The sequence below is a fragment of the Aythya ferina genome (assembly GCF_964211825.1).
Source record: "Aythya ferina genome assembly, chromosome: Z".
NCBI classification, from domain to species: Eukaryota; Metazoa; Chordata; class Aves; order Anseriformes; family Anatidae; genus Aythya; species Aythya ferina.
The window spans coordinates 51504423-51648601 of NC_140299.1; the positions used below are offsets into that span (position 1 = coordinate 51504423).

Below are 144179 nucleotides of genomic sequence, written 5' to 3' on the forward strand. Positions count from 1 at the left end.
AAAGGGCTTGACCTGATTTGTGGCAATTGTTGGATAGGAAAACTTCTGTTCCATCCATCAGTCTGGGTGGATAAGGGCCCACATCCTCAGCTGCTGTCCAAAAGCTGTGTAGCTCATGATCGTCTGTGCAGATATGCTTTCCCCAACACAAAGCTTAGCTGCCTGCCAGCTAGTTCCCTCACTCTAATTTTGGACATGAGATAGGAGAAATATTCCCAGCAGTGTTGCTGTGGCACTTGGATCAAAATGAGTGTTATCAGGAGAAGGGGGAGGAGGAATCAAAATGCTTTTTTCCCCAGCGTCTCTTCCTTCTCCTTATCTTTTTGTCTCACAGCCTGAAAAGTGGTAGCTAGAATTTGGTTTAAAAATAAAAATAATAATAATAATGATAATAATAATAATAATAATAATAGCCCCAAAAGCACAGTAAATCTTATCGTTTGGATTTTTCTTCCAAAAGTTTGTAGGAAACTACCTTTTTCACTTCAGAGAAGCATCCAACACATACGCACAATTCCCTCCAAATACAGCATTTCTAAAGGCCAATTGTTGTCATACTTAAAGCAATCTGATAAATATGGAAATGATCAGGAACTCTACTAAAAAGGGTGTTTCTTCTTAAGAATATCAAAGCTATGAAGTTCTTCTTACACTGCATATGATATTATCACTGCTACTTTATTTCTTTGGCAATAACACTTAGCAACCTCAATCATTTTGGCAGATGTTATGTAAACATATAGGTTCATTTACACTTTTCTGCATGTCAGCCAATGAGCTCTTCTTCTGCTGTTGGGACTTATTTGCATAGCTGGTTAGTGTTATTATGTCACCTCCTTTCAGACACCCTTGTCTCGGCCAGATCTCTCAGGGAGCTTCTCTAAGTTTGAACAAGCCAAGACTTGGTTAAATATCTCTTCAAACTATCACACTCCCAAAACATCCTCAGGCAGTTTTTTTCTTGCCTTTGGGTTGCCTCTTTTCAAAATGGGATTCACCAACATAGATAGATGAGAAGAGCCCAGTGCTTTCTAAGTGCTTGCTGGGCAGTATGTCATTTATATTCTCCTCACTTTTAGAAGCCCTTCTCAGGGCTCTGTTTGCTTTTCCACTGCTGCCAAACATTGTCCAGATGGTCTTAATGTCACATCACTGTAGGTCTTTTATTTTCTAGTCTGTGCTCTGTTTTGTCCTTCCTTCTAAGCTAATGTCTCTAGGATTATTTTTGGCCCCTTACTTCATTTCCTCTCCCTTCTGTGCATCAAGCTGGGTGAGTCACACTCATCCGTCCAGGAAACCTCATCTTTTACCCAAATGGTTTTGAATTGAAAGGAGAAGAGCAGCTATCTTCAGACGACTCTGTTTGCACTACCTCTAGGTGGCTCACCAAGGCTTTAGGTGTTTAACACCAAGTTTCTCTGAGCACACACAAGGCTGCCTGAGGGTGTGTAACAGCACTGACTGCACCTCCAGAAATGTGCTTTGGAGAAGGACATCTTGCCAGGCCCCTATGGCTATCACATGCTGCTGTATTTTCTAAAAACCCCAGGAGATCCAATCCCACCTACACACTCACGCAAAAGGTACCCGTCTATGCCAAAAGTCCTACTGTAAACTCAGCTGAGACTGCTCCACATGCAGAATAGATAAAGAAAGATACACAAAATCTGTGGATCTTAAATTCATACAAGTAGATACGTTTCTCTAGTATGTTTCTTATCATCAAGATGATCAGAAACCTTTGTTTCCTTTTCTTGAATTCTCTCCTGTATCACAAGGAACTATTCACTGTATGTATAACCCCATTATATTTCTCCCTTTCTCATTCCTTTTGTCCTGCTCCCACTTTCAGGGAAGAAAGCTCTAATGCGTTTACTACTCCCTTCTAAACTCTAACATATGATTTTTCCAAGCCTATTGCTCTCATCATTGTCCTTAGTTTCAGTTTGGCCCTAACTGCTCAGATTTAAGAACAAATCCTATCTAAATATCACATGCCTCCAGAACAGGCAACTCTTTCTCCGGGATGCTACCATCAGTAACTGCAAACATGAAGGCAAAGCAATGGTGTAACCCTCAAGGAACAGCCCACCCCACTTTTCAGGTGTAGAAAAAAGATGGACATAGGGGTTTTGGAGACAAAGCTGTGCACGGCAGCCACCTAAAGTCTTAGACCTTGATGTAGCAACCCTGATTTATGAAGGAAGGGTGAAATCTTTATGATTTAAATAGATAAGTCTGTGTTCTGCCTCTCAGTTGAGGAAGAACTTTGTCATCAGACTCTGAGCATGCAGTGCCACACTCTTTCCCCAGCCTCCAATAATGGAAATGTCAGGTACAGTGACTGCTACTCACCAGATGAACTTGTTCCTACTCCATAAATCCAAAAATTTAGTCAAAATTATGGAAGAATAATGCGGCTCTGCATTCAGTACAATTAAAGTAACATGAAACAATACTCAGAACACCTCAAACTGTAGATGTCTTGTCATGTTTTGATGGTCAGTTGCAGTAAACTGGTGAATTTTGGTGAAAGTCTGAGGATCTGCAACTTTGAAGCCAGGGAAGATGGGCTCCATTCCCATTACTGAGTCCAAACCTGTCATCCCTCTTGTTCCTAGCTGGCCCATTGCTCAGTAACTAGTTGTATGAGAGAAGTCGAGTTTGTCAAAACATCCACTTGGGTGCAGTTCAGAGATGTTCAAACCTGTGGCAACCAACCTTGCTCTGGCATGAGAACAACCCCATCAGTGTTGCACCCAGGCTAACACGAGCGGGGAATTGCAAACACTTTGTAAATGGAACAGCTGATTGGTGCTGCTGCAGGAGTCCCCACATTACGTGCAGCTGCCATCAGATCTTGTAAGCCATGGAGCTAAGTTCTCACCCTGCTTACCCCCTAGTGCAGATAAAATCCCCTCTAATTCCAGAGAAATCACTTTAGGGTCACAAGACACCATGATAGACTGTTCCCAAGAGGAGAACTTGGTGTCATATAGATTAATTTTTGTAAGGAAGGAAGTTTATTCCCTTCAATCAAAAAAATAAAAATAAAAAATCTACTCCATGGAAACCCCAGACTGACCTGATTTTTCTGAAAGCAACCAATTCCCATAAATCAAAGACACCTGCAACCATTCTGCATCTTTGTAAAATCAGAACAAATTGTGCTTTTTTCTTATTTCCAAGTGTAATATAATACAGCAAATGCCAGCAGAAGGATCCCTCCCAGTCTGCCTAGTAATCTCCTGAGAGCCATCCTGTACGGACTAACACAAAGCCACCAGCCCACTGATGGGATCAAATAGCATCCAGGTTAAAGCCAAAACAATGTGGAGAACAATGGTTTCAAACTCAGTGGGGTGGGAAGTGGAAGGTATGTTGATCCTTTTTTTTCTTTTTCTTACATGCACAATGTGACCTTAGGAAATGAGAGTGAAATTCTCACAGGTCACCCACTACTTATCACCACCAAGACAAAGATAAGGAGACTAATAGTTCAAACCACAGAGAAGGACATAGGAGCTTATAAAGACCAAAATTAAGTAGAGACCTATTTTTACAAAAATTAAATTAAAGGAAAAAAAGCAGTATATGATTTAGGGGAAGAAACTTTATAAATCCCATTTCTCACCAGGTTTTGAGTACTGGGGGAGTGCAGTGACAGAGGCTTGGGACTACAATACCTAAAATCTTTAGGCACAATGAATGACTTTGGACTTATCTCTGTACATAACACAGCTTCCTCTTGTAGAAAGCAGAGACAACACAGCTTCCTCTTGCAGAAAGCAGAGACAATGATCCTGACATCTTCAGTAAAACTCAGTAAAAATTGTACTGTGTTGTGTACAGCAAAAATATATCCAGAGCCGAGATCAGGGGCCTGAATCCCATCATCCTGGATGAGAAGGCTGCAAATAGACCCTTCTGTAGAAAGTGTTGATATTCAACATGAGAAAGGCACATATTGTTTGGGGAGAGTACAGAAACAACAAATCCATTGGTCAAGGTAGGTCAACAAATGCTCTCAACACACCAGAAATCCAGCAAACATGGAGGGGATTTAGAGGACTTCACAGCAAATATGTCTTAAAAAACAATTTGGAGGAGAAGAAAGAGAACATTTGTTCTACATTTGCAATACAGCAAATGAGGAATGGACCAGAGAAGACATTCAGGTTATTGTTGAATCATCTCCCAAGCACGAGTGTGGGCTGGATGGGATGTTCAATAGAACCCGAGAGCTAAGGGAAAAAGCAGTGTTGTGACTGATGCTGAAGAGAAGGAGCAGCTAATGAAAAAATGCAAAGACAGCTAAACAGTCTCCGCTGTGATGGTCTAGACAGAAATGAGTAAGGCACAGAGTTTTTTTTGTTTGTTTGGTTGGTTGGTTTTTTAAGATCAGAGTGTGTTTTTTTTTTAAGATCAAATAAATTTTTTGGTAGTATGCACAACAGTTTTATTTGTGGGGGAAGTAAAAAAATAGGTTGATTTTTGAGGTGTTACATCAGAACATGTTTGATGAGAATCCCAAATCAAAAACACTCATAAATGGTTTTCTTATCCACCTCTATTATTATTATTGGTGCTGTTGTTGCTGTTGTTATTGCATCAGTTCTCATGGTTACATTTATTCTCCATCTGTTAGGGAGCTGCTGCAGAGCAAAGATCCTCCAGTTATATTCAGCTTCTTTGGTAACTCAGGTAGTTACAGAAGTACTTCATAGCTTTTTTTTTTCTCCTGTAGGCACCACAGAGGTGACATCCCTGAGACAGCATGAACCAGGTTTGATCTGTGGCTGCGTATCACCAACAAATTGTTTCCTGAGCTCCTGTTGCCACCCCGTAAAGATTACTGTGAGTGGAATCGAAAGCAGCTTTGCTCTCAGACCCTTCGCCGCTTTTGCTTGCACAGGAGGATGAGCACATCCCACGTGGTCCCAGCACTCGAGGCAGAGCAGGCAAGACTGTCAGGTGAGTAGTAAGGGGCATTTCATTGTACGTTGATGTGCAGTGGATGAGGAGGTCACTGGTGAACTGAGCATGCAACTCCACCGTGCACTTCTCCAGGCACTTCTGAGAACAGAGCTGTATTTCGACAGGGTAAGGCTGAGCCTTGGTCAGGGACATCTCTTTGTCAAGGAGAAGTGGATGTTCCTTGTTTTCACACCAGCGGGAAGCAGAACACAATGCGAGCGCTACCATTGTCCTACCATGCATTGAATACATTGTGTCAAGTAACACTCAACCTCAGAAGGCAACACTCAGACACCGCCAAGTCTGCACTACTCATCCCACTTCACGTACAGACATTCAGCACCATTACGCGAGACCCCTCAGCTTAGCAGGAGCTCCAGCAGCACTCTGTGCTTTTGAAGTGATACATGGAGTGAGCTCGTGAAAGATCCTCCGCTACTGCACTCCCAGTGCTGGGAGCCGCGGCGCACCAACCACCGCAGAGTTACGAGCCACAATTCACTCCATGGCAATCGCCACCAGAAACATTTAAGAGCTACATCTAGCTAGCTATTTATAGAGCGACATCTGAGCACCTTCCAAGCCGCTGGAACAGCTCGGGGATGAATCATTTTGTCACTGGAACCAAGGGGTGGGATTTCAAAGTACCTGGCCACGCAGATCTACACCCTTGTGCACCCACGGAGCCACAAAGGGCAGCATGTGCCTCAGGCCTGCACAAAGGGAAGTAAATCCATCTGTGTCAGCAGGGAGATGCTGATTTATGCCAGTGGAAGGGCCAGTCCCTTGGGGGAACTTCACAAGTGCTTTAGTCACACATTCCAGTTCTTCAGGAAATTTCTTTTGCAGAGACACTGCAAAATGCGTGTGTGTGCATGTGTGGAGCTCTTGTCAGGGCTTTGGAGCAAAGCTGTTTTTCTTTGCTGCCTCTGGGTGGGAATAGTATTACCATGGCTGCTTATGGGGTGCATCCCAGTTATTCATCCACAAGGTCTTGCCCCACCCCACTTTTGGGTCCATGCTCTGTCATCACCCCCCTCTGTCTATGTTCACGTTCCCTGCTACATCTGCATTTGCCTGGCCATCACCTTCACCCAGTAACCACACCCTCTACAACCTTATGCCACCCCACATATTCTCTGTTTTCTCTTGCCCAATGCATCTTCTTCATCTTGTGTTGTGCACCACCTACCTGCCACATCTTTGCCCTGGCAAAGCCTTAGGCCACAGGAATCAGAGGTCAGCAACTCTGCTGCCACTGCGTTGAGATTATGAAATATCATCCAGGAGATGTCCTTCCATTACATTAGTTTTTCTCCCTTTTTGCAATAAACTTTTAATTATACTCAGAGTCTGACTGTATTTTTGCATCTTCCTAGACATAATTTGGCAGAACTCATCACCTTTTTCTGCATCAACCTAAATTGCTAGAGGAGGCAAGAGCTGTGAGTGAGAAATGAAATGCTGACAAAACTTATGTTTTATTATGTGTGTGTTTTGTTGGTATTGGTTTTGTTCGTTTGTTTTCATTTTTATTCACTGAAAGAAACAGGCCACAGACATAGAGTTGAGCAAGAGAGGTGTCATTGCAAGGGGACATTACAGTCCTTGGCACTGTCATTCTTGGATGTTCCTGCACTAAGAAAACCTCTGTGCAATGAGAAAGAATATGCAGTATTCAGAAAAGCGAGTCCACCGACAGCCAAAAACTTTGTTTACTGCCTTTGGTTAAATCCACTTCACTGCACCAAATTCTCTGGTGTTGCACAGACATTGTCAAGACCCAGACAGAGGAAATGCTGCAGCTTTCAGGCAGGAGCTGGTTGTAGGTGGCATAGGGAAGGGAAACATCAGCAGCAGGGTGCTTACATGTCTGAGGGCATGTTCCAGATCCCTGACACGTTGGTATTTTTCAGCAAGACATCGTGAAGTGCATGCACTTCATCAGGATCCATTGTTTGTGTGATTCCCTCACATCCCCCCTGGGCTTCAGAAGGTGAGAAACCGAGCCTAATGAGGTCATGGAAAAACACCAGAGAAACACTGCCTGACATGCTCTGCCTTTCCTCAGCCTGCGCTGTTTCTGTAATCCTGACCTCATCCCTTTCTCTGGTGTCCAACCTGGATCCAGAGATGGTAACAGAAGCTTGTCATCTCAGTTGCCTGCCACTTTACCAAGGCTCAGGGAAGTTGTTGGTGTGAAGGTGACGATTCCCTGCCTCCTCTGCTACTGTGGTGGAGGTGCTGCCAAGCTTTGAATTCCCCTTCTCCCTGCCCCTCTGCTCCAGGGCCACAGAGGCGAGAGGACACAGCTTTAATCCGTCCTGTTCACTCTGCTCCTGCCCTCTGCACTAGTTTTAATAGAAATCGGAGAAGATGGGTTCCTACCACTGGGTATTGATTTCACTTTAGTTAAGTCTCTGGTTGTAAAAGGGTATCGGGTGTCCCCTGCACCAAGACAGGCAGATTTGTGGGACTGGGTGAAACCGAGGATTGTGCAAGGAACAAAACAGAAGAGCAGGGCACCGGCCCCACAGTAGGTCTGAGGAGCAGCAGTCCCCAGGCAGGGCCCTGCCAGCTGCAGCTGAGCCACCACGCTGCTGGTACACAGCTGAGGGAGGTGTGTGCCAGCTCCCACAGAGGAAAACCTGGGGCCTCTCTCCATTCTCCATCACCTCAAGCTTTGGCTCCTCAGGTGCTGACATGTGGTCAGAGGTGCTGAGCTGCTGCAGGCATCCAGCACCAGGCAGAAGGTGCAGAGGTGCCTCCCAGGGACAAGGAAGGAAACCATATTTCAGTCAAAATTAAAATCTCCTATTTCAAAATGGACTTTTAGCAGTGTGTTATCTCCAAAAAACAATAAAGCCCATCCCTTTCAGGACTTCAAACCACTGAAACCGATTGTTTTGATTCACAAGTAGATTCCAGCCAGAACAATCCTCCTGCATGGCAGGTTTTGTGATTCCTTGAATCAGCACCTCCCAGAAGAAAACCTTGCCTTTGGAAAGCTTCCAACCACCTCCGCTGCAGAGACGGTGCTCAGGGCAAATCACACTGCCACTTCAACGCTGAATCACAGTTCAGAGGGAGAGAGAAGCCCAGAGGATTTCCACAGCAAGTTGTCCTACCACGCCCTCGATGCAAAATTGTTTTCCCACTTCCAGTTCTTGCAAAGGGCAACGAGCATTGTTGCAAGTGTTTATGTTGTTGCTTTCTGCCAAATTAACATGATCATGCTATTCACTCTTACCACCTTAGGGACTTCTGGGTAATGCTAATTACTTGCAAGAAACAGCCTTAGAAGCCCTAAAAGGAACCAGGATAAATGGTTTCATTTCACTATAACTTCAGCAAAAAAACTCCACTCTGACAAACAAGCTCACACTGTAAGTTTTGCAAAAACACCAGTATTTCAGATACTTCCCAGTTTTGTAAAAGCAGATAACTTTGAGCACATATTTTGTCGTTCTTTGCTCTTTGAGACATCAGTCCGTGGTTGCTGTTGTATCAGAAAGCAGGCAGTAAGAAGTAAGCAACAAACAACTTAAAATACCAGGACACGTCATGGACAAGGTTTACAGAGACCACTTGAATACTGCCTGCTTTTCAAAAGTCACCCTTTGCCTACCTTGAGCTGTTGAGGGATTTACTTTCGCTTGTATTCCAGTTGTGTAAGGCAGCAGAGTCTCCACTGAATTAAAGACAAATCATTGTGTGGTGTAGAAGAGCAAATACCATTCATCTGAACTCTACCCCCAAGTCTGACCTTTAAGACTATTTTCCCTCTTTTGGTTGCATGCTGCAAGTCTCCATATATCATCATCACTGGGAAATATGCCGTAGCTCCAGAGCAGGACAATCACAGGGAGATTATGTGGGTAACTGAGACAGCGCACCCCTGTCAGAACCATGGCAGCTGATGAGGGCAACTTCATGGTTTGACTTTATTCACATACTTGTAAATTATCATCCTTATGTGTATGTTCTTGTGGGTACACAAACCAGCACAGACTTCTGAGAATTTTTTATTATTATTTTTATCATTTTGTGGTGAAAATACTGAAAGAAGCATTTCACCCATGAATTTAGCTGGAAAGGGAATAAAACTGGTGGAGTACTTTCCAAAGTTTCTAAAATGGGTTAAAGAAAGGCATTCCTTCAAGAATATTAAAATTACCACGTCAATGTAAGGAGTAACACACCTCCTTAGACTGCCTGTACCTCCTTTAAATTAGAGTTAGAGAATCACAGAATGGTTTGGGTTGGAAGGAACCCTAAAGATTATCTAATTCCAACCCTCTGCCATGGGCAAGGACACCTTCCACTAGGCCAAGTTGCTCAAAGCTCCATACAGCCCGGTCTTAAATTCTTCATGTTGAGCTTCTCATCAGCCAACACCCCCAGGTCCTTCTCCTCAGGGCTGTTCCCAATCCATGCTCTGCCCAACCTCTCTTTATCCTTGGCAATGCCCCGGCCTAGATGCATGACCTTGCACTTGGCCTTGTGGAATGTCATGGTGTTCACATAGGCCCACCTCTCACACCTGCCCAGGTCCCTCTGAATGGCATGCCTTCCCTCCAGTGTGTCATCCCTTCCCACACAGCTCAGTGTCATCGGCAAACTTGCTGAGGGTGCACTTGATCACACTGCCCATGTCACTTACAAAGATGTTAAACAGCACCGGTCCCAGTACCGACCCCTGAGGAACACCACTCATTACTCATCTCCACCTGTACATTGGGCTGTTGATCACAACTCTTTGAGTGTGATCATCCAGCCAATTCCTTACCCACCGAGTGGTCCATCCATCAAATCCACACCTCTCCAATTTAAAGACAAGGACGTCATGGAGGACAATGACAAACGCTTTGCAGAAGTCCAAGTCCAAGTCAAAGAAATCCAGTTACTTGGGCTAGACAGACATTTAGTTTTTCTAAACTTTGAAAAACTTCTATTAACTTTCACAAACAAAGAGAGAAGAAGAACCCGGACACTGTGAACATAACATTTTTAATGCTGAACAGTTCTGAAGAAAAAAAGAAATGACAATCATGACAAGAATGGGTAAAGCAATGGGGGAGCAGGGATCTCCCCATTTCTGCAGAGGTCTGAATGCTTTGTCGCTTCAGCTAAAATTTGGATCGGATTCATGGCTGGTCTCAGCCCACATTGCTGCATTAGGTCTTCATCACCCTGTGAGGATAAAGCACTTCTCTTGCCCCCGTGCCTTCCTACAGCTTCGCACAGGCTGCAGCAGCCCAGACCCAAGCCTCTGCTGAAATATGTGGTACTGCCTAGGGGACTGAGTTTCCCAAGTCTTGTTAAAATCAATGTCTCAATATCCTTGAATCTGCCCGTGAAGTTTTGACCATGCTTCATCAGTAAGATAGGATGATATATACTATCTTGTAGCAGGAATATTAATTAGTTACTGTTTCTGAAGTGCCTTGAAAATGAAAATCTTCCATCTCATTGTATCTCTGTCTTTTCTTATCTTCAATAAGAGATTTCAAGCTTCTCTAACTACCCTGGTCAATATTTCATATAAACCTGGAGTGCAAATCCTACACTGACATCTTAGAGGATAAGCCAAGTGACTATCATTCAAATATTTATTTCATGTGAAGTCAGAACATTTTGCACTTTCCTCCACAACTCTTTCAAAAGCAGCTCATTTCTTCTTGCTGGAAGAATGCCCGTGGTTCATTTGACACTAAAGATAGGGCTCTGCTGTTTTCTTTTAAGTCAGTGATTGGAGGGTGGGGAGCAAAGAGGGAGTTAAGCTTTATTATGCTGCCTTGTCAAAAGGATACAACATTATGCAAAAGGAATGATACGGAACAAAAATTGCTTTCTTTTCCATGCACTCTCTCTCACTGGCATACAGATTTCAAACAATCTTCCTATGCTTTGCCTGGTAGATTGGATTTCAGATAGCTGTGTCAATTAAATGGCAGGCACTTTGTGCACCTTGCTGTCTCAATCTTCGAGGAAGCAGCAATCAGTTTTCTGTTGCCCTCAGAATTTCCCAATTAATGAGGCAGAAGGGTGGTGCTGTTTGTCTGTTTATAAATCTATCTTAAATATGCATTTGATCGCTTGTTGGAGGAGTCTACGGTCTGGAATGAACAGTATTCCCTGGGAGTAAAGACTGGCACAGTGCTAAATCCATGGAGGGGCAAGTGCAGCACAGAGGCACTCAGTGATTTGCCTGAGGCCATGCCATGATTGCACAGAGATACAAAGTCCTGGGCTTATGCTTTCCGTACCTTCAAACAATCAGACACAGAGGGAGTGTGTGATCTACCAAGAGAAAAGAGGACAGCCTGTTGCTTTTCTCTGTGGCTTCGCAGAACAGAACAGAGAGCACTGAGTTATGCCCCTCCTGAGTTGTGTTTCTAACAACACATCCCTACCTCCCAGTTGCTTGCCTCACTGCAGCAGGATCATTTTATAGCCAATAAAGTGATTCTCCTCGTGTGTTTATCAGCTCTAAACGTGGAATCCCTTATGGCTGAGTGAAGCTTGCACGGAACGCTGTGGGAAACGCGTGGCAGGCTCCAGGAGAATTCCAGTGTTGAATGTGATTAGTTTCCCTATACCTCTGAGGAATACCACCAGGAAATTGCTAACACTGTAAATTGTCTCAAATATGCACTTACTAAAGCCTTTAAAGAGCAATTACGGTATGTTAACTGAACACCAATCAACTGTAAAAACAGCAGTTATGTGGGTTTAATAGGTATATAAAGGAGAAAATCTCACCGCCCTGCAATTAATTCCAAATCACATAAAAAGTGTAACTTGTACACTTATTGCTTATTAATACATAAAACATGTACAGCATGTTAAAACATTTAATTAGCACTTACATAATAGGCTAAAAGTTAAGTATCAAATTATCACTAAAATACTGTTGAGCTCTTCATTAAACACATGAAACAACCCCCCAACAAGCAGTGTTCAGGTCGTTCTAGCAATTAGGTGCTTTCAGCTACTGCTCAGTAATTTTATGTCAGCAAAGGGTCCCGTGCTGTGTCAGTAGTAGTGATATATTGTCTGGTTTCACTGTCCCCAGAAAGGACAGCGGGAAGAGATGCTCCTGAGCAAGATCTTCAGCTCTTGTCTCCTTGAAGCTGTGCTTAAAAATATGGCCATATATTATATTATATATATTATATAATAAAGATATATTAATGACAAATCCCAAGCTGGAGAACCTTGGAAAACCATAGGGAGAGATTAGAGCCAATCAACAGTGAGGAAGAGCCTATCACACAGCAGAGGAAGAGGTCAGTGGTAAAAGGCACAGACAGTGCAATCGGCAGGCATGCTCATGGCAGAGGCCAGGGCAGAGGGGGCTGAAACCAGAGAGGCCTCCAGCATCGCCAGGAGGGGGTGACTAGATACTGCAACAGGTGTTTGAAAATGTAGAAAAGAGGGGATACCTTAGACTTGACTTGGAATCAAGATGGGTGCTTGCTAGGGTTCTCGGAGAGAAGGAAAATAATAGCTGATATATGCCACTGGGAGCTCCAACCAACCACGCAGCCTGTTGACAGAAGGAAACCACAATGTAGGATTACCCTTTGTTTAGTCTAAATCAGCTGCCAGTATGCACATACACCACATGAAAGGAGAAACCTGAACACATTCCCAGAACGTCTTCCTGAAAAAGCCATCTGCTGCCCAAGCTAATGTTACCATCCTCCTCATCACAACGAGTTTTAAAAGGATAAATTCCATTTTCTGGGCAAGATAACATCCTCACCTCAACAACACAGCTCTGAGCTGCCAAGTGCAGTCAAGAGTCTGGTTTCTTCACAGAGACTCTCAGCTATTGCATGCAAACTCACAAGAAAGGCACTGGTGAGAAAGGGGTTTGCAAGCAACCAGCATGGTCTATCACTCCTGTGCAGAGGGCTGTGGGACCAAACTTGGAGGAGTTGTGGACTCGAATGAGGGTGTAAAGGCCTTGCAGAGCAATCTGGATAGGTTGGAGAGCTGGGCGATCACCAACCGCATGAAGTTCAATAAGAGCAAGTGCCGGGTCCTGCACCTGGGACGGGGAAACCCTGGCTGCATGTACAGACTGGGCAATGAGACGCTGGAGAGCAGCCTAGAAGAGAGGGATCTGGGGGTCGTGGTAGACAGCAAGTTGAGTATGAGCCAGCAGTGTGCCCTGGCAGCCAGGAGGGCCAACCGTGTCCTGGGGTGCATCAAGCACGGCATCGCTAGTAGGTCAAGGGAGGTGATTGTCCCGCTCTACTCTGCGCTGGTGCAGCCTCACCTCGAGTACTGTGTGCAGTTCTGGGCACCACAGTATAAAAAGGACATGAAACTGTTGGAGAGTGTCCAGAGGAGGGCTATGAAGATGGTGAAAGGCCTGGAGGGGAAGACGTACGAAGAACGGCTGAGGTCACTGGGCCTGTTCAGCCTGGAGAAGAGGAGGCTGAGGGGAGACCTCATCACAGTCTACAACTTCCTCGTAAGGGGGTGTCGAGAGGCAGGAGACCTTTTCTCCATTAACACCAGTGACAGAACCCGCGGGAACGGGGTTAAGCTGAGGCAGGGGAAATTTAGGCTTGACGTCAGGAGGGGGTTCTTCACAGAGAGGGTGGTTGCACACTGGAACAGGCTCCCCAGGGAAGTGGTCACTGCACTGAGCCTGTCTGAATTTAAGAAGAGATTGGACTGTGCACTTAGTCACATGGTCTGAACTTTTGGGTAGACCTGTGCGGTGTCAAGAGTTGGACTTGATGATCCTTAAGGGTCCCTTCCAACTGAGGATATTCTATGATTCTATGATTCTATGATTGCTAAGGGTCAGCACCACTAGCACCAGATTAAGGCAAAGGAGGGGTTTACCACAAGGAGAGCTGTGCTGTCATGTTTCTGCACTTGCAGAAGGTGGTGGGAGAGAACAGACATCCAGTCAGTCCCCCTGACTTCTGCAGGGCTGGTGTGGAAGTGCCTTGTCAAGGTGAAGGTCCAACAAGCAAGGGCCTTCTCTCAGCCCCAGCCATATGGATGCATGGGGGCTTCTCACCAGAGGACAGTGTCCCTTTTCCCAGAAGCTCTATTAACAGACCCCATGCAGGTGGGAAGATCTGTTTTCCCTCAGGAAAGAGGGAAATCGCTAATTTTGCCTAAATTCTTTGACTATATTATATTGCATTTTAACTCATCTTTAAAGTAAACCTGAACCCATGGCAGCACAGCAGCTTTGAAGATATGTTATACAAATAAAATAAAATTGTGTCTTTCATGCACAAAATTTAAACTTAAAGCAAATATTTAACTTAGAGTTTTTTTTTTCTCTTGATATAGCTGCATCCATACACTTACCAAGAGGACAGATTTAAATGTGAGCAGTGGTGGAACCAAGAGACAGATAGTTCATAACCCCTAGCATACCAACTCTCCAATAACCACCAGCAAAAGTACCAGCAGTCCTGATATCATCTAACCTGCAAAGTAACAAATGTGTGTCCTTATCAAGAGTTTGGACAACATGATACTGCTCAAAGACAACAAGTAGCTTGCCAAAGGAACATATTGCTCCTCTCCCCTGTAGCTGAATGTTTTTTGCAAGTCCTTGGAGTAAGCTGGTTCTTTTTACACTAAGAAATGGCATATTCAGGTCTATATTCTTTACCCAAGGGATTTATTCTTGATCTGGCATTTGTTGCCTAGCTCTGGGGTGGGCTTATTATCCTTCTGTGTACAGATGTGCACAGGAGCAGATGTTTAGTCTTTTTTTCAGGGCTGAACCAATTTTATGGTTAGTTCAGTTTGGCTGGACCCTTCTCCATGATGCAGACACTCCCTTCTGGGTTTACATGCTTGTTCTGGTTAAAAAGAGAAAAGAAGAAGAAGAAAAAACGGGAAGTGCTTCATCATAAAGTGATGAACAAGGGCCCAACTCACAAGAGCTTATGTCCCAGTTATGATAGACTTCCCCAAGACAATATTATTTCCTATTCTTCCTGCACCAGTTCTCCATCTAGTAAATGGAGCTATTGAAACCTCCTTCTTCTCCAACACCAACACACAGCATATTTGTCCCTCTGATTGTAAGATTTCTTTTAGATGGAGAGTTTGTGCTCTGTTCATACTACAGCAAGCACTACAAAAATACTTCTGTGGCATGACTTCTGTATGCTATTGTCATGTACAAAAAGAATAGTGTCTTGTTCCTTTTTTTATTCCATCCTCTAACTATAAATTACTGCGTCTGAGGGTGCACGAGCGACAGAGGATACTAGCATGAAATACTAACTGGCTTTTGCTGAAATTATGACTACCATTGCTGAAAAGAAACATGAGAATTAAAATAATTGAAACACTTCATTAACAGCAGAAGCCTTCCCAGTGCTATGGATCCTTCATAAAGCAGACCTTGAAATGGTGATAGGAGACATTTATAAATAGGTTTAAGCCCTTGTCTGTCACTGGAGTATAAACAGGAATTAAGGTTTAGGAGTTTTGAATGCAAGTTTGTACAACTCTTCCTGCTCAAATTCTTTGAGAGGACTCAAAGTCTAAATATTATATATTTCATTAATGTACTTCAGAACACATGAAAGCTAGTCAAGAGGGCAGTTTCACTACCTTTTAAAGACTGAAATCCCAGTATGAAATTGGACACAATATGGACTAACTAAAGCTGCACTGGAAACCTTCCGTTGGAGAAGCAAACAAGATTTATCACTCTTCACAGACAGCTAAAGAGGTCTGGAAAGCCGTGAAGTCCAACAATGAAGCAGCTGCACAGAGAGATTATTTAGGAACCATCAATTTAGATGTTCAGATTAGAGATGGATTCAGGACATAGGACTTTGATCAGGATTCAGACATGCTGTAAGTTTTCAGTCTGACCTGCCATAGGGACTGGGCGGTATTCAGCTCCTGACTTCTCCAGAGTTTATGCAGAATTTGGATCTGAGAGATAGATTGCACCCAACTGCATCTCCTAGAGGTCAGGTGCCTCAGTGTTGAAAAGAAGTGCTTGCACCTTGAGTCACTTCATCAGTGGCTTTGAGGTCTGTAAGGAAAAGCACTGTGTCGGTATGGTTGACAGTCACAGGTAACAACAGCAATGGACTAAAATTGAGAAGCAAGCATGTGGCATGGCTCCGTGTGTTTACATTTTCTCTTTTCCATCATTAGCTTTCAGATGACACTAGACATCTGGAAAATATAAGCATAATGGGCAGGTTTGAGATACCTAATCTATCATAAAAAGGCAAGCGACCTACAAATGCATAAGATCCAACCATGAAATGAAGTCCTTGTTTTTTGAAGAAAGTGTGACTAAAACTCAGAATCTGTCAGTAAAACTTGCATAAAGCAGAAACTCACCTGAGTGCTGGAGAACAGCTCATTTGTATTACATGCATGCTGCTTCCTTAAAGCCTTTGCTTGTGTTCTTATCAGCATGCAGCTCTCTGAGTATGATCATTTTAATTGAGAAAACTTGAGGGTTCATACTATTCAAGGAAAATCAAAATGAACTCCTCTTTCATGAAAAGATTAGCCACCTGTGAACACAGCACTTTCCACTGCTGACAGGTGGCTGTATCTTAACAGGCTCCTACGTGCATGTGGAGCAAGTAATGACGGAGTTTGGTCTCATCAGTATTACACCAAGGCGGAAGTCTCCTATTCTTTACGAGGCTGAAAGGTTTGCTGTAAGTGACTGAAGTCTTCTGCTCCAGTTGAACGGAGACACATATGAAAAGTAGACACTTCCCTGCCTACAGTCAGAGATGTACTAGGAGGCCCTCTCAGTCACCATCACACCTATAATACAAACTCCCTTATTAACTCCTGAGCTGACATCTCCTGCAGTGGAAAGTAGGATTTTTGGATGTTTTTGAAACCACTCAGGTGCCAAAGGATTCCAACAGGCCCCTGGAAATAGAAGTTTCAAACTTCTAAAAATCTCAAGCTGACATTTCAGCTGTTGAAAGGCAAGTAGGCTGCCAAGGAAGTAGTGCGTTTGCTTACTTTTGCCACCATGTGTGTCATTAGCATATTGTTTGGAGAGCCTTATCCCTTATTCCTCTTTTCCATCTCACTCTCAGGCTATCCCAGCTTGCGCAGTGTTCCTGTGAGCAGCCCACCCACTCAGGGTCAACACCCATTTGATTTAAATTAATGGGAAAACAGCATTTCCTTTTCAACTTTCCAATTCCATTACATTGAAAGAAATCTAAGCTACAGCATGCCTGAGGGGATGAATGAGGTCCTAATTGTTAAACATGTATGTTAAATGGATTAAATAACATACATTTAATCTGATTATAAGAATATAATTACACTTTTATTGCTCCTGTTAATTAATTACATGGGATATGTACGGCTATATCTAGAGCAGATCGCCTGTTCCTCCTGCTTTTGGTGGATAGGACAGATGACCAGCCTGCTCCTGAGAGATGGATCAGGCACATTTACATTCTTTCACTCCTCCAAATCTTTTTTCTGTGTGTGAGCTGAAACAGCAGACATCCTGTTTGCACCTCTGCTCCAGAGCTGATCAGAAGGACTGTTGAAGGCAAGAACAACTGCTCTTTTGATTGCCATGTGCATTGTGTCTGGTCCCAACTAGACATAGCCCAGCAGATAGCTCTGCTTGCTTGCCTTGCTGCATGCTCCACCCTTCCAGGCAGGGACAGTGCCTGCACAGTCGGTCATGCCCATACACAAGCATGGAATCCCTGTAGCACCAGGAACCACATTGACTTTCTCACTCTCCTAAGGATAATAGCTGAACTCCTACCAGTTCTAGTGTGGCCAGGGTTTGTCATCCGATTACTAGGAGCAACCCTGCAAAGGAAAGTGGAATAGGTAATTACAGGAGCAGCTGGGGCAAGGGGGAGGCAAACCTCATTTTCTGACCGTTTTCCAGTAGGAGACCTCCTATAACAATAGCAAGAAATACCTGGTAGCTGCAGCAAGATGTCTCAAAGACCTTTTTTTTTTTTTTTTTTTCCTGCAGACGTCCTTTTTAATGCCACATATTTATTTACCTATGGGAAACCAACTCCTTTGTACTTCTGAGTTATTATCATTACCTAAATTGTGTGGTTTCAACAATCACATACCTGAGGTTCTGAAGAGCCTAAGCAGAGGAAAACAGTCTCTGGAAATAACACATAAAATGCTCATTGCTTTACAGAGCCTGCTGTCTAATTATCCACTGTTACATACAGACCAAAACTACCACTTCTCTTACTGCAGCATCTCTGATAGAACTCTTTGGTGACTCCAGTCTAAATGACTCCACAGACCCAAAACATCATTTGGCTCAGGAGCTTAATATGATTTCCTTCCGCTGCAGAGAAAAGTTGAAATTTCAGTCCAACATTTTCAACACAAGCTAAATTAATTTGCGGCATAGCTGGTAAATATATTCCTCTCTTTAAACACTACCGAGAGCACAACAGAACAGCTGCAAAGAGACACATTTTGCTTAGATTTGGAAGTCATGCATGTACAGTTGGCTAGACTAAGCTAAGCTCTTCATTAATAGAAGAGTAAACTCAATAGAGAATTCAAGAATCAAGCTGAGCCATATTTGCTTTTACACTAAACTATTCAAAGAGGCAAATTATTTGAGAAGAACAGAAGCACATCTCTTCTCATTCCAGCGGATGACTTCATTTTTTCCTAAGCATCCTAGCTGAAATGAATCAACTGGAATTCTTGACAGATTATTTTATAGACATAAAAAAAATGCTTTCTATGGACAACATAAGAATAACAAGAGTTCACACAACTAACTTTCAGGATAACTAAAATTACTAAATTAATTTCAACACACAAAAATATTTTACTTGTCAATTCTCATCACAGAAACCAAGAGTTCAGTAAAATTTACAATGGAATTTGTAGTGAAACTACAACATATTATGGAAAATGAATGTGAAAGAGGTAGGGCTCCTTATGTTTCTGAGCATGAAACTGTCTTCAGAATGGATTAGGATGACATTTTCGTTAGGGACACACTATTCTCTTCCTGTTCAGCAGTCAATATTCTGCTTTTTCCTTCAGGAGTCAAGACCCTGACGTAGTCAGACACATGATCTGATCAACTCTCCCATTCCTCCATGGGACTTGATGAAATGCATTCCCAAGTTCTAAGGAAACTGGTGGATGTAGTGGTTAAGCTGGAGTCCATCACAGTTAAGAAACCATTGCAGAGCAGTAAAGTTCCTACTGACTGGAGAAGAAGAAACATAATCCCCATTTTTAACAAGAGAAGGAAGGAGGAAGTACAGGCCAGTCAGTCTCACCTGTGCGCCTGGCAAGATCACGGAGCAGATCCTCCTAGAAACTAGGCTAAGGCACATGGAAAATAAGGTTACTGTTGACAGCCAACATGGCTTCACTAAGGGCCTTTTTACTATGGGGTTACAGCATTGGTGGATAGGGGAAGAGCAACTGACATCATCTACCTGGACTTGTGCAAAGCATTTGTCATTATCCCCCATGATGTCCTTGTCTCTAAATTGGAGAGATGTGGATTTGATGGATGGATCATTCGGTGGGTAAGGAATTGGCTGGATGATCACAAAGAGTTTTGGCCAACGGCTCAATGTCCAGGTGGAGACCAGAAACAAGTGGTGTTCCTCAGAGGTTGGTACTGGGACCAACCTCAGTTGGTCCTGCTTTCATCAGACCTCACAGTGGCCTTCCAGTGCCTAAAGGGGGCCTACGGGAAAGCTGAGGAGGGACTTTTTGTCAGGAGGTGTAGAGATAGGACAAGGAGCAATGATTTTAAATTAAAAGAAGGTAGATTTAGATATAAGGAAGAAATTCTTCACTCTGGGGGTGGTGAGGCACTGGCACAGGTTGCCCAGAGAAGCTGTGGATGACTTGAACCTGGAAGTGTTCAAGGCCAGGATGGATGGGGTTTGAGCAACCTGGTGTGGTGAGAGGTGTTCCTGCCCATGGCAGAGTGTTGGAACTGGGTGATCTTGAAGGTCCCTTCCAACCCAAACCATTCAGTGATTCTATGATTCTGCTAGCAGAAAATAGTTCTCAAATGTAGAAGAAGAATAGCCAATAGTGCTACCTGACTCTTAGCTGTGCAGTCTATCTGTTGCTACACAATGGAGTACATTGCATGAGAAGTTATTTGTTCATGTTTTTTTTTTCTTGATGTTTTCATTCATTCTATTCTAAAACATCATTCTTGATGTTTTTTTGTTGTTGTTGTTGTTTTTTAAGTTGACAGAACTTTGGATGGGATTCTTCCAGTTGTAACAAGTGAGAATGCTGGCTCAATCGCAAAAGCAAAGCAAAAACAAAACCCCACCACACTGACACTAGTTTTGGTTTTTTGTTTGTTTGTTTTTGTTTTTTTTAATTATTATTTTATTTCACTTGATTTGTAGCATATTGCGGGAGTGCTGGAGAAAAGGAATTGTGAGATTCAAGGCTGAACTAATTAAACAGTTTGGGCCAAGAAGAAACCCAGAAGCACAGAGAGATATCTTCTACTATTTGATAGCCGTTTTCTACATCTAAGCACTGTTCAGTGCTGTCCCTAGCTAATGATGAAAATTAACCCACACAGAAAGTCTGCTAAAAATTTTCTTTGATCCTGCCATGAGATCTTTACCGTAGGAGCATTACATCACTGAGCATATATTTGTATTGGTTAAGAATGAGTGGACATAGGATAGACAGAAATGCTGAGTTCAGAGAAGAACTCATGAGTCAATGAGCACATCCTTAAAGTATTTCATACCAAAAACATGGACTTGCAAAAAGTCAGGGGAAATTTATCTTGAAATAGGAAATGGGTCTGAGAGGGATTTTTGGAGGTCTCTGGTCTAATCTCTTGCTAAGAGCAGAATTATTGACAATGCTAGACTAGATCAGTCATGGCTTTCATGTGTTTGATAAAACAAAGGTGAAGATTCCATATCCTCCCTGGGTGACCTGCTCCATTGCTGTCCCACTCTGCTGTTCAGGAAGTTGTTCTGTTACTCTATCCAAATTCCTTCTCCCTTTCTATCCACACTCACACAACCTGCAAGACTGATGAATCAGACTTCCTTCTCTTCCTGCACCCTTGCAAAAGGTGTACTGCATTTTCACATACAGGTAAGTAACTGCAGACAGAGCAAGAGGAATGATGCCTTCAGCTAGGTTCTCCAAACCTCTGTTGATCAAAACAGGCATCATCCTTCTTTACCAAAAATTTAATCAGGATGCTTGCTCTTTTACTTATGCCCCCCAGCCCTACTTTTGACTCATAGGGTTGTTTGACACCACCCATTTATCTGAGGGCAGTCTGATAAGTGACAGACAAGACAACATCAAAAGGTCTATTTGTTGTGTCCCGGGAGGACTGTAGCCTTCATGCTGAAGGTTGCACTCTAGACTGCTCAAACTGAAATCCCTTTTTCCAGTGGCAGTTGGTGTGGGGGCAGTGCAATTAACCACTCTGAAAACAAAGAGAGGTTTCTGTAACATCTTAAGCCTATCTTGGATTACACATTCCCTTTTTCCAAAATCTTCTTACCCAGAATCATTTCCTATTCAGTAATCTGGTTGCTTTGGAGCCAGACTGTTGGCTCACATGGTGGAAAAGTGCTGTGTTATCAGAAGAAGTATTGAACAAAACACATTTCAGGGTAGGGAGGAGAGGACAAGCTTGGGGCAGTTTTCATTGAAATGTACCAAACATCTGTAATTGAGATATTTTCTTGAAGCCAGGAGACTGACTTTCACTGTTTAAGTTCACATGAAGTCTTCCATAAGGCACCAGTTTCCAAGATAACGTAGGTACAGGTACAGGTAGGTCACTGGCCCTGTTCAGCCTGGAGAAGAGGAGGCTGAGGGGTGACCTCATCACGGTCTACAACTTCCTCATGAGAGGGAGTGGAGAGGCAGGTGACCTATTCTCTGTAAACACCAGTGATAGGACCTGCGGGAATGGTGTTTAAGCTGAGGCAGGGGAAGTTTAGGCTGGACATCAGGAAGAGGTTCTTCACAGAGAGGGTGGTTGCACACTGGAACAGGCTCCGCAGGGAAGTAGTCACTGCACCAAGCCTGTCTGAATTTAAAAAGCGTTTGGACTGTGCACTTAGTCATGTGGTCTAAACTTTTGGGTAGACCTGTGTGGTGCCAGGAGTTGGACTGGATGATCCTTATGGGTCGCTTCCAACTCGGGATATTCTATGATCCTAAGTATCACATAGGTCCCACTCATTTTGCAAATGGTAGACTTTCCGCTGAAAGCCCTGCAGTACTGAACTTATAATCTTTATTGTGACATTGCCAATTCTCAGTTTTGGTCCCTAAGTCACCGGGTAACCTGTGGCCTAGGCTGCTCAACCCAACTCTAGGGAGGCTGTGTGTTTGCAAGAGGGAGACCACCCTTCCCATAGCAACTCCAGCAAAGCCTTTGCACCAGTGTGAGAACCTCAAGGCCAAAAGAAAATGCCAGGAGTCAGCTAGCAATAAGGTAGTAAACATTTACCCAGACTTCTTAAGAAAAGGAAGGACAATGAGCCTGGGAACACTGTGTGCAGAGCACCAGTTGTCTAACAGCATGAATGCTTGTTGTGAAGCCCACGGCTTCCAGTTACGAAAAAAAAAAAAAAAAAAAAAAAAGGAATTGGGGAATTTCAAGTAAAGACTCATAATAGCAACTACTTCCTTTGCCTCTTCTTCCCCCAAGTTGTATTTTAATTCAGAACAGGAATTTCAAGACAGGTGAGCCAGTCCTGTAAAGCCAGAAACCTGTAACTGGGAAGACAGCGCTTTATTTCAATTTCACTTACACCTGTCCCTGAGGTGAATGGGATAACAGAACTGTAATGCTCTAGAAGTCATTGCAAGGTCTTTCATTATGTCAGTGATGTAATTCTTGTTAGTGGCTGATCACTGAGCAACCCTTTCTCTTTTCAAAGTGCAGGTTAGTTCTGGGGTAGAACATAGTGTGCAAATTATTTGTAGGCCTCCCTCATGGACAAAGGTTTCCAGAAAACATTGTCAATAAAAGACAATGTCTAAAAGCCTAAAATGTTTTTTTTTTTTTTTTTTTTTTTTTTGTATAGATAGGCTAAAGAATTAGTTATTTTAAGACACATGGAAAATAAGGAGGTGATTGAGTGGGGGAGGGGGACACTTCTGACATCTTTTCAATGTGCTTTTAAAAATCTATACTTTGGAAAGAAAGATTCCAAGACAACACCACAAGCATCATTTAAAGTTTTCAACAGAGGAAAGAGCAAAAAAGTAACCCCCATTGCTCCAGCTAACTGGGCGTATATTCAAGTCTGATTAAGCACAGTCTCAGGTCATCAGATACTGGAGCAAACAGTATCTCAAATCATGAAGAGACTGAGTTGATAATCCAAATAGTGGCCTGTCTCTATCTATTTTGATCCTTCAAGACAGACTGCAAAATTTCTTCATTTCCATGTTTGGGTTCAGGCAGAGTCATCAGACTTTGGCAACATGCCCTTGTCCTCTAATGGATATCAGGCTGGTGGATATCCAAGGCATTCCTCGGGGATGTGGCAGACCCCTCACCCTGTGTGAGCTAGGTAAGAGTCACCCCACCCCACCTGTAAATCCGAAGTTCTGCGTCTGTGAAATAGGGGGAGAAAGGATGAAGAGAGGAAAGAGATGCTTTGATCCCCCCCAGAGATGTTAAATGCAGAACCAGTCACATAGATATTTCCATAGTCCCACCACGAGAGTAGCCAATACAGAACAACACACACACAGGCACACACTCTTAAAAAGTTTTTATTAATTTTCATTGTTTTGTTTTTTTTAAAAAAAAACAAACCCGTCAGTGCAACAGTTCAGTATCCCCTTCCTATCCCCCATCAGTAAGCAGTAATTTTAAAATCAGGAAATACCGAGTGCTGAAGCCAATGGGTTAGCATTTTGCTATTTAATTCCTTCTGTCAAACTCTGAAAAAGTCCTCTGTATAAATTAAACAATGAAAAAAATGTTATTTTCAATTCTATGTCATTACAGTCAACAGAATCATAATAATGCATCTAAAATGTGTGTCCACAATATATCAGGTATACATTTTTGGGAAAAGAAAGAAAAGGAAAACAATATGACATTCTAAGCTTGTTAAAAGGATAATGGTCCCGTATGTTTTATTAACAGGTTAGCAAAACAAAATCCAATGGATTACAATATTTACATGTTATTTGAAAAATAAAGTAGTGATAAAAGCATGTCACAATCATTTATTTCTTTTTTTTTTTCTTTTTTTTTCTTTTTTGGTAACCATTACAAACACCCAATCCAGGTATGGAACTGTTGAAATACATTTGAAATGAGGCCAATTAAAAACAAATACAGACACAAAATGTGTATTTATATTTGTCCCTCCAATGTGTTTTTCACATGACGTTCCCTCCCTACTTCAAAAAAAGGCAAAAAAGTTGGAAAAAAAAAATCAAAGGAATCCCCCTACCCCACAACTGATGAATCCTCAAACGCAAAACACCATGCTTCTCAAGTAGCACTTATTCTACAAATGCAATATTTTTGCCATCAATTTTATGTGAAGCTCTCTGGGACACCATTTTCCCAGCAGCTTCCTCTTTTCCCCCCTCCCCCTCCCATAGATCCCCCCCAAAACAAACGAAAATAAAAAAAAAAAAAAAAAAAAAAAAAAAACAAAGACACATGCATTTCTAAAACTAGGTTTCAGTCAAGTACTTTCTACTTTTTGGAAAGAAACTCTTTTTTGTTCACAATCAGAACATACCATGGGCACCAGATCCTGTATTCCCTGTTCAAAATCCCCTTAAGTTTGGTAGGCTTTCCATTCCAGGAAAAGTGCAGGATCAGCCACTTAGGTATGCAGGTTCCTATTCATTCTACGCTGCTCCCCTCATGCTAAAAGCTAAGGAGGAGGGGAAAAACTCAGCAACTCCACCTTGAATCGAGTAAAGTAGTTCTCCAGGCTCAATGTCATATGTAACTATTACATCTCCACTTGCAAAAAGATGTGTTAACAAACACCCCTCCCCTCCCACCACACCAAAACAAAAAAGAAAGCACGCACACCACGGACAGAAGAAAACAAGGCAGCCAGTCTTAACAAAAAGTTACTGGTGTGAGACTGATAGATGTTAATATGACAAGCAACAGAACGGTTATGAGGACCTATGTGTTTGGCCCGCAAGCTGCATAGCTGTGCTGTAAGTTTGGTTCTTTAGTCTTAAAAAAAAAAAAAAGTTAAAACATCTTTGTTATTTACGTATGTTTAAAATTAACAGCAACAACAACAACAGCAACAAAAAGTTCTATTCACAAGATCTAGTCTCCTTTCCCTGTCCCCCCTTGAAAAGAAATAATTCATTTTACATGACAAACTTAATTGTGCTGTATTTGTAACACCTCAGGCTGATAGAAAATAAATGTGGCAAACAAAACCGCACAATCAGTCACATGAAATCTATCAAATCCTAAAATTATAACTGAATACTAACAAACAGCTTACCTGGAATAAAGGATGACAATTCACAAACAGTTATCTAGGAATTAAAGTCTCTCTCTTTTTTTTTGTTTTTTTTTTACTAAAATAATTAAAAAAATCACAGTATTTTAAGAAATAAAACCCACACTGGGATTTTAAGCACAATTTGTTTCTTTCTTTAAAACTTTTTTCTTCTTCCATTCACCACCTTGCCCAGCAGTCTCTCTACATTTAACCACAATGACAACAGGTAGTACTGACAAATGCAGAGATCTCCCTTGGTTAATTTTGAGGTACTAGGAAACAGGTGACTGTTTTAAGCAAAGCAGTTTCTGTTTTGTTTTTGTTTTCTTTTTTTTTTTTTTTTTTTTTTCTTTTCATTTCTAAAGCAGTTGCATTCAGTCTGGAAAAGCATTATGTATTAAAACTAGAAAAACGCACCAAAATTTGTGCGTTGAAAAGTTATCCCCCTTACTTCTTCCACGCTCACGATGCTTCCATTCACAACCAATCCAAGTCTCCACTGCAAAGCACGTTGTGTAATGTAGGAATATGGGGAGTTTCTTCATTAGTCCAAGATGAATGTAACTTCCCATTGTCAAGATCCAGAAGAAAAGATGCAGTGATGTAATGGAGCCACTTATTCCACCACTTAAATAACTTTAATACACACACACTCACACAGGTACCAGTGCTTTGAAAATAGATCATTCAGTCCTAAAAGCAGCTTTATTTCTTCCGTCTGCCCGCCCCACCCGCCCTCCCCATGCCACTCATTACTGTTCAAGTACGTTGGTTAAAATCACACCAAATGCTTATTCGTTTTTGGCCTCCGGGTTTTCTTGGAGAGGTTTGTCAGCAGCTACCACACTGACTACTGTTTCACTGTTGTGGGAATAGTCCAGCACCATTTTCTCAATGCTTTCTTTTTCTTCTGGCAGTGTGCTAACGGTCTCCTCCACGTCCTCCTTCGTCTGGCTGTCCTCGCTGGTCCCATGCTTACTTTCATTCAGTGCCCTGAAAGCCAAGCAGCAGAATACAGAAACATTTGCAGTCAACACAGAGAACAGCAAAGCCAATCCATGCATATCACAGAAGGGGGGAAAACAGACCTCTTCCTAAAAAAGTTGACACAAGCAGCCACACCTTTGCTACCTCATGCTTAAGAGGAGAGGTAGTGGAATGAAGCTGCCAGTGGGACCCATGACATTACAGCTCAAAAAAAGGCACGGGAAAAGAGTATTTTTCCAAAAGAGTTAAAGATCTGATAAAACTTTTTCTAGCTTTCAACATTTCAAATACTCTTATCTAGGTGGACAAGATTAAAGGTATTAAGATTAAAGTATTTTTCATCCTGCCACATTTAAGTTACAATATTGTATTTAAATGTCTTCTGCAGGACAGCAACCTTGAACAAGATCTGTTCTTTGAAGAAACTCTTGTCAGCAAAGACATCTCTACTACAGAACTGATCTTCATCAAGAGAAGGAAAATTAAGCGTTCCAGAGACAGCTATCTTATCTGTGACGCGTATCATCCCACAGTGTACAAACTACAGTAGAAAGACAAAGATCTTTGCTATGCACTTCACTATGCTCATTTTAAGAGGAGTTCATTACAATTTTAACCTCCCTTTAAGGTCTTACCATAATTTCTCTGCACATAATCCTTCACACTGTTCTACATGTTTAGCTGCAAGCATGCAAAAGAAACATAATAAGAAAGATAGGAGAAAAAAAAAAATGGTGCTTCCTAGAACATTCCTCGTAATTTTTTTGCCATTTTTAAGTTGCTCTACTGGCAGTCAAAGTCAACAGCACACTCTGATGAAGTTAATCCTGGGGCAACTACGTGGTATTCACTTAGGGACAGCCCTATAGTCTACAGCCACTCCGACCTGTTAAAAAAGGCTGAACTGGAAATTCTCATACAGAGATATCCAATAATTGCAGCAACACTTACGATAGAATTCTTCCTTCATGTAAACATGTTTGCCTTCCTCATGGGACTTGCTGGCGGGTGAGAATACAGTGGGGGAATACACTACTACTGTTACCTCTGGCTCTTTGGTGAAGGAGTGTAAACCAACTTACATGCCATGTCTCAGCACATGTCGCTCCCACTCAGAGCCTTCTGTAAACGATCGGCCACAGAACTCACAAGGGAAGCGTTTCTCCGGAGGACCAGTGTCAGAAAACATCATGGGATCTGGAAAAGGTCAGCACAGCCTGTGAATTTTTATGTCCCAGGGCAAAAAGGGACCACTGCGATCCTACTCTGATCCCTTCTGCTGCTCCAAGAGAGAAAAAGTATCTCTAAGAAGCAAAAGGACATACCCATCAACTATTGTGTTTGTGAAAATGCAATTCCCCCAAAGCAAAATGACACTGCCAAGTAACATATTCCATCCTAAATCTTAGAACATCCCTGCAAAGAAACGTAACAGAGTTACTTATTACACCCTGTCCTTGTATTTCAATAAATGAAGGGACTGTGGAGTTTTAATTCAAAACTAACACTGAGATGAGCTTATGGTTAAAATAGCTTGAAAGAAAAATGAAAAAAAGGCCATCTACATTTGAATTTTTTGAATTGGTTGTACACAAACTCTGAGAGCAGCCCTGAGGAGGACTTAGGGGTGTTGGCTGATAAGAAGCTCAACACAAGCCAGCACTGTGCGCTTACAGCCGAGAAAAGCCAGCTGTATCTTGGCTGCACCAAAAAGCAGCGTGGCCAGCAGGGCTGGGGAGCTGATTGTCCCCCTCTGCTCTGCTCTCGTGACACCCCACCTGGAGCACTGCATTCTGCTCTGGGGTGCCCTTCACAAGACCTCTTAACATGGACCTGTTAAGGGTGAGCCAAGAGGAGGCCACAGAGGTGATGAAGGGTCTGGAGCACCAACCCAAACCATTCTATGATTCTGTGACTAACATGTGATCCTCAGAAGAAATAGATGGTTCATTATGAAGTCTTACAAGCTAGAGTATCTCTAAAAGTCTTGCATCATAACTGCATAGGTGTTTCATCCCATCCTAGCCTTTTTATATGAAGGCCTTGGGGCCTCATTTGCAGAAGTGTCTAGCACCTAGTAATACAAGTGAACTCAGTGGCAGCTGAGGGAGCAGTATTTCTGAAAGCCAAAACCCACGTGAACACAGCCAGCTTTAACAAAAGATGAAACATTTTCTCACAAATTAAGAAGATCACCACACAAGCCATTAAAAATAATTGCATGGACTATCTCACTTGATTCTTTTGCTGGATATGAGACAGCACCATCTGCTCAGAGCATTAATTCCTTAGCAGGGATTATCTTAAGCAAGAAATCAACAGAATGTCTTTCTGACTCCTCCCAAACTACATAATAAAAGGGATTTTGCTTCTTTCTAGTTCTGATCTCTGCTCACTTGATTTCTTCACTCACAGATTTACTCTGTTCAAGATCAGCCTATGATCCTAAAACTGTCCAAGCAAGCACTAGTATCCATATGTAAAGTTCTGTAAAGGTATTTTTGTGACACATATCCCACTTTACTAAAGTTCTATATGAAATTATTCTTAACACCATTTGTTGCTTCTTCCCCCTCAAAGAAACACCCTCACTTCCTATTTTTTACTGTTGGTGATTTATTTTGCAGATAAACATCACAAAGCAAGGTGCTGTGTCAATAGGAACACCAGAAATTAAATCAATACCATTAATTCAGTTTACACAGAATCACAGAATGGTTCCAACCCCCCTGCCATAGGCTGGGACACCTCCCACCAGACCAGGTTGCCTAAAACCCCATCCAATTTGTCTCTGAGCTCTTCCAGGGATGGGGAAATCCATCTGGATCTTAATACCATGTGTGTGGTACAAATTTGTAAGTACACTGCAACACAGACATGGTACAGGGACAAATATTTGTAGAGGGCAGATGTTCTGGAAGCAGAAGTTGCTCTACTGTACAAGAAATACGCCTGCCATATAGTACACAATAGGAACTTCATTCTGGCCCTCTACAAATAAGAGATATGTACTACAGAGGATATTTTGCTGAAACAAATAGGGAGGATTTGTATTTGCAATTCCCATTAAGATTTGCAAGTGCTACTCTAGTAAATCCACCAGCTCTTCAGAATACACTCTATTGTTCACCCTACTTCCTGATCATTTTCGCTTCTAGGGCTGTGAATTTGGACTGCTTCCCTGGAGGAGTATCAGAAGCTGCTCTTCTCTGGGGCCTGAGAATGAGAGGGATGAGAGGTAACAAACCACACAGACACCTGACATGTTTTCATTTTTGGTGGTGTTTTGTTAGGTTGGTTGGTTTGTTTTTGTTTTGTTGTTTTTGGTTGCTTGGTTTGGTTTAGTTTGCTTGTTTGTGTTTTGTTTGTTTGTTTTTGTTTTTGCATAATATTATGTACAAGAACTTCTGGATCCTTCCCCGTCCCACCCCCCCATGCTTCTACCATGGAAGTAGATTCTGGTGAGACAGAGGTCATCTGGGACGCAGTCTCTAGCAGGGGCAGTGTTTCCTTTTGTGTTGTACGACAAACACCCTCTTTTTCCTCTCCAGCCCCTGCCATCTTCTTCATCCCAGGTCATTATGTTTTCTGCTGTCCTTCACCAGAAGCAAAACATTGTTTTCCTTTCCCATCAAAGACAGCTGTTCAGCTCTGCTGAGGGGACATACCCATCTCTGTCTGCTCGCTTGGGCACTAGTTCTTCTTTGGTACACTGCCCCAGTAGTCCATCTGGAGAAGCAACATGCTCCTCTCTGAACCTTCAGTACTGTGCATTCCAGTCTCAAGTCAAAGCGGTGAATCTAGGCCGCTTGTTTGACTCACAGAAAGAAACCTTGGTTCTGCCAAAGTCACAGAGGGTTCAGGCAGCATTTGCTTCCAGATACTCAGAGCACAAAGAGACACTCTCAGCAAATCCCACTTCCTGCTAACACCACAAAGGCTAGAATCATCAAAAGTACCCCCCAAGAGGAATATAGTTTGATGTGGTTTGAAAGCTGTGACACCATTAGCCACTGTGACAGTCAATATTTAAAAGCATGGGTCTGGTTTTCTGCTAACACAGCAAACCATTTCTACGTTAGAAGTATCTTCTAAAAATCCACTGGGAGACGATGTCAACATGCAACTCTGCATCCAATCACACTTTTAGCTCCTGTCTCACTGGGACATTTTTCTAAAGTGTACTTTGGATCTTGCACCTTAAAGTAGTAAACTACAACTTGGCAAGAAAAATACAGTAAATATGACTTCTGCAGTAGGCATAAATGTTTTCCTATTCAACCCTGTTCAACCTATTATAGTATAAAATATTACAAGTTGTAATAGATTAAAAGGAGAAAAATTAATAATGGCGAAAAATCACCCATATGGTCCAGTCAGGAAAGAATGCCTGCAAAACAAGCCAGAAAATACATGTGCTTTTTTAAAATTGGTCATCTAAACAATCATGCACAAGTCCCTCTTTAGCCAGCCTCTGATGAGAAATACACAGGTGGCAAGTACAGAATAAAACTTAGAAGTGTTCACACACTATCCCTTGCTTAACTATAGATCACATAAAGCACAGAGATAACACTTATCTATTTTCCCTGTAAGTTTAAATCTCCAGCATAGAAGGCGACATTTTTACATTTGCACAATAAATGTAACAAAATGAAGCATCCTAAAGCTAATTTAACCAATGAACTTCACCTTGGGCTGTCCCCCTCCCTACAGCACATTTACAGGGATTTGTAAGGCCTGGCAGACTGCATCTTCTTCCCCTTCGACTGGGTGTCACAGTTTCCATGGTCACTTCAGTACCATTGCTTCTATGTAATGCTAAGGTAATCCTCACAAGGTCAGCATGACTCTTCATCCTTTACTAGCTGTGGGTCTATACAAAACATTAATCACTGTGCTGTATCTGCAACTGGGGGGGAGGGGTGGTTCTGTAGGCAACGTGTTCCAGCCATGAGCCTCTGAGGGTTGAAGCTCTGCCTGAACTGACACCTGAGCAGGCTTTCAACACAACTTAATAACCCTGAACTTTGAAATGCATATGGAGCTAATATCCCTTTAGCGGGTCCTCTGATTTTTCTACTGCTACTACCTAAGATCTTGTGAAGGATACTTTTCATTAAAATGTAAATGGCTTCCTATCCAACTAGCTTCCTTTCTCATTTAAATAAAAACTATCATTAACTACACTTGAAGTGAAGTGCTACTGATAAGCACAGACTGAATTTATGCTGCAGGAACACTAAACAAAAGCCAAGACACTGAGGCCTGGCTATTAAGACGTGAGAGAAATGAGCTACACCTCTCTTGTGCTGAAAACAATTTGTGAATCCAGAAATTTTAATTTTTCAAGGTCTATAATGATTCGGGGAGACACTTCTTCTTTTGTGAACAACTCCTGTATGAGTTGGAAATCAGTCTTCCACTGAAAGTTGAAAATTCAGGAGGAAGAAGATAAACATCATGGCATATCTTTACTTAAGTACATACAAACTTAGCTAACTGCAGTCATTGGCACCTGGAGGGTGAATGACCCCCAAGACCCCAACATCAAGGCATCACAGGGCTTATTAAAGAGTCATGAACATACTGTATTTGACCAATGAACCAAACACCAGAGCAAACTAAACAACACACAATTTAGACCAGAAACTTGCAATAGGTTGGTTTTCAGACTGGGAGAGGGCAAGGACAACATACAGTTTGATTTATAAGGGTATTACTTTTTCCCTATTGATATAACTTTGACCAAAACAAATGCATTAGAGAGTACATGCCCTACCCTTGCTGAAATAAGTGGGATTATTCATAGAAATGCACTTATGCACATAAATACACAATGGTATATATTGGACATGGACCTACCCTAGCTCTAGAGTTGCCAACCGCAACAACTACAACAGGACTAGCTCTCTAACAAGGAAGGAATGCTGGGCACAGAGTTAGGAACAGCCCATAAAAAAAAAAAAGTTTGGCCATGACTCCTTCGTCCCTTGCTTGATCTCTGCCAACTGAGAAGCTAAAAACTGGTTACCAACACAGAAAATCTGTCAGACCACTAAAGTACTCCCCGCTTGCATAGTTTTCCAAGACCTTATAGATGTTATCTGTATGGGCAGATAAAGTCAAAGATCCTATCTGCATTTTCTCATAGTACGTACTTTCTTAACAGACTGAAAACTTGCAATAAGGATTAGAAACATGAGATTCCCCCAGGAATGGTGTCTTCACAAAAGCTCCATTCTGTTCCTCCTGGCATGCCTACATGACTTTACTGGAATGTGCTGTAGAGTCAACAGCTGACCTTCCTTGTTGGGACTGGTGGGGCACATTGCCGTGTCTTAAAAGAAAAAGAAAAAAAAGCACTGTACTGACCTCTCTCTTCAGTTTTGGGGCTTAACTCTTCTTCTTTTTCTTCCTCATCACTGCTGGAGCTCTCTGTTTTTCCCTTCATTTGTTCCAACTGGTCCAAGTTAACCCGTCCAACCAGCTCAAAGTTACGACTCACCTTTGACAAAAACACTTTTGTCAGCAATCAGCACAACCATCAGCTACTCAGAAAAAAACACCACATATGCAAAATGAAATCCAGTACACCCCAAAGCCTACTCAGCCACAGGTGACATGCAGATCTAGTCAAATTAACACATTTATTTTCACTAACAACAATTCATTTTTCACTGTTTCATCTGTGTTTCTCATTTTGTGGTTTTCAAAAAGTAATACCATTCAATAAATTATCCTAATTTCTTCCTGGTTTTGAGGCATTAAAACTAAAGAAGTCCAAGAACTGTAAAGCACTAAGTTGTATCCTACTTTTACAGGATCATTCAACTATGATGATCAAACATTGCCATTGCACAATTATATTGAAGGAAAATTGTTTGTGGCTGGTTCATTCAGCCTCACGCATGAAACGATGAGTCCTTTACTAAGCACGTGGCTGCTGCACACCATGTACACTTTCACTCATTAATAACAGATTAATTCTCACGAACAGCTCCAAAGTGCTTTGCAAACTGATATATAGACTATAATGTGAACACTTCACCTAGCAGTTAAACTCAGCAAACCCTAGGGTAAAATGCACCAGCACTTAATAGCTCAAGGCAGCAATATGTAAGCAGCAGCTTAGGGCACAGAAATCAGGAACTCTACCACATTCACTAGAAACAGCAGAGGAACAGTCCAGATTTACAGTAGAGGCAGACAGTGGAAGCATGACCAGGAAACTATGGCTAATACTTGTTTGATGACGAGAGCCCTCTGAGCTCATTGATCACTGCTGGTAAGCATTTTGGATTCATCTTTCACACAAAAAGATAGCCCTCCAGCAACACAGGCACTGAGCTACAGAGGCAGAGAGGATGAAGACAGGAATGAGTGCAGTAAAACACCTCCTGCAAGATGCTGAATGAAATACCAACCCCCACTGACTATCTTTTATGCCTCTGCAGAAAAGGGAATCTGAATGAACCTAAGGGTCATATGAATTAGACTCTAGTATATGTCCAAATAGCAATCTATCCTAAACGCAGTGGTGTACAAGTAATCAGATCCTTAGAACTACTACCTACAGACACCTGGGATGAGCTTCTCTGACTTGACATGTTACCCACGGAGACTTAAACAGACAAGATGATGTGGAAGGCATTTAATTCAACCCAGTTCATGCACAGGAACTCTTTAAGGTGCAACATATCATTTGGGTAACTGAGCCCAGAACTTGGACACAAATTAGTAAGATATGAATTAGTGAAGAGAGACATAGAAAAGATACTGTAAACTATTGGGATCATTATTGCAGGACCAAACTGGAAAAAAAAGTTAGGTGAGGAATAATATTCCCATTCTGATCCACTGTGAAAAGAATGAGGATTAACATCTCCTGGATATGCCAGAGCTTTTGTTGTGGTGATTGGAAAAGGAGGAGCATCTCATGTACCACATGAATTGCAGAAGACTCTGGTGGAGTTATAAAGAAGAAGACAAACAAAAATAAGCACATCAGGCCAACATTAGGTTTACAGAGTTTGTTTTTACAAGACAGCCAAACGTTTATGTGTTTGCCTTTGTGTTGTTTTTTTTTGTTGTTGTTGTTGTTTTATGTTTGTTTTTTTTTCTTGTGCAAAGAGTTTTGCTGGGACTTCTGATCTGCTAATACTGTCAACATAAACATGTTGACATGGGCAGTGTTGTTCAGTTAACGAAGTGAGAGTGAGTTTTAATGAGGACTTGGGCAGCTCAGCTCCAATAGATGGAAGCAAATAGCTGCCTCCCCTGGAAACGTAACAAGAAAATACTTTGATAAATACTCCAAAATACAACTAAATCCTAGAACTTCAGTGTTTCCCAGATACACAGTTCACAGCTACAGAAATTCAAAGTTAACAGGAGTCTGTGGGAAGTCTTGTAACAGCTTCTTAAAGACTGGATTAGGTCAGTACTCATGGACTCCACAAAAACTCCAAAGCAGTTTTAAACTAGGACCTAATTACAGTTACTGTTTATCTTTCCTGTGTTAAATGTAAACGGAAGGTATTGCCCACTTTGTTATTAAAATATGCATGGCACTTCATGCTGCTGAAGTTGCCAGACCAATCTTATGTTCGGAATCTCCTGCCTTTTAGAAAGCTGAATCATACAGCCTTCATATTGTTTTCTAATGCTTTTTTCTTTTTTTTCCCTTTAAAAAAATAGCATTCATAAGTGCCTTTTCCAGATGATCACATTCTGCAGAAAATAGTTTGCCAATTCTGATCAATCTAACAGTTTTAGAAACTCTCAGTTCTGACTTTCTAAAGAAAAAACAACAACAACAACAACAGGAAGTGAAATACAACATGGCGTTAGTTTCCAGATTGTCATGGGGTGGGAGGAAGAGAAGGCAGGTTGGCTTAATCAGAGTTAACATGCAAGTAAACTAAATACTTCCTTTTCAAGAGTAGACTGTTACAAATTAAAACTATTTTGTAATTACCTTGTGCTCATCTCGAAGGTGAGCATCTAGCTCTTCTGTGTGTTTGGTCTCATAGTAGCAGAGTTGGCATTTGTAAGGTTTCAGTTCATTGTGCTTCTCTATGTGCTGCTGCAAGCTCTCATCACTGGAGCAGGTAAAGGTACACTTATCACAGCGGAAAACAACTCCCTGCAAGTACTTTGACAGTTTGGAACGGCAGACTTCAATGGGGACGACCCGCTCTTCTGTAGAAACAGGACAACATTCACTTAACAAATTTTATGAAAGGCCACGTGTCAACAGCTTGGGAACTACCTCCCACACAAACAACAGAATCTTGTATAAGGCTATGCAAATCCACCTACATAGGAGTGGGACCCAAACTGGAGTAACACACCAAAAAAAAAAAAAAATTCTCTGCAACAACAGGGTTAATCCCCTAAGGCTACAGATGCACACAAATGTAACCACTCATTGGATAAAGAGGATGGGAATGGAGCTTTTGGAGCAAATGATATTCAAAGCTACTCACTGGTGACTGTGAGGGCAAGTAACGCAGCACCTTTTTCTGGAAGAGACTGTGCAGTTCAGCCAGCACCAGAAACTCCCAACACATCCATAACTGCTAGAAAGCTCAGATTCAAAATCTACACACACATCATGTCACACCTCCCACAGTTCAGATCAAGGATACAAGCATGTACTGCAAATGCTCTTGCTGAGTTTTTAAACTCTCAGCTTCTCAAACAAAATACAGATGTTTAACAGAGCAGCAATTAGTTTCAGCCTTTCGACAGAACCAGAATCTGACGTAACACTCATCCACTGTGTTCCCCAAACTGTGTGCACAAGGGAAATCCCAAATTTGACCCTTCAGCTGAGGGTCACCAGAAGGTCCTCATTATGGGATTTTGTTACTCAACTGGCCTTTTTTAATTAGAACACTGAAATTTAGTACTGTTTTCCCTTATGGACTGCAGATTAAAGGAGGAGTTTGATCCTCCTCATGCAGGTCATCCTTAACATATTAAAACAAATTATTAAAAAAAAAAAAAAAAAAAGCCTGAATATCTCAGGGGGTTGACAAGGAGGGTACAGGAATGAGATGTGGTAATCCACATACAAATCTGAGCAAATGGGCCCTTCTCTTTAGTGAGGAGGGTAATATCACAACACAAGACAACCAAAGAAATACAAAGTCCCTTATGGCTTCTGGAAGGTGGTAAAAGTGTAGACTTCTTCAGGCTTTAGCTGTGTCTAAATTAATCTAATTTGGTGGTGGCGTCACCATTCCTGGGTGTGTTCAAGGAAAGGTTGGACCTGGCTCTTAGGGACATGGTTTAGTGGGTGACATTGGTAGAAGGGTGATAGTTGGACCAGATGATCTTGAAGGTCCAACTTAATGATTCTATGAAACAAAGACTTCTATATATGTTTCATGGAAAAGATGTCATGAATTGTGGAGTAGTAACAAGAGGTCTAAGAAAAAACAAGAACAACAAAATAAACACCTAAGCAGCATCAACTTGGTTTAAGAAATTCAATCATAAATTAGACTCAAACATTCAGCTTAATCCAGTGCAGATCAGAGAACACACTGAAAGGCCATTGACGCGCTAGTTATTTGCTGCTTAAAGCAGACATACATTTTTTGTCTAGAGTCATAAAAAAGACCATGACTCTATCAGTCCTTAGTTAACAAGGAAAATTATTTACTCACCAACAGACCATAGCACACACAACTCATTTCCTTCCCTTAAATGTAATGCAAGTGCAAATAAAATAGTTCTACTATCTGCTGAGCCTACAGAAAAGTTATTCAGTACTGTTGGGTGTTTGCACATACGCATTTTTTGCCTGTAATGAATGTAAATACAAACTACAGTCACAGAACACACAGCATTTTGTGTTTCATTAGCCAAAAGCAAGTAGACTACAAGGGTTCTGCATGTATGAATGAAGTTGTGTGTACAAGGGATGACAGCAGAAACAACCATGTGTAAGGAACATGGCAGCAATGAAGTCTTCTGGGGGGTAGATTAAGTTGGAAATTTGAATTTTTTATCTTGAACTTACTATTTGAGAGAAATCAGTGCAGTTTCTATTAAATGGAAGAACAAAATCATCATTTCAATCAGCAAGAGAGTAAAATGATCACTAAAAGAAGAAAATATAATTCCCCAAGGACTTTAAAGTAGACCTAACACTGATCTTGGTAAGTTGCATTCAGCCCTGGAAAAATATCAATGTGTTCCAAAATGCTACTGGACAGGATAATGTAACCTAATCACACTGTCCAGACTAAGTTAAAGGCCAGTAGTTCTGCTGGCCATGGAGTGAGATTTCTGTTTCCTCTGTAGAAGGTTCCCATGCTTGCCTGCCAGAAAAGCTAGAAAGAACTCAAGAACCACACTCTGTCTCTTCACCTGCCCACACAGCTGAGGATCAAATCCTCTAGATGTGTCAGTCCCCAGATATGGCCCACCAAAAGGCAACAAATCTGTGCTCCACCTGTGCCTGCAAAAGGGATGGTGAACAGCTTTTAAACTGATAAGGAATTGATTGAACAGAATAGGTTACACGTGCAAGAAGGCTCTTGAAGGCATCCTGTTTGCCCGTGTCCTCAAGGTGAAGCAAATTTGTTTTCTAATTATTTCTCACAAGCCATTCAGCCTTAGAGCTTATAATGCTTTAGGCCTGTAAAAGTCAACTTTCGCAGACCCTAATTAAGAGGCAAATATACTCTCTATTTCAAGTGCATGCTGTTTCATGAAGGACTACAGGTGCAACAATTTGGAAGTAATGTAACAGTTATGCATCTGTAAATGTGCCTTTTTACACAGGCGGAACATGAAATGGATCAAATCCTTCACTCTTGATTTTACACACTGCACCACGCTATCTACCTAAAAACTGATCTTCTTTGACCACAGATCACAACTGTACTCCTATTTTATCAGTGCAATGACTATAAAAGAAGAAGGCTATTCCAGACTGTATTCACCATCTCTCATTCTCTCTCGGTGCATGTTACTTCTTGTCAAAATCATCTGCTTTTCCCGCCAAATAATAAACAAAATTGTAGGGGTGCCTTTTTTTCTTTTTTATTTTTTATTGTTGTTCTGCTTTGTTTATTAAAACTTTTACTGTTTTACCTCTTCCAGTGCTCTAGCAGGTTGTTTTTTTGTTTTGTTTTGTTTTGTTTTGTTTTGTTTTTCCAGCAGCACTATGGCTCAAGGCTAGTTTGTGCATTTGAAACAACAGGAAAACAAAAGAACAGGTCCAGAGTGTCCCCTACTCAGGAGGTAACCACCTCCTTGCAATGGGTCAGAAACACCTCTGTAAAGGCAGCACAGCTGCATGAAGTGCTCTTTCGCTACTGCAACTAGATACTCCCAGTGTAAAGTCTATGTTTGATGGAAACTTTCCTAACTGAACCCATCATGTTCTTTCCTCCATCTGTCTATCTGTATTTTAAATGTTTGGTAGCATTCACTGGTGCGCTGGCACAGCCACAAACAAGAGCACACCTTGGCATCACTTGGAATCACACAGTCTACTGTACAGGGGTTAACTAAACCTTCCTCTCTTCTGAAGAGAGATAATTGTGAAATATGCCCTGAAGCTGGGCAAAATCTGACACTGCAACACCTTCAAAGACAGGAAGTAAAAGCATCTGCCAAACTTTTACAACCAAATAAGGCAGCTTTGTGATGTGCTTTTTGAATCACTGACAGGTCATTTTTTCCCAGATGTTTCATCAGAATAGCTGTGCTAGGAGATAGAAATATGTATCAAGTCTGCCAACCTCACTCCTTTGGTACAAGAAGGACTTTAACCAACAGTGGTAAGTGCTATGTTATAAGGAATTATGATAGCGCTTGTCACACCAGGATCTTCTCCAGGAAAAAGATGGCATGCAAAACTTGTGTTTGCACACCACCAGTATCCTACTGTGAAACTCTGCCCAACCTGCAAGCAGGCAGAGTGCCATCCCAACACATGGGTTTGGATTTCGGCAGCCAACAGACCATCTACAAGCATCAAATGTGATAGCTATGGGCAGGAATCCCAGCCCAGAGAGCCCAAACAGCTGTCTCTTCTGAGCTAGCAAGCCTGCAGTTAATACAATATAGAAATCCCTAATCCCATTTTTAGCTGGGTTAAAAAAAGAAGGGAGAAGAGCAGAAAGAAATGAAGTCTTAAAGAAAAATAAAATATGATCATTCTTGTTTTGATCCTAAGAACAGTGACACATAATGAAGAGAAAGATTTCAAGCAAGTAATCAAGAGATATTCTGGGTCCGCTACAGTAAGTTGGTATACTGTGCCCCAGAGTTTTTGATAGCAAGGACTTTACAATAACAGAGGACAAAAGCAGGATACAACTTTGGCCTAGATCAAAGCTGTAAATTAGTGCTACTCTTGGTAAATAGGTGCTTGAAGACTATTAAAACTGTTTTTAAGCTTTACTTTAGAGAGGTTGAATTTGTCCTGTTTCAACAGATTTGAATTTTACAGGAAACTTTAAAGATGTATCATTTAGAAAACAACAAAAAATACTGAAGGCCTGATGTCCTATTGGTATCCTAATGGCCTATTCAACATACTTGTGCTCAAGCACAGAGAGGTGAAAATTTAATGAAGCCAGTCTGGAACACATGGATGTTGTTCAACATTTCCCTCATCAGACAGACACATAAAGGGATATTATTACCTCTGTGCAGAACTATGTGGTCAATCATGTTGCGTTTGTATTTGGTGTGATATAGGCAAAGAGGACAGCGAAGGTCTTTGGGTCCTTCCTCAGGAACTGCCGAATGCCCAGCTTCCACGTGCATAGTAAAAGCAGATCTGTGAAACAGGAGGGAGAGATGGAAGCAGTCAAAAGAGGTGTGCAGTGAACGATGAAGTGTCACAGCTCTATAAGGAATGTGTCTTGTAAAATGGTACAGATACCACTCAGTCTTGTCTTCACAGTGCCACATGGCATTGCTGTAGGGCGACTCACATGAGTAACACATGAGCAAAAGTATTTGCAGGCTTGTATCCTCAAGTAACTGGCACACATTCTGACAATATATTCTGCATGGATTGCTCTATAGTCACATTGCTATAGTTAAGATAGCAAAAGAATTGCCGTCTTCTATGTTCATTATTTGTCCTCAGGCTGAAATATTCTGTGTATTTTTTCTAACAAAAAATATTTGTTAGCAACTAACTGTTCTGGACTGCAGGGGTGAATACAGACGTATTTTTGGAGGCAAATAATATTCTTAACCACCTCTGTCTTTGTAAGACAAGACCATTGTGATATTACATTACAGGCATACTTAGAAGTTGTAAGAGACGTGCAACTCTTCCTCCATACAGAGGAAAGTAACTATATATCTACCTAACTCAACTACTGAAATGAGAGTTCTCTGTTAAATTGGGAGGATTTAGTTGTTTTGTTGTTGTTTTTTGTTTTTTGTTTTTTCCTAAGGTAGTGATAAAGTCTGCAAAAACTAGTGAGATTGCCACACTGAACTTGAGTTAAAAGTCCTCACTTAAATTCTGCAAGACTGCTAGCTTGAACAACTTACTAACACAAGTGGCTCTGGGCAAAACCAAGTGATCATCGAATTTTACAGGTGTATTTCTATCAACTTCAGTGAGTGCTTTCATGCATTTAAGTTTCTACAGTGATTTTAAGAGGGGGTTTGTATGGGCTTTTTTACCCCTTTTCTTTAAAGGGAGAAAACATAGTGTACTTCCACAAGAAAACTTAGTTCTTGAAAGTTTGAGACACCACATGAAGAAATACAACTCCTTTATGCAAGTATGTGTATCTTTAATTGCCATTTGATTTAAGATGATTTCAATTAATCTCAGTAAAAGGCACTAGGAAGATGTGAGCAGATTTAATGTATCTAATGATAACTAGTAATCTTTAAGACAGATAGCAATAATGGTATAAAGCATAATTGTACCATAAAGGCAGGGGGGGTCTGAAGGTATAAATAAATAATAAATTTAAAAAGGTTGTTCTTGTGGAGATTTATAAGGTTTGTGCTCAACATTTCCTTTAACACAACATCTTTCCTGTACCCAATCATACTATTTACCGTCACCAGTCTCCTAAGTACTTAACACATTTCAGAACTCAAATGGCAGCTAGGGAACTTAGGCTTGAGGGTCCAGCATATCAGAGTGAAATGATGCACAGGTGCATAAGCCTTTTATCCTTAGGGAACAACAGCTAAAATACACACGCAATGACAGCTGAGATTTTACATTCTGCAACATCTAATTGGATTTGCTGAAATGTCTCTGTGTGCTATCAGTTACTCTGGAGAACACACTCCAGCTAGATAAACAATGGGAGAAATAAAATTACATGAGAGAGGTTTCTTCAGAAAGAGATATAACTTTTCATATCTCCTTAAAACACTTGTGTGTTGTTTTTTTTTCTCGTGCTTCATGCCAGTTGCACCGGGAAATGACCTTTTTTTTTAAGAGAACATTTTCACACCTGAGGATAAGGAAAACCCTCTGCTTGTGTATGTTAAGGAAAAAGCACTACCTGTACCATCTCCTTCAGCAAGTAAAAGCTACTGCAAGGACTCACTGTGCTTTCGTCTGCAGCAGATGGTACCGGCTGTTGTAAGAGAGAGGAAAATGGATTACATGGATGCTGCTGTGATCTGGCATGGCATTTCCTATATTCCTCTCTCTGGTCAGCAGTGGCCATGTTTCTGTTAGCTACAGCCAGCTCTCAAAGATCTCAGAAGTCTTTTCAAGTGCTAAAAAATCCTTGTGAGTTCAGTTTATCTGTTTTCCACAGTACTTACTTAAAGCCTGTATAAAAGGAACAATCTTTGCACTTGAAGAGTTTTTTCCCTCCATGCTTGTCACGGTAATGACGCCGAATGCTCTGTATGTAACCCGAGGAGAATTCACAAAATTCACAGTTAAGGATGGCTTCCGTTTTTTCCATTCCTGAAGCACTCCCTGAAAGTGGGATTGGACTGACATTGTTGTTGTTCCTGGCTAAAGCTGCAGACTGGTAGTGGTTCAACTGCTGTTGAACATCAGGAGGCTCTGAGTATGAAGAGTCTGTAGAGAAACAGAGAGCAGCTATTATTCCATGTGGATCAGCAAACCTAAAAAGGTTCAAGACATGCTCCAGCACCTATTGGCCTTTAGAGGGGGTTGACCAGGGGAAAGACATCAGTTATGAAATCCGCTGACAGCATTCTGAAGGGCTTAAGAAGAAGAGGTATATCAATTCTATACCTAACATGCAATCTACAATATAAAAGTTGATCAGTATAAACTATGCTTTTTAAAATCTGATTTGGGGAGGAAAAAAAGAAGTGACAGGTTTAAGTTAAAAGTAGTTTAAAAAGAAGTCTTAAGACATTTTTAATTTATGAAGGTAAACCATATTAATCATACTGCTGAGCACTTATGCATTTGGCACATCAGTCAGAACAGGTTCTTTCAAATTTTTTATGCCAATTCATGCCAGATAAAAATCTGGCATAGGATACATGTGAGTTGCCTGTGTAATAGGGGAAAAAATGGTAAAGAACTCTTCCCTAATCATTCATGGAGTTATTTGAGAAACCCACACAGAAAGTTAACTAGAGAAAAGATGAAATTTTACTTTGTCATATTTGAAGAGGTCTTCACAAAAAATATTCAAGTACTCTGAGTTGAGGATGTTTGAAATCAAGTCATCAAGGAAAAAAGATATTTTCTCATAAATTTCAGTAAAGCAACCTTCTAAACCACATTTCCTTAGAAGTTACTAAGCTTTGATATACTGAGAAAAAGATAAATCTGTATAGCCACCTCCATTCTACAAGCCAGCAAAACTCTGTCACACCATTTTAATGGCATGTGGAAAAACACAGTCCAGAGGTATCTCAGTACTGACACTAAAAGCTGTAATACTTCTACTTGGACCCTGCAAAAAAGGGAGGTGTGGGTGTTGAAAGTTTTCCGGCACACTGCTTATATGTGGAGGTTAGGAATTCATCTCTTTGTCCTGTGTAACCCACAGCTGCCCATGAATGGCACAAGTGAAAGCAAATGAATAAAGCACAGATGAATTTCAGTGTAACTTTCATGAAAAGAAGACAAAAGACTCTTTTCTTAAGCTTTTTGGAAGAAGGAAAAAAAGAAGAGAGAAAAAGAAAAGAAAAGAAAAGAAGTCGGGATACAAACTGTACCAGCCAGCTCCTGCTTTGATGGGTACTTCATTTTCCAAAGCTTAATTCCCTGAGGCTAGATATGCAGGAATTCTCTAACAGACATACTTGCGGGAACTTAATACCATCCATTCTAACCAATTAGTAAGGAGAAACAAAAGGCAAACAGGCCTATACAGCACTCAGCATGGGGACTTCTCCACCTGTCTTCAAAAGAGTAAAATGTTCACCCCTCATTTCTCATTACTACAAAAGAGGGTTATACATGCCTGAGAAACAAACAAACAAAAAAAAAAACAACATGACAAAAAAAAAAAAAAAAAAAAAAAAAAACAAGCTGGAGATAAATGTCTCCAGGCTCCCCTGGCTTCATCTCCAGGTGTACAACAAAGACAAAAGCAGAGACATGAAAGATTCTGGTTAAATTAAATACTTTTTGTTTTTCCTATCCAAGTCTCATGAACAGAGGCTGGATTACAATACAGCATTTATCAAGTCTTGTTTTCACCAATTCTACAGCAGGTTCCCTCACCACGGAGGACTCACAGTGAGCTCTACCAATTCAAATGTCAAGTCTTTCTTTTCCCTTTTGTTTGAAGCAGGCTCCCACTAGATTAAAGTTTAGTTAGTAATTTACTGTTCTCTTCCTCCGAAAGAAGGCATCAAAATTTTACAACACATCATGAAGATTCCCAGCCAAGGCCTCAGTGATGTCCACCAGTTAGAAATCTGTGGGTTTAAAAAAGATGTCTGGTGTCTATTATTCCAGTTTTGGAACTTTCAATTGGGTATTTATATACTTTTGTGGAATCTGGCACATGAAAATTGCAGAAGTAGATGGCTACATGATTATTCCCACAGGAAGAAAAGTGTACAAGGTAGCTTTCCTTGTCATCAGGAACAGCCAAAACCAAATCCTACCTTTAAATATTTACACTGGTCACCTTATAATTTTTAGTGGATCATTCTGTTACAACTAACACAGTTATGATACAGGGGAAAAAAAAATCTGAAGAGCTTATATGAAGAGTCTTAAACAATGGTAACATGCCTGTTCCTAGCTCTGCCTGAATATTCTTCTATTTTTGCCTTGCCAAAAGCTATCATTATTTTACTACCCTTCTGAAGTACAAGATTTAGTACTTCCTTAAGAAAAATACCCATCATTAACACGTGTATTTGGCTTCTGTCAGTTTCTGAGGATCAGCTTGCCAGACAGCTATTCTAGCATGCAGGTGCAACCCAGCTCCACCAGGAACACTTTGGATAAAGTTCAAAGCCAAATAAAGGCATGTGAGGTTTTCCATGAACTTTCAGTGAGCACCAAACCACACAGTGCTCATGCCCACTCTGAAATGAGTGAAGGTAGTGGAAGGATGGAAACTGCCTTGAGTTGCTTCCAACCATGCCATTTAGCACACAGCACAGATGGGAATGTGAGAAAGTAAGAAACAGGTGATGGGGGCTGGAAGTTGAGATTTAAAAACAACAACAATCAAACAAACAAACAACAACACAGCAACTGAGGAAAGGACTAGTGAGACAAATCAAAAATTAAAAAATCAAAAAGTCACGGACAATGAGCAATGGTACAGTGACTTTTAAGGAACAGCACTGCCTCAAACTGGCAAAGCACTTCCATGTGTGCACCTACTCTACACCTGCTGGAAGAGCAGGCTGATGCTCCAAACTACTCTGCGTATGCCAAACTGACTTAGATGATAACAAAGTACCATAAGTGACTTTGCATTTACTCAGGCCTTGAGCTGGTGTGCATCAAAATGATGGACACCTTTTGCTGGTGTTGCTGCAACAACAAAATGCCCGGATGTTAAGACTGAAGAAGGAAGTAAGAAGAGAGAAGAATTTTATCCTCAAAACTGCCCAACAACTGAGTAATGGCTACACGCAACGTAAGTTCCACTTCGGTCTTCCTGCTTGTATCCATGGCTAAAAGGGTTGGGATTACACAAGGAGATCATTAACAATCTTGGTCAGAAGCAGAAAGATGGTCCAGCCACTCATGTGTGAAAAAAATAAAGTGGCCATAGAAGACTATATCAAAGTCAGAAAACAGAAGAAAGTCATTAAAATAAGCAAAGGGAAGAGTTAATGAAATTATATGAAGCAATGTAGAACAAGAAGTAAAAAAGAAAACATACAGAGGGAGAAAATGAAGAAAAATTAAACACTAGGAAGTACTGATTACATGTTAACAAAAAAAATTATGTTTTCTTTTTCATAAAACAGCCTCAAAGTACCACAAGAAAATAAATGACAGAATACTTAGCCCTGGTAACTTAATAAAACACACACACAGAATCCATTTTTAAAAATTATTTTATCCAAAGTGAAATAAGGACCTAACTGTGCAACTCCAAAAGAAAGCTAATGGCATGGGATGTTCTGAGGTAAAAGAAGGACACCTATAGTCATGCCAAGAGGCAAAAATTAAAGGTAATTGATGCAGTCGAACACAGAAGAACAGTGGCAATGTTGCAAATCTTATGACTAGAATTTTGAACTAACATCTCTACCTACAGATTACCTGCACAGGAAGAATAACAATGTTAGCAGGCAGTTTAATCCATGCCAGCACATGTGGATCTAAAAGACCACAGCATTCACCCTTGCTATACAACAACACTCTCATATCCAAATGAGAAAATGACTAGCTGAAAGGAAAGCAGAAGAAAAGACTGCCTGCATGGTGTCCCATTAACACAGCCATATCTGAATTACTGCCATGTGCTGGTAACAATGCATTAGAAAGTCTCATAGTGGCTCCACAAGGGGGGAGGAAAAACAGCATTTCCAGAAGTGCCTAAAACACTTCAGTGCCAGATAAGTGATTTTGCCATTCTGAAAACTTTACCCAGAGTGCAAACACAAAGTGGCATGAAGTGCCTGTCCTATCTACTGAAAGTCACTACCTTGTCCAAAAAGGCATTCACAGTCTCCCCTTCAATGCAATGGTGAAAATGCAACTTGATATACACCTGCGTACTTTGAGACTATACACAAGTAAAGAATATACAGCAAAAACAAACCACAAAAGCAAAATGAAAATTCAATTTTCAGGGATCCTGTGCAGCATATTACATGCATATAGCAAGTGTTTCAGATACCTAAAGAAGGAAAACTTAGGTATTTTCAGAAGAAAAATGTAAATAAAGATTCTGATCCAGTTACATAAATTTGCTTGGAAGTTAAATGATGTTTTAGCCATTTTTAGGTGTTTTCAAAACTATCAATAACCATGGACACAAAAACAAAACAGACAAGAACACGGCACCTAAAAGAAACAAGATCAGAGCAACACCTGGAAATGTCTAAGTAATGAACACTGAGCATCAGGTGAGAGATAGAAGGAAAATTATCTATTAAAGGAAAGAAATCAAACCATTGCTTCATCTTTTTGTGGTAAGTAGAACTTGATACATCTAATGTGGCTATTTACATTTGCATAATCAGAGATTTGCAAATGGATGGAGGGAGAAATATTTTTCAAGAGAGAAACTGTTCAACTACACTGGAAAGCATCTTTATTGCATGCACATCTACAAATAATCAGATAGCTGAATGACCAGAAGAAGACAGATAAAAATGAGGACATCATTCTTTCCTGGTAAATCCATATGGCAGCATCAACCAAAGTCAAAAAAGAGTAGCAACTGTGAGACAAATGAAACTGCAGAAGGCAATGTTTGGCTCCTGAGATAAGAACACTCAAGACAGAATGTATAAATAACTAAAATAACTCTATGGGGAAAAATATTACATAATACCAATACAAGTCTAAGACATAAGAAAAAGTCCCAAAGAGACCAAAAGGAAAAACTTGGAATGCTATTTAATTTATTCTGAGTTCATTCATACAAAGAGATTTCTATGAAGAAGGCCATAGAAATTCCAAGGAATTAAGAAAAGCACTAGACAAATGGAAACACATTTATGAAACCAAATCAAGATGCAATACTAGGTTTAAAAAAAAAAAAAAAAAAAAAAAAAAAAACACAAAATGCATGTTTAAAAGCAAAGAGTATTGAACTACTAGTAACAATTATTTTTAAATGAGTAAGTTATGGCTACTAAGTTCAGAGTAGAGATGAGAAGACTCCAGAGGAACCTTACAGTGTCTTTCCAATACCTAAACAGAGCCTACAGGCAATCTCTTTACCAGGGAGTGTAGTGATAGGATAAGGGGTAACAGTTTTAAACTAAAAGAGGGTAGATTTAGGTTAGGAAGAAATTTTTTACTCTGAGGGTGGTGAGGCACTGGAACAGGTTGCCCAGAGAAGCTGTGGATGCCCGATCTCTGAACTGTTCAGAGGCCAGACCGGATGGGGCTATGGGCAACCTGAGCTTAGTAGGAAGTAATCTTTAAGGTCCCATCCAACCTAAACCATCCTATGGTACTATGAAGGCTAAGAGTGGAGCTTATGAGATTTAAGTACGAAATCCCTTCTGAAATTCAATGGAAATCAAAATTACTAGCTCAACAAATGGCAGGAAAGCATACAGTCATGAATGGCAACAGCTTGAAAAGTGGGAAGGTGGCAAAGCAGAGTGTCATACAAAGACTGTCAAGACTACACACATTTGTTCACTTTATGCCATGCAGCACTGACCTGGAAGGAAGAATATGTGGGAGGGTGAAATGTTCTGGCAGTAAATTAACTGAGGGAAGAGGATGATAGAACAGTATAAAATTCAGAGGGATGCAACTAAACATACATGAAAATGCTTAAGAAACCACACTATATATGTTTTATTCATTGCGAGTTTAAAAACAGATTATGAACCTACTCCTTTACTTAATTCTGTTTTTTACCGAAGAACGTTTACATTGCTAGGATGTTATGAATGAATTGGAAAGGAAATAAACTTTGTATCCTTGTTCACACACTCCAAAGAGTAATCACATGGGAAAGAAAATAAACCCTTTTAATTAAATAACTATTTAAAGGATTTCAAATAAATGAATAGATAAATAAAACAAAGAGCCTTCTTAGAGGAATTTATTTCAGCACTATCTGTAAATCCACTTTTGGATAACTTTGGACTAGCTTGTATGTTTAAGAGAAAGATATTACATATCTGTCCAAGGTTCAGAAGAAGGAAACCAGAAGGGTACATGGGCTGTGCAGTCTTACTCAGAAGAGGTGATGTCCAGGGATCAGTAACAAATGGTGTTCCTCAGGGGTCAGTATTGGGAACAGCACTTTGTAACATCTTTGTCAGTGATGTGGGCAACGAAATCAAGTGCATTCAGCTCTGGGTCCCCCAGCACAAGAAGGACATGGACCTGTTACAATGAGTCCAGAGGAGGCCACAAAGATGATGAAAAGTCTGGAGCAGCTCTCCTACGAAGGCAGGCTGAGGGAGTTGGGGTTGTTCAATCTGGAGAAGAGAAGGCCCTGGGCAGACTTTACAGTGGCCTTTCAGTACCTAAAAGGGGCCTATGGGAAAGCTGAGAATGGACTCTTGTCAGGGAGTGCAGTGACAGGACAAGGAGCACAAGGCTTTGAACTAAAAGAAGTTAGGTTTAGATTAGACAATAGGAAGAAATTCTTATACTCTGAGGGTGGTGAGGCACTGGCACAAGTTGCCAGAGAAGCTGTGGATGCCCCATCCCTGGAAGTGTTCAAGGCCAGGCTGGATGGGGCTTTGAGCAACCTGATCTGGTGGGAGGTGTCCTGCCCATGGCAGTGGGGTTGCAATTAGATGATCTTTAAGGTCCCTTCCAACCCAACCCATTCTATGATTCCTTATAATTTCGAATTCTCTTTTATGTGCATACCTGTCTGAGAATGGAACTGAGACAGGATATATTCTATGCAGATTCTTGTGCTAATATCAAAATCGCACAGAAGGGATATAAATTGAATCTGAAGAAAATAAATAATTTTATCTTATGAATTCCTCTACACTGCCAGGCCCACACTGCTGTCTAGTAAAGCATCTTGGAGTTTCATAATGGAGATCAAGGATAAAGTGATTATAAGATAAGATGCAAAGAAAAGCAGTAGAAATTATAAAAGGCCTGGTGAGGATTAATACAATCAATGAAATACATTGGACCATGTTCCTTCCCTCAGAAGAGAAGGACCAGTTCAAGATCTTCATATGTCCTCCCATTTTTGAGTTTCTAAAACTACCAGGTCCTATTACCATTATCTTTAAAGACTTCCATCCATCCTTAGGCAAAGCATAACATGATCACGAACACTGCCCAATTCCTTACCATACTCTACCAATGCTGTGATTTGGAAGGATCTGTTTAGGGTGTCCATGAAACACTCCATCATATAGCCACTTAATTTCTAGTTATCCCTCTCCCACAGCAGAGTTTCTTACTTGGCTTCAACTCAGTTTAATTTTCCTTCAGTTCTTCAGGTGATTTGGTCACTTATTAGTTTTTACACTGTATACAATCCTCCCTTTAAAATCTGGGCTTTTTAGGTAGCTACTCTACTGCTTGCAATTGTTGCAACATCAGTGGCAAAGTCAGTATACCATTTTAACCCCACCAGTTGCTTTGTCTATTGCCATTTCCCCTACAATAGAGAGATGCTCCGTGCAGTTTGCATTGTGTTTCCCTGCTGCATTTATGTTCTTCCATGTCTGTTTACCCACTGCCTTCTTTTAAAGTAAGAACATTGCAGGCTGAGAATCTACTGCTACCCACCTATATTGAGTGAATAGTTCAACCTGTCGGTCATGTTTCAACCGTGTGTTCTTATAATTTGTTATTGATAAAATAAAAATACATTTCTGAATATAATGCGTCAGATAAAAACAAGCCTTCTGTCTACATGTCAAACATTGAGACTCATGTGCTTATCAATTTCCATACCATGCATAAACTAAAAGTTGTCTAGCTGTTTCTTACTCTGTTGAATTAAATTCAATCTCCTAATGAAACCACACTTACAGAATATAGGAACACAAGTAGCTTTAGCAAGATGCTTATTTACCCAATCTGTCCACAGGTAAACAGTTCTTTTCTGAAATGACCCTTTACTCAGGCAATAATCTATCAAGTTTTATTGTTGTTTTGTTTTGTTTCATTTTTGTTTGGGCACTGGTAACCAAACAAGCCTTGTGATTTCCTTCTCATTTTTAAGGGCAACTCATCAGGTATTTTTTTCAGGATCATTTCAGGTTTCCCTCTCTATTTTCCTGCCCCTTTAATCACAGAACCAGAAAGTATCGTCAACTGGACGGGAATCATGAGGATCACCAAGTCCAACTCCCGACTCCTCACAGTGCAACCTAAGTTAAACAGCATCTAAGGACATTGTTGAAAAGATTCTGAAACACTGACAGATTTGGGCCATGACCACTGCCCTGGGGAGCGTGTCCCAGTGCCCAACCACCCTCTGGGTGCAGAACCTTTCCCTAGCCCCCAGCCTGACCCTCCCCTGTCCCAGCTCCATGCCATTCCCTCGGGTCCTGTCGCTGTCCCCAGAGAGCAGAGCTCAGCGCCTGCCCCTCTGCTCCCCTTGTGAGGGAGCTGCAGGCTGTCATGAGGCCTTCCTCCCCTCAGTTTCTTCTCTGGGCTGACAAACCCAGGGACCTCAGCTGCTCCTCATATGTCTTGCCCTCTAGACCCATTGCTATCTTTACAACCTCCTTGGGACACTCTCCAATAGTTTTATGTCCTTCTTACACTGTGGCACCCAAAACTGTTCACAGTACATCAAGTTAGTCTGCACCAGAGCAGAGTAAAGCAGGACAATCACTTCTTTTGACTAGATATCTCTAGTAACACTAGATGTGCTCAGTGCACCCCAACTGAGCACACTAGATGTGCTCAATGCACCCCAAGATACCATTGGTCCTTTTGGCCGTCACAGCACATTGTTGACTTATACTGAGCTTGCCACCAACAACCCACCCCAGATCCCTCTCAGCAGGGTTGCATTCCAACACTTGTCCTCCAACCTATACATAAGCCAGGATTGCCCCATCCCAGGTGCAGAATATGGCACTTACTTTTGTTAAATTTGATATGGTTGGTGATGGCCTAGCACTGCAATCTATCAGGATCTCTCTGCAAGGCGTTTCTACCTCAAGAGAGTCAACAGCTCCTCCTAACTTAGTATCATCTGCAAACTTACTTATTGTGCACTCAACTTCTGTGTCCAGGTGATTGATTTAAAAAAAAAAAAAAAAAAAAAAAAAAACTTGAAGAAAATAGGCCCTTAAAATTGAGCTCTAGGGAACAGCCCCGGTTACTGGCTGTTATCCCATTTACCCTAGCTCTTTGAGTCAGACCCTTCAGCCAATTGTTCACCCGTTGTATTTGTTGATGTCTTGCTATATGCTGGACATTTTGTCCAGAAGGATACTGTGCAAGACAGTATCAAAAGCTTTACTAAAATTAAAAAAAAAAAACAAAAACAAAAACAAAAAAAAACCTTCCACTGCATTCCCTTTTCCACTAGGCAGGCAACCTTGTCATAAAAGAATATTAGGTTTGTATGGCATGACTTTCCCTTCAACAACACATGTTGGGTTTAGTATAAATATTAATACAAATACACAGAAACACACATGCTGCTGTCATCTAAATGCTTCACTTGTCTCTAAACTTGAGATGTAGAGGGAAAAGAAATTCAGTTCTATGAAGTGCTACATTTTTGCATTCTACTTTAAAACTGGCCCTATTAATGCAGTGAAAATACATGGGTGCTGAGGATCCATTCTACGTTTTAATGTTTTAGTCCTATGACAAAGTACCGCCACGTTCATGCTTCAATTCTACATAAAGCAAACATCTTAATTAACACCATGTAGTTAGAATAGAACAGTTATAGCTGGAAGGGACCTATAAGGATCTGTGAGTCCAACAGTAATTCTAATAATATTCTACAGAAAATAATATTATAATCATAGAGCTCAGCAACTTGTAATTTGTTCAGGAGACCTGAAGCATACGCCTTGGCATTATTATTGCTGCCAATGGAAAGACCTCATCTCTATCCCTAGATCTGAGTCATCTCAGATCACTGCAGGCAGCATTTTCAAACATTGGAGCTGAAACATAGTAACATTTCTTAAAGAAAAAATAAACCCAGCTATTTAAATGTCAAACCTCCAGCCGCCAACTATGTTGATGCTAAAACGTATGCCCATTTCAAAACAGCTAAAATGAGCAAAGGCATTTTACCTCTCTGTCAAACATCAAATCCCTCTAGCAAGTTTTAGATCAATGAAAAGCAACTGGTGTCTCAGGAAACAGGGAGAATATCAGTTAGCTTACACATGAAGACTACTAACATGCCTGCAGAAACACTACCTTGCACAGCGTTGGTCAAGTCATATCACATACTTCTTCTGAGCAACAGCATCCTATTTACTTTGTAGAGAGTTTTCACAAATTCCAGGGACGACAGTAGAAGTGTCACTACCATTTTGTCTCCTACCCTAGGTATAACAACCAGTACCAAGAATGAGCAAAACCCTCAAGAAATAAATAAAGGGATCTCCATATGCTTCTTTCTTTTTCTTGTAGGTGCAATGAGGTCTGTTTCTGGCTAACAGGAAGGAATCCAGCAGATGTTTCTTCCTTTATTACTCAATCCATCCTCACAACTTGTTCTATCTTCTAGCCACTCTGGGCAAGTCTTTCAGTATCACTTCAACCCTATCACAGCAGGCTGGCCAAATCCATACAAAGAGTGGCAGCAACATCCTTCTCCCAGCTGCCCAAGTTCCTGTCTCCATCCTGTTCAATCTCAATTTTGCCTCTGCACATTCAGTTCAAGCACAAAAAAACTCAGGACCAGAAAGGAGCACAATGAACAGCAAGTTGACATCCCCACAGAGCACAACCAGTGATGGAATAAACATCTTCCTCTGTTCCACTGGCCACAAAACTTTTCTTAAAATGCTGCAGGAAAAGGCCAAAAGCCAAAAATCCATACACCAGTGGAAGAGAGCTGCAGAGAACAAGGGCATCATTAGTGCCCTAGGGCCTTGAAACAGTGGGAAGTTTGTTCAGTAAACTTTGAGGTGAACAAGCCCTGCACTTGTTCTGCCAGTCCTTGCCAATCTGATGCAGGAGAAAAGTTCCCATCTGATCCCACATCTGATAATTAGCTAAATGCTGACCACAAGAAATAAGACACACCAACAAGTACCTGAGAGTTTTAACAAGTATTGGCAAGCAGTGTGGCCACTGACAGCACTTCTGGGAAGCCAAACTCTTGGGAAAGCAACAACTAGCTCTACATTTGGGAAACAAAGAACACGGCCGGGTAAGGAATGTGGCTCGGGAAGGGCTACAAGGAAGAAGCATTAATCTGGTACTTGCGATTTAGGAGGTGGGCATGCAGTATTACTCCTACAGGGTACAAAGCCAGGGAAACAGGCAGAACAGGGAGACATCCCTGTGAACCCTGACTATAACTACAAAAGCAGAGGCATCTTCTGTTCAGCAGTATGCAGACCACAATCTTGCATCCTTAACATGGACACTACTCTTCCAATTCACCTTGCAATTGAAGAGTTTATGCATTAAAACATCACCTAAATTTGCCCTGTAGTCACTGCTGGCTGGCTGGCTGCCCAGTCAAACAACAGTCAAAGAAAAGGGTATCATACTCCAAAAGAGTGGGGTCCAAACTCCCTCACCTCAACAAACAAACAAACAACACAAACGAACAAACAACACAAATCCCAACTTAAAATACAACAGAAAGGCTATTCTGCTCAAAGATGAGGCTTCCAGGATTCTGACATTCCCTGGTTTTCCCTAAAAATGGTAGCCATAAAACACTAAGATGCAATAGCAACGAGACAGAAACAGCAACAAAGGTGAAGATTGATGCTCTTAGGGATTGTGCTTCTGCCCTGGTTGGAAGGCTGGAAAAACATACTTTATTAATTGCTTTTTTGCTATTCATACTTTTTACTTTGTTACAAACTAAGAAATTGATTAAAAAAAAAAAAAAATCAGGGGTAGCATGTCTAAGCATATGTAAAGCATGCCTCTTCCCTAAAGTAGAAGAGGGAGCCGAGTGGTTCTAGGGCTTACTGGATCACAGTAACAATCCTGTGTCACTGGCACCAGCTGAGAGAATTTTACTGAAAAGCCTCCTTGCTTCCACACAGGTCTCCTCTTATTCTGGCAGTATGTGAAATTGCTTCAGCAAACCTGCTAAAGATCCTCTGCACCCTTCAAGATTTCCTCTGACAAGCAGCATAGGAGAAACACACCCTGATTTTGTGTTACATATTTTGAAAAAATGTACAGGAATAGGAAGGGATTTACAGTTCTTAAACAACAGTCCCAGAGACACTACTTAGTCAACCCTTTTTGTACCCTACTTAGCTCCGGCAAAGCATGCAGGTGTATTTAAATTCCAGTTTCTAGATGAGACAAAGTTCTTTTCCACTGGCAAAGGCTAAAGTTCAGAAAAAGCTGGAACAGGGTAATGGGTGTTTCACTTAGCAGTTCATGCAGCCAGTGCTCCATTTAATTAAATGTAATTTAGATGTTGACATAGCACGCACTGGGAAATTTTAAAAAATCTTCTAACTCTGACTCTGCATGTGTTTTGTGATGTGTGCTGTTATTAATGATAGATACTGTTTGGTTTGCATAATAGTGAAAAGTGTGACTATTGAGCTTCAAGGGCAGACATGAACGGTGCTGCTTTCTACATTTCAAGAGCTGCTTACCACTAAAAAGGAATGATCTTGTGCAATGGCAGCATGACTGAGAAGACATTGGAAGCCACATCCAGATCTGTTTAGTTTATCACTTGCACTTAGTACTGTGTTATTCCTGCAACTCATTATGTTAATCAGTAAAATTAAAGAACTATTATTTTGAATTACTGCACACAGTTGTGATACAAACAAATTTATGAGGCTCCAAGTCTGCTAGCCATATGAATATAGAGTGGTATTCTGCTCTACAACACAGTTAGGCCAGAGGGTTTTGTTTTGTTGTTTTTTAAAGAGCTACTCAAAAAAGCAACAGTATTAGCCAGGGCAATTTAGAGCAAGTATTTTATAAATTCCCAACAAGCTTTTGCTTAAGGGTGAAGTAATAATATGAAACCATTTATCCATCTTTTGAGTCATTTTGCTTTATGGCTTTAAGACAATTGGCTACATTCATGGATTTCTCCAGTTTATACAAAAAAGGAAGGAAGGCAGTCCACCACCTCCACAGCTCTCGAATACAAGCAAACATGCATAACCTCGGTGCTTATACAAGCAGTGCCTCTCCACGTATGCTTTCTCCTTAGTTGATGATCACATTGCAGGTAATACTTGTTCCTCTGTTTTCTTGTGTTCAGTCACACGATTTTTGTGCTTGACTTGCTTTCAACTCTTTCTTACTGAAAGTGACAGTGATCTTTTAATATTATGACTTGAACATACAGACCCTGGGAATCCATTGCCCCACACCCAAGTCAACAGAGCTAACTCTTCACCCTGTAGTACTGGAAACCCTTATCTTTGATACATATTGCTACAACATGATAGTACCATCAATAAAGCCATACAATCTTTCTGGACAGAGAGTAATACGAATTTAAGTTCTGCTTCTCAAAAGGACTGAAAGAACACACAAATCTTGTTAGGTAATTCATCCACTACTCCTACTAACAGTTTGAAGTCTTTCAATATGCACTTTTAATTTTTACTGTGTAAGACAGCAAATCTGTTAAGCCACACTGTAACTGCTAAATCAGTGTAAAGAGTAAATAAGGAAGAAAAAAGAATAACCACACAACAGCAAATAGTCACAACACCACTATCTCTATTTTTGCAAGAAGACAAATACTTGTAAATTATCAGGAGTGCAAAAGAACAATTTACCACAACAGCAATCTTACCGTTTTAAGAAGAGTTGGACACCACAAATTACTCAATGCCCTTATGTTATGCAAAATAGAGAGAAGTTGCAGAGGTGATCAACACTTGTTGATCTTTTGTGTCTCTCTTTTTATTTGAAAAAAAAAATGTTTTACATCTAGTTAGATTAGGATACAATAAAAATAGGTTCCTTACATATCTAAAAATCACACAACATGCAAGTAGGGTACAAAGAACAGCATTAAAAACAAAACAAAACCACCAATGACTATAAGAAAGCCTGCACTGCTGACTCTTTTCTGAGATGGATGCAAACACCTTCTTACACTACTGCCCTGAGAGAAGCATACAAGCATTAAAGTGGCTGTTATGCTTTCTAAGGACAATGTAGTTGCTGGGGATGGCCTGCCTCAACCTCTCAGTATCTACCTTCCTTAAACTTCACTTCCGCAGAAAATACATCAAGCACCCAAAACACATCCAGGATATACAGTTGAACACTTCAGATATGCTTGCTGCTACCCACATAGAACTGAGTCACACAAATTCAAATATATTTGCAACTTTTAATGAATGGATCAATCTAGCAGAACAAAAGAAATGTTCTAAGAAAGGCCCCTCAGGGAACAATTTCTGCACGGAAAAAAAAAAAAAAAAAAAAAAGTATCAGCAGAAGATCCACTGCACTCTTGTCCCAGAACAGTTCTATTCAGACATGCACTCTGCTATTACAATTTAGGTACCCTTTTTCCTTTTCTCCATTTTTATAATGCTCAGCAATGGACAAGAGGAATTCTATTATACCCTCAAATCTCCACAAGCCATCCAGCTCCCTATCTTCTTCCAACTATGATATTAATCCAAAGACAAAAACAAAACTTTTTCTGCAGCCATTTCAATTATACTGTATGCTGTATGCCTTCCAGCCTACAAAACAAGTCCATAACAATGTGAGGCAGCATTTTGACAGTCACTCACCCCCTCCCTAATTCAATTTTGTATCCCAAGTGAATTAACTTGATCAGAGCCCATGTGTAGATTATTTATACACAGAAAAACAATCAAAATCCAACTACACCTTGTATGAGCCCCTCTTATTGGCTCCAACAGGACATAACAGAACCTCTAACATAGACATGCATTTCCGATTATTGGGACCAGTCTTTTATGTAGCTTTATGTATCACCTGCAATTTGCAGGCCTAGGTCACATACAGCTTATTTTATTCCCTTTTAAAAACCAAAAATAAATGATGTCGTAAGAGCCTCTGCCATTACCTTGATCTACAGCCAACTTCCTAATGAAAAAAAAAATTAATTAAATCAGGTTATTCCTTCCTCAAACAATGCTGAAAATGTTAACACTATTATTATAACACCTGTACTCATATGACTAGCTCCCCAGTGGGTGGCTTCTATTATTGTCAAAGTGACTTAACCACTAACCCTGTTTAAAGATGATCAAGCTAATTGGGACAAATTCTGCCTTGGTCTCTGGCTGCAATACAAATCTAGGTAACAGAGTCAACCTCATAAGGTGTTTTTGTTAACAGATTCATCTCCTTTTATTTACTTTAGGAAGAATTTATATTAAAGATTATAAAATCATATTCTTTACTTGAATTTTTGACTTCTGCACTTGAAATTTTTACTTCACTAATCATGACTTTGAGCTATGGGATAAGCAAAAAAGGTGTAAGTGTACCATTTTTTCCAAATTCAAATACTGTCCTTCTGTATGTCTCAACACCACTAAAAGATTGCCAATACACAGTGAAGAGTAGGACAGCCACTAAAAATTATTCTCTACTTCTTGAAAGTCAGCAGCTGATTTTTTTTTTAGCAATTAAAAAGCAGAATACAATCACAAGATGTACTCTGCTTGTTGGATTAGCTTAAGCTAGCATTAGCAAAAATAAAAGCTCAGTTAGTAAGTCTCCATCATACTGTTCCAGACAACCCTTTTACAAAAGGCAGTCTGAGAGCAGCTGGTCAAAATCGTTTGATAAAGATTCTGATTCTGACCCCAGAAGTGACTTGCTTAACCACAAAAATATTATTCACTTCTCTCTTTTTCTTCAACTAAGTGTTTCTATGCCAATTTTTTTTTTCTTTAAATTCCTTTCTGCCGTTTTCTGAACTTCCTTCTTATCTTTCACTTTATCATTTCACACTTTTTTTTTTAGGAGAGAAATGAAAGAAAGGAAGATGGGAGATCAGAAATGCTACAAAATGACTACTGATAGTATTCAGAACATCCCCCCTCATTTTGCCAGTAATGAAGGAAAAAAGGAAAAAAAAAAAAAAAAAAAGGTTTTTACCAAGAAACAAAACAAAAACAAACAAATCCATCAAGAACCTGGCAAACTTCTGGATTTTTCCCTCCTTTTCTAATACCTCTCATGCCAGTTCCCTGAACATCTGCAGATCTCAAACTTTTCTTTATATTCACCTACATTCTCTACCCATTTAACGCAACTCATCTAGGAATCAACATTTTTTTTGCCCAAAGACCAATTCTCTTGATTGCAAGGAAGTGACACCCAAAACTTGCCTCTTAAGCTACCCATTAAAAAGTCTTAACACTTTCTATGATACCACACAACATTTTTTTTTTCTAGAAGTCTCTTTTCTCTGTTCACAGCACCCTTCCTCTCCTGCTTTTTAAATATCTTCTATGTACTTCCCTAGCACTAGGTGATCAACAGGTTTGAAGAAAAGTGTAGGAAAGAAACAGTTTCTCACTCTTGCAGATGCAGCCTAGTATCTGGAGGTACTGTTTGTGTCCTCTGTAGCAAGAGCAAGAATTTTATTATTTTTTATTTATTTTATTTAAGCTTTTATTATCACTACAGGTCTGCATTTTAAGCTTAATCATATGGTTTCATTGAAGTTCTCCAACAGGACAAAGAACTGTTTTTCAGGTGCATGGATGGAATTATATGATTCCTTTCCCACTGGTTATCAATAGGAGTTCTACATTTGAAAATTTTCTGCAACTTAAATCTTTCCTAAGAAGTAAAGCCAGCACTGACATATTCCAAAGTCAACTGGTGACAGGACAAGTTAATGAGGTATGCACTGGTGAAGGTCATGACCCAAAACACCACGTTTATTCTTGGTTTTGATGCAACTTCAGATTTTTATTAATAATCAAATGAAGTTGCTTTTTGGACAAGCTGCCTGCTGGTTTTCTTTTTTTTTTTTTTTTTTTTTTTTTTTTTGTAATCAATATATTAAGTGGCACCTTAGAAAATTAAATTCTTGCTCTGAGGCACCTCTTACCATTAGAGTCCTCCACTTCTTCAGCAGGAGTGTGGTTCTTGGAGGTGTGGTGGGCGTGTGAGGCTGCAAGGTTGACAATGCGGGGTCTTGGTAGTGTCAGTGCTTTCCCATGCACTTTCAAGGAGTGCTCTTTCAGCTGGCTGATTGTCATGGTGGAAAATGAGCAGGAGGAACATTTGTAGGCATGTTCACCTGGGTGAGCGAAATACAGGCAAGTCATCAGCTCACAAAAGAAACAAAATGGGGTCCCCATACTTCTCCTATTGAACTTGGAAGTAAAGTTCACATGGATTCCTTCAGCACTAGATTGATCCCAAAGAGAACAAGGTACGTGCACCTCCTTGTTGGAGCAGCCTGAAGTCTGTGGGTACAGACACCTGCTTTGGAACAAAGTATTGCTTTTGGACAACTGCAGATCCTTGTGAAGTGACTGATGTCAAAAAAACAGAGACCAGACTATTAGCATGCCTGTGTTGCATGGTATGAGAAGAAAACAAACTCTGAGATGAAAATGGAGTCACTTAACTATAGCTTTCCAAACTTTTTTGGGAGCACAGCGGCTATAGAGAGTGAAATCACTTGTTTCTGCATGCAGCACGTTCAGCATCATTATTAAAGAACAAAGAAGGATACTACAAAATTATATCAAAGGTTCCTCAGAAAACCAAAGACAAACAAACAAATGAACAAAGCAAACCAAAAAAAAATTACATTTGGGGAACGTCACATTTTCTCCTTATCAAAAATTTCCCATTAGGCAGGAATAATCTCCACAGAACTGGTAACAAAGTCAAAGTTGTTTTACAACAAGAAGTGAACATGGCAATACCAAGAACAGCGCATATCTGTAGGGCTATGTGTGTTATGAGAAAGCACTAAAAGAAGTGAAAGAAAAGAAGTAATGAACAGTAGTGAACTTAATTTTGAATACATTCCAAGCTACAGAGACAGCAAACCAGGGGAAACAAATCTTGAGATAAGATTTGTTTTGCATTAAGCATGGAGGCAATTGGAACACAAAGTGAAACTCTCCCAACACAAACAATGTGATAGTAACAGGTGCCAAGTTGTTGTTTTGGAAGTACCACTTCCATGTACACTGGCCACATATGAGCTGTATATAAAGAGCCACAACTCATATTGGAGTAAAATATTCATGAACAGTACAGCAGACCAAGGGTTCTGGTAATGAACAAGGCAGAAAATGTTTTCCATCTCTCAAATTTAGCAAGCAGGATTCTCAAATAGCATCATTTCCAACACCACAAATATATGAACCAAAACAGCATGTGTAAACATGCATATTACAAGTCAGAATAAGCACACCTGAAAAAATCAGCAACCATCTTACAAAAAAAAAAAAATAACTCCCAACCCTCTCTCTCTGAAAAACTATGCTAATCATGGGGACAAAACATAAACTTAAAAAGACTCTTTTGGTACATCTGAAAGAGAATAGATCACAGACTCTGAAGAAGTAAAACAAGAAATTGTCCCATTTCTTCAAATGGTATTTCTCACCTGCATATTACATCAGTTATGTATTACCTTTATACAAACAGAAATAAAGCACTTTTTGGATAGCATGTACAACAAGCTGCTTAATGGAACACAAGAATGTAATGCCACAATAAACTCCCAAAGTATAAGATACCAGCGAGATTCAGATATTATCCTTCACAGTTTAAGAAATTGCCGGACAATGGTAGGCAACAACCATGAACTTATAAGCATCACAAGACATTCAAGGAAAGACGATGATTACATATTAAGAAGGCTGGACACGACTAAAAAATATACGTGCTATCCATCAATAACAGTTCAGGTAGACTTCAACATGAAAGGATGTAGTAGCTTCTAGAGGCAAGACTACAGTTTGACTCAATATAAGACTTTGCATGTTTTCAACTGCCAGTTTTTCATTTCATAAAAAATATTGTATAAATATACATACAAATAAATACATCTAAAATTTTCAGGGGGCAGTAGGGGAGAGTACTCTCAGCACTTGATATATACTTGGAGCATTACATTTCAGATTATGTAGAATGGAAACAGGGCCAATACTCTTCCACTTCAGGATCTGGGATTTTAGTGCATTTTAAAAGATCTCCAGGAGACTAGATAAATGAATAAAGGGGCACAGAAATTTCTACTTCTAAACAAACTGATAATGAGAAGATTGACAACAGAGAAAAAATGTTAACAAAAGAGGTTCAGAGAACCACTGTGTCACTGAAAAACTGGGGAGTCTGAGGAGAAGTTTTCATAGAATGTTTATTCACTATCATATATTTCTGAAGGACTGACTCAATACACAACAAAGCAAATCTCTGACTGAAAAACATCTGAGCAATTTTCTGTGATGTGAAAATTTGGTAGAAATGGACTGAGGCAGAAACAGATCATAAGCCTCTGAAAACCCTATTACACAAGTCATTGTGCAAAACACTATCTAGGCAACCATGAAATTGTGTTCTTGTATGATGCAAAACATGGCCCTTCGAGGAGTGTCCACTAATCAAGTTCAATAGCATGAATTCATACTAAGTAAATCAATAACCTACATGAAGAGGAGTGTGAAGTAAATATCAGTTGCATGCAAACTTCAGATCTAAAAATCTGGCAGGTTTGAACACAGTAACACAAAGAAGCCCGGCTTTACAATAGCGTAGAGAAAACATTTTATGGTTGGTGAAGATGAAGAAACATGTCATCTCTGTACAGGATGTGGGATTCTATAAACTGAAACTGCTGCATGTAGTTGGACTGCTTTGGAAGTAGAGAATGCCATAGTCATATACAGATGAGGTTGGCAATAGACAAGCTAATCCACAACACCCATCCAAGTACAGAGAAGGGTCCTAGCAGAAGCTCTGTGAAATCTGAAACCAGCATAGGAAATGGAGTACAAGAAAGACCAACAATCCCTCCTACATTTTGTAGACAAAAAGTGTCTTGGATCAAGGGTGATAATTACCTTTATTAAAAATTATCAGACAGTTATGAATTCCTCCTATCTTTTCTCCTCATTTTCACATCTTCCTCCTCCATACCATCTTGAATATAACAAGATGTGAACAAATAATAAAGGAATGTACTTCTAGACCTTTGTTATCTGTGCCAGTAGTTTCTGCATGTGAGTTGGAAACAACTGATCTACTTTGCAGTCTTTTAGATCAGCCAATAGTATGTCATGTGTATCAGAGTGGATGTCTGGACAGTGGTTTGGGGTTCGTTTTTTTGTCTGTTATCCAGGAAGATGCAACAATTGCAGACAGAAACAGCGGTTCTTGCCTCCAGTTTTCTGATAACTTTTCAATGCATGATGCATGACACTGCCAAGAATCTAGGGCCATGGAGTGAAGATAAGACACCTACCAGGATATTTTGAGCATCAAGTTTTTTAACAATCACATATGCAATACTCTGTGGTGATCTGTAGAGAGGTGGGGGTTGGCCTGTTCTCCCACGTGCCTGGTGACAGGACGAGGGGGAATGGGCTTAAGTTGAGCCAGGGGAGTTTTAGGTTAGATGTTAGGAAGAACTTCTTTACAGAAAGGGTTGTGAGGCATTGGAACAGGCTGCCCAGGGAAGTGGTGGAGTCACCATCCCTGGAAGTCTTCAAAAGACGCTTAGATGTACAGCTTAGGGATATGGTTTAGTGGAGGGCTGTTAGCGTTAGGTTGGAGGTTGGACTCGATGACCTTGAGGTCTCTTCCAACCTAGAAAATTCTGTGATTCTGTGATTCTGTGATTCTGTGATCTATCTTGTATGATATATCACCTTCCCAGTTCTTGTTTAATAGAAGCATGTTTGCATGCTCACTTGTATGGATTCTGTACTGCAATACAGAGAACTCCAAGATAAATTTCCATGTGCAATAATGGAATGATGATGTTCTCAGTCTGCTGAACACAGACTTGAATCCCAAAACTTCCAGTGTTTGGCTTTACCATGAAAGCCAGCATAGGAATCCACCAAAACCAAGATTCAGTCCACAACTGTTTTCCCACTTAAAGCACAAACATAAATACAAACATAATAGAGCAAAGTTCAGACAGTGGTATAAGCTGACTAGATTTACCTGGAAACATGCAAGCATAATAAGAACAAATCATTTACAAAAATGAAATCAGAAGAAAAGGAAAAATTTCTAGAAGTACTCATCACAGTTTTATAATTTTTTTCTTTCTGAAAATGTTATCCAAATTTCTACTGATTCCAATAGGTGCACAGGTTGGCCAATCCTGACTTGCCATTGAAATCTTACCCAAATCTGGTGACAAAACACGTGACTCGAACCAGCATCTCTCATCAGCAACAAGAATACACGGGCCATTTCTGCTGCTGCACTGCAAAACTGGGAGAGAAAACTTACCAGCATGAGCCTTGAGTATATGGGTTTTCAGGCGGCTATTATAAGAGGACTTGAATGGGCACAACTTGCAACGGAACGGCTTATGATGTCCATGGTGGGTCTGCATGTGACGATCCAGACTTGAAAAGAGAAAGACAAAAAAGGGAAACACAAAAAGGTAAATAATTTCAACTATTCCTTCAGATGCAAGGCAAAACAGTTACAGCATTAATTAAATAAGAGCCAAACCAGGCTCAATTACAATTTCTCATACAATCTCTTTAAATTCAACAGGTCTACCTACAGATAAAGTAGAATCTAATTTGAGGAAAAGGAGCAGAGCTGACACCAATTCTGTTATGCAGAAAGCAAGCCTCTTAAATAACTTCTAGTGCAAAATTAGTATAAATTAAATTATACCTGATTTAGACTTAAAGGACCAGTTGAAAGAAACAAGTAGCAGATGAAAACAGTAAAATTATCATTACAGAATATTTTTCCTTGGAAACATTTTTGTGGAAGTATGCCCCCCTTTGTCCTCTTGAAAGAAAAAAAAAAAAAGAGAGAGAGAGAAAAAGGAAAAATAAAAAAAAGATATTTTTGACCAGCTTTAATGAGGAAGCCTTTTGGTTACAGCAGCAAAAGCAGATTAGAGATCCTGCTCTGGGGAGGGTGCCAGCAGGCTGCAGTTGATGAGTTCCAGGATTAAAAGGCAACAGAGTTTCAGGCAGAACAGAGTGGGATATGCTGCACAAAGCTCAACAAGAGAAGAAGGGGTGGCTAAGACCAGCCTCTACTTTCTTCAGGGAAACTGGAAGCTACTGACAGCTTGATAACCAGGGTGTGATCAGAACCTGTTCTCTCTCCACAGCTTCTTTTAACAGTTCAGTAAAATTTAGATGGGGGAAAAAAAAAAAAAAAAAAAAAAAAGGAAAGAAAAAAAAAGGACATTGCCACAGTTTTTACCAAAAGATCAAATTCATTCTAAAGTCCTGCAGAGCTCTGCAGTTTCTATGCTGTGTCTCACAGTCAAGAGTTCACAGTCTCCAGGTGGTAAGTAAGTAGCTTCAGCTTGTGTTGTAAACATTTCCAGTACAGCCTCTTCCCTGGAAACATTAATGCTTTGTGATCTAGTTTTCGCTTGAGTCTCCTTACACATGGCGATAGAACAAAAAGGTAGTTAGAGAGGGCTGTAGGAGTAGTAATTTGACAGAACTGTCCCCCACTTGCCACCTTATTCTAGACATATTTTAGGCTTATTTCCTTGTTTTACCTAAATCATCACGTTCTTCTTTACTGAATATCAACATGGAATCAAGCGCAGGCTGTTCCAGCCCTCTCTCACTACACAGATTGTCATGGGATCTTCAGTCCCACACTGACAGAGCTTAAACCAGAACATCCCTATTTACAAGACCTAACACTAAAGTCTGTGTCTTCAAAAATCTGATGGTTGCAAAAAAAAAAAAAAAAAAAAAAAAAAAAAAAAAAAAAAAATTAGAAATAAACTTATGTCCCTCTCAGGGCCGCTTCAAATAAATACAACTTAAAACAAATCCAGGATGAAGTTTGCAGCATGACAAACTGTTCAGCTTTTCCAGAGAAATAGGAAAAGATGTCTCAATATGCAGACTGGACCCACTTCTTAGGGACATCTGCTGCTTCATTGGGACCCCAATTAAAGTTGTGAAGACAAAGCTTCCTACTCTGTCTGATGCAGCCCTCAGGTTATTATCCATTATTGATTTTTCAGGCTAGTAACGCTGAAGTTTCAAAGTCTGAGGGCAATCAAGAGAGACTTCAGAGCCTTGTGCCAACTGGTTAAGGGATCAGGAGCACAAGTAGCATTCTCCCCTATCCCTCCAGTTGCAGGGAATGATGAGGGGAGAAACAGGAAGAATCAGCAGGTCAATACCTGGCTCTGAGCCTCGTATCACTGGCAGGACTTTGGATCATGGGTTGTTGTACAGGATACCAGGTCTGCTGGCAACAGATGGGGTAGACCCATCTCAAAGGGGGAAAAGAATTTTTGCACAGGAGTTACCAAAGCTCACTGAGGGAGATTTAAAGTAGATTTGAAGGGGGAAATGGATAAAACCAGGCTCACTAGAGACAAGTCTGAGGTCAACATACCAGTGGTTGTGGGACAGCGTGCTAGCAAGGTCCTATGGTCTGCCATCCCAGCAACGTTAGGGGATGGAGAGCCATGTGACAGAAAAGGCACAAGAGATATTGTTGATGGGTGACATCACTGAAGTGCCTGAGAATGGTCACATAGTAATTAAAACTTCTTCCCCCCAAAAGGTGACAGAATCAGTAGCCCAATTGAAGTGCATCTACACCAATGAACACAACATGAGCAACAAACAGGAAGAACTGGAAGCCATTGTGCAGCAGGAAAACGAATATAGTTGCCATCACAGAAATATGGTGGGATGACTGGAGTACTGCAAAGAATGGCTATAAATTCTTCTGATGCTAGAGAGTCAGTGGTGAGCCCTGTATGTTAGGGAGTGGTTTGACTGTCTTGAGTTTCATGATGGTGAAAACAGAGTTGAGTGCTTATGGGTAAAAATCAGGGGGAAGGCCAACAAGGCAGATGTCATGGTGGATTTCTGTTAAAGACCATCCAACCAGGCTGACAAAGTTCCTGGAGTCCATGGAAGATAACTTCCTGACTGAGCTGATGAGTGAGTCAACAAGGGACGGCGCCCTACTGTACAATTTGCTTGTGCACAAAGAAGGACTTGAGGGTGATGTGAAGGCTGGAGGCTGTCTTGGGCATAGTGATCACAAAATGATAGTTTTCAATTCTTGGAAAAGTAAAGAAGGAGGTTAGTGGAACTGCCACCCTGGACTTCCAGAGTACAGACAGCCTGCTTAGAAGAGTGGTTGGTGAAGTCCCTTGGGAGGCAGTCCTGAAGGGCAAAGGTGTCCAGGAAGGCTGGACACTCTTGAAAATGTAAGTCTTAAATGCAAAAGGGGTTCCCATACCCCTGAGCTGGAACATAGGGATAGGAAGCAGAATGAAGCCCCCATAATCCAAGACAAAATGGTTAGCGACCTGCTACACATCTTAGACACATACAAGTCTATGGGGCCGAATGGGATCACCCAAGGGTAATGAGGGAGCTGGAAAAAGTGTTCACCCAGCCACTTTCCATCATTTATCAGCAGTCCTGGGGCTAGCCTGGGAGATGCCAGTTGGATGGAGGAAGCAAGTGTGATGCAAAACTCCAGGAAAGGCTCGAAGGAGAATCCAGTGAATGTACTGGCCTGTCAGTCTGACCTCAGTGCCAGCAAAGATTATGGAGTAGATCATCCTGACTGCCATCATATAGCACATACAGGATAACCAGGTGATCAGGCCCAGTCAGCAGTGGTTTATGAAACTGTGGCTAACCTGATCTCGTTCTGCCACAAGGTGACCTGCTTAGTAGATGAGAGAAATGCTGTGGATGTTGTCTACGTAGACCTCAGGAAAGCTTTTGACCCTGTTTCCCACAGCATTCTCCCGGAAAAACTGGCTGCTCATGGCCTGGATAGGCATATGCTCTGCTGAGTGAAAAACTGGCTGGGTCCAAAGAGTTGTAAGTGGAGTTAAATCCAGTTAGCAGCTGGTCACAAGTGGTGTCCGCCAAGGCTCAGTACTGGGACCAGTTCTTTTTAATATGTTTATCAATGATCTAGACAAAGAGATCAAGTGCACCCTTTGTAATTTCACAGATGACACCAAGTTAGGAGGGAGTGTTAAACAGCTTGAGGGTAGGAAGGCTCTACAGAGGGATCTGGATAGGCTGGATCAATGGGCCAAGGCCAACTGTATGAAGTTCAACAAGGCCAAGTGCCAGGTCATGTATTTGGGGCACAACAACCCCATCCAACACTACAGGCTGGGTGAAGAGTGGCTGGAAAGCTGGCCAGTGGAAAAGGGTCTGGAGCTATCGGTTGATCGCCAGCTGAATACAAGCCAGCTCTGGTGGCCAAGGCCAGCAGCATCCTGGCTTGTGTCAGAAGTAGCATGGCCAGAAGGACTAGGTAAGTGATTGTTCCTCTGTACTTGGCTTTGTTGAGGCCGCAGCTTGAATAGTGCATTCAGTTTTGGGTCCCTCACTACAAGAAAGACATTGAGGTGCTGGAGCATGTCCAACAAAGGGCAACAAAGCTGATGAAGGGTCTAGAGAACATGCCTTATGAGGACTGGCTGAGAGAACTAGGGTTACTCAACCTAAAGAAAAGAAGGCTCAGGGGAGACCTTATCACTCTCTACAACTACCTGAAAGGAGGCTGTAGCGAGGTGGGGGTTGGTCTCTTCTCCCAAGCAACAAACAGTAGGACAAGAAGAAATGGCCTCAGAGTTGTCAGGGAAGATTTGGGTTGGATATTAGGAAAAGTTTCTTCACTGAAAGGGTTGTGAAGCATTCAAACAGGCTGCCAGGGAAGTGGTTGAGTCACCATCCCTCGAGGCATTTAAAAGTCACGCAGATGTGGTGCTTAGGGACATAGTTTAATTGCAGACTTGACAGTGCTAGGTTAAAGGTTGGACTTGATCTTAGAGGTCTTTTCCAACCTAAATGATTCCATGAAATCTCTCAAATAGTAAGATACTGAATGCTTGCAGCAAATACTTGTAGCAAATATTAAAACATGTTTTAAACAGCTGATAGGCAATGAGCTTGCTGAACAATTAAAGCACACTGTCAAAGATGTGTATAACACGTCTAAGCTATTCTAAAATACATACCTTAAGATGTTCAACATTATAATATTTAAAACTGTATTCATGACCACATATGTTGCCAGCACAATTCTTCCAAGGGCACGTTTTTAAGTTTTGGTAAGATTCAGGAAAATAGTGTGTCAATTAAACACTGGTTTGGTTTCTTTCATGAACTTAATCTCTCAAGACAACAGTTGCATCGGGATCAAAAATAAAAGATAAAGCAGACCACCTCAACAATAGCAACAGCACCTATTATCAAACTAGGTGGTAACTGTAGTGTTCTTTGCTGCTATTCACTACTTTCTGACTTCCAATCCTTCTACTTGTAGGATAATACTTTATTCATTTCCTAGGTAGAAAACAGAGTAACAAGAGACAAAACTCAACACAAGTCTGATTTTGGAAGCAAACCAATTTACTAGGCAAACAGCAGGCTTGGCTTTGTGAGACAAGAGAGGTCAGGACATCCCCATTGTTGGCCTCAACAAAGATGGGTGGCGTATGCACAGTAGTATCCATGCTTCCCCCACCCTATGGATCTTTCTAACATGGCACACCAAACTGTGGCATCAGTTTGTCATGACACTAGTAGAAAACTCGGTTTCCAGTATAAGGAGTATAAAAACACTTTGTATTGTGCTTGTCTCCCACATACATTTAAAGGCAAAACAGCAACACATTGAACAAATTTGAGAGTGCTGTTGATAGTGCTACAAAATGTCTATGTTGAGTGAGCATGTTAATCATCTCTTCTTTTGTTAAAATGGTAAAGGAGCAGCTCTTTACCAAGAAACTAGAAAAATGTGTGTCACATATGATACATGTCACACAGAAAACTCTGTGTGTCAGTCCAACATGCTCCATTTTTTGGGGGAAGGTTTATATATATATATATATATATATACAAATATATATATATTTGTGTGTGTGTGTGTATATATATGTACGTGTGTGTGTGATGGTAAGAATTTTAATAACTACCCATCTGATGGCGAACTCAACCTGTAGGAACAAAATCATAAGAATTCCAACTATTTTTGATGACTACAAATTTTTCACATGCTGCATGAGACAAGGAAACAACTGATGGAATCATAAGTATACCATGCTGGTGTGAAATTGAAATATTTTAGAGTGAAATTGCACACCATGATTAAGGAAAAAAAATCTATTTTTAAGGAATCTTATGATAGCTATTTAACATTAGATATGAAAACTCAATGATCAAGGAGTTGTAGTAGTTACAAACGCGTAATTGTGTGCAGCAGAAGTTCATTGCGTATTAACGATTAAAAAGAAACATACTTCTCTTCTTGACCTGTTAGGTCTCATACATTTGACATGGCTTCATAAGTGGTAAGCTTCAATGTGTACCTACTGAAAAGAGTTGTATTATTTGGATTGCATGCTTTTTCCCCTACATGCAACAAAAAGGGGCTTAAATAAATTCAAGAAGATATAAAGATGTGACATTTTAGAAGCAGTTACAAGTAATGATGGCTAAAGGGTTTGCAGCACATAAGATACCTAAATGCTGAGAAAATGGTTGCTAAAAATCAAGTTGAGTGTACTCCTCTTCACTGTCAACCTATAGAACAGTAGTGCTAATCTGTGCTTCTTTTGAAAACAAAAATAAAAGCCAGAACTTACTTGTGCCTGAAAGCAGAGACAAAGGAGCAATACTGGCAGCTGTACTTGTCTTCCCGGGTAAACATGGCCAGAGCCAAGTGACTCCTCTCGTGAGATCGCAGACCCTGCATAGACATCAAAACCCGGTCACACTGGCTGCAGTGGTAGCCCCCAGGCCTGGTTTCATCTTCCAAGGATGCTCCAGATTCAGCTTCTGTAAATTCCACAATGCCAGGGTCTTTGGCTCCCTCACAACCCTCCAAAGTTGTGTTTGAAGAATCTTCAGCTTCCTGCTAAAAAACACATACCCCCCCAAAGCCATCAATTCTCTCACCCTTCTGCCCTTCAGGCTTTCCCACGTGTTCATCTTAATTCCTAGGTTTCCCACTACGCTGTTTTTCTAAATATATCCCTACACAAGCTCCATATTAATGGCTTTCTGAAAAAAGAGCCTATTCTCGGGAGTGGAAGAGGTAATTGTATGTATACATACATGTTAAAAAAAAATCTCTCTGCACAATAAAATAATGAATGCAAAGAGATCAGAAACTAAATCAACTCTCTCAATAGTATTTATATGAATCTTCTAGACTTTATCAGTGAAACCTTAGTATGGTATAGAGCAAGTTCATTTTAGTTTATATTGCTCTAGCTTATACTGTAGCTACTTTACAGACTGATAGAGTAGTCCGTCTTACCACATAGACTTTGCCCATCAGTGTCAAATTCATAAGAAAGAAGCAGGTGCTCTAAGATCCCAGAATCCTTCTTAAAAACAAAAAGCAAACAGAAAAGGTCTTTTCTTATTCCTTTTCTTAACTGATCTGTCCTTTCTCTCTTCTAACTAAAGCATGTGTATTTGCAGCAACTTTAAAAACCTGTAAGAATATCTGCATCATGTTCTTTCAGCCTTGGATTTCAACTTTTGTTCCCTGCTGCATAACATCTATTTATTCAAAAGATGGCATTGACCCCACATTAACTTCATAACTTCATGTGAGAAGCTGGGAGGAGAGGAAATGGTCTGATAGGAGGGAAACATCACTGTCTATTAGCAGTAAGGTAAGATTAAAAAAAAAAGGCACATGGGAGGGCAATTAAATCTCTCTGAGGTTGCATGAGTTTCCTCAAAGCACACAGCTAGTGTCACAAAAGAGGCACCCTAAGTCAGGCACTGAAACCTGCAGCAGGAGCACAAGGAAAAGGAATACAGACCTAGCTCCTGCAGCTTTATTGCACCTGCACTGCCCCTTACAATACCGTGGAAATCAGTCTGTGGAGCATGGTCTATCCTTGGAGATGTCCTAGAAGATGTTCTCTTTCACAGGGAGAAAGGAACAACTTTTACAACTAATCACCTGAATGGTACCACCATCTCAGCTGGCCGTTTCAATGTTTTGTCTGGAGCCAGTAAGGAAATCAGAGAACCATAGAACAGCTTGGGTTGGAAGGGACCTTAAAGGTCATCTAGTTCCAACCCCCCTCCCATGAGCAGGGACACCTCCCACTAGATCAGGTTGCCCAGGGCCTCATCCAACCTGGTCTTGAACACTTTGAGGGATGGGGCAACCACAGTTTCTCTAAGCAACCGGGTCCACTGCCTCACCACTTACAGAATGAAGAATTTCCTCCTAACATCTAATCTAAATCTACCATCTTTTAATTTAAAGGCATTCTCCCTCATCTTGTCATTGTCTGCCCAAGCAAAGAGTTGCTCTCCATCTTTTTTATAAGCCCCCTTCAGCTATTGAAAAGCTGCAATGAGGTCTCCCCAGAGCCTTCTCTTCTTCAGGCTGAACATCCCCAGGTCTCTCAGCCTGTCTTCATAGGAGAGGTGCTCCAGCCCTCTGATCATCTTCGTGGCCCTCCTCTGGACCCAAAATTTCATGTGCAAAGGTATACCATAAGCAAGTTCACAATTCACCCATTTGAACGCACACTTACTCTTCTTAAAAGAAGAAACAAAAACAAAAACAAACAAAAAAGGAAAGCAGGTCTTTTATGTTTTAACTAAGCAGAAATGTAGCCCAGAATAGCTGAGAGAAAGCCTCCTGCTCATAAACCAAGTCTTTCGGTCATCAACGACATCAATTCCTTTGTGGCTGAGAAGAAATGAGAATTAAATAGTCTTCGTGCCCCTAGATCAAGAGTGGAAAAAAGTTAAAACATCTTAAAATAAACCAAATACACTGAAGAAACTTAATGTTTAAATGACTGAAACATTACACTGAACTAAAACACCCAGCTCAAAATCCATTCAACTTCACAAGAGCAGGTTTTCAATGAGTCCTTCATTTTAAACAATGTTAAAAGGTTTAATTACAGTTTTAAAATTCTCACCTTTACTGTAGCTGACACAGAAGAGACATTTCCATACTGGACATGCTTGCGGAGGTGATTACAGATGGCTCGAAGTGTTGGATGGACTTCCACACAAAATTTACATTTGTAGCCAACCACTTTCCGCTCTTTAAGTTTTGAAACATCTTCCAAGTGCCCAAAAGCCTATGAGTACACAAGCATAAATCAATTCGTATGCTAAATTGGGCTTTGATATCTCATTTTTAGAAATGCAGGCCAGATTTTGCAGCTGAAGGGAAATTATGTTTGATATGCACATGTCCTGTTTTGCAGGACTGTAAGACCAATTTTTGTTGATGTCTATCACTGCCTCTAGAACAAGTGGGCAAGGCATCTGTGCAGGAGAGACCTTCAGGTCTTGCATAACAGTGGTTCTCCAGAAGACTATTCAATCTGGCCTTAAACTGCTCTTTCACGACCCCACCACATCCCCAACAGCTGTGAGGGGCTTTTCTGCAGCAACTATATTCCAAATCAAAGCAGAATGAAGGGAGTGAGCGAGCAGGAAAAAGAACACAATTTGGTCTTCCAGTGATGGTGCACTAGTCCAAAGCTTCAGTCATCAGATAGATTCGTGTCATGTTAATATTGAGCGCTTTATCAGTGAACACACTGGAAGAGACGAGCTTGAGAAGTAAACTGACGCGTTACTCAGAGGTACTCTTAAAAAGGAAATTGGACATTTTGTGAAGAGTATGCAACAAAGTAAATGGCAGCCTTGCAACACGAGAACTAGGAACTGTCAGATACAGATGGCCTTCCAGAAGGGTGGGAGGAAGGGAAGGAGATACAGAAAATAGCAGTAGGAAAGGATAGGGCTTCCCATGGAACCTAGGGAGGGGTGGAGGATGAAGGAAAGGATGAGGAAATTAAAGCAGAATGTATAATTGACTTATGGAGCTCACTGACACACTGAGTCATTCATTAGCCTGTGGTCATTTGGCTGTCAAAGAGAACATGCAAGTGGGCATTAGTAATAGGCAGCCTCTTGGGGTGCAGAAGGGTAGTGTTTTTGTTTCTTTCCCCTGGCAGGGCAGGGAGAAGAGGGAAAGAGACCAGACACACAGATCCTTACCCTCTCTTGTTTGAAATCTGCAAAAGCACCATCTGCATATTTTTGCTTGCTCAGAAGCTGCTTCCTCCTCTCCTGACGTTTGGCACGCTTCTGGAATTCCTCGTTGTGACCATTCAAGTGTGCAGTCAGCTCTGCCGTGCTATGCAATTTCATATCACAGTGCTTGCACTGGTAGACAGCATTCTGAGAGCGGGTGCCACTTCCCAGTATGGTAAAGTCTCTCTTCAAATCCTTGCTGTGGTGGTCAGTGTAATGCATGCACAGCAGCTCTGCTGTGCTGAAGGACAGCTTGAAACATTTTATGCACCTGAATGGAAGCCACTCAATTTCCTGAGCCTCACTCTCCACCTCAGGCTTCTCAAATTCATTCCTCTCCTCAGTTGGAGTTGGCTTTTCATGCTCATCGGCATATACGGCAGTGAAGTAACCCCCCAGTTTGCTTGCATGCTGCTTCTTCGGGAAAACACCAGGGTGACGCTTCATGTAGTGAGACACAATACCCTTTTTGCTGAAGGACTGGAAGGAACAAAGCGAGCATTTCTTCTTCTCTACAGCCCTTCTCAGCTCCTCACTCAACTGAGGAGTGTCATCTTTGGGAGGAGATGGAATGATCACTTTATTGGGTTTGTCGCTTACTGTCCTGGAGGCTGCTAAGCAGTGAGTGTAGTAGGCATCAATGTCATGTCTTTTCTGGTAGTGTGCCGCAAGCCCTTTGCGGATAGGGTTGGTGTAGGAACATAAAGCACATTTGAAGAGGTTGTTCTTGCCCTCTGGCTGTGCCCGTACATTGTTATGTTTGATGCGGTAGTGCCTCGCTATCCCCTTCCGGGTAGAGCAGAAATATTTGCAGAGCTGACACCGGAAAACTGTGTGAGACACTAAATGAGAACTGGAGAAATGAGGTGCTGCAACAGAGATTTCTCCAACATCCTCAGCAGCAATTTCTGGGGAGGCCTTGATTTCAGTCACCATGTCTGGCTCCAGTGAGGCAGACACCTTTGGTGGTGACTGGGCAAAAACATCAAATTCAGGTTGATTGTGGTATTTCTCATAGTGAATTTTGAGCTTCTCCAGTGTACCATGGGTATAAGGGCACAGCTTGCACCTGTAAGCACCATAGCCTTGCTTGAAAATCCTGCTCGTCTCTTCCACATCATTCTGAGCAATATCATTTGACTGCTCCACATCATGCACAAAGTCTTCAGCAGTGACCTTTATTGATGGGTGCCGTTTCTGGTAGTGTGTGAGAACGCCATGAATGCGTGTGTTAATGTATGGGCAATGTCTACACTTATATACAGCCCCTGGGTTAATGTCTATATCCTGAGCAAAATCTGCAGCTTTCACTTTCATGCCAGGATGCTTTTTGCCATAATGTGTCAGAAGGCCATGCAAGTTGTTGTATTCAGACTGGCAAACTGTACACTGATATGGAGTAGAGGAGATGGCAGGGTTTGCAGAAGACAGCTGCACCGTTTTCTCCTGGGAAAGACTGGGATCCTCTGCACACTCTGTATCCTGGTCCATCTGTGACGTTGTTATCTGGTCTTCAGAATCCATCCTGATTCCAGCTTCATCAGGCTGTGTGCCAGACTTCTCAGCAGCATCTTTCTCCTTAATGATATCTAACAGCACAGATTCATCCCCATTCATGGCCCAAGGGTGAAAAGCTTGGTAGTGATTAGTAATATCCCAAATGGAAGATGCTTCAAAAATGCAATCTCTGCATTTATAGGACTTTGCCTCTGTTGGCATCACTAGGGCAGGAGGGGAAGGATCAGGACCTGCCCAGAGTTTAGTTGCCATGTAAGTATAATCAACGTAATGCTCAGGATGTCTCCTTTGGTAATGCACAAGCAAACCACTTGGCTCTGTGTGTGAATAAATGCACCATTCACAGTGATAACCAGCTTCTATCAAGCCATCCAAAAATGCCCATCTGAGAATGGATGTGACTGTAGCTTTCAGTGTCGGGTGATCTTTCTTGATATGCTTCCTCAATGCATAGAAGTAAGGTGAAGTATAGCTACACTGCCTGCACTTGAGGGCTCTCAGCTTTGACTTGTCCCGTTCGGTGCTAGAGGTGTGAGCAGGCACGTTGCCAGTTGACTTCTTCTGGCTGCGATCACAAAGGCTTCTAATGGTGGCTGTATGCTGTCTAATCACATCTGCATTAGCTTTGAAGTCGCGATGCTTCTTTTGATAATGAATGAGCACACCTTTCACGGTCCTGTTTCCATAATCACAGTGCTGGCAGAAAAACATTTCATTCTCAGGAGGATTCACAGAGGTCTCGGAACCACCTCGGCTCAACTGCTGCATTGACACTGGTGGCCTCTGAATACCAGGTGGCAGCTCACCAGCCCTCATCATTGCTGCAGTGGGAGGTGCCTGTCTGATATATTTGGCAGTGACCTTTATCTCTGGGTGCCTCTTCTGATAGTGGACAAGCACTCCAACAACTGAGCGGTTGCTGTATGAACAGTGTTTGCAGTAGTAGAGTTCAGTAGCAAGGTCTGGGGGTGGTGGTGGGGGAGGTGGAGGCTGAGAAGCCAAGTTGGACAGTTTTGGGGAGACAGGTGTCCCCATCTCAAAAGACATCTGAGCCAGGGCAGAGCCCCTATCAACAGAGACAACACGCATGGTCTTCTGAATTCTGAAATATGATGCTTTTTCTTCGGGGTGCTTTTTCTGGTAATGAACCAAAACTGAATGCATGTTAGGGCTTGCAAATGAACACACGTCACAGTCATAAACAACCACAGTATTGACGGAAGGTTCCTTCTGATTTTCACATTCAGGACTAAAACTCTTGGCGGCACTTTTGTTAAAGCCAGCTGGCACACCAGCCCCGCGAGCCACGGGGGTGGAGGTTGCCATAGTTTTTGGAGCAGAATTCAAGATCTCTCTCAGTGTCTGAGACTCTGTGTTCAGCCCTTCTTGCTGCTCAACAACGTAGCTTGAAAATATCATTGCATTGTTAATTTTCACGGTGGGATGCATTCTTTGGTAATGTGGCATTAGACTTCTAACATTCGGGCTTGTGTAAGAGCAGAAGCGACAGCGGTAGATCAGATCAGAATGATCAAAGTTCAGTACATTCATAGCTTCAGGGTGATGCTCTCCATAATGCTGCTGCAGGTCTTCAAAGTTTGTATAGTCAATATAGCACTCAAGACACCGGTATACTGCACTGTGATCATTGGGATCCAGGATATATCTAAAGCTGAATTTAATATAGGGGTGCATTCGCTGGTAGTGGGTGCTAACGCTCCGGGCAGATTTGTTGCTGAAATCACAGTGTTTACAATAGTAAAGCCTGCCAGAGTCATTAAACTCTGCATTCTCATTGTTCTGATCAGTACCATACATGTTTGACTGGCCCCCCAGAACAGAGGCATTAGGGCTCTGATGTTCTTTCATGCTGACAGAAGAATAATAGTCTTCCTCATCTTCTGATAAAGTGAGCTCAATCTCTGCTCCATTGGCAGAATTGTAATCATGCTGCAAGCTTCTGAAGTTTGCCTCCTTCTGGGAATCATTAGCCTCTCTTCCCCACATTTGCTGTGGTGCATAAGAACTGGAAACATCTATCATTGGTTCTGTTTGCTCTTCTTCTCTGTCTAACTCAACTTCTATCTCCACCTCATTGTCTTCCTCCTCTTCCTCATCATCCTCTACATTAATCACTGCATCTTCTTGCTGTTTGTTTTGGTTGATTTTGCTCTGCAGGTTGCTCGCTATTTCGTCAATCCTAGTTCTCTTTTTCACTGGTGAGAGATCTAAAGGGAAATCATTTGACACCTTCCGAGGGGCCTTTGCAACAAAGTTATTTTTAGATGACAGCCCAAGGATCGAGGTCTGGCTCTTCTTCACTGTGCTGGCAGAGGTGTGAGCATCTGCCTCGCTCTCTTGTGGTGTGTTGGATGGTGGTCCATCATATTTCGGCAGGTTGTCACAGAATGAGTGCTTGTGCTGCTGATGAACTCTGAGGCCTTTCAAAGTTGTGGTGGAATAGTTGCACATTGTGCACTTATATGGATGCTGTGAATGGGGCTGGGGTGATTGCTGCTGCTGTTGTTGTTGCTGCTGCTGCTGCTGCACTGGCTCCATCATCCCAGTTGACTTCCTGCCATTTATATTTCCACTCTCATAAGACACAGCACTGTCGTTCAAAGAAGAGGCGATGCTTTCAGTCTGAGAGTTCACAGTGTCCCAGTCTGATGTTGTACCTGTATGACATTGCTTGTGGGCACCAAGCTTTAATGAACTCTTGCAAGTGAAAGGGCATTCGTCACACTTGTACACAGCCGTCTTTCCAGACAGGTGGATGTTCTCAATGTGACGGGAAATGCTTCGGCGGTGCATAGTCAGGAAAGGACAAAAAGGACACTGGAACCTGTTCATATACCTTCTAAAGGGGATCCCCTTTGTTTCCAGGAGCTTGTTGCCATCAGATCCCATCAGCTGCTCTGCCGACATTCCTGTGGTCTGGTGATCCATGGAGTTCAAGCCATTCTCGCTGTCCATTTCATTTAGCTCTTCATCTGAGCTGGAGTCATTTAGCATACTGTTTGTTTCCAGGTCAGCAGAAGAATTTGTCATATCAGCAATTCCATAGCGGGATCTGTCAGACAAATTAACCATGCCCGAGTTGTGAGGTGACTTAGGCTTCATTTGAGGATAAGACACGGAAGAAAACTTGGAAGATGTAGAAGAGTTGGGCCTGATAAGGGAATTGCCCATAGAGCTTCTAAAGTTTGAGACATTAGCGTTCGACATCTCACGTCCTGTCGTATTCACGGACATATAGTTAGAGTTTGGGGAGGCATTCTGGGCACTCTTGTTCTGTACATCAGTTGCACTGGTTCCTTCTTGTTGCTGCCTCAGGCTTGACAGTATTTTTACCATACTGCGGTGCTTTTTCATCATGTGGTCACACCAGCGCTCCCTTCGAGGTGTCTGGTAGCTGCACCATTCACAGCAAAAGTTGCCCCTCGACTTTGTCAGGGGCTTGACCATGGACTCCAAAATGCTCCGCTCCACCACCTCTGCAGGCAGCTCCTTGCAGGGTTCCTGCACTGGCACAGAAGCAGATGTTGATTCAGATATAGCAGTGGCAGCTGTAGGGGGAGTTGAACTCTCTTTCAGGTTGTTTTTGTGATACATTTTCTGGTGCTTAATAATCCTCGCACGCCTGGGTGACTTGTAGGTGCAGAACTGGCAACTGAAAACTTTGCCAAACCCTTCATGCATCATGATGTTGTAATTTAAGGAACTAGCGGTTGGTGGCCCCACTGAGCTCCCCCCAGCCTGTGTTCCATGAACCTTGCGTGTGTGCTCTATGAGGAGGTTTTTGGAACGGAAGTAGCGCACACAGAACTTGCACTGGAAAAATTTGTTGGTTGGTTTAGGATTTGGAGCCATATGCTGACCATAGAAAGTCTGGCTCTGGCTATAGTAACTTCCAGTCCCCATCTGACTTGTTGCATTTTGCCCTAAAATGAGAATTAAGGTGAATATATAAATAAATAAAATCAAATATTGAGGCTTTTTCTCCACCCACCCTATATGCATAAGAACACAACTGCATCTTGAACAACTATCCATCACACCAGGGTTCTCTTACTTACTTATGACTTAAGTACACTCTCCGTAGAGAGTACACTCTCTACACTTATCTATATATCTGGCGACTTTCAGAAAAATGGCCATTGTCCATAACATAGACATATACATGCTGTGGTGTAAACTTTGGGATGGACCATTTCCAAAATAATCTTCTTTGGGAAAAAAAGAAAGCTAGTACACTAATAAGGTTGAAAATTTTAAGGTGGTTCACAGTGGTGAAGAACCATGAAAATCTGACAAACAAAAAGCATTATGAAGAAATACACTAAAAGCGGCTAATAAAACCACCCTCCACATTTCTATTTACAGGAAGAGCTGTGGTCAGAATCAATATGGCTGAAGCTAGATATCTGCTTTGCTGTCACAGCAGTAAGAATAATTGAGTTTTTACAATCACATTAAAAGTATTAACTAATATGTACTAAAATAAGCCACATGTGAAATTGATGGTTAGAGCTGAGATTTACCTGCTATTTCATCTGCAATCGTAAATTCATCCTTTACAGAAGAAAACTCAACCTCAGTCTGGTTGCTAGCATTCATGGAACCAGACCTTGGCTGGCTAGGGCTTTCCTCCGAGACATCGGTTGGCTGCAGGAAAGCAGTGTGAACATCCTGAATATGAGCTTTAAGGTCTTCATACGATGGAGCTCGAAAATCGCAGCCATCACACTGCAACACCTCCATGGTTCAAGAACGATCTTTCACATGAGAAAATTCTGCAAGAAAAAGAGAGGGAGAAGAAGAGAGAGGTTTTAGAGCAATGCCATTTTAAAAAATTCTGAAACAGGTAATATCATGCTTGTAAAGACAGTCGTTTCCAGATATTCCATTTACTGCAGTGTAAAACTCAACCTGTGCTTGCTATATGAAGATGCCTCAGTTCGGATTCACATGAAGTCCTACCTAGGTAGCTCACAAGTTGCTGACTCAACACTACAGTCAACGTTCTGACAAATGACTACTGACTCTGTGGACTTTGTCCTCTTGACTTTTCCATTATATAGGACAAGGCTGTTGTTCAGAAGTTTGTCTTGTTCAAAGACCACAAACAGTATTCCAGAGAAATAACACATTACTCCCAAACAGCTGTGTACTCAATTTTACAATTAGAAGACAATGGCTTCTGCCTCTGTGAATCTCACTAACACTTCTTGGAAGTTGAAAAGTATTGCCTGCTTTATTCGCCACAGATTAAAAGCCTCTACAGGAAAAAAAAAAAAATCTGCCTTTCTTCTCAATATCCTCTCAGTTCTGAGGTTGATGAAAAACCTAGACAACACTGCAAGTTGAGATGCAGCCACATGCACTCAAAGTAGTATGGTTTGTTCTACCTTACTTCCACCGTGCCTTGCAAGGGCATCTCCATTCTTTGTTAAAATGTTTACTGCTTAATTTGAGTCTGTTCTGGGGACACAGCCTTTGCAAGATAGCAGTCTTTTGGGAAGGCAAGAACTGGAGGATGGGAAAGACAGCAAAGGAAATAGGAATTTTGCAAAAGTACAACAGAAGTATGAGTAACAAAGACTTTCCTCAGAAACATCATGTCTTCTTTGATTTATTCAAATGCTCTACGTATCTTGAAGTACCAAATAACACAAGATATGGCAATGTGAATTATGGAAGTTTGGTTTGTGACCAACTAACCCTGCTTCAGAGAGTTGTATATTTATGCATTGCCATGAAAGAGAGGAGACACAAAACACAAGCAAGACAAAAGTCTTAGACTGTCCTACTTCATGCAGTATTTAGACACAAGAGCAACTTTTCTATATCAATGAAAGAATTACTTCTTTAAGTTTCCACATGCTGTGCTGGTACAGGGATAATCTGGGCAGTCCAGAGGTCCAGTATACAAGGGCTGCCTCAAAAGCTGAAAATTCCATGTTTTTTGCACATAAAGTACAAAGCTACTTCTGCAGTGAGGAGAATGCTCCAAAACATTAGTGCAATGATATTAGAGAGGACACTACATCAGGATTTTACATGAAAGAATGCTTCTTCTGATAGCCTGCTAAAATTAACTTCTAGCAAGTCAAATTCTGGACAGTCTGAGCACACAGGCTCTCCACATATTTACCTACATTATTTTGCAGGCTGCACTGTGTCCTTTCTCTTCCAACCCCCCTCTCTCCCTCCCACCACCAATAAAGAAAATGAACGCTGTACCAGCTTCTTTTCGGCTAACAAAGTTACAATAATCGAGATACTCAAGCTTTTATGTGCAAGCACCAGACCAAATTGTGTGGAAGAGGTTGCTATCTGCTCTGGATCAAATTACAGCAGTGAGTGAAGCCCCACCCCACGTCTCCTTTAGCACAGTCCATTAGACCTGAAAACAAATTTTTCCATGGAGCAGACGACTCCTGCATTTAGAGCACTTCACAGAAAAGCAGATCATCCAGTTTTCACTACCCATCCCCCAAGCTTAGTCCTTTCATCTCAGCCAAACAAGCCACAGCTCTGCTGAATGTGTTTATCACACTTTCAAGAGATATGAGCCCCTGCGTCACTGAAGCTTTAAGACTCACTAAGCTGCCCTAGTCCTCTGAGCTTTGGGAGCAGCCATTTTAACTCAGACAACTCCTGCACTGAGAGGCTCAGAGCTTCTCGCCCGTGCACAACATGGCCTCACTTATCTCAGCTTCATCTCCAGCACACCAGGGTTTTTCCTTTTTTTTTTTTTTTTTCCTTTCTTTTTTCTTTCCTCCTCCTTCTTGGGTCACGCTTGAAAAATCAGCATCCCCAGAACACACCTCCCCTTCTCCTGCGTGACTTGCACCCCAAACCATGTCACTGGTGTCCCCCTGCACTGCCCAAGCAGCACCTTCTCTCCCTGAGCAGATCGCCGGCAAGCATCTCCTAGGGTTGGTTCCCCTGTCCCATGGATGACAAATGTGATGATTCAATCCAGAAACACAGCATTACAGCATCAAGACACTGGTCCAAGCTGTCCTACAGACAGAGGCAACACAGAGCCGAGCCTCCCAGGAGGAGGCGGGGTTGGGGGGAGGCAGGCGGGGGGCCTCCAGCCTGCCCTGTCCCTGGGGAGCCCTCCTGCTCAGCGCAGAAGACACACCACCCCACTCCCCTGCCAGATTCCAAAGTCTAATGACCTTTGTTAATCACCAGCCAGCCTGTCTGCATCAGCAAACCCTGCCAGCAGACACACCCTTCAACACAAAGGCTGTAGCTATGCCTTTTAAGAGAGGTTCTCTGAAAGCTCCATTGTGTAGAAGAGAGGAAAAACAACACACACACCACACACACACATGCACAAATCCACCCCCTCTGCCCCCCAGCCCCCGAAATCTTCGGACCCTTTAGAAAACACCACCACGAAACGCTTTCAGCTGTCTCTTTCAGAAACTTCGGGACAGCTTACAAAGCAGAAAAAAACAGGGAGGGCAAACCTGAAGTTCTGAAAAAATTGTAATTCTGGCAGCTTCAAGAGGTTAAAAACACCACCATCCCCACCTCCAGCAGTCACAGTTCTTTCATGAGCTGACAACCAGAGAAGGTATCCTCAAGGATGCTTGCTGTTGTCTAGACGATCTTAGATCAACAACAGCATCTTTCTGCTATAAATCAGAAGGATGAGTTGGAAGATCATGACCAACTGCTGATTACAAAACCTGATGGGGTCTTTCTCATGGGTTCTAGCTTTAATGTCTGCAGGATCTCTATCACAAAGGTAGTACCAAGTGATAGAAGAGGTTAATGTTATTGCAGCTGAGAGGAACAAACATCAGGTACAGCTGCATGGACTTCAATTTTACGTTTTCACCAAGCATGAGGCTGAAAGCAGGATGAAGCATTTTATAAGGAATTCTGCCCTACTATTTCCACATTTTTCCTTAAAATTCAGGCATTTCACAAAGGCAAGAAAAACAGTGCTAGTTTGAGATCATATATCAAAAGAAACTGAAACACAGTATGTGTCTTTCTCTCTTCTTTATTGTCTGCATGGAATACAGAAGAGAGAGAGATCCACCTAGCCACCAGTGAAGCGCATTTTAACTGTAACACTTTCCATACATACAAACAATACTACTTTCTACATTTAACTTTCTTAAAAAATAAAAAATAAAAATAATAATAAAAAAAAACTACAGTCCATAATCCCTTAAATTTTTGAACAGCACGATAAAAAACTGTAAGGGGGAACAGAGGTGGATTGTGAAGGGAATGAAGGGAATTAGCAAATCCGTTAACTCAAAAGCAGAACAGGAAGCCTGGAAAGAAAACAAACAAACAAACCGACCAACAAAACAAACAAAAATAAGCAAACAACCACCATGAAATGAATCCATAAATCCCACAAGCCCTCTAACATATTCACAACCAGTCTCTTGAGACCACATTGCCCACAGATAATGTGACTTCTAAAATACCCTTACTAATGTGATGCTAACTTCACCAGATTATTAAAATGCCATTGTCTGACTAATTTTCATTTACAACCTCTTCTTAAAATACATGGTTTTAATGCTGAATACGGAGAAGAGGTATTCTTATTTCCTTTATGAGTGAAAAGCTTCCAAAACATTGAGCTCAAGAGATTCTCAAAGTTTTCATAGTTTTAAAGACCCAAACTAAGTTTTCAAATTGTCTTTGACATACTCCTCTACGCTCCTGAACATGCGAGGAGAACATCAGAGAGAGAGTTGCATTAGATTTCTAAGTTTTTAAAAATCCAAAACAAAAGATAATTGTGCTTGTTGAACAACAGTCATTACAGAATTTGGCAGCAGCCAAAGTAGTACAAATCATTATGTTTAAGTTTGGTTTTAAAGCTTCAAAATACAAAATTAATTGTGAAGCCCAAGGCACTGACCTCAAAATTGAGCTTCTGTGGTTGACTACCCATCCGTTATATTTTGAGATGGAGTCAACGCTGCTTCTAGAAGTTAAGAATATGCACATGCACAACCACAGCTGAAAAGGTCACTCAGACCACACACACTATATCTGAACTTCCACCTCAATATTTTTAACATCGCAGTTAAAATAAAGAAATCTCCAGTTTTCCAATCCTTGCCACACTCTGATGATCAGACATGTCTTCATCCCTACCTCACACATGCAGGTTGCACTCAGCGGTTTTCACTTTACTCATTGCCAAAGGCGAAGCTGAAACACAGCAATCCTGGCGTTACGCTCATGGCGCCAGAGGCAACAACACCGTCCAAGCCTGTTTCCACATTACAAAGCTCCCCTGGAGGCACAGACTCTGTCAGGGCACTGAGGGCACCCACAAGCTTTGATGTCCCTGCCTGGTCCCCTGGGCCTCCCCCTAACTGCCCACAGCCTAAGACCCCATCTCAGCCCCATTCAGGTCTTCACCACCTTGCCCATGGCCTAGGATCCCCCCATGGCCCTCATGCCTGCCCAGCGAGAGCAAGGAGGGTCCCCGGCTGCCCCCAAATCTGCCCTGAGATCAGCTCTGTCCCCAGGAAGGTGCCTGATGCCCGGGCGCTGGGACAGGCCTGGCTGCCAGGCCCTGCACTGAGGTTCCGGGGGGGGGGGGTGTCTCCATGGCACCTGCCCATATTAAAGCGTATCAGCGTAAACAAAACATTCTCACAGAGGCTGGAGTCATGCATCAGGGTGATATTTTTCCTTTAAAACATGCAGGAAGCTTCAGCATTGGTCTACTGTTCCCTCGCCACCATTTTTTTGTTTGTTTGTTTCCTATTGGAGATTAGTCCACCAGAAATGAACTATCAGACACTAAAACAATGTGATTAGCATGTAACTAACCATAGACACATTTTTCAAGAATCCCATGGATAACACCACAAGCCAGGCAATTTTCCCTGCTGCACAAGCTGGGATTTCATGAGAAGCTAGTGCCTACAGGCTTGGTGGGTTCTCAGAGGCACTGCTTGGGCTCCTGACAGTACTTGCTTCAGATGGTCTAATGACCTCAGGTTTAGGGCTTTTTCCTTCTTTAAAAGCAACAAACAAAACCAACAAAAACACAACCTCTTTTTATAAAACAAGATTGCAATAGGGAAAATGGGCAAAACAAGTAAAATTACAGGAACGGTGAAAAATCTGAGGAACTGGAAACCTGAAGACTGTTGTAAGTGAATGAAGACATCCTCATTTTTCATTTATGAGAGAACATAATTAGTGAGGAACTCCATGAGTAAATTCAACTCTCAACTAAAGTCAGACAAGCCTATTCAACTCATGGGTCTTTTTTAATGACTATATTCCATTCAAACTATAGCAGTTCTTGGTCCTCCAAGGGTTGACTTTGGAGCCACTCATCCAAGCTCATATAAAAATAAACTGAATTGAAACACTGGTTCTTTTCCACTTTTTTTTTTTTCCTTGAGGGGATGAGGGGAGATAGGAGACTTGATAGAACTGGACATTGATAGGAGCCTATGGGTTGAGTTGCAACTGTCCACTCACATAAGGTTAATTCATGGTTCCTATTTTCATGTAAAGCATTTATGGTAAAATATTATCACCAGATATAGGTTTTACTGTCAAAATTTCCATTCTGATATCCAGTTTGGGACCATTTATGACATTTTGAAACTCAACAGTTATACCTTTGAGAGTAATATGTTGTCTGAGATATGTGATCCTCATTTCTGTTGCCCATTTCTTCCAGTAAATATTTTACCATTTTATTCTGGTTTATTGACCAACAAGGAAATTTATAGCATATTACAATATAAGATGTTGTCAAAGTTTTTGGAAAGAAACTTCTATTAGAGATGCATTACAACTCAACAATAAAAATGATCTAAACTGAGAAGAGACAGACCCACCCACCTTTTTTTTTTTTTTTTTTTTTTTTTCCCTCCTCTAAAATGTCCACCTGGAAGACCGCTTGAACTTCAGGTGAGTTCCAGGTTAGATTCCTTCTTTGCACAATATACATCAAACTTGTCAAAAATCTCCCTGTCACAGAAAACAGGATGACCAACTTGTTCATCCCTATGAAGTCACCATTTGCTTCAGTTGCATCTCTGTACTTCAATGCAAGCATTCATTTAACATACAAGATACCATACTATGGGTCACTGTAAAGCTACAGCATAGCTTGCAAAATCTTCAACACTAGAGGAAATATAAACCACATTACTCTTAAAACTTGGAGCAACACAGGAGCAGCTATGCTGGTAGCTGCCCAGCAACATGGATGGCTTTTTTAGTTAGAGAACAATGATTCACAGAACTTCTGGTTATTTTTCCTGGAGAACTCAATAGGTAAACATATAAACGACCTGAAGCAGGTCCATCAGTATCAGTTCAACCAGTTCCCCAAGACTATGACTTTTCAAAAAAAAAAAAAAAAAAAAAAAAAAAAAAGGAACATGATGTCAGTTTTAGCAATGTATCAATAAAAAAGACTGCAGTCCCCAGCCTCAAGCAGACACAGCAACTGAAAATTATCTCACTGCAGAAAAAAAAACCTCAAACTTCCCCACCAGGGAAGACAAAAATCAAGGATCATAGAATCATAGAATAATTAAGGTGGGAAAAGACCTCCAAGATCATCTGGTCCAACCATCACCCTACGAACAATGTCACCCACTAAACTATGTCTCTAAGCACCAAGTCCAATCGTTACTTAAACACCCCCAATGACGGTGACTCCACCACTTCCCTGAACAACCAATTCCAATGCCTGACTACTCTTTCTGAGAAGAAATGTCTCCTAATTTCTAACCTGAACTTCTCCTGGCACAACTCTAGTCCTATCATTAGTTACCTGCGAGAAGAGGCAGACCCCCAGCTCCCCACACCTTCCTTTCAGGTAGCTGTGGAGAGCAATAAAGTCTTCCCTGAGCCTCCCTTTCTCCAGACTAAACAACCTCAGTTCCCTCAGCCTCTCCTCATAGGACTTGTGTTCCAGGCCCTTCACCAGCTCCATAGCCCTTCTCTGGACATGGTCCAGGGCCTCGATGTCCTTGTAGTGAGGGGCCCCAGACTGCACACAGTACTCGAGGTGTGGCCTCACCAGAGCTGAAAACAGGGGGGCAGTCACCTCCCTGGTCCTGCTGGCTACACTATTCCTGATACAAGCCAGGATGCTGTTGGCCTTCTTGGCCACCTGGGCACACTGCTGGCTCATGTTCAGGTGAGCATTGATCAGCATCCCCAGGTCCTTTTCCTCTGTACAGCTTTCCAGCCACTCTGCCCCAAGCCTGTAGCGCTGCATGGGGTTGTTGTGTCCGAAGTGCAGGACCTGGCAGTTAGCCACGTTGAACCTCATCCCACTGGCCTCTGCCCATCCACCCATCCTGTCCAGGTCCCTCTGCAGGGCCTTCCAGCCCTCTGACAAATTGACTCTTCCCTGCAACTTGGTGGATGGAACACTTCATCCTAAACCCAGGTGTTCCTTACAACAAAATCAAATCAATGAAGACAATTTAGATATACGTAACTTAAAAGAGCCATGAGGTGGGGGATTTTTTTTTTTTTTTTTGAGCCATGAGGTTCATTCAAGTTACCTAAATGCTGATCAATCAATTTGAAATTCTCACAAATAACTTCTTTAACTTTTTCTTTGGTATCCTATTTGGTATAAATATATATTTGTTCTTTATGAGAAAAAAAAAAAAAAGTGCCTGAAAAGCAGATTGTAAATATGACGGCACTACTTAATTAAAATTAAGAAAGCATCTTCCAAATGTACCTCTTCCCTTCCTGACAGTTAGCTGTCAAGCATTACGTGATACAGAGCATGGACAACTGAGATGTAGGATGAAAAACTTCAGGACTATGAGAATGCTCTCAAATATTAAATTATTTTGCTCCAAATAAGACTAGGATATACTTTTCTCATTTACTAAATTACCTTCTTGGAAAGTTATTAGTCTGTACAGAAATCATGGCTCTAAATGTATGTTCAAGGCTTAACAACTAATGGTCAGAGTAGAACTTTATTACATATGTCAGTTACTCCATTTACTGTACAAAAGTAGTTGTGGAGGTTCAAGGATAGACACAGTTTTGTCAGCTTTTCCTTTGGTTCACAGATTCAATAAACAGTATACTGCCCTGGCTACATGTTTCCTGAAGATGCAACAACTATGCTAAGGAAGGAGGTCATTCTGATCATATATGCTTCTTTTCCACAGAATGAATTTAGTTTCCTTTCTGACCAGGAAGAGAAGAAGAAAACAAAACACACATACAAAATGCAGTAAACCGTTTTCTCAGTCAAAACCTTCAAAGAAAATATGTATTTCAAACCTGAAGTTAATCTAATACAAATTTAAAATAAATAAATAAATAAATAAATAAATAAATAAATAAATAAATAAAGGAATATGGAAGAGCACAGAGCAAAACTGTAGAGCACAAATGAGGTGTGCTACTTGGTTCCTATACTAAATGATCACAGGAAATGAGCTGCCACCCACCTCAGAAAAACTCACCTCAGTGACACTACCCAAACTCTCAACACACTGTTCTGCACAGACATGGTGAAAAGGCAAATGGGCTGCCCCCCTCTACCCCCCAAGAGAACAGGTAGCAGAGTAAATCAATTTTGCATTTGTACCCTGCTCCTCATTGCTCACACAAGGCATAGTAGAAGTTGAAAGCAGTGAGTCTGGAGTTTCTTATTTTGAGCCAAGAGTATATTGTTAATTACTGCAAGAAATCCAGTTCCTGTGATGTGAGAAGTGGACTCTCCTGTGTACATGGACTTGGGAGAGAAAGATGTCAGTAGGTGGTGCTGAAGAACACGGCAGTGCTTTGCCTGGGTACTCCAGAGACAACCCAATTCCTTCTCATGCATTGCAAATAACATCTTCCAGCAGCTCTTTACACAAAGGGTGCATTACCAGCCTCACCCTCATAGGAGCAGGGGGAGGAGCAGACTCCTCAGCCTGGCATAACCCCAGCAAAGATCTCTTTCTTGCCAAGGAAAGTCAGACCTGTTATAAATGGTGTCCTGACAGTAGCAAATCAGATATGACAAATTCAACCACATACCCTGCTACACCATGAACTGAAGAGGGAAAGAGCAGAGCTGTGGCTGAAGACAAAAAAGATTATCTCCTGATGGCCATCTGCCCTTAAATGAACCCTTAAACAGCCTTGCATAGTCTGTACTGCCTTTAAAAGCAATCTTGCCATTCACCCAAAAGTACATACTCCACTGCACGGTCTGATCACTTACAGTGCTGTGGCTGATGAGTTCCAAGCATGCTATAAAGAGAACTGATCTTAGTTTGCAAAGAGCATGGTGTTTTTACAAAGGCTAAACACAGCTTAAAAACTGGTGACAGAGATAAACTATGGGAACACATGAACTGCTGGATTATTTAGAGGCCACAGAATTTTAATCCTGGAGATCTGAGATTAGACTGGCCAACACAGTTGGTTTAAAACATGAGCAGGTACTCTCAGTGAAGTCACAGAGGTAGACAACAAGTCACTAGCACTCATAAAGTACCAACTACAAGAGTAAAGCAATGTTGAAACTGATACAGAAGTTGTCAAGAAGGCAAAATTAAGAGAGATCATCTTGTAAGGCAAATTTGAAAAACTGCTTTTCTGGACACATGTTCCTCCTTGAAGTACAGAGACTGGTCCTATGTCACAGCAGGGCTGACAGAAACTAAATTGGGCTGCTGGGAAGACTAACCTTTCAGCCACAGGTTCAAACACCACACATCGTTTCCAAAATACAGTGTCCACTTTGGTAGAAATACGGGACTCCCTAAATAAGAGAAATTCACAGGACAGTTGGGAACTGATCCAAGAAAGTGAAAGGCCACTGCCTGCTTTCATCACCAACATGGGTTCAGCTTAGTAAGGACCCTGGGGACGGCGCAGTCCTCTCCCTCAGTCTGTCCTGAGATCCTACATGCTCCAGATGTAATGCGTCTCATCAGTCCTCTTTCAAAGGGTACATGCAGACAGCATATGGACAGGATGAAAAAGGGCATTCAGAATAACAGTTTTAACCCTGTAAAACCAAACATCAGAAGTCACGTTCTGTACCAACAAACAAAGTTGAGTAGAATAGCACCATCATCTCATGCAAACCCAAACCCATCTCATGCATGAATATGATCCTATAAAGCAGGATCTGTGGCTGAAATCCTACCGGAGAACAAGAACACACTGATTAGCGAAGTCTAAATATTGCTCTGTGTTCCCAGTACACTCCTCAGAAAATCTTATTTGTTTGAGGAGCTAGCTCCATTGACAACCTGGCTGCTTTACCACTCCCTGCATCTCCAGCTATCCATCCTCTTCCCCTAAGCTTCTTGCTATATCTGACATTTGCTGGGCAGCCAGCAGAAGCCTTTTTGTCAGCCAGTTCATTTCCTCAGGTAATACAAATCCATCACTGACCCATTTTTAATGCCAGACAGAATTCATGGTTTTATTTGCCCACTGACTCACTCACAGTATGGCAGCCAGCATCTTTGCCCCAGGTAAAAGAATATATATTTTTCCAGTATTTGACAGATCTCAGACTAGTGATTACCACTAGTCTGCCACCCTTCATTCACCCTGCCACCCCTCCAAGAAGATCTTTTCCACCTGTGCAAGTGAAGATCCTCTGTTTGGGACGGCAGCAGCAAGATGCTGGTACCATCATTGACTTTGCTGAAAAGTGATACCACTATAAAAAAAAAAGGAACTACAGCTAACATTTACATGTTATTCAAAATATGTTGTCCCAAAACTGTATATATACTTCACTGTATTACACATTGGGATGCAATATATAAACACTGAAATGCAATATCCTGCATCCAAATGAGAACCTTGTTTCTTTTACTCCCCCCTTCAACCTCCATCTCCACCCACTTGGTTCTTCCAGGAAAAAAGTTTTTGCAGTTGCTGTAATATATAAGGCCCGAGTACAAACCATTTTAAATAAGGGAAGACTGCTGACTAGATCATCATTTTTGTGATCTGCAGGTATCAGTATCTAAAAGGAACTACATGGAACATCTACAATGCACTTCAAGGACAAGAAGAAAAAAAAAAAAGTAGAGAATTTGGAGTGCTCCCAGCATTTTGCTTCACAGCATCTATGAGTTAACCAAGGTTAATGTAAGGTCTCCAGCTAGAAGGTGTCTAGATCAAAGAGATGTTAGAAAAAACTGCATCAAAAATAGGGAAAAGCTGCTATTCCCTGTCTGTGAAAGAAGTATACTTTGTTACTCAGATAATAATTAAGAATAATCTACCTCACAAAACAAAACAGAGCCAAAACAAAGAAAACCACCTCATCCTTCCAATAATAAGCAGCCCTTTCCTCTAACTGTTCTGGACATATTCAAATTAAAGAGTATTATTAAAGCTGAATTATATCAAAAGTTGAAGCTTCTAATGAAGGTTTGTCCCAGCCTATTCCTTTTTCCCCTGAAATAACCTATTTGAGGGTCAACCACTAAAATCCAATTTCTTTTGCTTCCTCCTAAGGAATACCCAAACAGGAAATGAACTACAAAGAAAAATAACTAAGACTTTATTTGTAATATGGCCCACAGCTAAGGAGGGCTGAGATAATAACCAACTTCATCCTTCAAAAGCTACACTCCTTGAAAGCATGTAGACATTAAAGAACTACTGTGGCTTGTTTTCTCTTTGCACACTTTTTTTTTTCTTCCCCTACTATGGTAAATGATTCACATTTAACAATACAAAGCTGCAAATTTTTCTAGAATTTTAAGTACTAAGGTTACAAAATCTAATCTTAGACTAAAAAAATCAGTTCCTATTAACATCAGATTACCTTCATTTTGAAGAAAGTGTGACCATTCTGCCTTTATCCTAAAGATACAGAGTGAAAGCTGACAAAAGAGAAACTACTATCCAAAACTTTATTCCAGAATATGCACACCAACGGCAAACTACATAAAAATAAAATTATCTTTATTGTCATGAGTTCAGGTCAAGACTAGTTTATCAATATAAAAAGTGTCCCTTTGAGAAGAAATTAAAGGGAGACCATGATGGTATATTTTCCAGACACCTACTCTTCCCATTTAATGTACTGAATTAAACTAACAGCTTCATGTAATTTACAAATAGATCATTAATGATTTTAGCTACCTCAGGCCATCAAGAATTTGAAACGTGGCTGTCATGTTTTATTCAAACACTCTAAAAGAGGATAGTGTATCTTCATTATGCAAAAAGAAAAGCATAGGACAATCCACTTCAGAGAAAGGCTCCAGATAATTTAGATTCCATAACCTTTGGAAATCTGTATAACTTGTAATCTGAATCCAAATGCATGATTTATTTATTTATTTATTTATTTATTTATTTATTTATTTATTTATTAAGAGGCAGGATGTAGAAAACTCAGCTTAGGTCCCTAGAGAGCACCGTCTAAGTTAAGGTGAAGCACAGAAAAAATCTTGTTTCCCTGGCTTAAGAAAAGAGACTTCTTGGGCAACTTTAAGGCAGGATTTTTTTTTTTTTTGGGAGGGGGAGGGGGGAAAGCTCTCATAATTGTGCCTAGTGAATGAGGAAAAAATACCAGTACAAAATAAATAAATAAAATTTTAAAATAAAAATAATCACAACCAAGATACTTGGACAAATTCAAGAAAAGGCAGAGATCGCAACAGCAGGAAAAACCTAGATTTCACCATGATTTTGGGTTTGCACAAAAATACTAAGCAAGAAAAAGCAGTCTTTTAATTAATCTGAAACCAGTTCACTAATGTTCTGAAAGTAAGGAAAGGGTAATCTGGCTCATAATGTTTTCAACAAAGAGAAAGAATATTCACATATGGTACTGACAAAAACATGATGCAGTGCACTGCAGTTCCAAAGCAAAGAGGCACATCATTGACAAAGCTTTTATTGATGGTTATGCAGCCACCTAAAGGAAGGAGCTAAAGTCTGACTTAAGGGGAAGAAACTTACAAAATTCCCAACTTACTGATTTCCCAAGAGGTATACATAAATAGTTTAGGTAGATCAAAGGTCATTAAAATCTCCAGCTCAAGAGAAGGATATAAAATGAACTAGGTTTACTTTAAAGCAGAACCATATATAAAAATTCTCTTTTGTACTTGTCACTTCTCACTAAAGTAACTAAGGTAGAAACAAGCAAGCAATAATTAAAAAAAAAAAAAAGAAAGAAAAAAAGTAATTAAGAAAAATAAAAATAAAAAGAAAAAATACTCAACAAGAAAGACTGTAGATTGAACAGTTACAAAATTACATGTCCTCGGATCTATGCTGGTCAAAAGGGACAGATGCATCTTTTCAATTACACATGGAAAGGAGACATGGACAATCACGAAGATAAATATGTCTCTTTCCAGTAAAAGTCCAGCTAAGTGAACAGTCCTTCAGGTGCTTCATTCAACGACACTACTTGCCAATCAGGTGAATCTTCTAGCTGCTTTTTCATCCCAAAAGAGACATATATAAACCATATGACAGTAAAATATAATGAATTTTTAAAACTTCCTTTATGTTAGCCAATATCCTTTAAGAAAAAAAAAAAAAAAAATGTTTTGTAGTCTATTCTGGACATTTTTTTCTTTAAAACTCATTTGATTAAAAGCCACTTGTAGTCTTTTATTTGTTTCTTGCAACAAGCATTCATTCAAGCGTGGGCTCTTGTTAGCAAGAATGTATGCAGAGTTTCACATTCATTTAGGACTTCATTGACAAAAGAGTCTATGCCAAAAGTATGCAATCAGTCCTGCAGAAATTTCATTTTTCCTTCTGCTGTTCATGGAACACCAAAGTGACACAAGACAGTATCATATGTCTCTGGTTTCCATTCATTTGTCATAAACAAGTCATTTAAACCAGCAGAAGTGACTTGCTCTCGGAGACAGTAAGCCAGAAGTAGTCCTGTGGTTTTCAGACAGATACAGATTATTGAACATTAGCTGTGGACTTGCAACTTGTAAATAATACATAAAGAAAAAAAAATGTAGAATTAAATATATCAAGCAGCAATACTGATACTGATACATTGTTCCATACAGTTGCTACCTATTTGTTGGAATCATATAACTTCAGGCCACACTGTGGTAGGTCTCACTGTGTGAAAAGCAAGAGGAGCAAGTCTTCACCATGAAGAGCCTTCTTCCTTTACCTGGTGATAGGGAAGCACAAGGAGGTGAAGTGGCCTGGCTACAGGTTGCACAAGTAGCCTAAAAGAAAGTGGGCTTCCAAATTCCATCCCTTCCTCATTATGCCATGCTATCTTTCTATGCCATTGGCTGTAAAATCCCAGTGCTAACTTCCCACAACAATTATAAATGCAAAGTTCTCCAGCACAATGGAAGTAAAAATTTTGGTAGCAGGGGTAAATCATACACCACCCACAAGTATATAACCAATGTTCTTTATTAATCATCTTTGTGTTTACTTTTTAACTGGAGTTGCCGTTTCTAGCTTTCTGCACAGAATCCAAGTCTTTTGCTGAAGAATTTAGGTCAACTCAGCAAAATGCCTGCAGAGCTGAAGAAAAGAATACCAGGGGAGGCAGAGGTTAGGGATGGTGATCATGGTCTAACCCTTATATTACTTGAGATCACAGGAGTTCAAGAGGGAGAAAGGAGATGGAAAAAAGGGAGGCAGTTCAAAAAAGGACCTTTATAGTGGGGTGGGAAAGGAAATTTGTTTCCAAGGACTGACACTGGGTAAAATTCAAGTTACTGTGAGGTCTGAGGGGCAGTTCTCTTGAGACAACTTTACCGAAACTGCTGAATCCTTATGCTGTTATCAAACTCTTCTAAATATTGGACAGTGTATTCATAATTCCTTTGTTCTGGTAAATGCCCAGGAGAGGGAAAAAGAAATAATAACAATAATAATAATAAAAGATTATATTATTTTCTTTATAGCACCTTTATAAAAATATCTGTAAGAGGAACACTCTAGATCTTCCTCAATGTCTTCTGTAAGCAGGAGATATTCATGACCAAAGAAGAGGAAGTCTGATTTAATCAGACCTCTTTTACACATGCTAGCTGGAGCCACAAAGCTTGTGCACACTTCCACTGCACCCTGGCTAACATAATTTATGAGAACAACCCAGGCAATTAAGTTTTCACATGTTGACAATTGCACTTACCCTTCATTGTTAGGACAACACCATAAAAAGAACAAAAAAAAAAAAAAAAAAAAAAAAAAAAAAAGATATTTAGATATTTTATGGATTTTTAAAAAAAAAAAAAAAGTTCAGATTGCAAGTGAATCAAGTCTTAGAAAACCTCTAGTCTACAGCACCACCTTCACTGTATGTTCAGCTAGTACATTTTTCCTGAAAAACTTCAGTAAAATAAATATCCTATCTTACAGTCTGGATGTCAAACACGTTTTTCCAAAAATGGCAATTAGCCTCTGCTGAGAGCCATATACAACCTGCCAATGACTCCTGATCCTGTTTAATGTGAACCCAAATTCTGCAGGAGCTTACAGACACAAAACATTCTCTGTAGTAATCCAAGATACTGCTGGCATTCCAGCTGAAGGAAGCATACTGATCGTGCTTCATCCTACTTCTGCAGAGCACAACCAGCCTAAGCTCTGCCAAAAGCCAAGTGTGTCATGGGCAGCTCTAACTTACTTGGCCTGGGCAAAGATATGAAGTGGTAACACCTCTTCTTTGTTTTTGTTTTTTTTTGTTCCCCTATAGCTGTCAACCCACATATACAAACATGCTTGCTGCAGCTGGAAAAAGCCTACCTAAAAATCGATTTTGAGTTTTCTATGAGGGACATCTTGGAATCAGGGATTTTTCTAGAAACAGCATCTGCCAAATCTCTGCAGTCAAAAAAAAAAAAGTAGTCTTCAATATTTTAGCACTCTAGCTTAAGGCAGCATACAGGCAGATGGACTGTGCACATCTTATATCTACAGACAGCTTTCTTGTTGTGTCACCTGAAAGAAACAAACCCCCCTGCTACCTCACAGCAAGCCACTGGAGGAATCTTTACTTCCCAACTCTGCCAATCCAGCTCATAATTTTCTGGAGATGTCTGGAAGTAGATATGACATCAGCCTTTTGAGGAAGTAGGTAAAGAGTTCTTTTCTTTTTTAAGAACATTCCTTTCTAACATAAACTATCTCACCTTCCAAGCTGTATTCCTGCCATAAAAATATGGCTTTTCTGCCATATTTTTCCTGGTCTACCTACTCCTTGTTCTGTGGGCCACTCCTTCTCCAGGTCTTTAGGAAAGATGCAAACTGGTCATCTGCTATTGTTATTTCCACAGCCTAGCAAAGAATGATGCTGGTGACATACAACTTCAGTGTAGCTCTGAAGTCAAAGGAACTGGTCTTTCATTTCTTCTGTGTATGTTTGGTGTGCTAGTCCCGAAGTACACAGGATGAAATAAAAGCTACTGCTTTCATTTCCTAAGAAAGGAACATAGTAGGGCAGAAAAAATAAGGGAGAGAAAAGGGAGGGTTGGGAATGCACTACAGCAGACACCACCAGGAATGACCAAAAGTCATCTGGTTTGACTGTCTCTCAGCCCTGCTGGTGAGGAAGGGCCTCCCATGTACTCCACAATCTGGTATCTGAGCCTGCAACAGTCTTATATTTCTTCCTCTTTCTTTTTGAGGAACAAGACTCCCTTTTTGGTTCTTATTGTCTGTTGCTCTGAACTCAGTAACTGATACAACTGTGGTCAGTCAAGATATTGCATATGTGTGTGTGTGCGTGTACGCTATGTCTGGATCCTCAGGAAGGCAGCCTGGTATTTTATTTTTAAACTTTGGCTCCTGTTGCACAGCCCCACATATAATGGCTTCACTCCTGAAGGTTGGATACTCTTCTGATATCAGTTTTCAAAGAAAAACAAAGCCATGCAAGCCAATACTACCAAGAGAACAGGAGCGAAGTTCTCTCCTAAAGATTTTCTTTCCCTCGTGAAAAAACAAGAGACCACAGAAAGATTAAGCCATCAGTGTCATTCCAACTTCCTGCTCCTGTATTCTTATGAGCTGCAGAATATTGTAAAAATTCCAGTACCTATGGTGCTTTTTGAGATTTCTCCATTTTTATTTATTTATTTATTTTTATTTCTTGCTGGAATTCTGCCAATTTTCCCCAGCTGAGGAACAGACCCATATGTGGATCAGTACTTACTGATTGGCTTTTATTACAAAATAGAGGGTCAAAATGGGAATCTGTTTCTCCTTACCTGAAAGCAGAACTTGCAATGGATCTTCAAGGTCTTGGAAGCTAAAGGAGACAGAACCAGACTTGGCTAATCATAGGATTGGTGCTACAGCTTACCCTTCCTTCACCCTTCCTGAAGAGTTTGCCCTTCAGACGTGTTCCAAAGTTGACAAACTAACTTGTATCATATACCTCTAGCCACCTGCAGTCCAAGATCATTTTGGCAGTGAAGTTTCACTGTCAAAAAAAAAAAAAAAAAGTGGTTTCCTTTTCAGCTGAGCATACAGGGGCTATATCTGTAGGCTTGATTAGAAGAAGAAAGGAAATGTTCAAGTTAAAGACAAGAAGGTTCCTTTGCAACCATGCAAAAGGAAGAAAAGATTTGAAACTGAATATAGAAGATAAATGGATTGGGAACAGTTGGAAGAGAGGAAGTCACCTTCTATCTTAACTTCACTTGCATTTCATGATGGAAGACAGCTGTTATGAGTTAAAATAATCACACATTCCCAAGGAAATACAGAAAAAACAGCTCCCCCTTCTTCAAGAAATGCTTTGTTCTGCCATTGTCTTCTAACTCCTCCAATTAGACTACTGCAATAGTGTTCTGAATCTTAAAAGCCTTCCAAAACTAAAACTACAAATTAAAAACTGCAAATATTTTGACAACTAAGGAGTCAAAACTCTCCTTCATCCTGTTGTAATAAGAGTTTTACAATAATAATAATAATAATAAAGAAAAGCATTTATAGTGATGACTTTTCTGCAGCATGACCTTCAAAAGAAGCTAATATACTATTTTTCCCAGATATTGACTCATTTGTGTATCAGTTATCAAGAAACCCAGAAGATCTAATGACAGTGCTAATTTTTAAAGTGCTTTGATAAGCACAGAAGACAAGAGAGTTAATCTCTAAGTTTTCTAGATGTATCATCCTTATCAGAATAAATATGGTTTTGAAAGGTGCCTAACAAAAAACTGATAGATTACTATTGAAAGATATTATGAATTGGTTATTGTGAAATTATGACTATTATGAAAACTGGTTATTATGAAATCACAATATAATTGGTGGGGTATTTTTAATAGAAAGTTAGGTTGCTCTAGGAAATCAACATGTTTACAAACTGATTTTTTTATGCCACAACCACCTCTGTGGTAACTGAAGGACCAAAGTCTGTAGTTCCTGTCTGTAAAACCAGGACTTAAGTTCTGGGTGACTAAAGGGCTGGTCTGTAGAGTCCAGAGGAAACCAGAGGTCTTCTGTTTGGGGGATTTACTGTCCTTTAGAAACCACAATATGCAAGTCTGTAGCAGCTCAGCTCTGTCAAGACTGTATAAAAACTCTGTTCTATTTCTTCTGTTCCTCTAAGACAACAGGAAAACGCACCTACTTTGTAAGAGGAAGGCAGCTTCCACCAACCTTGTACATAGATTCCACGTTGAGAATTAAGTGCAAATTGTTTATCCTTAGTTCTAAGCCTAAGATGGGGAAGTGGAGGAAAACCCGGGAGAGAGATAATCAAACATCAACTGATACTACAAACCTGCAGTCTGCCTTATTATTTCATTTAACTGGTTATTTGCTTCACTCTGATATGCCTGGGAGAAAAGATTCTCAGCGCATGTTCCAGTAAAACTCGAGTACCTCTTTAGATTTCCTACATTTCAAAGCTCCAGCATTCTCATCAGCTATTCTTTAAGACAACTTACCCCTGACCTGGCATGAGATAAGTACAGTCACCTTGCTCAAAGTTCACCATCTACAACTAGGCAGTTGTCCTCATCCAACTCATTGATAGTACTCTACAGCCTGTCTCTCAGCATGGCTTCTAGGGAGAGCCTACAGGCTTCATGCCTTAGGACTTTCTACTCAGTCCATTAGTTATTCCGATAGCTCCTAATCTTTTTCCACTATTAAATTAGAAATAAATAACTATTTATATAGCAAACATTTTCTAGTCTTAGATTCCAGACACTGCATCTTGTTACAGCTTGGTACAGATTCCAGATTCCTATAATATCGGGCATTGCCTGGCAAATTAACTGCTTTTAGCCTCCTAAATGTCACTTCTGAAATCCTCTGAAAGGGGAGAATGGACTATCTGTAAGTTCTCGCTGTGAAGCACAATTTTCCAGAGTTCAAATCATTGCTACCCTCAGCATATCTACCCTTATTTTTAAAGACATGCCAACTTCAGGAATGGATTTAATATTCCAAGAGTAGTACTTGCACAGATCAGCAGAGGAATGACAGTATCCTCTGTATTTATATATCTGAGTGCTGTAGTAGTCCGTTTAGCTGTTCTAACCATTTTGAATGATATCTACTCCTTTACAGTATTTCTGTTTTCTAATTCAAGAGAAAGATGGGACTCTTGAAGTCAACATTGGCCATCAAGCCAAGGCATTACATTACTCAAGTGATTCACAGAGCATTTTCTATTCTATATTTTCTGTTCATTACAGGTAAAAACTGAATGAGATTTTAGGTCTGTTTTATTTCTAAATATAAATTACTGGTGTGGAGAACAGAAGGAAAAAGGAAAAGTCTCTTTAAATCCTATCAGATACCCCTCTTTTCTGACCTGTGGGATGCTTTTGTTTGCAGTGGAACAAGTCCAAAAGGAAAAGGAAGACCCTTGCTCTTCTCTTTGGGATTAAGGGCTCTCAAAGGCACAGTGCTGGTTTTATCTGTTTGATCTATTAAAGCAAGGTCAGTATTTACTTTGGTCATGGAAAGCCCCCAAAGTATTTTCTGATATACTAGAAAGCGAGTATCCAATAAGACCTGTGATTCTTCTGTGCTCTCTGCATGAGGTTTTCTTATCCCAGAATCCTCCTCTTCTAGAGATGCAAAAGCAGGTACCTCCATCTGTATAACCCCAAGGAAATGACTCAATTTTCCATCCCTTTTAATGGAAGAAAAATAAATAGATAAATAAATGTTAGACTGAGTTTTAAAGATTGTACAAATACATGTTTTGATAACTCCTCGTCAGCTTGGCTCCTTTGTGAATATTTGAGGACAGCCCTCTCACCCTTTTCCCCCAAATGACAATTGCCTTGTAAGGATACTGGATACATTCCAAAAATCAGCGTTTACCCACAAGAACTTCAAATATCTACCTTCCTTAGCATGGAAAGATGAATGACTGAGAAACACAGTGTTCTTGCTTATTGCACATTTCAAAGTTTCATACAAGCCAACCCTTCTTGGTTCCTCTGTTATCTAAGCCATAACATACTCTGTATTTTGTGAAAACATTACCATAATTATAATTGGTAGTGTTCTGACTTTCTAGAAAACAGTGATGGGTCCAACTGTCTTGTATCTTAAGGAGTTCTATTGTTAGGAACACACTAAAATAAAATCCCACAAAGCAAAGATGAGATCTGCTTAATATAAGGTTGGCATATGTAACAGCTTCAATGGATCTCCCAAACTAGCCAACATCCTCTGCTGTGCCTCCTGTTTCCTGAATAGGCAAGCAGAACACAATAAGAAATGTTATTGCAGCCTTCGTTGATAGACAATTGACTTTTTGTCTCTGCTTAGCATCAAGCTGATCGTGTTCTTTTCAGAAAGTGCTCCTTCTCAGAACCACTTGGAAGAATGCTTCATGATTTGTGTGTGAGATTTATGTCCACCCAGGAGATTTTTCATCCAGTCCTCACACCCAGGTATTATTTGAAACTTAACTCTTTTCCAACAGACTATATATGTAGCTTTGGTTACCCTGCCCAAAGCTGATTTAGTTTAGACATGGTGCAACCACAATTGAATAATGGAGGCAAAGAAGCCACAAAAGCTCAGCCATGGAGCAACCTGTATCATCATTTCCTCTCCCAGCAGTATTTCCTCTAGGTCAAGACAGCTGGAAACCCATACTGAAGGATATTTTGGGTCAAATCCAGCATGGCACATCCTCTGGGGCTGCATTTAACTCCTTCCTAGGCAAAAGAAGATGGAACTTTCACAATTGCTTTTGGATACTAAACAAGGTGATTATGATGGCCCAGAAACCACATATTTAAAAGTTTCAACATAAGGTTCCTCTCAAGGGGTCTGATGACTTTCTGACGTGCTTTTCTAAGCAGGCTCCTAAAGAAGCATCTTCATCCCCACTGCAAGGTAGCGATGGACTGTGTCCGTATCTTGTGGAACTAATTACATCTCTGTAGAATTCATATTACCTTCTAGATAGTTTGTTGGAGAACAAAGAATGGAAGAGATCTCATGGATAACCAAGATTCATTCTCTTGTTATTACACATACAAATCCCAAATCAATTAACTTAAAGAAAAAAAACAGCATGCTTACTAAAGAAATGAGGCTATGGGTCCCTGAACCAAGGAAAGCCTGGTTTTAAAGAGAAGGAATTATATATTATAGTCTTCTGATAACCAGAAATTTAACTGATAGCAACTGCTAGTCCCAGTGACCACACAAAAAGGTAACACACAGAGATCTAACCAACTATTATACTGATGTAAGTCCTACACCCCTCCCTATAAAGGATTCACTTCTCAGCTGTAATCCCCCTTGAGGGTGGAAGTCAAATCTTACAGCTCTGGAACATGATGTAACCCTCAGTTCTACTCAGCTTATCAAAAATTCCTGTTCTGCTCCCTCTCTTCTCACATTTCCTTGGCCTCATTATGGCTTTAAAAAGGAAGCTTGCTGCTAAAATCCCACTTGGGCTAATTTGCCTATGACAGCTTGACAGCTGTAGCAAGAGAAACAGAGGGATTCTTCCAAGCAAATGATGATTCTGACTGTCCCATTAATTTGATCAGCCCAGCTCTTCCTATATAAAAATCCCACCAGGAACACAACTGAGAGGTATCCCAGAACACATGGACAGATTATTCAGAAGAGACAAAGGAAAAGGGAAGAAGGAAAAAAGAGAATGAGAAAGGGGAGGGAGGAAGGGAAGGAGGGAGGACGGGAGGAAGGGAAGAAAAAACTCTGAAATTTTGTTCATGCAAAGAAAGTCTTAAATCATTCTTTACTGGCAGGTAAATTGGTCTTCTGCATGCACTGAGCTCCCTTCAAGGTAGGTTTGGTCCCATATTGCAAGCATGGTATATTTCTTCTGCCTTCTAATAACAGTTAGGACTTTCTAAGCAAGCTACAGAAGAGAAAGTACTTGTTCAATACCAGTAGCCCATTGCCACACTTTCCTATTACAAGCTTGTCAGCCTGCCAACACAGAGAACTTCCAGAAATCCTGCTTGCTCTCTTCCCACAGAACACAAAGCAGCATATTCCTTCAGAAGCTCTATTCAACCTCCCTTTCTTCCCTGTAAGCTTGCATCTTTGAGACAATGGATAAGAGGAGCCCTTCCTCCATTCATTTGCTCAGCCTGCTGAAGCATCAGATCTGTCTGATCTTGCAGCAGAAGCATTATCCTTTGTTCTGATCAGGTTGCACAAATAGCTGTGCTTGTGTCAGTCCCCAGAGCAGATATTTTTTTCATGACCAATATGATTACATCTCACACACCACATTGTGTCCACCTAAAAATGTTGTGGTTTGTTTTCCCCAAGATCCAGGAGATCTACAAAAATACCACTCAGTGTTATGCACAAAGAAAGAAGGAGAATCTGTGCAACACTGTCACTACATGTATCCTAAACAAATAAGGATACAAATAAGCCAAAATATTCATATGCCTACCAAATAAGTAAAGAGTCATAAGGCTCACATGAAGGGCCTCAGCAAGTTGAAGGATTTATAGGGGTAAAAGTTGATTACAAAACCCAAGACATCCCACTACTTCTCTGCAGATTACATACTCCCCATGCTGATAAACAACAGCTGCTTTTACAGGTTCTGACACCTTATTTCTTCCCACACAGACATATTGGGCTGGTCCCAGCAACCTCACCACTGTCATGACATACCTTCACCTAGAATTCACACCTGGACCACTTGCAAGCTATCTTTAACTGAAGAGACACGTGTTAGCTACTGCCAAGTTAGATGAATATTCAAAGCAGTATGTCTGGTAAGCAGTTCGGTTTCCCACACTGACAAAGAATAATAAATCACCGCATCTATTGATATAGTCATGAGCTCTCAAAAGGTTACAAAGCATGGCTTTAATTTTCCCTTCCCCCTATTTTACCATAATGCATGCTACTTATGAAACTGTTGCTATCACACAGGCTTTTTTTCCCTAGGTCAGAAAATCATATTAACCAGAAAACACAGCCTGTAGGTTCTTCAGAACTTCAGTCTGTCAGAAAGCACTCATTCAAGTTGGAGGTTTAACTTTATCTAGTACCTGCAAATCTCTTGTATTTTTTGCCTACATGCAAATATGTATGCTGTGTGGTGTCTGAGGCCAGGTAAAAGCTTGAATACCCCTTTCTAGCTTCTAGCCAGGATTTAAACATGGGGGGAGAAAAAATGCTAATACATGGTTTGCAATGAACAAAATAAAACAAAACCCTACCACAGGGGAAAAAGTCATCCTGCCTTTAACCAAATCTAATCTAATCTTTCCTCACAGCTATAACATCACTGAGTGCTTCACTCCTGATCTTCAGCTTCACACACAGAGCACAGAGAATTACTGATACAAGCCTTCTGTACAAGGCCAGACTCAAAAAAAAAAATACATAAATGGGTCTGATTAACACTGCTGAGTTTGCAATCAGAATCAATACAGTTCCATGAAGATATTGCCATTTTTAGTAAGTACAATATCCTCCAAAATCCAACAGCATTATATGATTTCTGTTTCATAAAGGCTTTGACTTTCCTTTTATTATCCCAGTCTTGCTTTAACACATATTTTATATTAGAATGCGTTCCAGGAAGCATATGGCAATAGAACTAGGTCAACCATTAACCAAATAACAGGAAGCTGCTCTGCAGAGCACACCCTTCAGAGCTTGCTTAATGAGCTAGCTCTTCAGAATGTGTCCTTCAGTAAGGTTGCAACTAACTGTTCCACAGGATTTTCTTTAAAGCCACAAGGTCATCCAAGTTAGGCAGCTCCTAGACATGACACATTCAGAACAGCCATCAGTAAGTACAAAGGCATCTATCTAGGTCAGATGTTGAGATGAAGAACACTCTTTAAGCATACATGGGTCACTGGACATCAGGAACCAGTTCCAATGCTTTCTTCATCTTATCAGTGAGCAGAACCCATCCCATCATTAATCTACTCCCACAATTTCAGGAAAGAACAGATGAATTTGCCTTTGTAGAGCTTGTGGGGTGGGATACCATGAGTAGATAAAGAACCTTACATCTCTCTGCCTTCTTCCATGCTTTCCTACCAGAGGAGGGCAAATTACTTCCCAGATGAGAGTCACTTGTCTGGCTTGCAAAAAAGGACTGTTATTAAGGCTTGCAAGTCAGTGTCTCACTAAATATTTCATGTTCTGGTTTTCCCTTGTTCTTTTAGAGAAACAAACAGTATTTAACATGGTCTGTCAAATCAGAGAAAAAAAAAATTATCATGGTTAGTACCTTCATTTGTTCCATCTCAACCTTACCAATTGCTTCAATTGAAGATCACTTTCTATATTTTTAAACAATCAAAGACACATAGGCTTGAAATGTAAGTTTTTAGGCCTCTGAAAAGCATCGGGTGTCAAGGAATAAAATCCATAAATAATGCAGAGATTAGACAAAGTTCTGATTCATGCTGTACTGTTAACAGAGCAGTAGAGGTGGCCCAATCAAATTGTTTCTAAACAAATAAAAACACAAAATTTGCCATCACTCTACTTGTTTTGCATAGAACAGTCAATGATATCCATCAAATAACTGTTGCAACAACTTAAGTCAACAGCGACGTACCACAAAGTATCAATTTTTAAAATAAAAATAAGCCACCATCAAGCTGTGTGACTACAATCAAATCTTGACACTGAACCTATAAAGATATTATTATTATTATTATTATTATTATTATTATTATTATTATACTCTCGGAAAATAATAGATAGTCTCTTATGTCTTCTTACTGTAGTCCTTCATTTGAATATTTACAAACAAACAAAAATTCTAAGATCTCAAAGTCATTACTTACCCCCAATAAATCAAAACAACAACAAAAAAAAACAACTCCCTCTACATTTTCATTGCTAGTTGTAGGCATGTTTCACCACCACTTCTAATAGGAAAATGTGCTGTGAACTTCTACAAAACAAGAGTTTGATGTCTACACTTGTGGCAACAACAACAACAACATAGCCATGTCCTACAAATGTTCTCATACCAGTGTTTTCAGAACTGAGAACTTCTCTGTCACCTGACATTTGAGATGGGAACTCAAGTTCATCTTTCTGGTACTAGAGCTTGGTAGAACCAGATAACAATTCCAGTTCCTAGTTATCAGACACAGGAAATGATGAGGCATCCATGATGACAGAGAAAACAGTCAGTGTGTGTGATCATATGTCCCTGCAGATTGCTTTGTATCTTAAGCGACAGCTCCTTGCTGAAACAGGCTAACTCAATGGAAGACTGCCAAGCATGCTGTGGTGAGATTATCATCTTAGTAGTTATTTATAATAAACTATCTTCAGCAAGTAGCACCTTTTTGGGTATGAAAAAGTGAAGGACCCTGTATTTTCTTTGCAGTATAGAGATGTTCTAGTTTGAACGAGAAAAGGTGCAGACAAAATTTAGAAGCATTATTCATTTGCATATGAAGAAACACTTCTGATGAACATTCTCTCCAGTGTACACTAGAAACTGTTCAACACACTGAAAAAGCCATAACATTTCCACTTCTAGAAAATAAAACCTGCAAGAGGAATTATATGTACACAGCAACTATACCTTAGAAGAAGCCTATTGATTAGACTGTATCCTTGATACTTCTGATGCTCAAACAGCTACCACACATGGAGTTATCTATGTAACCAAGAAACAGTTCTGCCTGAGACGGTGTTCAAGTTTCACGTCATTTTTCAGTGATATTTATTTCCAAGTATACTATGGAGAAGTGCTACTCCTCCATAGTTTTAACCCAAAATTCTGCTGAATAGGGCCAATGGAGCAAGGAGGACTGTGTAAGGATGAAGTTATTGCAGAACAGAACAAACAGTCTTCACATACAGACATGTTTTATATGCATCCCCTCCTCCCATCACCAAATTACAACTGGGAAAACATACCTGTGGGTTGACTACTACCACACTCCCACTCCAGTTCTTAGGAACATATGAAGAAAGTCATACCTTTGCAGGGCTACCACAGAGCAGCATCTAAGACAAGGATTCATTCAAGAGAAGCTGTAAAATCATTCTTTGAAAATCCTGCTGAACAAGCAAGAGAAATCATAAGAGCTCTGATTATGAAGTAGAGCTCTGCCATGCCCATCAGGAAGCAAGTTCTGCTATTCTAGAGCTTCCCAGGCTGCAGTTACGAGAAGATGTCTCCAAACACTGGGGACATTAAAATGACAACAACAAAAGCAAACAAGAACAAACAAAAACAGGAGACCTATCCATGACTGAGCTCACAGAAGACAAATCACTAAATTTTTTAAGTTTCAAAAGTTCACAGAATGTCTGATAAGCTTATTTAGAATATTTTTGTTGCTGTTTATTTGTTTTTGTTGTTGTTTGTTTGTTTTTCCCCAGAGATTTAGATTCATGTAACGGTATTTGGTACTTTAAAAAAAAAAATGGTGCCAAAGTAATTTGGCACTAGCTTTAACCACATAGGGAAAAAAAAAAAATCTAACAGGACATTCCTGCTTAAAAAAAAAAAAAAAAAGCAGAAACAATTACAATAGCTTTCTATAGTTTCTTAGTAATTACAGTTTCAAAGACTATACAGTATCACTTGCAGTATTTTGTACCTTTCTGCATTTCACAGCTGTAGTACAATGTTCTTAAATGGTTACAGCTTTTGAACAAATTGTCTCTGCACTAAAGCCAAAAGGATCTACAATGAAACTTCAGCTGAAGCTCAGAACTTTCACATGACTGAACTCTTCTCTTTCTCCAGATCTGCTTAGCCCTTCAGCCTCCCCCCAACCCCTTTTAAAATCCATCAGACATGTTTTTGGAGGGCACTTCACTTGTAAAGAAAAAAAAAAAAAAAAAAAAGTAATAATAATAATAGAAAAAAAAATAAAAAAGAAAAGAAGAAAAAAAAAAGAATTTCAAAAAGAAATGCAATCCTGCTGGGCTGAAGTTTTCAGATGACAAAGCAAAAGGTAATTGTTTAATACCAAGTATGAAAGCAGCATAAAAGGACAAGATGCAGAGGGAAAAAAACTACTTAGGCTTCCTGCGCTGGCATGAAATGGCTGCTTTCCTTCTTACTGCCAGCTCCCATGCTTCATGTTGACATTACACATCCTGTACTGTAGATCCACCCCCATGCTGATGCTTGCCCAACAGAATTATCTCCTGCGTCACAGCAGTGGTAACAGAACTGCTGGCTCTGCAGATCTGAAAGCACCATTTCAGTGCTTAATACATGCAGCAACTGGACACGTTACCAGATATTCTGGGTTGGTTTGTGGTACTCTCAGTACTGTATTACTTGGCTGAACCTTCTGTTAACCAGATGGTCTGTTCTCCCCTTGGGACCAAACCATTAAACTTTATTTTATTAATTTCTACCAAAACGCGGGGACAGTTTATAGCACTTGTGTCTGGTTTATCTCCAACAGGGTTGCTAAGATGAAAATGACCTAAAAATAACTGGAAGTGCTGCTTCACACCAACAGAGAACAAGATCTTTTGGAGTAAATATTTAAATGATCTGCCAGATGAAGTACCATAGTAGCATGAACACATGGATAGCAACTTCTATTATATACAAATATGCAAATTTACACACTCCTATCATTGTAAAAGGGTCTATGTTACATTTCCCTGATCCAAAGCACCTCTGTCTTGAGAAGGCAGTTACCATGCTAGTGTCTATTCAAACCATTCTCTTAATGGCAAAAAAGTGTGAAAAGACATGGCTTCCAAAAACACCAGTTTGTGATGTGGCTCCAAAATGCTTGAAGATCATCTAGAGGCAACAGAGAAACATGAATGTTCCCAGTTGAACATCCCCAAACTCATATAAAATCATACTTAAGGGACATGCCAGCATTAGTTGAAGTCAAACTTGAGTATTTGTAACACACATGCTCCCCCTGTCAAAATACAAAGAGTGAGAATGAAAGAAAAGGAGCACATGAATGAAAGCGAAAGAATTATCTACAGCATTAGTTCCCATTGGCTGTTGCAAACCAGCTACAACCATGCCATCACATGCAACCACAAATGAACATCTCATGTATGTAGGTGGTAGCTGTTGAAAGCTGAGGGCATCTTCTTTTTAAGATGCAATTTCCAAACACCTCCCTGAAAACTCCTAAAGAATTAGTCCATGTAGTTAAGGATTTGATCTTCAAATGCGTACTCAACAGGAGTAGCTGCAATCAAACTCAAAATCAGATCACAGGGACTATTCAAATGAATAAGCTTTTACAGGATAAGGGCTTCAGCCCTCATCTTGTATTATCTGACAAATGCACTGCAGTAACAACAAAATACAATGGGAGATGAGGTCTGACCTATTAAAAAAAAAAACTTTTGTTAATGTTCATAACAGTGGTAGTGAGGATTTATTAAATAAGTAACACATACATGTCTGCACACAAAACAAAATCCCAGGAATGTAAGAAGAATCTTGTAGAAGTTGCAGTTTTAGTGCCTTCAAATAGGAAGCCAATTCACTTAAAATCTAACAATAATAAATCATTAAAATAAGTTCTCCATGGCTACCACTACAGTGCAGTGCTTCCAAAGCAAGGCTGGAGTCACTATTCAGATTGCTGCAAGCAGACATTTTTAAGAGGCAGATTTCTCAACCTAGAGTTCCAGTCTCTGTAAGGCTGGGATCTCAAATATGTGTAAATAGGACAGCACTACTAGTGTCCAGCTTCCCACATGTGACTAACTTCTGATGTGGAAGGAGATCATCAGACATCTTCTTTGCACCACTCGGGCAACTAAACAGTCTTTTGGTCATTCATTATTAAAATTCATACTTAGACACGAATAACCCTCCAATATGGATGTCAACAGATCAGCAGGTATTGCCTTCAGTTCATAAGCAGGCTGCTTATTTCACCTGTAAAGAGGATTAGATATCTTCAGCATATCAAGAAAACAAGCATAAGAATAGACTGTATAGCATTTTAGCTCCATATATCTTTAAAATTTCCCCAATGAGCAGGATTTTTTTTTATGTCCCATTTAAGTTACTACCTCATCATCATATGACTGCCCTCCACTGCCATGTCATACAAAACTTCAGTGTATGGTAACAGGCCCCCCAGAAAGTCATTCCACAACCTGAAACATCATCTACCCTTCAAACACACTAAAAATAGATTGCTCACCCTCTTGAGGTCTCAGCAGCCCATCTGATATTACAGTACAGTATTAACAAACCTATGTAGACATGAATTCTTAAAATAAATATCTTCAGAGATAAGACCATAACACCAGCAAGCAAATTATATTCCTATACACCACTGAAGTAGCATGGGTGAACCTGTGGAAGCAGTGAAGCAACATGGAGGGCAATGAGGATTTCATGTTAGTTTTGCAAGAGAACACCACATGCAACCTTTGGTCAACCTGCCTGTTATCCTGCCAAGCAACTTCTGACTCAAGGCTTTTGGTCTCAAAGACATTTTCTGAGAGGGACCTTAGCAGTTTTGTGTGGTTCCTTGGGAGCACAACACACTGAAAATCTTGTATTCCCTCCTGCTCCACCGTAGAAGGAGAGCAGTGCATTTGTGAAGAGGGAGTTGAATGGAAAAATCTTTGTAGTTTATCAGCTCTGTAATCTGATCATTTTAAAATAATTCAGATTTACTCATTTATTCATGCAGCTGGGAGACCCAGAATATATTGACTCATTTTTTTCAGCAGCTTCAGTGAATAATACAGTTATGCCCTTGGAATCAGGGGTTTAAGAAGTCTGTTATGTGCACATATCACCTTGGCAAGAGAAATCTGCATGCTCTTGAGAAGCAACAGCTTCTTCTCAACCTAGCAGAATGGAAACACGCCAGGAGCCGGAACCACCAAAGGGTTAAAAACATGACTCCTGCAACTCCTGAGTGAAGATCCACCATACATGCTGATTCACACAATGGCCTTCGGTCATATTTACCTCCTGAAGGCCCGATAAGGTCCTCCTCTCCCCAGGCCCTGGTGCTATCATGCTCAGGGCTGTTTTACACCATATGCTTGATCACAGACAAGAGAACTTGACCTCTATATGACCTGACATAGTTGAAAGCTGATATGCTTTCTCCCCACTGCCCTCCCCCACCAAAGATAAAAGGTCATTTAGACCAAAAAGAACCAGTCCAGACTGACTTCAAGTTACATGAATTCAACTTTCAGGATGCGCTCCTGGCCAGGAATCCAAACCCTTTCTTGCAAGGCTGCAAGCTACAGCCATGTGAGAAGGCAGACAAAATTCAGCAGTAAGGAAGTTAATTAACAAAGTTGAGAGCTGCCTGGCTATGCTCAGTTTTCCATCATCCATTTGTTAACATTTTTACACTCGACAAGTTATTCAGCTGGGCATGCTAGAAGCACAGTTTCAGGGCCTATCAGTGCTGGAGGTCCTATATCTTGCAGCCAAAGCCACCTAGATGCAGCCAAGGAAGATAAAAACTGAAATGTATGATCAGAGCTTCCAATCAAATAAAGAGATATGAACAAATTTGAAATGATTTATTGACATTTATTTATGTTTCTGACAGTACCATTTGTCACACAACATAGGAAACATGATGAGTCCTCATGGCCATTCCTTCCCAGATTTTAATGCATTAATAACTAAAGCTAAGTAGATGCTGTATACATAGTTAGCCTCTTCCATACTCACCACAAGTAGTAACATACCTGAGAAAAAATGATCAGTCAGAATGAGAGCAATGACATAGAAGAAAAGTCTCAGATATCTCCAGTTGCCATCTCCAAGTGTTTGCAAACAGAAGAGATCTGGTCCAATCTCACACAACAGAACCACTCCCAAAAGGAACTTTTTATTTTCCTACATACACACGGTTTTGTTTTGACTGAGTGCAAAAAATCTAGTACCAAGGTCTTAATTTCCAATATCTCCATTATATTCTATTTATGGCTATTTCACTGAAAAGAGGAATGGATGGTTTAAGGAATTCAAATAATTAAGACCAAGATTTAGAGAGTTGGCCACGGGAAGGGAAGGGAAGGGAAGGGAAGGGAAGGGAAGGGAAGGGAAGGGAAGGGAAGGGAAGGGAAGGGAAGGGAAGGGAAGGGAAGGGAAGGGAAGGGAAGGGAAGGGAAGGGAAGGGAAGGGAAGGGAAGGGAAGGGAAGGGAAGGGAAGGGAAGGGAAGGGAAGGGAAGGGAAGGGAAGGGAAGGGAAGGGAAGGGAAGGGAAGGGAAGGGAAGGGAAGGGAAGGGAAGGGAAGGGAAGGGAAGGGAAGGGAAGGGAAGGGAAGGGAAGGGAAGGGAAGGGAAGGGAAGGGAAGGGAAGGGAAGGGAAGGGAAGGGAAGGGAAGGGAAGGGAAGGGAAGGGAAGGGAAGGGAAGGGAAGGGAAGGGAAGGGAAGGGAAGGGAAGGGAAGGGAAGGGAAGGGAAGGGAAGGGAAGGGAAGGGAAGGGAAGGGAAGGGAAGGGAAGGGAAGGGAAGGGAAGGGAAGGGAAGGGAAGGGAAGGGAAGGGAAGGGAAGGGCCTATGTCAAAAAACACCTTCACGAATCCATCTAAAATTTCTGCAAAACCTGACATAGGAAATATGGAACAATGTGAGCTGTCAATTTAACATCATTAAGAGGGAAGAAGACAGGAAAAAAAAATATTATCATCACACAGCTGAATTCTGGCCTTTAGACCACATTCTGGCATTCAGACCCTTTATTAATGATCCCTTTCTCAGTTAGACATTTATTTAAATCTTCACCAAGTCAACCAAGTTGGTGAAGAATGCACCTCCCAGAATATCAAACTCATGCTGTACGCATATTTTCCAGCACATGTAGTCTTACCTTGGCTACTCTGTTTATTTGATAAATCAGGAGAAACTCAAAGTATAGGCTGCTGGAAAACAGGTCGTGGGTGTCACATTCACCCATTCTGCTCTTTTCTTTGACAGCAATGAAATATTTAGGGATAATGTTTGAGAGGGATGAATTTGCCTGGCTCTTGTGATAAGTAGCTATCAGATTTTGAAATATTTGCATGACAACAGACCAATACAGTATGACCCATCTTCTTCCCAAAAAGAATATCCTGTGATGCCTTCTTTCCACAACTACTGCTACCACCCTGAAGCAGCACTATTTGAACCTTAAGAGCTGCAAGCGGGAAGGAAGAGTTTGCTCATTCGGGCAGTGCAAAGAAGCCCCTATTGTCCTACAAGGCCACGGAAACAGTGACCACATGTACATCAGAAGATTCCATTTTTAGCATCTTTCAAAACAAAGTCTTCTCTTTCACATTATCACAAGCACACTGAATCCTCAGTCTTCCTATATCATTCTCTGCAATGTCTGCTTTGTTTTGTCTTGAAAAATCATTCTCCTGCCTCTCTACCCCACGCAATTGCTCTATTAGCAGCAAGTTTCCACTACACATAATTATGGCATGCCTTAGCCTACTTTTCTGTTTGCTGAATAGCTATGCCTATTTTCTACTTGTGCTGATGCTACCATTTACTTTTCCTGACACTCTAATCCTTGTATCCTTTGAAGGCCTGACTTCCTCCACCACAACAGCAGCTGGGGTTCTCAGGCCCCTTTCCAGAGCTTTTTAATAGCAACAGTAATGCCAGTGCTGAACATCCCCCTTCTTAATCTTCAGGTCATCACAGAGGCTATACCTGTAAAAAAAAGTGCTTCAAATACACTGTCCAGTGCTGCTAACCACCCATTATGTAAATGAACAGCAAGTTATTAATTGCATCTTCCTGGCATACAGTACAAGCATCTAGCTTCTTCTCTCCCACAGGTGTAGAATAACTTCAATTTTCTGCACATTCCCAATTAGATTTTTTTCTTATCTTCCACCACACAAAAAAAACAAGCTACACACTTCAACTAAATTCTTAATTTAACTAGTGAAAAACTAACCATAGTCCAGTGTTCTCTCAGAATTATTTGTCCTCAACACAGTGGCCTTGCAATGATTGCTGCCCTGATAAGCTCTCAGTAAGTCCTTCCTAATCACTCATGACATTGACACTGTGCCTACAGCTCCTTATGCTGACATTATTAAATGTATTCTTAAAGCGACTGTGTTTGACTCCACTCAAGAACAATGACTGCACATCCTCAGATGTCTCGTTTCCATCTTCTTTAAATTACCAAACTGATTGTTTTTCTTGAGAGATCCTACGATCTTCTACCCACAAAACGGTTTCTAGCCCCAGCCAAAAACCCACTGTATTCCCTACGGACAGCAGCTATGGAGGTCTATCATTATATACAAAATAATAATAATAATAACAACAACAACAACAACAATTGCCAAAAAAATAGCCAAAAACAATGAGGTGAAGATCAAGAGGAAATGAAAGGTATAGTAGTACGGCTAAATCTGGGACTGATGTTCTGATAATCATTATGTATCAAAAAATGACTACAAACCAATCACAACCAATAGTGGAGGAAAGGTTTTTTTCCAAACACTGCTTAAAGTAAAGCTCCTTTAATCAGTTTTATTAAGCAAGGATATTTTGAGATGACTGCTGTAACAGATACTGACTCAAGCTGAACAAAGCAACTGTACCATGACATTGAACCAGTAAGAGATGAAGAGAACACAGAGAAAAAATAAATAAATAAAATAAAAAAATAAAAATAAAACACAAAGTTGTACATAAGCCTGCATATTTCAAATATCAGACACCAGAAATTAAAGATTTCCCTAAATAAAGATTTCCCTTTCCCCATCTCATCCCCTCTTTCAAAACTCTCCAGACTTGTGTTTGTACTGCAACATCTGGCACAGCTTCATAAAACTCAAGAGATAAGTGTCAGACTTTAGATCTTTGGTATTGTTTCCAAAGTTAAAAGAACAAAATGGAACAAACCCCAAAACAATCTCATATGACTTTTTATTTACGCATGTGTTCAACTTCCCAAACACATGCTGAAAGTAGACTAATACTTCCAGAACTCAGGACATAAATTAAGATTGCATTAAATCTAGTCCCCTCATTTGGAAACTTCTGCTAGAGCCTTTTCACTACAACCAACAAGATAATTATCATAAGTTGAGCTATCTCCCTTCCTCCCCCCTTTTCTTCTTTCAGCACTGGCATACAAGCCATGCTATTTTAACTTCTTTCCTGTTCTCCCAGTTCTTCTGGAACATTTTATTTTCAACAGTCAACTCATTTGGAGAAGTGCCATGCTGAAGTTCAACCGTTTACATGTTAACTGTGTCTCTGCCAGCAGCTGAAGACTTACACCACACCACCTTCTCCAGGACCTCTTTCATTAAAAATTTTGAGTTCCTGTCTCTGAGGAACTTAAGTTTCTGCAGTTTAGCAGATCTTTATGCAACTTTAATTCTTATCATTCTCCTTTCTTCTCTTCTAAATTGCCCTCGCTTTCACTCCCTGAAGAGCAAGGTGGCAGTTCTCCTCATCCCCTCCTCAATTGATACTTCATTGACAGCTGCTCATGTGCTGTGGGCCCATATTATATCTTAATGCTACCTGAAAGATTTCCATTAAACAAGCCCTTTCAAGACTGCTTGATTAGTTAGCACTCTAGATGGAAGCAACTCTTTGAAAAGATAGCAAGCATTTAGCTTGATGAAGTTAAACATTTTACTAAAGCCAGCAATTAGAACTTCATACTTGATCACATCCTTCAAGTGTTAAGCAAATCATACAGCTGATAGTAACAGCAGACCTTTTTCCTCTGGAACAAGTTCATGAAAGACATGATTTCAGTTCAAAACAAAGATTAAGGAAAAAAAAGAGCATTTATATTATTTTCTGCTACAGTACATTGAAAATATACCAAAGTACAAAATATAGGGAAACATAGTACCTGAAATGATTCAAAGATGACATGGGTCTTCATGGACCTTTCCTGATCTGTCAGAAGAGTATCTCTCTTCCTCTACCATTGTGCTTCTTCCAAACATTCTTTTCAGTATTTCAGTTCATTTTTTGTTGTGGTGTTTTTTGGTGAGGATTTTTTCTTTTTTGATAATTATTGCTCTACAGGTTTTGTTGCTACGTTTGGTTAGTGTTAGCTTCATAATAGGGTAATGTGAGTAAATGAATACTACATAGCTTTTCAATAATTTCGCAGATATAAGTCCTTTTTCTGCAGTTTCCTACTTCATTTACTCACATTGCCCTATTATGAAGCTCAAAGTAGTGTTCTTCTGCTCAGTTTAAGTAATTATCCACAACAACATGCAGAGAAAGTGTTATAGCAAAAATAGAGCAATCTCAATTTATACTGTAACTCCACATGTTGTTTGGAATCATAGGAAAACTCACAGAAAAAAAACTCATTTACACTTGTTTCTTGGAATTCCAAATTTCAGGAGGCATCTTTGGGCTTTTCTGAAGTAACCTTCCTCAAATGGTAACCTGTACTATTATAAGATTTTAGTTCTTCACATTTCCTTTCTAAGACTAAAATTAAACTTGTCCATTCTTTGGGGCCCAGTGTAACACCTGCCAGCTGTCCAGACATCTATGTTGAAAGCAGTTCTTCTCCAATACTTATCAACTCTTTAATTACTCATGTCTTCAAAAGAGACAATTCTCCTTTAAATCAAAGTTCACAACACTATAAAATTTATTATAAATTTTACTAAATTAAAATGACCATCTTTTTTCCACTTGTGTTTGCAGTTATACTACTTTCCATTTCCAGCATCCAACTGTGTACTCATATTCCTCACTGCCTGGGCATATACAACACATTTTTAGTTTTCCTCCTGTATCAAAATTATTTTTAAAACCAATGGAAAGAAATTCTAAACATGATGTTTTAAGTTTCTCCAGAATGTAGTTCATTTTTAACCTAATAAAAATGCATAAGGAAATCAACTATTTGTTGAAATATTTTTAAAGCAGTGGTCCTTAGGTTTTGTTTGGTGGGGTTGAGAAAAGTGATTAAGAAAAGCTAGTTTATATACTGAACAATAAGCTATGAATGCAGTTTCTGATAGATCTTGCACCATGGACAAACTGTGTGTGCTCATAAGTCAAAAGCAATTGAAGCCCAATATCTGAATGAAGAAATTTGTGTCTGATGACAAGAAACATACTGGTCACCACTATCTCTTGAATTAGAATTATTATTCTAGATCCCCTGGAAGCCTTTTGTTTCATTTTTTGCTTTTTTGTTTTGAAAAATAAAAGTCACTCAGCTAGTCTTCTAACAGTAAGGTTAAAATCAGTCTGGGCAGACTAAAATAAGGAACATCATTAATGAGAATATTCTTCTCTAAAGATAATTTCAGTCTCATAGTAAAGAAAACACCCATAAATAACACCACTCTCCAATACAAACCAATGCAAAAATGTTCTTTTTCCTAGGGTGTCTGTCACCACAGGAGAGGGGCAAGATGCCCTCCCATCAAGATCCACAGCTTAAATCTCAACCTTGTTCTTGTATTGCACGTGCCACATTTATGAACAATGTATCTGCAGGTCACATTGTAGTGTAAACAGAGTTGACTTCTCAAGAAGTAAGAGGAAATTCATGATTTTGAACTATGAAACACGATCAGATACCTATGGAGACAATATACTGAATAGAGAGAATGGATACATAGGATCTGACCCAACCAGCAGAGGTCAGTGAGGACTTTGCTATTATCTTCAGTGGCTGCTGATTTAGACCTGTACAGAAATTGTAAAGTGCATCAATGAACATCACATCAAGGAAAAAAAGAAAAAAAGAGAAAAAAAAGACAGTTAACCTCCCTTCTTATTTTGTCAAAATGTAAGGTGAAGCATACATGAAATGGTATGTTGCATAGTCCACCTCTGAAAGTGCTTCATTTCAGAAGGGTGGAGATAACCACGGTATCTCAGTACTTTGTGTGACATTATCAGCAACCTGAACTAACAAAATGCACAGCCGATAATGCAGTATACTTTCCAATAATATTAGAGTATATACTACACAATTTTTTCCTGTGGAATAATGAAACAAGGACATTGATTTTAACCTTGCAGTAGCTGGATCCCAAGTTCATCTTTAGTGATTACAGTCATCAAATCTTTCTATTCTTGGTGCCCACGTGGGAGTGTGTTTTGATTCAGATTCACTGGTCTCCTATTCTATAGCATATACCTCCCATATATAACACATTCCTTCTTAAATGCTTCAAAATAATCTACATATGAATGCTACCTTTCTATGGAGCTGTGCGTTCAAACTCAGTAGTACTGCATCCTGGTATCCACCTCATGCATTTCAGCATGTAGTTTGAATTTTTTGAGGAACTGCATCTACTACGCATCTGATGTGCAAATCAAGATTGGTGGGAAAAGAGTGAGGCCTGGTTTGAGACTACTAAAACTGATTTCATATTAAAAGGTGGGCTAAAAAAAATCACACAAATTCCTTTTCAACTGCTATCTCTCTTTAAAGATCTTAGGTTTCCATAATTACATTAAAATCATAACAATGTTGCCATTAGTTTTCAGGGAAAAAAAAAAAAAAAAAAAAAAAAAAAAAAGTTTAAAGACACCAAAAAAGACAGCTGTGAAAACTGCTTCTTTTCCAAGAGAAATTGTGTATTTTATGATGCTCTGAGGAACCTACTAAAAGCTTGCCAGTATCGTTTTAATGCAACCTAGTGAGTGGGGAGAAATATTCCATCTTAATATAAAATAAATCCAAAAGAAGGAACGCTCTTGAAAATCAGAAGTTAAAAATCCCATAAATCAGGCATCAACAGCATCACCTAGAAAAAAAAATGACATTTCATGACATTCTCTGGAAGAACCTGAGCAGCCTCAATCTCTGCGCACTTACCTCCAAATGCTTTCAAAAATCTATAAATATAAGCATATATACACAATTCTTTGGTCAACTGATCAACCTCCTAAATTCTGTGGTCTTTAACCAAAGAAAAATGTCTAGAAAGGTGACCTCCACATGAAAGCATAAGAGTAAAAAAGCCTGAGGATGTGTTTCTCTGTGTGAAGGAGAATCTGAGCAATTTCCTCCAATCCTCATTTCCTGATAGCATGAAGTCAGAGAGAAGACCCATCACAATGTTGTACATTGAAAAACTGAAGAAACCCTAGGGGAAAAAATCATGATTAAGCCAGCTTCTGCCAGCAAAGCTTCAAAACATGGAGACACATCCACGATGTTAGGAGCACTTCCCATCTCAGCTTTGTCTACTCTCTCTCTCCTCCATTTTCTGGTGGAGCTAGAGAACATGACATGGCTTACCTGACTCAGATCACAGCTCTCTGCCAAACTAGTCACTTCCTCTTAGACATGCAAGCAGCTTCATGAGACAAACAGACCCCCACAGACACACACAAAAGCAGCAGCAGAAAGCACTCAAACTTGAAGGTCTTTCTCCTTCCAAACACCAGAAAAACGAATGAAACTTTTCCCTTTTCTCCCCCAAAAGAGGGATGTGAGGCGGGGAGAAATCCTATCAGATCACAACTACATGAAGCTCCAGGAGGATCTCTCTGTGTGGAGAATAGAAACCACAATGCTAAGAGGACGCGGGGGGGGGGGGGAGAGAAGAAGGTTACTCCAGAAGACATAAAGAGCCTGTAGACTGTGTGTGCATGTGTGCGAGAGCGAGGAGAAGCTTTGTGTTGTGGAGCCTGGACTGGAACCAAAGCAGACAGCTTGCAAATGGAGGACAGGGAGATAAAGAAAGGGAAAGAGGGGGAGAGATAGGGAGAAAGCTGCTCCGGGTGGTGGAGAAAGGGGCAGGGGAGAAAGCTCCTTCTCCCTTGCCTGGTTTAAAGGTAGGGACATCGGAGAAGTGAGCAAGAAGAAGTGGGCTCCTTCCCTTTCCTTTCTTCCCTTCTCGCTCTCTTTCTCTCAAAGGAGAGCAGAAGCGTGTGTAATGGCTCCTGCTCTCCAGCTGAACGCTGTCCTCCTCCAAGCAACCTCCTGCGGGCACCACCAGCCCCCCAGCCCCGGCGCCGCCGGGGACCCCCGCATCCCAAGTGGAGGAGCGCGGCGGCGGGGGCACCAGCGGCGGGGTGAGGGACCAGCCTCGCCGGCGGCGAGAGAGAGGGCAGCGAGAGGGGACGAGGAGAAAGAGCAAGAGAGGAAGAGGGGGAGAGAGAGAGGGAGAGAGAGAAAGAAAGAAAGGAAGGAAGAAAGAGAGAGAGAGAAAGAAAGAAAGGAAGAAAGAGGTCACCCGATTGCCTGGGTCGTGCCAGCACGGAGCTTTTCTCTCCTCCGTGTCTCTCCCGTCTCTGATCCAAGTCCACACGCACAGCACCATCCAGACCTCGCACACACACACATATCCACACGGGCACCCCCACCCCGAAAGCTCGACTGATATCTCACTTATCTCCCCATACCCCCCCCCCCCCTTTAATACAACAACAAAAAATTAATTAACCGCCTTCCTCCTCCTCCCACCACCACCACCACCACCACCACCAGCACCTCCTCCTCTTCTCCTCCTCCATGCAAGAGACTTCTCTCAAACAAAACACCCCGCTCTCGCTCCCTCTCTTCTCTTTTTTTTTTTTTTTTTCTTCCTTTCTTTCTTCCTCCTTCCTCCGTTGGCCGAATGAATGGATTTCAGAGGAAGGTGGTGGAAAGAAAGAAAGACAGAGAAGACCAAACAAAAAGATATATATATACACATGAGAGATGATCTCTCCAATGCCAAACCGGAGATGGGTTTTAATTGCAAGAACTTACAGGAGCGTCCCGGCACTGCTGCTCTTGCTGCTGTCTCCTCTCCTCTTCCTCTCTGCCTAGCTCTTCTTCTTGTTATTGTTGTGGAAGTTGTTTTGTGAGTCTCATGTGCTCCTTGCCAGGTCTCAGCAATGGAGGATCGCCATCTTTCCCTGCTTTTCCCCCCCTCTCTCTCTCTCCCTCTCTCTCTCTCCTTCACTGGTTTGCTGCAGCTGCAGATGACCTGAGATATCCGTCTCTCTCTCTCTCTCTCACTCACCCTCTGTGTCTCTCTCTGAATAATGAGCAACCAGAGGGAGAGAGAGAAAGAAGACAATCTCCTCTCCTACCACACAAAACGCAAGAGCACCAGGGGGTGCAAGAATCCTTTCTAACAACAACAACAACGTGTAGGGGAAGAGGAGGAAAAAGAGAAAGAAAAGAGAAGAAAAGAGAGGAGGAAAAGGCAAGAAGAAAGAGAAGGAGGGAGGTGGAAGAGGAGGGGGGAAAGCAAGCAAACAAGAGAGAGATCCAGGAGGCAGACAGATGGAGGAGAAGATGGTAGTGATAGAGGAGGAGGTGTTGAAGATGAAGGAGATTAAGAGGAGGAAGGTGGTAACAAAAAGTTAAGGTTTGGGACACTGAATCACTCACGGGCCAGGGAGGAGGAGAAGAAGGGGGAAAGATCTGAAGAGCTTTCCCCTTCCAAGCTGTTGCCTTCACAAAGCTTCCTGCACAGGAGCTCTCAGCAGCTCCTGCGATGCTGGGGGAGCCGCTCAGATGGAGCACTCTGCTAGGTCATAGCTCTCTTCCAGCCATGGCAAAAACCGGTTTCTGCATGCAGATCTGCCCCTGAGGTGATCCCTCAGACACATCCATCTAGAGGCTAATCTTCCCTGAGCAGGGTAAAGAACATAAATGGAGCTGGAGGTTGCAAAGTATAAAACCAGATCTACCACGTGGTTGGTTTTTAATCCCCCTTCCAGCTCGCATTTGATGTGGAGAAAGGAGACTCAAATTGTCCATTTCTGGCACGTATTTTGAAGTCTACTCCCGGAAATAAAGACAGTCATCTCCAGGTTTTTTATTTCTCACAAGCATTTAGGAGAAAAGAGAGCTTGTACTACCGAGCACCAAAATCACTTCCTACATTGGTGAAACGTTTTTGGCTGCAAAATAAAATAAATAATCCTACTTAAAATAACTTTTATGCCTTCCAACACCTAGTTGTCTGTTCTTTTGTGACTGATTATTTAAACCGAGGAAAGAAACGATCAAGGCTCACAAAGAAAGGTATCTTGGTGATGAAGGCAAGCAAGGAAAGACAAAGCTGCTGTAGTCTGCATTTATATTTAGCCTCGTTCTATTAAGCATTGTGCTTAGCTACTTCTTTTGCTCGACCCCCCTCCCCCCCAGCCCTCCACTCTTTCTACAACAACAGGTCAGATTCTTTCTAGGGTTATGCCTAACACTGGGGGTGGGGGGAGTGGGGGGATTAGGGGTTATGTGCAGACTCATAAAATCAATGCACGGGAGTGAGGGAAAATCAATTTGAGCACAAGGGCATGGCTGGTATTGGAACATCACTGGGATTTCTCGAGCCCTCAAGCGCTACAGTTTGCATGGGTGGAAGAGAGACTAGAACCACAGAGCTCCGGTTCGGGTGAAGGGGGAGATCTCTCCCCGGCTCCGAGGAAGTTTTGTGTGAGTGCTGAAGCTGAGATGATCTTCTTAAAGGAGTCCAGATTTTACTGGCTCTGGGAGAGGTCAGGCATGCTAGGACTTCATTGTCTGAACTCTCCCAGCTTAGCTGAAGACCAAATGCAGAAACTCTAACGATAGCAATAAAATAAAATAACAAAAATCGGTCGCCCAGGTACTAGTCAAACATTAAACCCATGCACTCTCCGGTCTTCCCATCCGCAAGAGTGCCGTAAGTACAAAGCACACAGGCAGGATCTCTCCTATTAAATCTTCTCTTTGAGCCGTGCAAGTTAATCACTAAACAGGAGAAAGATCTTCTCCCTCCTCCTCTCTCCTCTTTCCGCTCCCCCCCGCTCTCCCCCTCGCCCCAAACAAGTGCTGTGAGAAATAGGAGGAAGGATAATATCTGGGCAGAAGGAGCACTGTTGGATTTAGAGAATCCTTCTTAAGGAAAAGGGCAAAAAACATCAGAACTGGGGATTCCTACTAAGACTACTGGTTTCATGCAGACAAATGAAGCGGACACCTCCTAAGAAGCTGATAAAAGAACATTAAGGAAAAGGGAGGGACTGTCTTTAAGGCTGCCAGAATGTGCATGTGTTCTGCCTGCAATTTTCTATAAATCATCCTCTTCGCAGGAAGAGAGCGCCTGGGCTTTGCAATCTTTGACGTACCATCAACGCCGAGGCAGATAATTTACCTCTTTGTCTCTCAGCATTGTATTTTAAATTAAAAAAGAAAAAAAGAAAAAAAAAAAAAAGGAAAACAGAACAACCCTACAACCACAAACCCCAAAACACCTGACTTCTGACCAGCCACCCTCCAGGGAAGCAACAATTCCGTTTCAGAATGAAGGTTCTTGGGAACAGTGGGCATCACACCTGGGAGAATAAAAATAAAATAAAATAATAAATGAAAAATAAAAATAAAAATAAATTAAAAAATAAAATAAAATAAAATAAAATAAAATAAAATAAAATAAAATAAAATAAAATAAAATAAAATAAAATAAAATAAAATAAAATAAAATAAAATAAGTGTCTTCACGGATGTAGACATGGAGCACTACCCTGCACTCTCCCCCGCAGCATGGTTCTGGGCACCCACGAGGGGCCACCTGCGCGGGTGGGGATCTCGGGGGGATGAAGGTCAGGGCTGCTGGAGAAATCCCGGCGCTGGAGGGCAGTGCCGGGGTGCCCGGGGCGGGGGACTTCTCTCCAGGGGTCTGGTGGTCCATAACTTCGTCCCGCAGACTTTCTGCCTTCCCCTCCGGGCTGCGAGCGCTGGCGGGGGAAGCGGGCGGCGAGGTGGACACGCTGGGCTGCGGGAGCCCACCAAAAGGCGGCCGCCGGAGAAAAGAGAGGGGGGAGCCCCCCCGTGTCCACGCACGACTGGTTTCAAACGGGGACGGGCTGCCGGCTCCCGTGGAGGTGGGGAGGGCAAGTCCAGGGGGGCGCAGGACCCCCGCGGGGAGAGGAGGGGGCGTGCAGGGGAGGCTCGAGCAGCTGGGCAGCCCCCCCGACTCGTCCCGGTGCCGTGCCCAGCGATAAAGAGGTTAACCGCGCTGACACCCCCCTGTCCCTAATTACCCCGGCGAGTTAACAGTCCCATTAAGGGGAATGCAGATAGTTTGCACCTCCGCCGGTGCTGGCATCTGGGGACGCCGGAGGAGATGAGGGTGCAGACAAAGGCGCCGGTGCCTCCCGTGCCGGGCAGCGCGGCAGCGGGGAGGGGACGGGGGAAAAGCCGGCACCGACCCCGGGCGGGGGGGCTGAGCAGGAATGTCAGCCTGCCTCCGGATTCACAGAGCTTGTGTCCCACCGCCGCCTTGGCAGAGGTCACAGGAAGAGGTGCTCTGGGCTAAAAACATAAATTAATTAATTAATAGAAATAAAACAAGTAGGTCCCCCTGTCCTCCCCCGACCTGAGGTTGGCAGATGATGCTCCACCATGAGGCCAGGGGAAAGAAAGGAGAAAACCGTTTCCAGCCTCTTGGACTGTGTACACCTTTTCTGACCCAGAAAAGCTGACCAGCCTGGGCCCAGATCTTTATCCCCAGGCCAGGTCTTCACTGGTGTGCAATTCAGAGTTGCATTGCCCCATTGCTCTGCCAGAAATCCATGTCCCACTTCTGCAGCCACTGGAAGTCCGTGGAGGCTGCAGAGTGAGCCCCGCAGATGGAAGGCCACAAGCAGAGGGGTGAGCAGACCACAAGAAGCTCAAGATGGTGCTGTTCTGCCTTCCCATTTTTATTTATCTTTTCATTTTTTATTTTTATTATTAGTTTTTTTTAACATTTCCCCATAGGCTTAAATTAAGTCCTCAGGACGGAAAAACTCTAATACATTTAGCATGGACAGTGAGCATGGCCTTAGTGAGCTGGAGACACTAGGAAAGCAATGTGGAAAATAAAACTCTGAAAGGACACTTCTCTATACATAATCAACAGTGAAGCACTGTTGTTCATGTCCACTCACAGAACTGAAAGTGACCTTTTTTTTTTCTTCCTAGATTTGGAAGATTTTCTTCCTTTTCCTGCAACAAGCTTGAGTGAACTTCCTATTTATTCTTCACTTCTTCATGGCTATTTTATCCTACCAGGGCAAGGTTTCTCAGTCTTTATGCAAGAGGTAAGCATTGTATCAGCTCACTAGAGAACTGAATATCACTCTCTCTAGAATATTATGTTCTGCAGCTATTGAGAGAATTTCACTCTCCTATCTAAGAAGATTAGAAATGTGCTGTTCTGACCTTTACCCTGGCAACTTACTTATTTCTTTAGCCTCCAAGGGTTTCGTTATTGTGAAGGACTTTGAGGAGAAACTGGTTGGTTGGAAGCAGAGAAATCCTACTCTGATCTATGAAAGACAAGAGATATCTACTCATCAAATTTTCTTTTAGCAAACAATCTTTGTGAGGACAGTGCATTCAAGAGGGTTTACATGCAAATAATCCAAATCCAAGCTCTCAAGAACCCTTCAGAAGAGTCTTCTATTAAAACCTAAACTTTCAGCCTGCTAATAAAATTTGAAGCATTTTATTTCTGGCAGTGCTCAGACTGAAATCTCCAGAAGCAAGCTCTCCATTATAAGATCACTATTATCTGCAGGGCCAAATCAGAATATAGTACACATTGCAGACCCATAGAAAGGTAGACCTTTATGTTGGTAGGAAGCTTAAGGGAAGAATGCTCATGAGGTCTTGTATCAGCTGGGTATTGGATGTCACTTTATTATTGGATAGATGTATAGCTTGAAATTGCTAGAAATAAAATTTTTGCTCCCTCGAGGAAACTGAATCTTCAGTTGTCAGATGTTTTGGATAAACTCATGGTTATTTTTTGTACCCTCAAATTTCCTCAGAAACTCTACACCAAGACCAGGTGCCAATAAGTCAGTTCATGAAGAGAACAAATCCTGCTTCAGAACCTTTTAATTTAGGCATGAGTCAAGAGTAATGGGCATGCAGTGCTGGAAGGCTAAAGTAAACTTCAGAGTGGATTTGGTAAGTACTACATATCATTGATTCCCCAACCTCAGAACATGTTTGAAAAGCGCAGGCAGCAGAAAACCTTGTGTTTAGAGACCAGTCAAATTCCCAGCAGATTTAATGAAAAAATTCCATAAGCGTTAAAATTAACTGGGTTGGAACCAAACAGAGCACATCCTTAGTAACTGAAACATGAACTACAAATGGCCCCAGACCTCTACTAAGTACTACGTCAGTGTGTATTCTCCTTTAAATGATAAACGTGATTTAATAGATGGATAAAATACAGTCAATCAAAAGGGTGTTTTAGCTGTCACCAGAATACAGGCAACAAACTGATTTGGGGGGAAATCCATAATTACTGTGACAAGGGTTTTCTGAGTAACTAAAGACACATCCTGACTTCATTTCTTACTCTCTAAACAATGACCATAAAGTTTAGTTCATTTCACTTGGCACATTTGAAATGTTTAGATGCAAAATATTCTTCGCTATAAATGCAAATTAACTTTTAAGAATTCAGTTATTCCAATCACACAGCTGGATTTCACTTAACTTCTGCATAGTTTTAGATGGAATCAATGAGATTGAAACCACAGTCACTTTACAACATCAGACCTTCCGGATTGTGATGACCACTTGGTGATTAGTATAGCAATATCATATCCCAACATGATATTACACTTGCTGGTAAGAAGTCTTCAAGAGAGAAACAGCTTGATTTTGTCTTCAGAAGAGATAGATACTGAGAGATCTGTGAAATAGTTTGAGTTTATTGGTCAGATATAAATGGTCTCTGGCTATGTTTACTGGTCATTTTTCAATCCACCTCACCCTGTATATTTTACTAGGTGTTTGCAATTCAATACAAAGCTATTCTTACTTGCATATGCTGGAAAAATGCCTGTTTTTCCTTTCTCTTTTTTAAGATCTAAATGCAACACTTCCATCTCTTGATCTCTCTTTCTAGCACTCCACTATTTTTAAAACTTAAGCTCTCAAATGCCAGTCAATTTTTATTCCATATGTCCTATTCAACCTGTATAATATATAACCTTCAATAGATTTGAGTTCCACTTCCTAGACAGTATTTCTGATATCTAATTTTTCTAGACCCACCATAAAATTGAGCAAGGCCATCTCTGTCTTTGTGGGGAAGTGCCTGGTACTGCTGAATAATCTGTCTGGTATATGCAGTTTGATGACATTTTTATTGATACATTACAAATTTAGCCCAAGTTTCATTTTTTGAAGCAAGTCCAGTAGGTATTTTCATTTCCCATGGAAGCATTACAGGCATAGATGATTTCCCATCTTGCATGTCTTTGAAGATATAAAAAGGAAACAATGCATTTTATCTCCTACTTTTGAATTGCTTCAGCTTACAGTTTATTTGTTAACGAAGTTGTTTCTTCCTCTGCTTTTGCTGAAGTCCCAATTGTACATATGGGTCAATTCCAATTCATTTTCCCTATGAGCATTGGGATGCACATTGCAGAAAATTGCACACTGCTGAAGCGCATGCCAAAATTCTACCTTATTCTACTAATCACATCATTTGTTTTGGGCACACCATTCCTATCTGAGATCTTGTCACTGCTACTGTAAAACTGGAGATGTTTTAGAAAAGAAAAAAAAAAAAGAAAAAAAAAAGACTTCTTTCACGACCTAAAGTTAGGAACTAACAGAATATGAAAGTCTTCCTTATCCATCTGCTGTCCATTTCTCTCTGTTATAAGATTTAATTTGTTCTACCCCCGTGTATTTACGGCACTTTTTTTTTTTTTTCCCCATTCCATGTCTCCACTTGGTCAGCCAAATCCTCAACTGATGTAATTTGGCTGGCTTCATTGACTCCAGTGGATATACTGCTAATTCAAACCTTTTGCCTGGCTCATTCTTACATCTAATTGGGTTAATCTTTACCAATTACTTTCAATACTTTGTAGGTGCCATTTCTTGAAATCAGACGTTCTTCTCCATTGATACTTTCACTATGATACTTCTGATACTATGATGTCTCATAGGGTAATATTCTGTTCTTTAAATTCATATTTCTTGTGTCCTTTGATCTTCCTAGAGTTACCCAGTTTCCTAATGCCCATCTTGACTTCCTACATTTTAAAGTATAGTCTTTTGCTGAGTTTCTCTCTGCATTCATTTATTTCAACATGCTGTATTTCAAAGCAGCAGTTCTTTTCCAGTAATGTTGCACCTGTACTAGTATGCTTCATTTATAAAGTAGAAATTGTTTCCAGTTTTCTTCTTTCCAGCTAGGTGTTGTGTTCTCTAGAATTGAAGAGACACCATTTGTAATATGAATTCATGTTTACAATGTTGCACACTAATCATAGAATCACAGAATGGTTTGGGTTGGAAGGGACCTTAAAGATCATCTAATCCTGCCATGGGCAGGGATGCCACTCACTAAATTAAATACTGGTCTGGTCAGAGGTGGGCAGTCATTATGAAAGTTAACTGCATATGTAGGAAAATGTGCTATAGTGTAGACTTCAAAATAGATTTCACAACCCATAGCCATTTTAATTTGTCTTGAATCTTCCAATATTAAAGTTTCTACATTAATGTGTGGAAATGGCTGGGTATGTTTTGCTTCCTTTTTGGCAGCACCATTTCAGTATCAGAATTTTCAAACTTCTTTATGGAAACCCAGTCTACATTTCAGACTTGAAGGTGACTGGGTGGATCCTGTGAATAGGGAGAATGTAGGACACACACACAGATTTAAAAAAAAAAAAAAAAAAAAAAAAAAAAAAAAGTGAAAAGAAAAAGAAAAAACACAAAAGGAAGTCCATAAATAGTATCAGTACACTTGGAAAAAAATCCCCACCTATAATTACAAAAACATTTCGGCAACCTATTCTATCTTCAGAAAGGTAACAATTATTTATACATATCAGTCTCTATGTAAATGTCACCTGTCCAATCAATATATTAATATTTGAATTAATTTCAAAAGAAGATGGCAGGAAAAAAAAAAAAAAAAAAGCCGTCATTTCCTCAGTAATGAACTAATTTATCTGAAAATCTGACAACTGCAAGTGGGTGGTACTCTTTCCCGTATAGTCTTACAAAAGATATTACTGCAATCAAGCTGGTACTTACTATTTTAATAGTAAAACATGCCGAGCATCAAAACTTGACATGGAATGTAATGAGAAGCAATATGATTGAGCAGAGATTTAACAGATATGTTACTTATATTATGTTAGCATGATTTTTGATGTCATTTTTGAAATCTTCACATACAAACACACACACAAAAATACGTAACAAGAGAAAAAATCTTGTGGACAGTGTAATTTAATGAAAGCCTTGGAAGAGAAAACAAAAGAAATATCACCAGTGAAGCAAGAATGCTCTGATTTTAAATGGCCAAATACAAGAGGTTGTTATGACATATGTATAGTGCCTAATTCAACAGTATTTTTGCATAGGGATTGCCCCAGCCCAGATGTAGAATCTTGCCATTGGCCTTGTTGAACCTCATGAGGTTCACACAGGCCCACCTCTCAAGCCTGTCCAGGTTCCTCTGGAAGGCATCCCTTTTTCCAGATTGTTGACCACACCACAGATTTCAGTGTCATTGGTAAACTTGCTGCACTCAATCCCACTGTCCATGTCACTGACAAAGATGTTAAATAGATGTTCCTTAAAAAGAAAATAGAAGTTTTGACATGATTGTAAGTAACAACCAGTGAAGGAGATTTAGAAGAGCTCTGAGGTGTAGATGGAATGACAAGCTGAAGTATTTGGGACAAGTAGAAGTGGACATGGAGGGTATCAAGGGAAAGCAATGCAGTGACTGTAGCAAAAGTAATCACACGAAAGGTGTGACAAAATAAAAAATAAAAATGAAGCCATAAGCAAATTAACATCTTCAGGGAAAACAGTCAGAATTCATGTGTTGTATACAAAAAGTTGAGGGCAACAGCAACTTTGTAGCTGTTCAGAGAGACAAGTAGGTGGATTATGCATATAGGGATCATAAACAGCCTGTGCTGCAGTTAGTTAGGTATAATTCAGTCAAATTTGCATTGAAAATTGCTCCCTGACTTTAGACTGGCTTATCATTATTGTGGCTGCTTGTCTGTACTGTTCTCAGATTGTTATTTGTGCTGCAGGTGCTGTTGCCTGTGGAAGGCCTGATGCCCAGTTGTGCTCCAAGGCCAAAGTCTGCGTGTTGCGTAACTTGTTCCTAATTTTTGTGGCTGCAAAGGAAATTCTGATAAATGTAACTCAAACACCAGCTGATTCAGGTACTTCTTCTGAGCCTGCAAAGAGCCTGGAGCAATAGCTCCAAGAGGCTTGAACCTTCTCATTCATCTCAATATGTTCTTAAATTGTCATTCTTCACCTTCTAACTTAATCATCAGCTTTAGAGCTGTCCCCACATTTTGAACTGTTTCTCTTTTGATCATTTCAGTAGAAACACTCTGACGTTTTTATTCCCTAATTTCAAAGTGTTTCTTGTGCCCTCCAGGTGAGAAAGTCTAGAGCTGTGATGATATCTATTTTCCCTCTTGACAACTTCCAAGCTTCAGATGGGAATTGCCAGTGCAAGAACCCATGGCATACTAGAAAAAGAAAAAAAGAAAAAAAAGAAAAAAAAAAAAAAAAGGGACTCCAATAAATTAATTGGTTTGCCTACCTACTTAGTTGTCCCTAAGATTAATGTACTGAATAATTAATTGCCTTCATAGCTAGCTAATCACAGATTTCAGAAACTTTAATGTGAAAATCAAGCTGCCATGTAATTTCATGTCAACAAGGGTCCTTTGGTGTACCAACTCAGGTGTGGTTTGCTGGTGAGGAGTCATGGAGGTCTAAATGTCTTTCTCACACCTGGTCTTACACTTCCTAGATTAGAGGGCTGGTGTGAATCAGGTTTTTCTTCCATCAAACATTACATAATTGCCCTGACCAAATGCCAATTCACAATGCTTTAGTATTCTACAAGTTCATTCAAACATCTTCCTCTTCCCTTATGTTAAACTCTTCATTTGTTCTTTGTCTCTTGTGTGTGAGGATTTAAGAATGCAGTCAAGGCAAGTGTGAGTTGTAGGAGATGGCCACTGCCATTCCTGTGAAATGTGCAGCTCTTGCCTCAGTGTTCACTGGCCAGAAGGGCTCTAGTTTCCTAGCTAACATGTCTATCTGTCAGATGTTGTTTACCTTGGTCTACCCTAACAAGCAGGACTGAAAGCCATATTTGGAATAACCAGCTCAAAGTCAGCCATACTCTATTCTGATTGATAAGACCAGACAAACTTGTGTCTTCCTGTCTCATAATGATTTCTTTGCCTTACTAAGGACTTGTTTACACTGGGAAACTAACCAGCCAAGCTATAGCAGTATCGTTATTTCAATATAACCAGTCCATTTCCTGTGTAGACAAGACCTTAGTCTAATCTTCTTGTCTGACCCACGGCCCCTGTTGCAGAAACCTTGGAACACATTTCTGAGTCTTATTCCACTCCTAGATTATGAAGCATGCCAAACGTTTTCATTTCATTCAAGGCTTTCTGCCATTTCAGCCCTGGAACCCATCTGATTCCAGATCTTTTGCCAATCAGCCAAGACTCTCCAGCCAAGCCACACACATCCTACCACCAGGATGCTTCTGTTTTTGCCAAGCTCAAAATCCTCCTCTGTTCTTCTGTCCATGGATATCTAACCTTGTTCAAATGTGAACAAACCAAGCAATGGGCAGCTTGAGGCCAGAATGCACGCCTGTAGTCGAATGGGTCTATTATTTTTCATCCTTGTTAGCTTTCACATAGATGGATGTAGCAGTCCCTGCTCCTGAGATACAAAAGCACCAATACACTCCAGTGTCTCTAATGTTTCCTAATGAAATCAATAAATTCCATCATTCGTCTTCAATCCTTTTCATAGTGTAAGCGCCAGACACTGATTTCATCAACTTACCTCTTTAAAAAAGACAGGCAAATATGCCATTCTTCCTTCTGAACACTTTATTTCATGGCTTTCTGCCTCTTACTGTTTTTGCTTTTAGTTATTTTCCACATCAAGTTATTAAATTATATGAAGAAAATGCCAAAATACTAATGGATTTGCTGTAATACAGACCAATGTGTCCTATGAAGACCACCTAAATGCAAGTACACATCACAAGGTAGGTGGATACCCCTTTTTATTGGCTTAGTGTAATTCTCAGTATTAGTTAGCCTCACACCATATTCCTTTTGTTCCCTTTGTTTGTTTGTTTCTTTCTTTGTTTTCTTGGAGTCCCAGCCAGAATAACATTAGTAAGCATAATGGAGAATTTTTTTGCATTGTAGTCATGTGTTATAAAAAGAAGACTGTAATAGACATACGAGTTCTACTGCATAACAGTTGTTCTTCCTCTTGCTATGTAAAATTCATCAGCACAAAAGAAAACCACTGCTCAAATGGTCTCAGGTAATAACTCATATGAACTCATGAGTTACTGTGCAGTAACTCATAGCCTGCAAGCTTGCCCCATCACTGAGAGAAAAAAATAAAAATCAACACCTCATAAAGATCACAATCCAGGCTATTTTCCTCATAATTTCAGGCTTATTTCTATGAAGTAATGCAAAGCTATGTTATTGTTAGGGTATATGCTTCATATCCAAGGCCTCCTAAAATCCACCACTGACTGCCATCAGGCTCAAGCTTGCCACCTACGTCTTTTCCCTCTCATTTGTATCTGTCCTTTGGGGACCACACAAACCAGCAGCCTTCACTTGTCCTTCATAAGGATCTGTTTTATACAGGTCTGACTAGCCCATAACCTATCAGGGACCCACTTACTCTCCTTTGAATTCAAGGAAGGAATATATCCCTACTTCCGACTGTCTCTTTCATCCTTCATTACCAACCTTCTTTGGCAGCTCATTTTTCTCCAGTGAGTATTCAAGGTTGAGATCAGGGTGGGAAAGGCCTTGCAAACGAAAGAACTGACCTGGAACAAAGGGTTGAAACCAAATGCTATAAAGATGAGGAACGGTATGTCTAGAGGTCAATCTAACCTTTTCATATCTCAAAAGTGTATATGAAAGGTAGAAAAGGCTTAAACTTGAATACTGTTAATTACTTTCTTTGGCTTATTAAGTAGTATTCTTGCAGGTGAGGATAGAAGTCCAATTAGTCCCATTCCCTACTACTGACAGAATGGTTCTGTTCTTTGTGGTCTTGGGAACATAAATCATTCTGTATTTTCTCCTTTCCTCAGAAAGAACAAGACGCAATGGCTTTCAATTGATCTTCCTGAGAACAATAAGTATATTGGGTCACTTCAGCCATGCAATGAAACCCAATTAAGCCTATTCTAAAGGCTTAAAAAGCACACCACGAAAGGCCACCAGTGAATTTGGGCACTTCTCATTTTAGATTTCCTTTCATAAATGGGTGTGTTTAATAAATGTTAAATAAAGTTGGCTGGGAAATACACTTTTGACTTCATGAAAGTTTGGATATTTTGAAACTAGATTTTGATTGATTCAGAACAGGCAGTCAAAAATTCTTCTGAATAGTTCAACACGTTTAATTTCAATGATTCATTTTCTGATTAAAAATAACCAAAATCATATTATGGCATTTTGGTAAAACTGTGTTTTCCAACAGAAACTGTTAACTCAAAAGTCATCTAACTAATTATTGTATGCGTCTATGTGTGTATCTAGCAGTAGGTGATAAAATAATTCCAGGTGATCCAATTTAAATATATATATATATATATATATTTAATATATTTTTATTAATTATTTCCTCCAACAAAGGTTTAATTAGAAGAACTGCTGCACTGAAACATCGTCGTTTTTAATAGAAATTCAGTGAATACAGAGATGGGGATTTAAAGAGTGTAAAATATGGAATGGATATTTTCACACCACTTTTGCCATAGTATTTTAAAAGTTATTAACATTTGGGTTTATCAAATATTCATTCACTAGTGTATGAATTTGGGAAAACTACAACCTCCGTAATTAAGCTTTACAGAATAATTCAAGTGAAATTTGTATTTCATTTATCATGGTAAATTTGATAGGAGTATTTGTATTGCAAATATGTAAACAACTTCAGTATAAAATTGAAGTGAGCATCTTTAAAATGTGTGTAGGCATAGCAGATACCGAAGACTAATACTTACTGAGCTAACGTTTCTCAAGTGTTTTCAAACCTAGGTTGCTTACCAGTATATTCAAAATAATTAGAGGAGTAAAACAAGAAGGTGAGCAAATCAAAGTTTGAATGACCACAGTTAAGTAGACTTGTAATAAGGGTGCAACAACACAAAAGCTGAACTGAACCTTTCAATGCCAATGTTGCCTGAGGAAACATGCAGTTAGCAGGAAAACAGTGTCTGTACCCAATTTAAGGCATAGGTGGACTTGGCTGTGTAAATGAATGAAGAAGGAAAGGAATAATCACTAATTATGCTACCTCTGACAGCTGTAAGCACTTTACTTTTACTACGTGTAGCAATGAGAGGCACAAACCATCCTTGCTCTGCTAATGCAGTTGCATTGTTTTCTGCTCAGGTCTGCAAAGAATCAGTATTTGTTGCTACATCTGACATACAAGAGGTCCTGATGAATCCCACACGTGCAAGTACCTACAAGTCTGTCTTTTAGCTGTTTGTTGGATTGGTTACAGGATGCTTTCTGGGTATTGAATTGCCCAATATAGAGGGGAAAAATGGAAAAATGAATCCTAGGCCAATCTGATTATTCCAGAAGCGAGGGGAGCAATGTTTCATAAATGAAATAGTGTCCTGACCTGTGCTTCTGTCCTTCTTCCACCCAGCATTTTTCAGCCCCGCTATTTTGTTGGTCTCCTTTTGTTGCTCAAGTGAAACCAAAATAATAACAGAGACTAGAGTTTGCAGGGTACATATCTGCTGGATTGTGCGTGTACTCAACATTGTTGAAGGCAGGGTAATATTTATCTTGAAGATCAAAGGCTTCCTGTTGTGTGAACTGTATCTAAAAAAGACTTCATATACATTATGAGCCTTCACCTTTCTAATTCATTCCTGTCTTAGGGAACTGCTCACTCACTATCACCTAAACAATGTATGTCATGAATCATTCATTTATTCCACTCACATGAATGGAAAGCTTTCCATCAACCTCAATGGGGTTTGACTCAAACCTTGAGGGCTGATGCATCTACTCTTTCTCACACTGAGTGATGTTTTACTTTGGATGTAGCCCCACAGCCCCATCATCCTTAGCAGCATCTGCCTCCTCCTCCACAGTACAGCCACTGGCTTGCTCTTTCAGCTACAAGGGCTGCCACAAGCAGAGGCAGGCTGCTTCCCCTCCCTCCTCCATGATGCTGTTTCTTGTCTCATCTGCTGAGACAAGCCATCAAACACTTCAGAACAGAAGGCAGCAGGATAAAGAAAGCTTATGGGCTGCCTGTCACATTCACTTGTTGGAGTTCTGTTTGTATTTTCAGATGGTTCTTTCCAGAAGATTAGCTCCTTCTTGCCATCCTTCTAAACCATTTGAGAATGACCTGCATTTCTTACTAGAAGCACTTGTACTTCACTCTTTTATAGAAGAATCCATCAATTCTTCAGTTTAGAAAGGTTCCCTCTTTGTTTGTCTGGAGAACAATGTCCTGTGGGGTGCCAATCTGCTTTTTCAATGCTTTCCAAGGTTACAAATGTCCCTCATTCCGTCTGCAAAATGGATCTTCACACCACAACACTTGCTGAAAAGAACACAGCACCTCTTCTGGGCTTGCACCCATGCTAAGAAATGGCCTTATTAGGACAATTGCAAACGACAATGCTGTTTAAAAAGGAAACTGTATTTCTTTGAAATTTCTTTGTCTCATGCAAATAGATAGCCACAAGCATACGTGTATGTGAAAGCTATATGCATGCAAACACGTACAACGGTGCAAGCAGTGTACCTGCTATCCCAAATAACCCATTGAAAGAGGATATGAGAACAGACATGCAATAGACCTACTGGAAACACGCAGAGGCCCAAGTGATGAGTGTGCTATATGAACCCCAAACAGAAAAGAACAGAAAGCTCTTCAGCTAGTTAAAGTAAGTTGATTTTGGCTGGGCTACTAAAGAACATTTGATAAAGTCAAAGTTTTGGCAGGCTCCAGGCTCCTCAATCCAAGCTCAATATAGTGTGGATTGTTCTACAGAAATGAAGGGATTGCCTGTTCTATTTTGGCCAAATAGTTTACAGGGTTGAGTATTAGTAACACTCGGGTTTAAGAGTGACTATCATCCTCACAGTGTTAACTCCCCCAGAGGCCCTCAGATTCCTCTGTGTTTAAATCTTCCACAGCACAGTGAGTAGCCTGATCCTGTGTGGTTTTTGCTTCTGTTGCTAGCATGTATGTTTTATCTCATTCCCAACCAAGTTTATTTGGGAGGGGTGGAGTGGTGGGGTGTTGTTCAGTCTTTCTGAGATCAATAAAATCAGTCTGGGCAAAGCTGCAAATCTGAGCTGTGTTCAAGTAAAAGTGAACGTCTTGACTAGGTGTTATTCTCTGACACCATATTCAAAGACTTTGGCTTGAAAGCTCTGTTCTGGGGTACAGCAGGTCAGATATGTTTTGTTGGATTTACTGTCCTGTAAGCCAGCTGTTGTTCAAAGTGTGAGGCTGGAATAAGTTGACTGGAAGCCCCTTCTAGACAATCATGCATGACATTATGTATATGGACACAGACAACTATACAACTTAATTCTCTCAGTATGTAGTAGTATATACAGTTTTGTAGAGGCTTATCCATTATTATTATTATTATTATTATTATTATTATTATTATTATTATTATTATTATTATTATTCAGAGTCTGCTTAACTGTACCAGAGAAAGATGTCACTGGAGCTGTTCTGGCATCATATTCATTCCTCAAGAATCTACTATTGGCTACTGGAAGAGACAGGATTACTCTGACCTAATGTGACAAATCTTACATACCTTACCCTAGGTAATTGTGTATTTATTTTTTTCTTGAGTGTTGTGGTGAATGGTCAAACAAGATGGGGTCTTATTCATGCCTGATGCTGCTAAAATAAATAATATTAATAAAGAAAATAAAAAGGAAATGGATTAAATTCCAGAATCTCGTCACTGCAGCATCTCCACAAAATGATTTTCTCTGTTAGGAATAAAACTTACATTCAAAACTCATCAGTACATTAAGCTAAGCCAAAGTAGGCCTCAGGTTTTACACAGAAGTTAAACAGATTTTCTGATGTCTTGCTATTTATTTGTCAGGGAGCATGTCATGTTTTAGATGAAATTTCTCTTTTGTAAGCTCTTAAAATTGAAGAAGATGTCATTTTGTACTTCTGGTTAAGGCCAAGATACTGTTCATCAGGAAGAACCTCATGTTTTTATTTTACCAGGCAGCTAATAAAGCAGGCATCCTTTCAGAGGAGGAATTTGAGGTATTCTTATGATGGAAAAATGATCGACTTATGTTTGTTGTGGGCACATGAACAGTACTGCTGTTAATAGGGGTGCACAGATTTTATGTTCCCACATCCTTGGTCAGCACGCATCATGTGGCAACATTTTCTTCAGCAGAACTGTGTTAATTGCAGTGGTTGATGGAGTTCATTGTCCACTGCAGGTATCTAGACATTTATGTCAGCATATATGATAATTTGCAATTCCAGAAATACTGTGTAACAAACGCTATATTTGCATACCTTCCCTACTGGTTGGGCAGTAAGCTCTAGATGTTGAGGATCAAGGATCTAGCTACTTTGCATCTCTCTCAGAAACCCCAAGATAGGGCGATTAGGTCCTTATTCATTCATTTTTGATAAATATATTGTCAGATATTAATTTACTAGACCATCATTTTCTCCTATACCTTTTTAATTAAAAAAAAAAAAAAAAAAAAAAGGAAATTGTACAGGAAGAAATTCTTCATGTGAAGTAATCACTTCAGTCTAAACTTGTCAGTCTTTGTTAGCTCTCTTTTTTTTTAAGGTAAAGTTAACATTTTACAAAGCAAGCACAATATATTGTGTATGATTTTATTTTTCATGAGTAAAAAAGAAAATTATGAACAGTTATATTATAGGCATGTTTAACTTTTGGAACATAAACATTTAGAATAAGAGAGATTTTGTCTTTTCATTGACATGAATGCTATTGAACTAAAGAAGTATATCCCTGTGCTTCCTGCTTGATTTAATCTCCTATTACCTAGTTTTATAGTCAAGTATAAAAATGTGAGCAATGTATTTTGTAAATCACGTATAAATAGAGGCATCTCACGTATTGTAGAAGTTCTGTATATCTTTAAAAGAATCATTCCTGGAGAGGTTTAAGTTGGTGAGAGGTAGAATGGAAAGACCAAAAAATGATTTGTAAATGATTTGTAAATTTGTAAGTGGAGACATAGTTGGATGGAATGGTAAAAGGATATAAGAGCCGAAGTCTGAGCCAGAGGAAAAGGATGTTAAAGCTCTCGTGTGTCTTCAAGATACTTGCATTAATGAAGAAAAAAAGTCCTCCATTAGTGGCAGAAATACTGAATTTTGTTCTTTAGCATCTCTTTTCTGTGCTTTTCCCATATCTAATAAAGGGTGAGGTTATTATCCGTTCTCAGGGATAGAGGAGGGAAACATCATACAGACACTCAACTATATAAATGTCTTCTTGTTAGAAAATGGGTTGAACTTATTGTAAAGCCTGTAGAAGCAGAGTAGAGCCAAAGCTACAAACACCCCAGAAATGAAAGAAATATCTGAGTTAAAATTATGGTATACTGATCTCAGTGACGAAGATTTCATTGACTTTACAATACTGGGCTTTCATCCCAGTTTTTGGTTGTCTTTTAAAGGAAAAAGCTCTGTCTCTTTTCCATAAAGGTAATATATGAAATGTTTAGTAGCCTTTTTGTTCTTGATTAGCCAAGATTTCCCAGCTATCTGGGGATGAATTAATATAATCTAAAATTAAATAGTGCCCCAGCCATGAAGCTGGTCAAAGACACTGTCATCTCGGGCTAAAATATCAGAAGGCTGCAATGCTGGAGGAGAGGCTTAGCACATCGACTTTTTTGTTAAAAAAAATAGTACTTCTGATGATGCAGTGATAAAGCTAACATGGTTATGAAGGCAAGTGACTACAGACTTTCCAAGCTTAAGGATTAAGGTTTTAGGTTAAGCAGTCCTTCTGGACAGAAAGGGGGAAGGATTAAAAATCAGAAGCAAGATCAACTGTCTCTGTTCATAATATGGGTGATAGGTAAATTGGAAAAGCACTATTAAAATATTTTCCAGTTATAACATTAGGGTGAATGGACATGCAGGGCCACATGGCAGAGGGGTAGTCCTTGTATGTTAAACCCCAGCTGTGTGACAAGGAGTTTTCACATGACATGGGCTAATCTGTTTACAGCAGCGATGCAGATGATCTCATGTTTTTTGTTGTTGTTATTGTTGTTGTTTTGTTTTATTTTTCTTTAGGGTAATATACTGGCATAATCCATAGATCTGAATCTGCAGAACAAAAATTAAAAATCTCCTTCTGCTTCTCAATTCTACAGGTTTATTCAGAGTCATCTCTGAGCTCTTAGCAAGAAAGGAATGCTCTTCCAAAGGAAAGTGAGGCAGATCTGCCTCTGAATTTTACAATGGCCAAAAAGCAGACAATGCAAGAGTCTTTGTGGTGTGGGTGATTAGCCATTCTTCTTTGTTCAGATGCAGACACAAATCCAACTTCTTCTTTCTCCTCTTAATCTTGGTTTGTGGAAACTTGAATTTAAAATAAATAAATAAATAAATAAAAATTTATCTTTGCTTGAACTTTAGAAGTATGCAAAGTATTTTTATACTTGGTGTACAAGAGGTGTTACAGAATTTGGTGGTGGGGCAATGTAGGAAATCTATCCCATCATCTCAAATATTTACAGAGCTAGAAAAATAAATATTAATTTGCATAGTGTTTTAGAAAAAAAAAGGAAAAAGAAAAAAAAAAAAAAGGACCATTTAAATTTCTGATGCAAAACACGTTGAATAAACTATGACTTTTGGGGAAAAACAGAGTGCTACAAAGGCTGAGTTATAATCAGCTCAGCAAAGGTCATAGCAGGTTGATCCAACAGCCATCCTCACTGAGGTCTCAGTTCCATGCAGCATTTAAATGCATGCTTAATTTTAATCACATACATAAGTCCTGCATGACCTTAATGTTAAGCACACGCTTGAGTGCATTGCTGAAGTGCGGATGGAGAAGCGGTTTCATGAATGCTGGAGACCGGAAGAAGAAAGAGCCCCTTACTGTAGGTCTCACTTACAGGGCTCATTTCAGGACCAAAGGCTGCAGTTATGAAGCAGGAAATGTCCATATAATACTGTGAAGCAGAGAACAAGAGTAAATAATTTGTAATGGAAGGTGCAGTAGGAACTGCAAAACATGTCCCACAGATTGACAATGCACCTTTTTTTTTTTTTTCTGTGTGGGCTACATTCAACCCTATGGTCCTCATTCTGCAAAGATTTCAGCAAATGCTTGCAGTCAGTAACTGATGACTTCCCTGGGAAAGTTAATCACAGATCAAAATTGAACCCATAGTCTGCTTTTGCAGAATATAAATTTACACACTAGTCATTGATACAGAGTTGAATTTTGCCACCAACTTTCTTTAAGAATTTGCTGTCATTCATTTGATTTGACTGAAGTTTTCCTTCTTACATAGGTGAAAAAGGGAGAGGTTTCCTGTTAAGACCTCCAGAATGAAATTGCAATAGTATTCATATCTCTCATTTGTATTTTCTTGTTGTTGGTGCTAGACTACTAAAAGTATCTTGATGTTTATATGTGGATACCAGACTGGCACCCAGGAGGACAGTTTTGCTTCTCTGAAATTCATGAGTCTCCTGCAGAAACATTTCTGCTTCTCCATCCACACCAGGGGAAAACATGACACTGCTTGCCTTACTCATAAAAGCCATCCCGGAAAGGACTAAGGTAAGCCCCATAACACCATTTTTTTTTTTTTTATCTAATGCTGTGTTGAGTGTGAGGGAGGAGCTAGTGTGGCTCATTGTTCACCACCCATTTTGCTGTGATTCCAGCCAGAGTGGCTGGCAGCACATGGACTTCTTTAGCAATCCCACTGTTTGGCCTCAGCCAGAAAGTGTGTTCATGACTTGAGCAGATGTTTCTGCTTTTAGGAATCAGTCGTTTCCTCTTTTCCAGAAGCACATGCCAGCACAGTCAATATCTGGAAACCTGCTGCTTCACAGTAGGTCCAGAGTCTAAACTGGTACTTTACTAGAAAATGGTAATAAAGCAGTTTGAATTGCTTTTCATCCTTCGTGCTCTTAATGGTTTTCAGGTTCATATGAGACCAATCAATTAATCCTGCTTCAGACCTAGAGAAATGGGATGTTTCCTACCCTCTGAACAGGAGAGAAGCTCATAACAGAGATTACCAATCTACTTATTAAGACTTATGTCAGTAGTATAGTCTAACAGAGCCTCCAGCTGGGGTTGGGACTACAGATTTGCAATCTTGCATAAGCCTAATGTTCACTAGTCATATGCTAATTAATTGCTAAATCACAAAAGGCAAATCATAATTATTGTTTCAGGTTAGCAATTTTCCCTGACCTGATTGCATGCTTGCTGTTTCAAAGAATTAAGAAATGAGGCTCATTTAGGATCATTTACCTGTATAACCTATGTTTCTAATTCTGTTTGTTCTTGTGTACAGGTGCTGAAAATTTCTATTTAATTTTAACGACTCTTGGACAGATTCTGCTACTCTTAGTGACTCTATGAGATCAATCAAGAAGTAGGATATTAATGATGAGAGAGAGTCAGATCACATAACATTGAACAGATTATGTCTCTGGTCCAGCAGATTTCATGCAATGTCATCTTCAGCTGAATTTGTGCAGACAAGGGGAACTTCCTGTGCTGCTTCTTTCTGGAGGCAACTGGACCATTATACAGCAAACTCATGCTTTTCTATCTTCTCTATTTCTCTTTGGTAGTGTTAGAACTTTGTTAAAAGTTTCTGCTGCAGTTGTAATTGGTGGATGGAGTACAGAAATTTTAAATGCTCTTTCAAAAAGCCCACTGAGATTAGAAGCAAAGCTCCTCCTGATTTGAGGTATAAAGTCAAGCTCTTGTTTAATAATTGGTAAAGTCATATTTGAAAACAATAGACCAAAGGAAACATCTCCAGGCTTTTTTGTCACCTGGTCCTGTGCACCCATAATTTCCAGTGAAGTCAATGGGACTCAAGGAAGCCTTCTGGCTTTCAGTCAGGCATTCACACATTAGGGATGGCCATCAAACATATCACATCTCTTCCAGTCATTATCTTTTTGTAGTGTGGTGAGAAGGCTGAGCTGGCAGCTTTGGAATGACAATATAGAAATTGGAGTAATTTCCTAGCTACAATTAAGGTAGTTCTGGAAATCCTGAGAGTGACTAGTGAACAGAGCCAGATCTGCTGCATAAATACCTACTCTGAGGAACAAACAGACACTGATCTGTCCATTACTTGTTGTAGTCATATGTAAAAGATTTTGATGGCTGCACTGAATTAGCCAATAGTCAGGACAGTTTATCCCTGCTGATCTGTGTTTTCTGGTTTTAAACAGGGACTGCAGAAGAACAACCCCTGGCAAAGGACACCTGCATGAGTTCTTGGAAAAAATAAAAAATAAAACCAAGAGAAAAAGAGAGTCACAGCTCCTGGACAGTAGACGATTCAGGAACACTGATGGAATTTTCTAGCAAGTGAGAAGCTTCTGCAGATGAAGGGACATTTGCGTTCGGTTCCCTCCACCCTGCTGTAACTCTAGCCTGCCAGTGAATCAACACAGCAGACATTCAGTGGTACTGGCCCCAGCCCAAGTCTCCGTGCCAGACTCCTAGCACACCTGTTAAACAGATTCCTTTCACCCAGCTTCCAGCTAACATTTCAGCTGTAGCTGGTGATATGCTCAGCCTGTTGCAGTCTTATGGCTGCAAGCTGCATTCATCATCTATCACACTTCAGCTCCCACCAAGACGTTGGGATGTGAAAACCAGGCAAAGAGCATGGTTGACCTGTACTGTATAGGACAACCCACCTGACTGGTGTAATACTAAGATCGCAGGGAAGATGTCGTCATGTTGGTGTTAGCCAGCGCTACAGAAGGGTGATGGTGAGCTCCCCAGCATGCTGACATACAACCTTTCCCAAAGGTCTTGCCTTCTGTCCTTAGCACTCCAGTTGTCTGACTCATTTGTCCTGCAGGATCATGCCCTGTCAGTCCCACCTGAGTACAGTGAGAGCTTCATGGCCTGGCTGTTGGCTGGAGATGGTGCAGTTCTTCCCTTCTGGATGCTCAGGGAGATGCTGGGAGGGGTCTTCAAGGGCTTACAGCAGTGTCACAAGAGCTTTCCCCAGATGGTGTAGAGCAGTGGGAACTGCAAGTACTAGGGACAAGGTTTCAAAGGGAAACTGAGGCTTCTCTGCCCTCCCTCACTGCTGAGCCCTGTTTTGAAGTTTAAGTCTGAAGTCTGGAAATTGGAGTTGATTTAAACTTATAATTTGATTTAAGCTTATAAGGAATTTCTTAAGAAAGAAAGAGGGGAAAGGAGCTGCAGGGAGACTAGGAGAAGCAGCAGCAGATTCTTTGAAGGACAAGGTGGGCTTCAACTGCCTTTTGAGTCATCCATAACATTTGAATAGGGTACATATTCAGCCACATAGGGATAACAGGGAGTAGACAATGATCTCTTCCTCCTCCCTATTTTCCTTGTCTCTTTCCTCTGTCTATAAACATGGATGGAAGGTTTTTGACTTAGCTTTTGATGAGCAAGTTCCAGGTTTGCCCTAATTAGTGTTGATCCAGTATTGTGATACCAAGAGAATTAATCTGGTTTCTTACATAACCTCGGGGTGGTGGCTGTCCACAGCTTGGAGGTCCATTGGGGAGTTTCTGTAGCAAGTTCTTAGAGAAACAGCAGCAAATATTTTCACCTGACCTTCTGGGTTAGAATCAAGACTTTTAGAAACCTCAACAAGGAAGAAAAATAGAGGTGCAGACAGCAGGACTCCATGCAAAAGGGTAGGATGATTTATTCCACCTCAATTTGCAGCTACATATGCCACTGTCTGTATGTAGTGGGTTTTTGTTGTTGTTGTTGTTTTTGTTTTGAGTACTGCTGCTGAAGCCAAAGTTGGCCTTCATTTTTATAAACCTAGAGATAAAGCCATAATACTTGCAATATAACACAATTCACACACAGTGATGGATGGAATTCACAGCTATTTAATTTCAGGCATCCCCATCTGACAACACCCTGAGGGTGGGGAAGAGTCACAGACGTTTGGTCTCTTCCTAGCAGGCTACAGAGAAGGCACTATGTAAACTAATTATAGAGGAGCCTTAGACTTCTCTGCTGATCTTGGTCTGAGTTCTTGCTCCTGCTCCA

General features: G+C 40.6%; 1 protein-coding gene across 8 annotated transcripts; it reads right to left on the reverse strand.

The window, feature by feature from the left end:
* Window positions 1-23738: 23738 nt before the first annotated feature.
* Window positions 23739-121465, reverse strand: ZNF462 (zinc finger protein 462). Of its 8 annotated transcripts, none has more exons than XM_084504168.1 (13): window positions 120554-121465; window positions 80000-80251; window positions 73902-78982; window positions 72806-72970; window positions 70487-70590; window positions 64135-64253; window positions 59753-59944; window positions 42261-42525; window positions 40145-40281; window positions 35449-35672; window positions 32844-32976; window positions 27551-27665; window positions 23739-26474 (listed from the first exon to the last, which is right to left on the reverse strand). In XM_084504168.1, exons 2-13 carry the CDS (start codon window positions 80217-80219, stop codon window positions 26273-26275), a joined length of 6957 nt encoding a protein of 2318 aa, XP_084360294.1. In that variant the 5' UTR covers window positions 80220-80251; window positions 120554-121465; the 3' UTR covers window positions 23739-26272. The 8 variants fall into 8 exon arrangements, with proteins under 8 accessions (XP_084360294.1, XP_084360292.1, XP_084360287.1 ...); XM_084504166.1 differs by having other exon boundaries at window positions 73902-79399; XM_084504161.1 differs by having other exon boundaries at window positions 70487-70758; window positions 73902-79399.
* Window positions 121466-144179: the final 22714 nt, after the last annotated feature.

Excerpts from the sequence above, each read along its gene's own strand:
- ZNF462 (XM_084504161.1), bottom strand. The coding sequence starts at position 80,219 with ATGGAGGTGTTGCAGTGTGATGGCTGCGATTTTCGAGCTCCATCGTAT. Across the intron at positions 42,526-59,752 it reads AGAAGTGGAGGACTCTAATG|ACTCTTCATACTCAGAGCCT; the intron begins GTAAGAGGTGCC and ends GTTTCTCTACAG. Across the intron at positions 40,282-42,260 it reads TCCTTTTATACAGGCTTTAA|ATCTGCTTTTACTATGCACG; the intron begins GTAAGTACTGTG and ends CCTGTTTCACAG.